Source organism: Chiroxiphia lanceolata, chromosome 2 (genome assembly GCF_009829145.1).
Source record: "Chiroxiphia lanceolata isolate bChiLan1 chromosome 2, bChiLan1.pri, whole genome shotgun sequence".
NCBI classification, from domain to species: Eukaryota; Metazoa; Chordata; class Aves; order Passeriformes; family Pipridae; genus Chiroxiphia; species Chiroxiphia lanceolata.
This window is the reverse complement of record NC_045638.1, coordinates 7,693,385-7,837,563: the sequence shown is the minus strand read 5'-3', so window position 1 is coordinate 7,837,563 and position 144,179 is coordinate 7,693,385. Positions and strand designations below refer to the sequence as shown.

Here is a 144,179-nt window from a genome sequence, read left to right as displayed (position 1 = left end):
GACTCAGGGTAAGAGCAAACCTAATTTCAAAATGAAGACAGGCTTTTTTCCCATCTGAAATAGTTTGTCTTCCTGCATAGATGTAATATAAAGTAACACATATGTCCTTCTGCTCTTTCATTTTCCTCTTTTCAATTGTACACTCAAAAAGAAGGGGGTGAATGGAAGAGATGTCCTGGCAAATCTGGTCACTGCCATTACTGTACCTGCCAAATGAATTAGGAGGCAGTGAACCTTTTAAAATAAGAAGTTTAGATTCTATACATAGGATTATACTTGATATTTTATAACAAAATCCACCTATTTCTGTCTGCATCTCATGCAAGACCGCACACATCCTGGAAAAATCAATTGAAGGGTTTCTGTGTTATGAAACATAGGCACTTTTTAAAAAATTATTGCACTCAGCTTAAGGCTATGCTTCTCTGTGACTGGCTAACCTGGATCTGTTATAACTCCATTACAACTCAGAATTCAACAGCATTAGCAGTTTTCATCACACTAAATTATTATTGGAAGTGCTTGTGCTGAGTCTGACTTCAAATATAACTAAAACAACCAGAATGTAGCTTTTCCTATTGATTATTTAGCCTGAATAAAAATTAATAAGGATGTAATCTTCCATCTTTATGTTTAAAAACAATTAATTTTCTTGTTTGGAGGAGCCCGAAAGCGAGTTGTGGTGAATGAAGTGGAAAGAGCACTTTTGCTTACTGGACTACAGGCTTGAGATTGAACAAAATCGTTGACAGCTTTACCAGAGAGGGTTTGAAGATGCCCATCAAAATGTCTGTACCCAGACTGGCCCTGCAGCATAGGAGCAGCAGAATGCACCGCCACAAGGGAGGTCTGTCAAGTATTTATACCATGTTCATTGCCATGGTAACAGAAAGTCTTATGAAATGCAGACATTACACACAGAAATGTTTGTACTTTCCTGCCTCTCTCACATTCACTCTTTCCTTCCCCCCAAACACTGGGGCTTTTATGGAGAGCAGGCTCAGTGTCAGAGACCAACTTGCACTGATTCCCAGAACCTTGGGATTCCTGGGCCAGACTGGTCCAGTGCCTTTAGGACTGTACCCTTCAGCACTGGATCCTCCAGTCCTGCAGCCATCCACCCATCACAGGTGCTCCTGAGCCCCTTGAGAGTACCTGATGACTTCAGTGTGTGGTAAGAAGTCCTTCAACAATATCTGTGGAGGAGGATCACCAGACTTGACTCACAGTGTGTCTCCTGCCTCCCTGGGGAGCCACAGAGAGGGAGGCCTCAACCTCAGAGTTTGGTGATGGGCTGTTTACCAGGTCTATGGAGCACAGGAGTCATGTCCTCACTCCTGTGCTCTGAGGAAACACTGATGTAACACCGTGCTGCTCTCTGGGCCTTAAAATGTTTTAGAGCATGGACGTGCCCATCCTATCCAGCTGAGAGTGGTTTCCAAACTCTGGACCAGCACGCACCTTGGATCCCCTGCTTCCTTACTGAAAACATTTCCTGTTTAAGCGGCCACATCCCAAAATCATTCAAGATAGGAGCTCTCCTTCCTGTGGTCACATCTGGCACTGACTGTGTGAATTTTAGGTGGGCATTAATCATGCTTTGGCACCTCCATATCTCACTGGCATGTTGTGCCACTTTTTTTTCCAACAATATCACTGCAGTGTGCCTGGGAGCTTATCAAATGAAGCCAATACCAATAGAAGTGTCCTAACTGACTTTAAAAACAAATTGTTTTTTTTCTGCTTCTGCTTATATAAGAAACCCATCCTAAGATTTGGGTAATTGGTAAGCTCTGGCCCTCTTAACCCATGTCTATATAGTTTGCAAAGCTGAGTTTAACATGATGCTTAAAGTTAATATGCTGACACAGCCTAATTTTCTAAAGAAAAAGGCTGACTACGGATCTTCAGAAATTCTCAGAAATGTTCTGCTCAGTTTTATGGCAGTCTGTGGTACTAGCCAAGAAAAATGCAAAGCCAGGTTTTGGGCATTTTGGAGTAGTTAGAGTTAGGAGTGCTGTGGAAGTAAACTGATGTTACCTCTTGCTTCCTGTGAACATCTTCTCCATGCTATAAAATATTTCTGTGATGGGTTTCAATGAAATATACCTCACTCTCCTTGGCCAGATGAAGAATTTATAAATGGCAAGGAAATTAAGAATCCAGAAGACTCTGGAATTGGGAATTTTTGATGTCTAAAGCCAGTGGAACAGTGCATTGCAATTACAGTATTTTGTTGCTTTTATGAATCTGTGAGACTGTTGGTTTAGAAAAGGTTGCATTGTTAACATAGTATTTCTTTTGCTGTAGCTACACACTTAAGTAGGCCCAAAATTGCTACCTGGAGGTACGGTATTTTGTACACAGTATGATTTCTAATTGCTTGAATAATACTGCACAATGGAATAATTTCTTACTCTGTGAGAGCTGTTTCTCACTGCTTGAGATATAATAACCTCTTGGGAGTCACGGAGCTGCAAACTATAATGCATTTTTAGAGCAATTATAGAGCAGTTTTGCTCAGTCTGTACTCTTAAAATGCTCAGCATTCACTAAAAAATGAATCAGGAGAAGCTGGTAAAGTAAGTTGCAGCAACTGAATGAGATGGCTCTTCAGAATTATATATAGAACCCTTTTTTAGACGCCCACATCCCCTATATTAAAAACAGTGATTCAGAAAATCAGGCAGCATATTCCTGAACCAAAGTATTGTGTGTGATTTTTGCAGTCCACATTAAAAGAGATGCATTGTTTAGAAGAATGAAATGAGCATTACAAGGCACTTTTGCAATAAAGCTGTTTTGTAGTGCAGTCTCTTTATCTGGATAAGATGATGCTATTTTTAATTTACCAGTTTAATTTGTTGTATGCATCCATGCCTTTGTAAAAACAAATTTTCTTCTCAGAAATGTGTATTAAACAATTCACCCATAAATGTACACAGTAATATTTTAAAAAAACAACAAAACAGAATAGACCTGAAGAGTAGCAAAGCAAAGTCACATATTCAATGCCTACAGCAAAGAACCTGGAGTTGGGAAGATATTGTGGTTAAACCTACCCATAAGTCAAGTATTTGGTATCCAAATCCAGAATCACCTTTTTGAAAAGTGATTCTTGTGCTCACTGTGCAGGACTGAAGGAGTTGACTGCAGCCCAAACTCCCTGCATCACTCTTCCAATCCTTCTTACAGGTGAGGGGCCACTGGAAACATTTTGGTTTGTTGACCAAACCACAGTGGGCAAATGCTGGTTACGCTCCCTGGAGAGACAAATCCACTTTTTCGCACCCACAGAGTTGAGATAAAGGAGAGGTCCCTGAAATGATACCACCTACTCCCCTGGCACAGGACATCCCAAGGCCAGGCAGATGCCTTGAGACCTCAGTGCCAAGGACCCAGCTGGCATCAGGACGTGGAACAGGGACAGCAGCTGCCCTGGCCCCATTTACCATCAAGGTTTAGAATATAGTTCAGAATAGGAGCTGTAATATTACTTAAAAAGCTGCAGCTTTTCTATATGAAGGTGTTCTCACTTCTCCCCAAGCAGTGGGACAGGTCAGAAGGCTCCTGTTGCAATAAACAACACACCCTAATAGACAGAAGCCCCATCAAAACTTCTCTCAGGACGGAAGCCCCACAGCCCCATTTCAGGAGCTGGTCTGCAACTGACCTTTGCACCAGGAGCCAAGGGAATTGTGTGTCCTTTCCCTGGAAGCTAAGGCAGTACCGAATGCAAGCTAATAATACATTTTGAAAGATCATGTGCCCCAAAACAATTTTTATTGGTGTATATTGATGAACCTAAGTCTATTTTTGAGTAAAGTTCTTTGTGTTGTTGACCCACCTGCCTGGGAGTGTGAGCCCAGACTGCAGAGCTCCAAGCAGTCTGACAGCTCAGCACTGAGGGTGGCCACCCTGCTTTCCCAGATGGAGAAGATGCAGTGCAAGAGCTGCCAGCCCCGACAGCAGCTGCCCAGAGGGAGGCGAGAATTCCCCAGATGGATGGCTCCTTGCTCAGACCCTGCTCAAAAGCCACAAAAGAGAGGAGCTACCTACTGCAGAAAGCCTCCTTCCCCACCAAAGAAAACAGCGTGTGATCTTCTTGAATGACCTTGCCCAGCTGAGTATTTAATCTGTGTCCTGAATTATACTCTAGATGGAGCAGCACTGATGGTGGTTGTGCATGTTATATAGGCACGTAAGTATACTGAAAACTGAGTAACAAGTCAAAAAAAGATACACCCTAAATACTTCTTAGGCATTAGGGTTACCAAGTGGGACTGAAGAACTGTAGCTGTATATTCCCTTCCTGGCTGATCTGCTTGAACAGCAGTGGAGGAACTTTCTAAAATATCAGCCAGCGTTTCATCCACTGCTATCTATGGTCTTCTTCTGGACAGAGTAAATAGTGGGAAGGGCTTTTCTGGATGGAAATTAAGGGTAGCTCTAGTAATTCAGAGAAACAACAAGCCATTATTTCCCTTCCAGTGTTAACAAGGAAGAGAGGTCTGGCATATAGGATATGACATAACTAAAAGTAGCTGTCATATAGGATGAAAGTTAAGATCAATAATGAGGTTCGTATTCACAATACCTTTGTGTGCTCTTTCAGACTAGAAATCAGTGCTGTGCCATCTGAGCTAATGTGGAGATCAGGCTTTGCTGGACACTAATACAAAGGGAGAAACCATAGCACAAGGGCAATTACTGGCAGAGTTCCCATGGATGTTAAGGAAAGGCAGAACTCATACAGAAGGAATTTAAAGCAGTCAGTTATATTTTAAGTGTGGCCTCTTGTGTGCTATTTCTTCACTGCTTTTCAAAATGAAGCTGGTGATCACAGAAAGGGCTGTCCTGCAGGCCTCCATTCCCCTGCAGAATAAAGTCACCCCACCACGCATTAGAAAGACAAGGCTTCCTGCTCAGTCCCCTTCTAGCCTGTCTCAGGCCCATGCTGGAGCAGCCTGCTTTTAAAGGAAGTGTCAGACACAGCCAGGGATTGATGTCTGCAGAAACTGCCAGCAAATGGAACAGCTTAACCAGCCTGGCCCAGTGGAAGTAGCTCAGCTAAGATGTGAGATGGTCATCTGTGTACGAGCACTCCAGGGCAGATTCAGGAGGCACTGGGATAAGTCCACACTGGTGATGAAGGCAGGAGATGGTGAGTTTTATTCTGTTGCTGTCACTTTGGGTATTAGAGCCCTTAGAGGTGGCACCAAGAAGAAATGAAGTGTCAGCCCTCAGAGAAAGCTGTGCTCGAGGAGAAAATTCCCCTAATAAATCTTTTACTGTCTCCGCCTCAGATTGTGACAGTCTGTCACAAGACTGCAATACTTCCCTCTAAAACTCCAGGTAACCCAGAGCTAGAAAAGCAGCACTTCTACAAAATGCCCGAGGTCCTGCAAGTGACAATTTCCTCATCTGTCCTACAGAGAATACATTGGAGGTATCCAGGCTGTGTCTGGATTTGTGGGAAGGGTTTGCCTTTAAAACTGGGCTCTGACTGTGCGAGCTGCCCGGTGTGGGGCATTGTGCGGGGTTGTATAATCCGAATGAAAGACCTTATTGTAATGAGTGCTGCTCATGGCATAGGAAATTGTTGTGAGATTTTCAGGCTGAAGTCTCCTGTTAACACTATCCCAACCCTGTGCTGTTTGTGCTGTGTTCCCTTAAGAAGCTTTTGGAAGACAATCCAGGTGAAAGATGAGTGTGCTGGAAAGGAAGAAAGAAAAGAAAGCCAGTGTATGGATTGCAAAAGTAGAGGTACATTGGAAACTCCGCCGTCTTCTACTGTAGCTTTTCTACAATGCAGCATTAGATCCACTGAACATAGCATTTTTCTTTCTTCTATGTTCTTACCCAGCAATTTTGTATTTAATGGTAAGTGCACGAAGAATATTAATGCATACTTGGATTAGGATAAACCCACAAAGTTGATAAAGCCCAGTGTGGACAGACTGGAGCATTAGAGAGGAATCCAGGGGAATAAACATAAAAGATCAAGACCTGACTTGGACTAAAAGTGGTTTAAACCTATGTCTGGACTACCAAAATATCCAGTCATATTACTTTTCAGATATTTGGAAGCAATACAAAGTTTCTTCTGTTAGTTAATTACTCCCTTAACTGTCCACTGCAGAGTTTCTTTCATTTCCTCTCCCAAACATCTGGCAGTAGATACTGCAGGAGCCCACAGTCAGCAAGATACGCAAGCAGGGGCCTAACTTTAGTTCATGAGTCATCTCCGTGGCTCCAGTGGGACAGTTCAGGTGGTTAAAGTTAAGCATGTACTTAAGTACTTTGCTGAAATGGGGTGAATCTGTGCCAGCAAGAGGTTGCTGCTTAGGTGGAGAACTGGTTGTTTGCCTAGCAGCATGTCCTTTACCATTTATAAAAGGGATTCATATAAAATGTAATTAAAAGACACCTCTCTGCTGTGAGAGCAGTGATTCCTAAAGACTTTTAAAAAGTGGACCACTGTCAGCCTTTACAGTCTCTCTCAGCCTCCCGTCCCATTATTATAGAGCTGTTAATTGGAAACACTTTAATCAAGTTCAGCAGAGCAGGGAGCGATTGCTCACCCTCACCTTGCCAGGCCTTGTGAGCCTGCAGGGCATGCATAGAAAACTCCTGCTCCAGACATGGGATACCTGCTCTGTGACAAATGTTCTGATACCGGTTTTATTACAAATGTTCTACTTTCCTGGTGGCCACAGCTCAGCTGCTGGCCTAGAACTATGTTCATGGGCAAAAATGTCAGTTGATGGAGTCAACATTCCCAACAGTCCTTTCCAGTGCAGAGGCACAGAATTATAGCACTTCCCCTCCACCATCCAAATGTTCATGGAGCTTAAAAAAACCCTTATTTTTAAAAATTCCATTGGGAGCTGTTTTACTGGGCCATGGTGAGCACACTGAAGCCCCGATCACTACAAAGCCTGCAATTAATTCTGCTCCTGCTGTGGTCCTGCCTCTGCCACACCCCAAGGGTTTACCTTTCCCTCCAGCTCCACAAACACAACCACAGGTAACAAGGTGGTGGGTCAGGTGGGCTTTGGGCTCATCTCAGCAGCGCTCAAACAGAACACAAGACTTGTATTGTCATCCACATACAGGAGCTGCATGATGCTTCCAAATAACCCCTTTAATAAAATCAGATAATGATTTGTAGCTGAAAGAATGGTTTCAAAGCTCTTTAGGAGTGTACCTGTGTCACCAGTAATTCCTTTATTCTGAATATAAAAAATGAAAATCAAGTTTTGCCAAATGCAGGGCAATTTTTCCTAAGCTCTAATATCTGTATAGTATTTCTCCTCGCACATTTTTCCCAACTTGTCAGAGTCATAAGACTGAAAATTATAAAACCAGCAGCTTTGCTAGAAAATGTCAGGCAGCCACACATTTTTCAGAAGAACAGAGTCTATTTTATGCTGGGTAGCATTGTTTGAAATTGAGTTTTGAAAGTCCACAATTTTTCATTTCCAAGTCAAGGCTAATGGAAAAATTTCACTTCCAAAGGTAAGATATGGAGCAACTGAAAACAGGGATTTAGGAAAGAACTGCCATCTCAGCAATCATTTTGAACACTAGTATCATTTGACATTCTAATACTGATGGCAGTGATTCATCTATCAGAGGGACTTAACTAGGATTTGTTTATATGTCTTTCAAATACTAACTGTAAATCATCAGTCTTTCATGTCTCTGCTTTTTTCCTCCACAGGGTCTCTATAAGCTCTCAGGGTTTCTGTCATCCATTGAATGCAATATGGACTTTAATATTTACTCCCCATGCAGCATTAAGCAAACTTTTCCTTCCTCCAGTAGTTTTAATCTGTGCCTATTGAGCATGGCTTGAACTGGAGGCACATTCCTGGGATGGAGGAACCAAGCTTACGCCATGTGACAATGTCTCCATTCCTACCTGTCTGTAACCTCCACGCCTGAGATTGTGCAAATGAAAGGCACATCGTTGCAAATGAGTTAAGAAAAGGACTATGAAGACAAGTAACAACATTAGAGAAAACAACAGAAGAAAGTTTTAAGGTGACATCTTTAAGAAAAGTTATCTCAGGGGACTTTTTTTCATACAGTGCATGGAAAGGTTGCTTTGGCCAGATCCTGGGGAATGGATGCAAGAGAGTATTGTCCCACACTACTGCTCTCCTGCTGCTAAGCAAATATCATGGCTTTTATTTGAATACACAGGCATAATAAATCTTCAGCAAATAACCCACAGAAACTACCAACAGTTTCCTTGAAATTAAGAACATTCAAGTGTTTCTCCATTGCAAGAAATTTTTAGTGCAATACCTCTGCTCCTGCTGAAGAGCCTTTTCCAGTCCTGCTATGCAATGAATTGCCCACCTTCCTTTTAAATCCCTGTTGGAAAAAAATGAGTGGCAATCTGCTGTCCTGGGTTGGGGTGCTGCCTGGCTTCATTTCAAGGCAGGCAGAGGAAAGACTCTGGGAGAGGAGCAGCATTGAAACAGCACATGGAAATTACCTTCCATGGCAAAGGAGAGGAGTGATAGAGTCAAAAAACAAGACCATTTTCTCTGCAGGATCATCATCTGCATTGTTTAAATACATATTTAGTCCTTGCAGACGTGTTTCCTGCTTATTTTGGCTAAAGAAAATAAGGTAGGGGGGAATACAAAAGGGTCAGGCAAGAGGACCTGTGTCAAAGCACAGCTTGTACAGCTGTCCCTGGAGCAAGACTGGGCTGCCCAAAGAAGACTACAGAGGAGAGGAAAGTTAGTCTAGTAGAAAAATTATTCCTTCTGCTGCCAACATCTCTTTTCCTTTTCCCCGACTTTTCTGTTCCACTTTCATTCCTTATAGCAACCTAAAAAACTTCTTGTAGCTTGACACTGATCTTGTCACTATTTCCCATGCAACTGAGTGGAGAGTACAGCCTAAGCATCATACAGCAGAGCCCAGAATTAGCCTTGGACATCCTCGATTTCCCCTCTTGTCCTTACCTTGTCCCCATCCAGGTGCTTCAGACTGAATCTACCTATATCATGGTCTCACACGTTGCTGCTGAGAGCTGTCACTGATCTTTTCCTTAGCAGTCATTTATCTATGACCCAACAGGCTTCATAAAACTTCTACTCTGAAAGCATTTTACTTTACATTATCCAAAGTGATTGTTTAATAGTAGCCTAAATGTACTCCCTTCAAGTAGCTGCTCTATGCTGATGCCGCCGCCCTTGTCGCCCACACAGAAGTAGCTCTGCAGCATTTAACATCCTGCTTTGCTGAGGCTGCTGAGCTCTTTGGGCTGGAAGTCAGCTTAAAGAAGACAGAAGTCTTCTATCAACCTGCACCTCAGGAAGCCTTCCATCATCCCCATATCACCATTGGCCAGTCAGAGCTCAAATCAGTCCAGCAGTTTAATTACCTAGGTAGCCTCATCCCCTTGGATGGTAAGATTGACGGAGAGATAGACAACAGGTTAGCAAAGGCATACAGTGCCTTCGGAAAGCTTCATAAAAGAGTTTGGCGAAATAAACACTTGAAGAAAAGTACAAAGATCAGTGTTTACATAGCCATAGTGCTGTCCACTCTTTTATATGGGTCCGAATCATGGGTCATCTACTGCCACCACCTGCGTCTCCTAGAACGCTTCCATCAACGCTGCCTCCGTACAATCCTTAACATCCGCTGGTCAGATTATGTGACCAATACATCTGTTCTAGAACAAGCAGCAGTCACAAGCATTGAGGTCATGTTACTGAGAACACAGCTGTGCTGGGCAGGGCACATCTCCAGGATGAAGGACCAACCACCGCCTCCCTAAGATCTTGCTTTATGGTGAACTTGCCACCGGTTGCTGCAAGAGAGGAGCCCCAAAGAGGAGATACAAGGACTCCCTTAAACAACGTCTCAGCCTCGGCCATATTGATCAACATAACTGGTCTACTCTGGCCTCCAATCGGGAGGTCTGGAGACAAACCATCTATAACGCTGCTGATGCTTTTGAGAAAGCACGCAGGATCACCCTTGAGGAAAAAAGACAACGCAGAAAGAATCATGTCTTGCAGAATATACCACCTGAGGAGTCTTTCTGCTGTGCCTTTTGCAACCGGACATGCCTATCTCGTATTGGCCTTTTCAGCCACCAGCGTGCTTGTAACAAACGTGGGTAGAGCCCTTCCCAAATCTTCGTTCGCGAAGCCCAGCCATGATGATGAAATGTACTCCCTTGGAATGCATACCTGAACTTACACATCTCTCCCATCTGTCACTGACAGAACCACAGCAATGCTGGATTACTGGTCTCTAGGGATGGAGTTTATAATTCCAAACACTTGAAAATGTTTCCAGAGGGCAAAGGTTTTTATCCAGGCCAATTATTTATCTAATGCAAAATTTTCTGAGGATCATTTTCATTTAGAGAAGAGGTCAAGAAAAGGAAACCCTCTCAAAAAATTAATTTTAAATTGCTTTGTGCCAAAGGAATGAAAGTGTTTGGCTCAGTGGTCACAATAATGTGCTTTGTAACTCTGTCTGGAATAAGAGAGGAATATAAACAAATTATTTCATACAGTGTAGTTCTCTCTCTGTCATAGAGGAAGTGAAACTGTGTAATGACACCACTTAACCCTTGCAGAATCAAACACTAGTAGGCTGGTTTAAATGACAGCATTGTTTTGCATGTTTTCTCATCCCAAGCAGAAGCGAAGGGATATGCACTCTTTTTAAGGAGGAAAGAGCTGCCAGCATGTATGCCTACCTCCTTTCAAAAATGTCACAGGATTGCATGGTTTTTACAAAACCAGGTAAATATTATGATACAATGGTCAGTTGTGACCCCTCATTTAAATAAAACAGCAGATGAAGCCCAAATTTAAGGAGGGAGAAGAACTTGTTCTTAAACATATGTTTTACACTTACATGAGCATGTCAGACATATTAAGAATAAATGTCATTTGACATTTAATATCTAGTAAGATAATGCCAGGAAAGTTTAGCAATCTGTGAAGAAATGTGACAGTTTAAAAAACCTCTCTGAAGAGTGTTTATTCCCATTAAAATGCTAAATAGCCCATCACCAATAGCAATAGCAGCCCCAGAATGAGTGAGTCGAAATCAATCAGTCAAAACTTATGCTGAAAGAAATAAAACACACAGACATCAAGGTCAAGTACAACAGGTACCACTTCTGCTGCAGAAAAGTCTGACCTGTGCACTCTGCTGACAAAACATCCCTGCTGCAGGTAAACTGGCAAGCCTTTGTTTCTCACTGCCATGGCAGAGCCACCAGCCCTTGGAGGGAAGGAGTGCTGCCAGTGTTGCCAGCGTAACTGTGCCTGCACATGGGGTTTCTCTTGGCAGCAAAGAGGCAGCTCTGCCTCTTTATGCCCCCAGGAGACAGAGGTGTGTTGGCAGGTTCTCATAGCTGGCAAAACTCTGTAGCAGCAGCCTGGGCTTCCACGCTGAATAGAACAGTTTATTTCTGAACAATTATCGCCTCAAGGGTTTACACAGCCCAAAATGTAGATTGATGTTCAGAATAAAAATTGAGTAGCATCTACCTTTGGCTTTAGAGGGAGCCAAATAACACTTTTCTAAATTAAAAAAAAAAAATACATCTGAAGATGCTAACGGACAGCATCACACTGCATAGAGATATCTGCGTCAGTCCAGAACAAAGCTGAATTTGTGGCAGTTTTCTTCTTCTTTCAAAAGCTTTTTGTTCTTCAGAGAATGGAATGCAGTTCCTTCTTTCATCACTTACCTTCCCTCTCAGTCTGATGCAATTTTTAGTTATTGCTTTGCGATGGGAATGCGCTTATGATTCTGCAAACATGGATAAATATGTTACTCACATTTCCTCACCCTTCAGGCCCTGGGAGAGGAATGGTGGGATTCCTCTGGCCAAGTGTCTGCTCCAGCAAGACACCATGGGCTCTCTGAAGTGTCACCTGGAAAGAACCAGGCCCTCATAAGTCATGACTCTCTCATTGAAAAATAATTGCCTATGGAGAATTTTGCCTTTTTAAAATTTCAGAGAAGAATTTGTCACCTTTAGCTTCATATATCTACATCAGGATGGGATGAAATGCATCCTAAAAGGGCTGCTCCTCTCCAGTTGACTCCAAAGGGAGCCTTGCCGGCTATGTCAGTGTAGCTGTCTATACTGCAAACGTCTAAAGTTAGGAGACCAGTCTTGTCCCAAAATGTCCTTCTGTCTCAGCCTCTTCTGTAACACTGCTGCACAGGCTCGCATGCTTAGCATGTGCTTCATATTCTGTAACCCTCATTTAACATCCCTGATTGTATTTGACAGGAGCCCAGCTGCAGGCTGGCTGGCACACAGAGCTCTCAGCCCCTCAGGTCTGCCCCTGCAGCTCACGGGACTCACCTGTGAATCAAACACTTCCTTTAAGGCTGTAGGGAATGCCAGCCTTGAATGGGAAGGAAGGCCATTGCACTGACAGTGTGACACTGAAATGGAGCAGTGGCAGTGGAGCAGTGGTAACCCATCCCACATGCCCACATAGTCCAGCTCCACACTGGCATGGTGCAACTCAAGGTGTGGTTTGGCATCATGGAGAAGCCTGTCTAACCACTCTGCACAGCTGAAAAACTCCCCCTCTGCTGTGCCCAGCACCTGTTCCCACCCTTCCTCCTCCTCCTCCTCACCTGCACTGGGGCTCCTCCTGGGAGCCAGGCAAACTCACCCTTCAGATGTTCTTTCTGCTGTTTTGGCTCCCTGGTCTGTCTCACATAAGTATCAAAGGAGCACTGACAGGGAGGGGAGGAAGGCACAGATGAGGCCAGAAGGACAAGAAAGGGCAGGGACTGCCCTGGCTGAACCTCCAGGGTGAAATTTTCTATCAGGGTTCAATACTTTTCACTTGAAGCTTGCCCAGAACAAGTTATCTTACCTTGAGTAATGGGAAGTAACATGTGCAACTGCAGTAGCTTGATAAAGTTACCTTGAACTTCTGCTTCTCAGCCTCCTAAAGCATGAGAGCATTTCCTCTGAAATGCTGCCCTTTAATATACTAGATGTGCTCCCACCAACCATGGGAAGCCCTAGGGCAGAAATAACAGGTAGATTTCAAAACCCAGAGACTCATCTGCTGCCTCTTCTGCTTCAGAGCTTGCAGTGACAGGACACAGCCTACAAACCCTGCCTAGGCTGCCATCTCAAAGTTCACCTGCCTCCAAAATGGCAATACAGTAGAGCTAGCAGGTGAGCCATGAAGCAGCAGTGATCACTAGAACTTTCTTCAACCAAAATGAGTTGTGGTTTTCTGAGGGCACATAACACTAATTTACAATTAATCCATAATATTTTCAAGTAACTGTTGCTTTATCACAACTTTTTCTTTCTTTGCATTATAAAAGGAGGTTGGTTTGATTATTTTGTGTAATTCGAAATAGTTACCAGTTTGATGGCCCCTTTTTCTGTCCTGTTTCTTTGGGATCTGGAACCAACAATGGACCAACAAAGCAATTGGTGAGAAAACTACATGCAAGAGCCAGAGCTCAGTTGAGTCAGGCCTAAGTCATATCCCAGGGACCTCAAATAAGACTTCAACAAAAAGGCAGGTGTGAGAGCAAAGACCATACTGAGTCAGAGAGACTTCTGTTGTCATAGTCATTTTCATGACCATTGCAACTTCTACACCCTGATCCAAAGACACCAACAAAAAGCCAGGGGCTGGGGCCTTTTTTTTTTTTTTAAATGAGATGTCCCAATTTATCTTGCACCTAAGCACGTGATAAATCCAACTTGAGAGAGTATTAACCAAAGTAATTCACCCACTCTCTGTTCTCTGGCAGCCCTGAGGAAAAGAGCACATCTCTGCTCTGCTTCCCTGGGGCTGCCCTGTCTCTGCTCAGAGCAGAGCGTGGTTGGGAGGCCCTTGCCAGTCTCTTCTCCCTCTGGAGGATGAAGTGATGTGGGTCCTGCCTCTCCTCCCATGAGATTCCTCTCAGGTCCCAGGCTGCTTGGTAGCAGCTTCTGATCGATTCCACCCTGGAGCAGCACATCTGTATCCTTCTCAGGAGCAGTTGCCATCCCCAGATCCCCCAGGCTGTCCTGACTTTCCTATAGCACTTATTAGTGTTTATAATTGCAAATTAATTGGGCCTGCTGAGTTTGTAATGAAGGCACAAATTTTACAGGCTGTAATCAAAGAACTTTCAACTGGATTGAGACTTTAGTGTGCTGGTGGTTTAATTACAATTACCTGTAAGCCCAAATAAGCTTTTGGTTTACTCCTGTCTTTCAGGTAGGCCACAGCAAAGTTTTTGTGCCCATTTGTTATCACTGAATATCTGATGCTAACTGTGCATTGAACTCCAGGGACCAGGAGTGCTACATGGCACCCCAGGCAGTGAGAGTCAGCCCCAGACATGCACAGCGCCCGGGGAGAGATGCCACCATGTTAGTCAACATGACAAACATCAGCAAAGAATTCCTTAGGAGGAGGCATCACATGAAATGAAAGTTTGAACTGAAGCATGGACTGTTTGACAAATGCTCCAAGTCAGCACAGCCACTGAAAGGTGTTGTCCTCCTCTTCCCTTGCCTCCAACCACCATTCTCTTCCTCTCTCCTGGCAAAATTGGTTCTATATCCACAAGGCAAAGTAGAATCAGGAGATTGATATGGTTGAAAGCACCTTCCCCCCTCCCCCAGCTATATCAGTTCCTTGAGGAACTGCAAAAACATTTACAATAGCATGAAGAAACCAGGAGTCCAGGAACAAGATGCTGGTAGGTGAGCAGAACCACTTACAGTGATGGGAGTGTCAGCATCCGTCTGCTTAAATGTTGGTTTAGTTGAATCCTAAAGGGAAAGGTGACTTCAAGCAGAAGTTTAAAGGTGGCTATTAAGCTCAGGTCCTATAAAGACAAATTGTTGCTAGAATTTGGTAAATGTTAATTATTTCTGCACTGCACCTCTAGAAAGGGCAATGTATTTCAACAGCAGCAGAAAATGTGGACTATCAAACAGGCTTCAAACAGTCCCTGGTGACAAGCCTGCTAATCTGGGGGCACTGCGAGGTGTCGTACTGCAAAGGAGGTCTGAGCAATAAGCAAAACACATTGGGACTTCAGTTTCAGTTCTGCTTGGCCTTGTTTGCAGCCCAGTCCTTTTCTACTTACAGTCTTTGAACTTCTCCCAGGCACACACAGGGACTGGCTGGGAGGCAGGATGTGCTGCAACTGCTGGAGAGATTAATTGAAAGAGAAGTGTAGACCAACACCCTCAGCTGCACACACACACGTATCGATTTATCTACTCCAATTTAGAAAAGATTGAGATAAATTGGTACAATCTTCTTGTTGGACAAGATTAGAATGTGTATGCTTTTGGCTAGTCAGGTGCAAAACCAGAGTGCTTTTAAACTACAGCTCCACCAAGAAAGGGAAAATATGTCTGTGGGTCTATACTACTCGTAAGACATTGTTATAATCAAATAGGTATAAAATTAGGTAGAAGCTGCCCGTGTTTTTGCAGAAATTATCTCTATGTACAGAATACTAAGTTTAATTGTAATAGATAACATTTTTATTGTAGCAAAGTAGTTCTTTTCTTTTACTGTGAGGTGTTTTTTCTTCATCTCTCTGGGACGTGTCTGCTTTGGTGTCCAAGCCCCATTGAAACCACTAAAAAGCTGTCAGTGAGTTCAGGATGACTAGGAATACACATTAAATGATTAACCTCAATGCAAAAAAGAATTTAACAAATGCAAATCTGTAGTAATTGAATTTTGACTGTTATATAATTCCTGAGATTTCATGGACACTACATTTACTCAGTGTACAGGTAAGAGGTGCACACAGAAATGTATCATTTCAAAGAGAAAAACCAACAAACTGTCTTGACTAGGCTGAAGCATACATGAACGTATCTAAATGCAGTTTATCTCTATTATAAAGGCTTGGCATTGAAATGTTTTCTGCTGATGAGCATACTAGAAATTTTTCCTGGTCCATTTTCAGATATTGATAATAATTATACTAAATCGTATTTTATAATTGTAACAATTATGTTATATAGTATTAGTACCTGTTATATTTAGCAGGTTAAAATTATAATATAATCTTATTAGCAAATAATCACCATAATCTTTTCTCTGTCTTTGAAGGAGTCAAATGGAATAAAAGGTAAAGGGTGAGAGTCACTTGTCCAAATGCAGATGGTAGAATATGTGTTACCTTTAGAGAGAGGCCCTTTGGCTGATGAATAGGTGGGTGCTATGGGAATGGTTACCCTTAGTCTAGAGCAGCTCAAACAAACCTACTTTGCCAGTTTTTACACTCCTAAATGTGCATGGGGACACCACCCAATGTTTTATTTACTTAGTAAAGTTGAGCAGACATCAGACATTAGTCTTTTCAAGAGGAGAGAAAAAACCACAGTTCTGTCAAGTGTGACTGAAAATGGGAAATTATGAGGGCAACAGCTGCTTGGCCTGACCTCTGTGAGTGCTTCATAGGATCCACAAACACATTTAGGGGAAAAGGGAAAAGCAGCATTTGCTAAATTGATTTATTTGTGTTAACTATGCCATATAAAAGTCCTGGCAGTCAGATTGCCTCTCTCAACGGGGTGGTGAGAGTGCACATCCCCTAAGGACCAAAACCAAAATCACCATCTTCATCCAGGAGCCCCTGAGGGGACATGGGGATGTTTCAAACCCATCTACAGCTGCTGAAGGGGGAGTTAAAATAACTGTGTGCTTCTTCAGCACTAAATCCTCCTGCTCCTGAAGCACTTGCAGATGAGGTGAAGCAGATTTTTCATGAGGTTAATGTCACTTGAAGGATTCATGTTAATCCTTTATGGGTTTTGCTTTCGCTTTCAGTATAACTGACTTTTATCTTATAATCATAACAACTGCTTCATTTTAAATTCAGTCTTGCACCAAGGGATGGTTTCTATCACTACATCTACAGTCAGTAAGAGGCAAGTTTTAACCTCTGAATACACAACACCACTTTACGGACTCTACTTTCCTTTTTCACAGTGTTTAGTTCCTCAGACAATAAGCAAATACATCACTCTTCTAGAGAGGAGTTTCATTTCCTTCTTTTATTTGCGTTACCTCAAGAACGATTCAACTTCAGGCTTATTTTGCAACATGCAATTTCAGCTCCATCCAGCAGCTCTTGGCAGCTTGTTTATGGGGTTGTGTGGCAGAGAATCAGTGCTGGCAGCACTATCCACCTCTGAGGGTGCCCCTGGCACATCCCAAGGTGTGTGAGGAAGAAACATCCTCCTTTGTCTCTCTCAGAAGGATGTGGCAGGAAAGAGGGGGGGGTCAGAGCTACTCTCTTTGGAAGAGCAAACAAGACATCAGCTGTTCCCCGAGGTCTCCCTGGGAAACGCGCAGCTCATAGGAGCTCTGGATTTTGTGGTTCCTCTCCATGAATGTTGCCTAAATATAGAGCTGAAATGTGACTGTTCAAGATAGAGCCTTGTGGCAAACAAGGAAATTGAGCACATAGCCATGCAAAGTTTTGGTTATTTTTCTATCATGGTCTGTAAACTGTTAAAATCTATTGATTGTAGCTTTTTAATTTAGGGCCAATTGCCAATGAGTTTAAGAAAACCTTCTGTTGTTCCACTGGTCCATCTTGCTGCAGATCTCAAGAGCTACTTCCACGTTTACAAGCTTTTTTCCAGTCACTTTGATTCATTTCACTTGCAATGTAAATAAATGTATTTCTAGATATATGCCAAGTGGTATAAACATTTATATTACGATTGCCTGAAACTGTCTATCATAACTCTATTTTCATTTGCCTGTTACTTGGGTAACCATTTTCCAGAATTTACGTCAGATTAAAAGCAGAAGTCCATTTCGTGATAAGCCACTTGCATGTGCATGATGGACTTGTTCAGAGCCACAAGGAACATCACACACTGGCCTTGCCACAACAAACTGAGCCTCTCAGGGAGGACATGCACAAAACTGATGATACTTTTCCAGGCTTGCATTGTCAAGGACAACCATGATCCTGATATTACCAAACTCTCAAGCATCCTGAAGGATCCTTTAGCTCAGATGGCATAGCCTGGTATGTTTCCATGTATGCCCATAGCTGTTTGTCTTTCATACCTAAAGCTTTCCTATGGCATCTTGGAGAAAAGCTGCTCATGAGGGACTGTCAAGGCAGATTTTTTAGGGGCTGACAATAAGGAATCTAGAAAGCCTAATGATCAACCTCTTTCCTTCCCAGCTTCCTGCAGACAGACACGGCTGTGTCTTTCTCAGGATATGGGAGTGGGAGGAGAGGTGAGACAGAGATGTGTGAGACAGTTGACCCCAGCTATCAAAAAAGCTGCTGCCCTCCCTTGTTTAAAGATGAACATAAGCTGAACTTGCAAGTGTTGCTTTAATGGTGATTGTATACCCACTGTAACCTGCCTTCCCACTCAGCCATTATATACTGTGAAAGTGGAACAGGCTCAAATGCAGCTGAACCTCCCTCTGCACAACCTGTGCTGTACACCCCTCCTTATTCTCTGCTTCTTGGGAACTGGGATGCTTTATTTTACCATATGTAGTCTCTAACCCCATGGCTCACCTGTGTTCTGTCAAGCACATGCAGGGAGCCGGTCAGGCCATGCAGAGATTCTTAAGAGTGCATGGAAGAAAGACTCCAGGAAGCTCATTTTTTTTTTTTTTTGTCACACCACCACAGTTGTTCACCATTATCATGCCAGAAATGGCACCTCTGGCTATTGATAGGACAAACTGTCAGCACTGGTAGAAGATTAAGCATGTCCAGCAGCAATACTGCAAGGTGGAAGCCATAAACTGGGCTGCTTTCCTTCTGTAATGCCAAAGCATCTCAGGCAGCCCAGAAGAGATAGAAAGAGGACAAAACTGAGAGCATGGAAACTTGACCAATGAGGATTCAGCAATGTCTATGTTGAAGGCTTGTAAAAGGTCACAGAAGCCTTAACAGACAAGCAACATCTTACGCACGTTTTCTTACAGAGCCTGCATCCCACATCTTGCTGTCCTGCCTCCTCTCAGCACTCCTGACATGTTTCCTGGTTTTTTTTTCCTCACCACCACTTTCCTTACGGACATCTATCAGTAGCCCAGATTCTTCCATAAAGGAGGGGTTTATTTCTTAAATCCTTCCACCATGCTCTTGGCTCCATCTCGATTCTCCCACATTCTTGCTGTTTCTCCTTCCAGCTTGGGAAGACAAGCCTATTTGTCATGCAGTAGGAATGTCAGTCAGTCCATGAATGTAGCCAGGAGGGCAAATATTGTGGGTTGTTTTTTTCCCCTGCAATGGGCTGACCCTTCCTCTCACCAATTTGTCATGCTTTCGTCTGGCTCTGAAAAATCTTGTTGAGTATTATAGTAGGACACACAAGTCTGAGATGACTCTTCTTTTCCTTTCTGAAACTTCATGGGTATTTGTCTTTAGTGTCTCACCTGGAAAAGGACCTAGGAACCTAACCTTGAAATTAAAGCCTTGCCAGGCACCACCCAACACCTGCGATATGGACAGCCAGCTTAACTTAACATTTTATAAAAATCATGGTGCTGACTGAAGTAATGTTTACAGACTTTTTTTTGATTAAATTTACACCTACAGTTTTTGTGCAGCCAATCTCACAAATGACAAACACAGGCCTACTAAAAATCAGCTGAAAACTGCACAGAGGAGCAAGGCTGAGATGGAAAGGATTTTGCTGTTGGTGTTGTTAAGGATGGCATGAAAGAGGGGAAGCAATGAATGCACCGTCTTTCATTGCCTCGGCAGGATAAGAGCTCTAAAGGAGCCTAGGCATGCCCAGTCCAACAGAAGAGAAGAAAAGAGAGCTGCAGATAACATGCTCTCCAGCATACAAAAGAGGAACAGAGCCTATAAGAAGATGCCACAGGGAAGGCAGAAGTAAACACAGAGACAGCTGGAGAGTTCCTGGAGCAGAGGAGGAGTGGGAAGGCATGAGGATAGGAATTGACTGAATCCTCTGTGCAGTCACTCTGGTCACAGCTTCACCTCTCTTCTCCCTGGGGTGGACAGCAGGAATCAAGGTTATGCTCCCTCAACTTCTGGCTGCAAATGCCCAAGCAGAAACTGCAGCTAGACCAAGCAGGAAACATAAGGGGAGACACAATCCGGATAAATGGAAATTTTGCCCAGTTTAAACTGCTAGGACAGAAGACAAGGTATGAGCATGTAATGGGGTTAGACATACTCCTGACTTTATACAATATGTATGTTTTAAATGCCTCAGTCCTAAGAAAACAGCATTCTTAAAGCAGGCTCTGAGGCAGGAGGCAGAACAGCAACTATCCCTTGTCCTTTCAAAGAGGCAGATCTTTTCAGCACAGTCCCTCCCCTGGCAAAAGGGGGCCAGAAGGACATGAGAAACTAAAGGTCCAGGGCAGCTGGAGCGAAGAAAGGGAAACTAAAGAGAGAAAAGGGATTCCCCAGTGAATCACACATTGTGGAGACAGAAGGGCACAGGGGAAGGGGCAGGGAGAAGAAAGGGATATAAAATTATGATGAATAGTATGGGAGATGCAATTGTGTCATTGAAGGACAGAGAAGAAAAGGGCAAGTGCAAAGAGAAGAGGGGGAAAATGTGCAGGAAGAACTGGGTGACGAGATCTCCTTGGAAAGATGAGTGGTGCTGGGGTAGTGGCTTTCACAGCTCTCCAGGTGGGAAACACTGACAACTCCACGATTCACACTCACATCCAGTGGCTGACACTGCCTTGGAAGTACAAACCTATGTGTTCCAAGCAGTGATTATTTCTCCTGGGCAATAAAAAAGTTCAGAAGTTGTTACCATTCCTGCTGGGGAATTTGGCACTGGCAGTAGCTGTTACTCGTGCGCCTTTACAAAGTTTCCCATCCCCAGCAGAACCCACACACACAAGGAACTCGACTGAGTGGAGTCAGCCAGGTGCAAACCTGCCTACGGCGTGTAATGTTCACTGCTAGCAATTTTGTAGCTCTTTTGAGACAGCCCCTGCCCATACTGCTGTACACTGTGTCCTGAAAATAAAGCTTCCAGCACACCCATTTAATTCACGTTCGTAATGGGAGGTTATAATTTTCAATTTGTCAAGGATTTCAATTTGTCAAGAATTATCGGGAGCTATGCTGGAAATTATTGGTACATCAGAAGCACTTATAAAGTGCAGGAGGGTGCCTGGGAAAGCTGAATTTTAGATTGCAAATACTGTGGTATCATGACAGCTTTTCACTGAGAGTTGCAGCACGTGCGTTTGCACTTCTATTATAAAACCTTATTCAGCTGCTGAAGGGGCTAAAGCCATTCTTAGGTTCTCTAAGAGATCTGTTTAATTCTCAGCTCTCCCTGTGGGAGGTTGGAGGCCAGCTATTCTTTCCACTTGAAGAGTAGGTACCTACAATTCTTGACAAGCAAAGTTCTTTGTAGGCAGACAAAAGTAGGCTAAAAGCAAAGATGCTGGTTAGGAGTTATTTCACTACATACAGAAAATAAGAATTGCTTGAGAATTGCTAACTTGTCACCCCATTTCTAATATACGTTAAGGACTGGTGTTCATGAAGAAAAGACCTTTTTCATAAGCAAAAAAAATCACATTTATATTGCTCATAACAGAGAGTACAAAAACATCACTACTAAAATTATTCAACGAAGCCTAATAATGTGTTTAAGTGCTCACCTATGAAAATTTAAACTATTTGCTCATTTTATGTGTCAGTGGATGAAAAGTAACCCCTCTAGAAGAAGTTTATAATAATCTTTTCCTGGTTTTGTTGTCAGGGGAGCTCTGGACGTGGCCGGTAAATGTGATGGGCAGCATGATCCTGATGCAGAACCCAAACCTTTTTCCTCAAAACTGTATCCAAGAAGTCACATCTGCAGACCATGACAGATCAGAGCAGTTGAATTCCCGAAGAACCAGTAACCTACCTCAGACATCACTGCAGTGCTAAGCTTTCCACAAAAATTTCCGAAGCCTCCAGCCTCCACTCAGAATAAAAATATTCAATAAAGCATCAGAAAATCACCATTCTAAAGCCTTAATACAAGCACTATTATGCTTTTAAATACATCTGATTTTGTTTTTGTAGGCTGGAGTTTGTTTCCCAGTGCCTAATTTTATCTCAGGAGACTTATTCTCCTAAGTCAATATTTACTGCAATGATTCAGTAGAACCACTGAATAGGACATGCTTATAGAATCACAGCATTTTAATATTTTATTTTAAAAGACATCAGTTCTAAGAATTGGGATGCATGAAATATAAGCCTGAAATTATCCACCCTAATTTTTGTGCACTGGGCAAACTTTACTTCCATAAATGAATGCCTGTAAAGCAACGCTGTATTTATCATCTTATAAATCAGCTGTATTTATCATTCATTTAAATCCTGTTCGATTGACAGGTTGGGAATCATTCACCACTAGTCATTTAACAATATGGGTTTCGGGGTTATATGAAAAAGAGGAGAAATATCACCAACATTTTCCACATGATACATTCCTTATGCCATCAGCTCTCCACTACCCGGGGCAGCCTGAGCCTGACAGACACCACTGACAGGAAAACCCCGTGGCAGTGTTGTTGCAGGCCCAGAGTCACTCTGGCATCTCTGTACCACATTCCAGTTTCTGCAAATGCTCATGAGTCGAGCCAGCTCTTCACAGATAAGATATGAAAGTAGGGCTGTACCAGTGACACAGTCTGCTCATGGCTGAATTATCTTCCCACGGGCTTTGGGGACTGAATGATCTTAGCAGTTAGACTCTTGGAATTAATTTTTCAAGTCTTAGACAATGCTTTTGACACAGTATCCTCCTTGTCAACACAGAAGAAATAAATTAACCCTTTTTTTTTTAGTATTTTTTTCTTTATTTTGCTGCTTTTCCCAACATTACATTTTAAACAGGCCTTTAAGGTTGAGAAACAGCTGCATGTATAAAACAGCCTTCCCAGAGGCAAATAATCCAGTTCATGATTTCTTTTTTTAATTTTAATTATTGTCTGAGTTTGATTTCACAATCTGTTTGCTGTACATTTTTTAAGGACCATTTAAATTTTTATTTAAGCTGGAAGGCACTCCTAACGTGGCATAAAATATTAAACATGTTTATATTTTCATAACATAATACGATACCCCTTTCCATGCCAGATCCCATCTGTTAAGACAACTTCTTGGATCTTCTGAATGTATATCCAGTTTCAAATCAGAACTCTCAGAGATTGCTATCCCTGCTCCAGCATGTGGAGGCAATGAGCCGTTGTTTTCGCGTTGTAGTGTGCAATTTGTACAATGACTGGAGGAGTTAAAATAATTTGATTTATTTCCTCTGTGTTTGTGTCTTTCTCTCTCACTGAGATAACCTCAGGCAGGCAGTCCTCTGGTCTATACATCCTCTCCTAAAGGGACTCCCCAGGGATTGCCTGCTGTGCAGTGGGACTGGTGTTGCCTCCTGCCTGGCATGAGGGACAACCTGCTTCCCTCTCCCAGCAGGATGTTGAGCTGGTCGCTCCCTTCTACCCAATCATTCACACCTGCAGGAACGAGGTATCTTCCTGACCCCTTTGGGATGTGGGTTTTAAACACATCCAAGGGGGCTGGGGACTAAGAGAGAGATTTCATTTTTGAGTTCCTTAGAAAAGTTAAATAAATTTAAGTCAAAAAAGAAATTAACCTTGTCACTCTGATGTCCTGAAGAAAAATACAACACCCCTCGCCACCAAGCGTCTTGAAGTGCCCCTACTCACAAAATAAAATAACATCATAATGGAAATCATAATAATGAAAATGAAATAACTCATGCTTTTCTTTCTTTTAGCTTTTCCTATGTAGTAAGAGTCAAGGAAATTTTAGAACAAAGTACTTCTTTCCTGTTTTCTTGTTTGTTCTTCAGTTCCTTCCCAGTATCCAACATCTTGAGCTTTTAGATTTTAAGTGAGGTAATTTTGTGATCTGTGAGTCCATCAAATTATGCTTTATTTATGCTTTCATTCAAAAAAAGGTACAACCCGATGCATTTCCTGTTATGATTTTGGAGTGAACTCTCCGGGATAATAAAAACAAAACAAACCTTCTTGCTGCTTGCATTAGCAATATTTACGCTTTGCACTTATTACTTACTATAAGCTTTTCACCTGTATTATCTCATTTCTTATAATCAATGTGCACTTTTTTCATGTTACATACCATTCTCATAAGTCTTATCACTGACAAAAATACAGCAGAAGTGAAGCTGGTGGAATTTAGGGTTTTTTAAGCAAACCCTTTGTTTTTCTTTCACCTTTGTGCATAAATAGCTCTTTGATGTAATAAGTTTTATTTTCAAGAGACACTCAATCGCTATGTGATGAGCCCCAGTCGGTGATACACTTCTGACCATTGCATACTATTTTGCCTTGTAATCTATGCAGAAAAAAGTTCTTACATTCCACAGAGGAGCAGATTTTGCTTGGAAAGATGGACAGAGCTGTCCATCCTAGCCTTCAAATCATTCTCCAGTCCCACCAAGCAAGTGATCAGAAGCAAACTGCTCGTGGTCTAAAGCACACCAATCTCATCTAGACTGCACCTAGACAAAAAATGTGGAACTCAGCAACTCTTGCCCACCACAACTGCAGGGGAAATACCAACAGCAGAATACAGCAGAATAATCCTGGATCCTACCCCCAAGTGTTCAAGAATGTGATATACTTCATCCAGTGCATGATAACAAGCAAAGGAAAGTAAATAGCCACTGTACCCCAGGAAGAATTCACACTAAATACCTGCAGGGGAAAAAACACCTACTTGCCAGTTGGTGAATGTTTCTCACAAAAGGGTCATTTCATCCCTATCCTTCAGTCTGAACCCTCAGGAAAAACCTCCTGAAGACGAGCCTGGGAACTATGGGCTCATTTTTAACTCTGCACAATCCCAGAAGTAAGAGGCTTATCAAGGACATATTTTTTACATTCTATGAACTCTCTTCTCTGCTGCCAACCTCTCCGCTCTGTGCAGGTTATAAAGTACAAGTCTCTCTTTTTTTCCCACAGAAGGGAGCAAGCCTGAAATTTCTCCATCTCTTATGCATTCTCCTCTCTCCTGCAGTGAGGAGCCCAACACCTCACATGTACCCATCACCTGTATTATTAAGCAGATGGTACGTATTCAGCTAAACTCTGAACAACAATCCTAAATTCATCTTTATCTTATAGACTCATAGAATCTTGGAATAGTGTGGGTTGGAAGGGACCTTTAAAGATCATCCAGTCCAACCCCTATATCTTTGAAATCTGTTGCATTTATTTCAGAAGAATGGCTTTGTATGTCTGAAATCTTTCCTGAATTCTACAACTGTGACAGTTGGCATGTTAAAAACTTCCTCTTCCTACAAGCCTGATAGCTGCAACAAAATAATCCACTATCTTTATCTGATGTTCCATAACCAATATATCTATGCCTTGTTAAGGTGCTAGAAAAGCCATACTATGCTTTATAGTTATTTCTTACTTCATAATTAAGCACGCACAGTATGTCCGCCATTTAACAACACACTACATACATGTATGACAGGAGGGACTTAAGGCTGTGTATTTTCTTTTTGCATTTATTCCTGTGTGAACAGCTGTGTAGTTGTACTATCATATTATACACTTTTATATATTTACTCAATACTTCTAGTAACATTGACACTGACAGCTCATATTTTGATTACCATGGGATAGATTTTTTAATTATAATTTGCCTGTGTTAAATGCATAACCCATTTCTGCTGTACAAAAGAACAGAATTTATAGATCATTTCATCTTGCAGTGTTAGGGACACATATGAAGTCAAAGTTCTCTGCATACATGGAAGGAATAGCAAGTCAAAGCTAATTAGTGCAGTGAGAATCTGGGAGGAAAAGTTTCCTACTGTCTTTGAAATTTTCCACATCTTGGGTGAGCTGATCAAGCAATGAGTGCTTCGTGACAAGCTGCAAGGCTGATTATTCACTTTTGTTTGTTATTTGTTTTAAATAATACTTCCCCACTAATATGCAGTAGTTTCCTAAGTGAATGCGTAATGTTTACTTAGGCAAGGATAACACTCTTTTTTTTTTTGTTTACAAGACAGTTGGCCTTAAAATTTTGCATTCATAGAAGCTGAGTAATGGCCTCAATGGTAAGTAATTTTTTCCCCTTTACTCTACAGCAGATTTCAGTGGGAGAAACTTCTTTAAGAGGTTCCTTCCAGAAGAGAGGAAAATGTGCTGGTGTACAACTGTGTGGTAAACAAGGTAATCGTAGCATTTATTAAGCTTCAGCTTTTATATAAGCTACAACTTTTAGCTTGCATTTTTCTTTAATCAGATAAAGAAATAAGGGATTAGCAAGAATAACAGAACTTTCTAGCATGTTCAAAATTCAGCATGTTGTGGTCTGGTGTGGTCTCTCCAGATTGGAGAGGTTTCCGGAAATATTCATTGAAAATCAACAACTTTTTCTTACTTTTTTTGGGGGATCCAGCCAATATGAGAGTCAATTTTATTAATCAGAAATTTAGATGGTCTTTCATGAACACAGGAAAGGAAGATGAGGAAGGCAACAACACGTTTCTTCTTGTTTCTCTGCTTCTGCTGCTGTTTCTCTGTATCATATGAAGGTGACAGAAAGTCTGTAAATGTGCTCCAAATTAACTTCAGTAGTGTTACAACAGCAATCTTCAATTTCTGATTCTCCTTTTTGATCTTTAACTATGAGATTACATAGTTGAGGAGCAATAGTCCTTCCAGAAAATAAACAGAGTTTGAGAAAACTCTTTTCTGGATGGTTTTAAATTAATCAGTTACTTATCCCAGACAGTAAGATATATTGATATGACTTTAAATACTTACTAAATTTTGCCATTGAAGGCATCTATATAACTGTGAAGGATGACTGTTGCTCACCATTAAGTGAAAAAAAAGGATCAGCCACATGTAGAAATTGAAAAAATCCCTGGTATGATCTTGATGAATTCTTCACATGTATGAGACTGAGCCAATCTGCAATTTTTTTGTTCTTGCAAGCCCTGTCAGCATCTAAATTCACCACTCTTAGGCAACTCTGGGATCCTACACCTGAAAAATGTGTGCAGTATCATAAGGCCCACATTCCCTGAGCCCACCTCACAATTTTAAAACAATTCTTTGAAGACTAAATTCATATGGGGCTTCCAAGAACAATTTGGACCCAGAGTTTTCAATCTACACATGAAACAATGGTAATCTTGTAATTTCTACTCCCTGATACAATGAATTAAGCTTTTCAAGGAGGGAAATGAGCAATAATACTTGACTGAAGTCAAACAGTGAGTATTTTCATGTGGAGGGCAGATACTCACTTAGAAGATCAGCCAGAAGAAGAGCTGACCAAAACTGGAATCCCACAAATGTCCATGAAAGCAAAGGGCATAACTGTGGTTGAATCAAACAGCTGTTTGCTATTAGAACAATTGTTCTCAAGTACTACATAGGTAATATTTGAACAGTGTATCCCATTGTTTAGGATAAGTTTAAGAAACCATTCTCTGGAAAGAATTGTTTCTGCTCAGACTTCCATTATCACATCTCTTCTCTCACCCCATCTTTCTTTCTCATTGGCTGCTGTGGCATCTCATCTACGTCTGGTAGGACAGATAAGTGGTTGTCATCAACCCCACGACATGCAGGACTCATTATATCTGCTCTCTGAACACTTCAGATGCTCCTGGCAGCGCATTTCTCTTCCTCTGGCCCAGGCAGTGTGTGTGCTCTCTGTGTGCTGACTAAGGGAAACTGTGGTGGGTTGATCCTGACTGGATGCCAGGTGTCCACTCTGTCACTCCCCTCCTCAACTGGACAGGTGAGAGAAAATAAACCAAAAGGTTCATGTGTTGAGATGAGGACAAGGAGAGATCACTCGCCAGTTGCTGTCATGGGCAAAACGGGTCCAATTTGGGGAAATTAATTTGTTACCAATACAATCAAAGTAGGGTAAGGAGAAAATAAAACCAAATCTTAAAAACACCTCCTCTCCACCCCTCCCTTCTTCCTGGGCTGAACTCACTCCTGGTCTTCTCTACCTTGACCCTCCAGCAACACAGACAGATGGGGAATTAGGGCTATGGTCAGTTCATCACATATTCTCTCCCACTCCTTCCTCCTCAGGGGAAGGACTCCTCACACTCTTCCCTGCTCCAGCGTGGGTCCTTCCCATGGGCTGCAGTTCTTTATGAAATGCTCCAATGTGGGTCTCTCCCACATGGTTCAGTCCTTCAGGAACAGATTGCTCCAGTGTGGGTCACAGATGCTGCCAGCAAACCTGCTCCAGCACGGGCTCCTCTCTCCACGGGACCAGAGGTCCTTCCAGCACCCTGCTCCAGCATGGGGTTCCCATGGGGTCACAACCTTCTCTGGATATCCACCTGCTCTGCCATGGGGTCCTCCACAGGCTGCAGGTGGATCTCTGCTCCCCCATGGACCCCCATGGGCTGCAGGGTCACAGCTGCCTCACCATGGTCTGCACCACAGACTGCAAGGGAATATCTGCTCCAGCACCTGGAGCATCTCCTCCCCCTCCTGCTTCACTGATCTTGGTGTCTGCAGGGCTGTTGCTTTCACATGTTCTCACTCCTCTCTCCCCCTGCTGTTGCACAGCAGGTTTTTTTCCCCTTTCTTAGCTGTTATCCCAGAGGTGCTCCCATTATCACTGATAGGTTTGGCCTTGGCCAGCAGCTGGTCCGTCTTGGAGCCAGCTGGCATTGGCTCATAGGACACAGGGGAAGCTTCAAGCAGCTTCTCACAGAAGCCACCCCTGCAGCCCCCTCACTACCAAAACCCAAAGAGGATTCCTCCTGGCCCTGACCACAGGCTCTCACCATCAGTGGGCCACTGCCCACCTCGTCTGCAGTTGCAAAATGCACTTCTGGGCAGACACCCACCTTGTTGAGAACCCAAATTTTGTATCACCCAACACTGCCAGGCTGAAAGTTAGGTGGCCATTCACACTTTCTCCACAGAAAAGGAAGAAGGAGAAAGGAAAGTAGCTCTGGAGGGCAGTGGTGTCAGGGAGAGCCCAGGGGCACCAGGGAGCCACAAGGTGCCCCACTTGTAGGTGGCTACAACCCAGTGAGATGTATCCAGCTGAAATGAGTATTATTTGACATGTTAGGAGGCTCATTTCCTTTGAAATGGAGACAGACTTATGATGGATTTAGCCCACTAAGTAGGGGCTGGATCTGTGCTAAACTGCAGTTGGCCACAGTCTTTCAGCCATATGTTTTTGATACTCATAACATTCCTTGAATTAAGGTTCAAGGAAAACTTCAAAGCCTACTATTACTTAGTGAAATGAATACTACTAATGGCATTAATCCATGGACTTCAGCTGGACTCTCCACCTGAGAAGAATAAGGAATTAGTAATTTGTAATGATATATAGTCACAAATGAAAATTCTTAAGAACTGCTGGCATTTTGGTTCACCTTATTCAGAGAAAAAAAAGAACAGCACAAAACATGGATGATTTAAGATTTATTCCTGTCATTTCAGAAAATAAAGGAATAATTACCTTGTCTCTGGGAAGTTAAAATACATTACTTTGTTCATTTTTGATTGCTTTGTATTTCTGTTAAAGATGTTAAGATTTTCTGTTAAATATTTAAAAATATAGAAGTACGCCTAAATGCATCACTGCATGTAAAAGTACAAACACAAGGAAAGACAAATAATTAAAGAGACATTATGATATGAAATTTGATTCTCATTTAACCTAGGAAAATAACTGGTAATAAGTTCAAAAGCAGAAGAACTACAGAATTCTAGTAGCTAAGATTTCAAAAAGAAAAGTAACTTGTAGATATCAGATTAGTCCATTTGGTCTTAATTTGTAACTGAGAGCAGTGCAAAGGACAGAAGTAGTGACAAGTCAATTGGACTTCTAAAACCTGTTTTACTTGATATTCAAAGTTAAACCACAGAAATTAACTTCTGTTTACAGCATAAAACTTAGCTTTTGTCCATCGATGTTATTTCCATATATTTAGATCCTGAATTGTATTTACCTTCCCAAAATAATGGGATAAAAAAATAAACAGAAAAGAGTCAGTGTGCTGAGAAAAAGCAGATTGCCTCTGGATGATAAAAGACCTACTTATACATTGTTTCAATAAACCAACCGATATGTCTAGTAAAAACAGACAAGCTTTGATGCATACAAGTCTGTTTTCAGATCTAATAAAAGATATTACCCCTCTTTACAAGTTCTGGCTTGCTCATTGCCTTATACCATTCTGGCTACAAAGACAGTGCTGTTGCTCAAACATTATTACTACTGCAAATCTCCCAGCTAAAATAACACTGCTACTACAAAAGTCCTACTCTAAGTTACTTCCGATTTATCCAACATATTTTAATGCAATCTCTCAGAGGGCCTAGAAGCCTACATAAAATACAGCATAAAGTTAATCTGCATTATATTCTGAGGTGCCCTGTCACAGAGAGATAATGGAGCAGCAATATAATAGCAGTTATCAAAACTGAGTCTTTACATAAAGACTGAATGTAAATTGACATTTGCTTACTATACCATATCATGAAAAGAGAAATAATGATTTTAGAGAATTTTTTGGCAATGGGAATTATTTTGCAGGTAACTGGCAATAAAATATAGTCGAGAAAAACTTCTGGACAAAAAAAAAAAAAAAGAAAGAGTGGAATGACAAATACATAGCTGAAAGGTTCCAAAATCCTACTAGTCTGCATGCTGTACTGTGAAATCCCTCTTCAGACTGAAAAAAGAAAATCTTCGGTCACAAGAAAGAAAAAGAAAACCAGTTTTACAAAACTGCAAACTTCCTTCCTGTACATATTTTTAGATTTAAGCCTTTCTGAGAAGCTATTTTTATAAACCTCAGATAAAAGTACTGATACGAGATCTGAAATGGTTCTGCGCTTTGGTTCAAATAATGTTTATTTCAAAATCTGTGGTTTACTCTTAAATAATCTTTTTCTATTGTTTCTTTCTCTCTGATCACACCTTCTTTATTTTTCCCATTCCAAACCTGCAGTAGTAACCTTTCTCCTATCAGACTACCCTGTTTTGAAACTTCTCATGGTTTGTTAATGACACTTGCTTACTGGTTTGTTAATGACACTGTTTCACATGATCCCGTTGTCTAGCTGTGCATCTGCCTATCAATTCCCCTTGAGCCCTTCAGCCAATTTCAATAAACCCTGAACAAGGGATACGGACTTTCAATGAAACATGAATTCCTATAATTTTTAGGAACACTGTTAGCAAGACGAGGAAGAAATGCCAAAGAAGGGCCCACTGTTGGAAAGGCAAGTACAATTCACTTATTATGCCTCCCGCTTGCTATTAGCTAATTAAGCTCCTGACTAGTCCAGCATATTTAACATAAACCAGGCACTTTAGCACGTGAGGTTGGAGGGAGATCAGAGTTTGAAGGGTGTGAGATGCTCAGCCTTAGGAAAATAAGCTGCTTCAGTTCTGCTGTGTACATTGCAACTCCTGTGTTTACAAACACCATGTAAGTGAAATGACCATCGTATAATATGTAAGAGACACGATTTTGTGAACAACAATCTCCTTCAAGTCCACACCAGTGCAACAACAAACAGTCTGTGTGCAGAGAGGCATTCAGTAAAACTGAGGAAATGGCAGTAGTTCACAAATCTACAGAATTTCTTCCAGTTTTTTGACAACATCCTCCTCTAGCACATTTAGGAATAACATTGACAGGTTTTAAGAACAGCTCCCTTCTTCCCTCACTTTACTCTTAAGGCTGGAAGGAAGTCAAACTTCTTCAAGGTTCATGTGGATGAAGAGGACCATATGGTTGTCAAATCAATTTGTTGAACTCTGTCCAAATCCTATGAGACGGACGAGTTTCACATGGACACCACATGGTTTATCTGAGGACAGTTCAGCTAGGAATGAACTAGATAGGAGAAATATTTTGAATTGCTCCCTCTCCAAAAGATAGACGAGATACACTTTTGGGCCTGTAAACAGACTTTTTGACAAATGGTCTCTGCAACATCCTCTATGCAATTGGTAGACATGCTGAGAATTTCTGCTCATGCTGTTCATTCACCCTGTATGTGAAAAATGAAATGAATAACAGGAAAATGCCACACCATATTTTTCGTATCACAAGAGTTGTTCCCAATCAGATGCCATCTTTTCTTCAATGTAAGAGACTACAGGTCTGCACAAATTCTTTTTCTTATAAAATTTCTGTGATTTCTAACTAAGCAACCATTCTTTTGCACCTGTAAGTACAGAGCATAAACTGGATTTAACTGCTTCTATGAGTCTTTCAAGAGTGACATTATGCCCACTCCAACATCACTGTTAATATCTCATGCAATCAGAAATCAAAAGTTGAAAGATGGAAAGTTACTACTATGAAGAGAAGTCTTACACTGATGTGAAGAATGGTAATTAAAGCAGCCATCTCAGGAGAAACTGAAATGAAGTGGCTATATTTGGTCTCTATTTGTAACAGAAAAGTGATATAGCATCCCTCCAGAAGAGTTTTTGCAACTCCTTGATATGTTATTCTTATGGGAATTTTTTTTACCTAATTTTGAAGGTTAATTAATATGCACAGTAAGTACTGTCTGATACCTCAGGGTGACATGCCCCCTCCCACAAAGGTATTAAACTCAGGATAGTATGGAAGGTAGAGATTGCATCTGAGTTCTGGAACAGATACACAATAGCTAAATTTTTGAATTTACTGCATTTGGATTCTGCCTTTGTACCATATAGAAAAGCCTAAATATGTAGTGTCTAGATAAAGTAATTATATGCTAAACACCTTTAAACTATCTTAATTGTTTGATATTTGAATAACTTTACTGGGTTCTGGTTATCAATTTAAGGGATACAGAGGGCAAAGTTCTCAGCTGCTTGGTATTTTCCCATCAGATACAACAGTCACCTGCTGTGCCAGCTGTAAAACACCAAAGTACCAAGGCCCTGAGGGCATTACCAGGTTCCCCAGCAGGCCTGCCCAGAATCCCATTCAGCCCAGCCAAGTATGGAGGTGCCCATCCCGGGGCTGGGGGCTGCCTCAGTGCCTCTAGCTGCTCTTGGCTGGGGTGGTGGGATGGGTCTGGATGCCAGGGCCTGCTTGGATGCCCTGGGGAGCTCCTGATGCTCCTGGGCCCTGGGAAAAAGCTGTTTCCTGGGGTGCCCAGATGAAACCCATTTCCCACGGGGAACACCTCTGGAACCATCTCTCATTTCCATCATGTCTTACCCAACCAACGGTACACGACGACTCGTGTGTCAAGCGCGAGCGTGAAAGTATCAGACATTGTCCACCACTTGTGTGTTGTATTTGGGACTCGTTATTCCCAGTATGAAAATACCCCTTAATCATCTATGCAGTGTTCTGGGACTACTGTGATACAGTTACACTTCACCTTCGAAATTACAATTGTGAAAAACAGGAGCTCTTTTCTGAAAGGGATGTCATCCTGCGATGCAATGTTGCACAAAGGGACATCCACATGCATATCATTATTGCCAAAATACTATCAAAAATATATACTGCATAAATCAAAGACTTGAACAAGTGCAAAGTACTCTTTCCCTTACTGGAACTCACACACAGGCTTAAATAAGTCAATGAAAAATTAGGTAATCCAAGAGCACTACTGATGGGCATTAAGTGAATTACTGGATTGGGCCCAAAACTATTGAAAATGGTGTGAGATTGATCCTTGACGTGATCCTTTGGAACAAATCTCAACGTCCAAGTGCCTCGTTTGATTTTCAAGCAGTTTTTTATTTTGTTTTTAGAAGGAACTCTCCTATCTGCTACATAACCTGTTGTTTTCTGAGTGTTGGTGGACAGTGTGTAGCACAGCATCCAAGGGGCTGAGTCAGAAGGAAAAAAAGTTGTCTTTCACGGGTCTGTGGTAAAATTCTGCTTCCTCTCATCTGTTATTGCTCTTTTATGCTACTCCTTTGCAAAGCCCTGTAGCTTTACTCTGCACCAGCAGTGTTACAAGTTTACTTCTGTCTACCTCGGGAGCAGGGTGGTGTCACAGTTTAAGGAGTGGGGATAAATGCACCCCTTAACATAGAGATCTTCTAAGTTCTGAATAATTCCCTCACCAGAATGTTGTTTTTCACTGGTTTGGGGTTAGTTAATGAACAACATGACCAGCTGGTTCACAACTGGTTTCACTTTTTGTTTGATGGGCTGGCTGCAGTGCCGGAGCTGGGCAGCCCGCAGGGAAACACTTCTGTTCCCCACATTTTCACACTGAACTAAAGACGTCCCAAAAGCATTTGTAATCACACCAACGGCTGTGTACAGCAGGGAATTAGCCAGAATGACTACCGAGGAATAAATTATTCTGTCATAGTTCTGTGTGGACTTTTACTTTGGAGCAATCAGTGAGTTTTGTGAGCGCCTACTAACATCTGTCTTCACCTCATGGATAATCTTCGATCAGCAATTTTTCTCGCTCATATCCTTTTGTTTCCACTATTGCTGCACAAAGACAAACCAGTAACGTTTATTGCAGTATTGGGGGGGGTGCACACACATCTTTTCCAAAGGCAAAGGAGTGTCCTTCAAGATGAGCCACAGCAATGCCTCCAGAGAAGAGCAGGAGCCTGAGCACAGAGGGGAGAACAGGAAGAATTCCCCAGGCAGAAGTCTGTGTGCAGTTTGCTTGTTCAGGAGCCACACAGTGCCATTGCTGTCCCAATATCTGCTTTTATTTGGTGCCATAAATAGCTGTGTGCTCCAGCATATCGTGACCTTTGATTAGCACAGCTACAAGCAACTGCTGGGCTGTCAAAGCACTCCAGAATATACTTTGAAACAAGGAAGGAGGTCAAATATAAACATGAATAGTTTCTTTCCCCATGCAAGTGCAAAATTCCTCTTGTATCTCATTGTGCTTTTGCAAACTGTACATAAAGTAAAATCCAAAATCAGAAAAAATACCAGCAAAGGTGCCAGAAAGCTGAAGAGGAATCCGTTCTTAGTTTGTTCCAAACCTAAGGTTTCAATTAAAATAATCAAAGCTTCCATCTTTCTCTTGGCTGAAGAAATGCTTCTTCACAAGAGGGAATACTTGCTACAAGTTGTAACACTATTGTTTCCACAAGTATTGTTCCAATCTTTTTTTTTTTTGTTGACTTTTATGTGAACTGACAGTCAACTTCTTGGTGGACAATTGCCCACATTATAAAAATTCACTGATGTGTCACTCTTTGGTTCTGCCAAGAAAGCCACAGTAGTTACAAGGAGCACAGTATTTGGCCTGTCATTAAAATAAGGGTCCACTTAACAATAAAAAGAAATCACCATCAACAAACACAGCAGTTTATTTTTAAGGGTAGGTGTCAAAATACAGACAACTCCAATTGTTTGAGGTGTCTGTGCCTCTGTAAGTCATAAACAGTGAAAAGCTCGAGGGAGAACACTGCATCAGGCAAGGAAAGCTAAATGCATTTTAGGTGCAGTAATTTTAAGTGCCTTCCCTGGAGAACAAACTGGATAAATTGGAAATAAGAGGAAAAGCTCAAAGTAATTGATAAGAAACAAAAAGAGGAGGCTACAATAACATGCTCAGAGGCATGAATATCCTGGAGATAAAAGGGTTGTTTTTTATATGATTACATATATTTCTAACCCAAACATGAACAGGCTCACACTTGCAGATTTTCACCATGGTTGTGGCTTGGTTTTATTGTTGGAGAAGATGCATGCAAAGCTATTCCTTCAGTAAACAAACTGTTGTATTTGTACAGTGATGAAGCAGCTGCATCCCTTGTTTTGTTTTACTGAGTAGCTAATGCAGAAACATACTTCAGATTTCCTTCCCAAATAATACCATCTAATGATTAGCAAGAAAAATTACTAACTCTAACTTTGTTAAATTGGGAAATATCATAATTTATCACCACTTGGCTTTGAGCTCTGGCTTTTTACTGAAAAACACCCATCCAGTTTCAGTGCTGTTCAAACTCCTGCAATGAGTGATCGGTTTTTTAGCCTTTTGCCACCGAATGGTCCAAAAGATAAAAACATTTTGCACGAGAGTTAAGGCTCTTAGCCTGAACCTCTCGAGCAAATTCCAACCCGTGGAGTCTAAATTCCTCCTGTGTTTTCAGCTGGATGCTGCGTCTTTCACTTCCTACTCTGACATTCTTGAATGATGTTGTTAAAATGAGACTTTGACCTTGGAATATGGACCAACAAAACATTAAGCACTAGTTCAGGTGCTGTTCAAGAACGAGCTCTCCATATCTGCCAAACTTCTGTCCTTCCACAAGGCGTCCTTTCCAATTTTTTTTCCAGGTTTTAAATCCAGGTTTTAAGTCTCCACAGCTGCATCTACACAGGCTGGGGTTCTACTGACCTCGTACTCTAGTCATAAATGAACACATAAAATGAAAACGTATCATATAAAAGAAAAAAGCATCACAGAATATTCTGAGGCGGAAGGGACCCATAGCATCATCGAGTCCAACTCCCGCCCTCGCACAAGACCATCCCCAAGAGCCACACCATGTGCCCAAGGGCGTTCGTTGTCCAAACGCTCCCGGAGCTCGGTGCCGTGACCACTTCTCTGGGGAGACTGTGAAGAGGAACAAAAGATCCATTTCGCTTTTCAAAAAAGCAACGCCGGTGTCCCCTAACGGGGATGTCTCTTCTGCGGGAGGTGAGGGATGGAATCACCTCCGCGGCAGCCCCGGGGTCCCGCAGCCTCCGTCCCGGTCCCATCCCGAATCCCGGTGGGAGAGGCGAGAGGCGACCGCGCTGACGTCACCGTCACCGCCCTGACGTCATCATCCGGGCCCCCGCGCGCGCCCGCCGCCGAGGGCCCACAATGGGGAGCGCGCGCGCGCGTGCGCGCGCCCAACCGACGCGAAACGGGCCCGGCGCGCGCGCGTCGCTGCCTCTCTGTGCGTGTGAGAGGGAGAGAGAGTCCCGTCCCACCGCCCTTACCCAGCCCCGCGCCGCCCTCCCCGCACAGGCACACACGGAGCGGGCTCCGGCCGTGAGCGGCAGCCCCGGAGGACACACGCGGGTGGCGGAGCCGCTGCCGCCGCGGTGGGCCGGGTGCGGGAGGCGCTGCCGGCGCCGCCATCTTGCCCACGGGGCCCCCGCCAGACGCGGCTGCGCTGCCGCCGCGAGCGCGAGGAGCCGCCGCTGCCTCCCTCCCTCCGTGCCCGCTCCCTCCCCCGGCCCGCCGAGCCCTCAGCGCGGAGCTCCCGCTCCCCCGGCCCGGCCCCGCCGCCCCCGCCCGGCTGAGCTCCGCGTCCGCCCACCCCCCCCCGCGTGCGCCCGGTGCCCGGACGGGGCGGAGCGGAGCGCGCAGGCCCCGGCCCAGCCCCAGCCCGAGCACAGGCAGGGCCGCCGCCGCCGCCGCCGGGCAGCAGCTGGTGACGCAGGAAAAACGCCCCGGAGAGAGAGAGCGGAGCGCCCAGGGCCGGCACCCGGAGCGCGGGCAACGGCGGCCGATTCGCCCCTTCCCGCTTCGCGCCGCAGCGCACCCGGAGTGGGGGAACCGGGGCAGCGCGGAGCCGCCCCCTCAGAGCCGCGGCCTGGCATGAGCCCGTGCCCCGCCGGCCGCCGGGCATGAGGCAGCGCCCAGGAGGGCTCCGGGCCGCCGCTGCAGCCGCCGCGGGACGAGGGGAAGCGGTGCGAGGGTGAGTGCGGAGCGCGGTGCCCGGGCGGGGCCGGGCGGTGTTGGCGCTCCCCGGGGACGGGGCTCCGCGGGCCGGGGCGCGGCGGGAGGGGCAGGACGGGGCTGCCGAGGCCCCGCAGGGGTGCGGGGCGGCGGCGGCGCCTCCCTCGCAGCCCCGGCGGGTCGGCCCCGCACCGCCGTGTTTTGGAGGGCGAGGGAAAATGGCTGACGGCTCCTCATCGCCCGAGGCCGGCGGGGGGGAGCCCAAAGCCCTCGAGGGGCTCTGCCCGGCCCGCCGGGGCCCCTCTGGCCGTGCCCCCCCCCGGCGGGGAGGAGGGCCCGGCGTGTCCCCGCAGCGCTGCACCGGCATCGTCTCGCCGGGTTCTCGCTTCCCTTCGCCCCGAACGCCATTACTGAGGTGGAGTGATTGGGGCCGCGTAGGCCCGGGCGACGCCTGGAAATCAGGCCCTGCCGAGGCGCTTTCCCGGCGGTCTCAATGAAAACCACCAGCAAGCAGCTCGCTCACGCCCGCTGTAAACACTGCGAACACGTAGGCCACTCCTCTGGCCTCGGCTTCCAGCGGCCCTGCTGCCGTGCACGAAGAAAGCGTTCGTGGCTTTTTCATCTGATCCCTCCGGTCCGCCGTGCCGCTTCTCCCCGGAGCCGTGTCTTAGGGCTTGTCTGTAGCGATTTATTCCAGCCACTACAACCCTCTCCCCAAGGTGTGCGCAGGGGTAGTTGCGTGTGGTTCGGCCGCGGAGATTCCCTGTTATTGTCCTCGAGAAAACAGGATTTCACCACTTGTTTGGGTTGTTGAGGTTTTTGTGTGTTGGTTATCGCTGTGTTAACTTGTACCGTTCCACTTCGTGCAGCTTTGTTTGTATACAGAGGGAATAGCCTTTGAAAATTATCTGGTTTGTTTTTAAGTGATTTTGTTCTCTTAGGAGCATCCAAAAATCTTGAGCTGGTTTTTAAGGTACCGTATTTCATTTTCAGGTTGCTCCCTCAGAAGTCAAGTGTTTTGAAGATTCACAGTAACACACATCTGTACAGGGAGAAAAAAAAATCTTGCAGAAAAGAATTGTTCTAATTAAATGCTCGAAGGACTCCCAGGCTCACTGCAGACACATTGTGTCTGTCTCAGCTGTCTTCGTGGTATCTGTACAACTCGGTTTATATTCACAGTTCTGTAGCTGTGTTCGTGTCACTGGGTGTTTGTATCAGTCCAAAGACCCTCTGAAGTCGCAGGCTCAAAGCCAACATAAGGCCCACTTTTGCTGACCTACTTGCAGAACTGGGGCCTGTATTTTTGTAAAAAGTTGTTGGATATAGATATTATTATGCATTCTTTAGTATACCAGTGGCAACATTTGCTGTGATAGACGGGACTGGGTAACCTGTGCTTTTCAGCAGCTCCTCAAGTGCCTGACAAATAAGTGGTAAGATTTTTATGTTTAGGAAGGGACTATTGATTGGTGTTTGAGGGATTGACCTTTATTGATTATGGAATTGGAGCGATGTCCCTAGTAAGAAAGATTTAGGAGTAACTAAAATCTGTAGGCAGCTGACTTAATTCTTGATATTACAAGGTTTTACTTAGAGAAATTGTCAGGCCTCCCCATCATAAATGTTGCTGATCTAGTAACCTTTTTATTTCAGCAAAACCCGAGTCATATGTGAGGGAGTTGGGGTTTTATTGTTTGTTTGTGTGCTTGGACTTTTTTGTTTTGTTTTTTAAAATAATGCTTTTGATTCTTGGAGGTGAAGTAATGTTTATTCTTTGAACTGACAAGCTACAGTAGCTAATACCAAGAATTTCAGGGAGGCATATAAAATACGTATATTGATTATTCTGTTGCAATACTCTGGACAACGGTGATGCTTAATGATAGCTGTGAACAAAAACATAAACATAATCATAAAGCTACAGTGGAAGAAACTCAAGTTATCAGCCTGTTTATGGGGAGGTGGGCAGGGGGCAATTAACAAGAAATAAATGTAAGATTATATCATAGTAACTTTTCCCTCTCTGATATATCTTGTACTTTTCTTTTGTGTAGTTTGTGTTAATGGTATTCTTTAGGGTATCTTCTCTCTTAATCTTTTCTGGCTGCTGTTTCAAATTCTTGCAGAATTTGCCCTTTGGCAATGCTTAGGCCCATGGAACTGACAGGAAGACTGCATCTGGAGGTTGTAATCAATAAGGATAGTGGTAGCAAAGCTATTTTTCTGTCTCTGTGGAACACTGTCACCCTTACATAAACGTTTTCTTCCCCACATTGTGGTGCATTTGTACTCAGAGATAGACCAGTGCAACTGCTCTCTCTTCTAAATGCACACTTTTAGGTTTATGCTTTTTACTAATATTCTGGAATTCTTAGAAGAGAGACTCAGAGTAAACTAAAATAGTGCATTAGTGTCTATTTTTCAAAATTAAATAGAATTCTGAGAAAATAAAGGTACCTGTAATAACCTTAGTTCTAAGACATCTTACACTTGAAATTGCAGTTAGTTTAGGACTTTCCAATATGAGTGCAACCTCGGGTAAAATTGGATAGGAATTCAGTTATTTATCAGTTTGAACAAAATACTTTTAAATGGCTTTGAAGTTTTATCTCTGTCAGGTGTGTATTGAAAATATGTGGAAAGTTTTTCTGGCCTTCTGGTTTAGACAAGTTCAGAACTTATTTCAGGTATTTGAATGGAAAGTACTTTTGTGTTAGGCAGTACTCCGAGTGTAGGTGTCTATATATAGATATGGATACTTATTTTTACATGCACACTTTTTTTTTTTTAATTTAGAAATACTGGTTTATATTCTAAGAGACCTAAAAGCTGTTGGTACATTTTGGAAACATCCTGGTCAGGATAGCCTCCTTTGTGAAGTGAATGAGTCAATGGTGTCCCTTACTGTTTTTTAACTTATAACAGGATTTTAAACAAGCCAAATCTCACAGAGCATCTGAAACTATTGTGCTTACTTTAGTTCTTTCTCTTGTAATCATGAGCAGTTTTTTAATCAAACTGGTAGCCTTGCTTATCCAGCGCTTGCAGAGACCAATGTGAAGTGGTTGTCTGAAGATATAAGAAACTTTGCTGGATTTTTTGCTCATTTGAAAAGTTGTCCATGTGAAAGCTTTTGTGTCCTTTAGACAGTTGTTTCCTGGATGTTTTGCATTAATATTAATCTGAACACGTGGACACATTTCTCTTGTATCTTAAGTTTTTCCTACAACATGGATCTGTCTTCTCTCCCACCTCTGTGTACCTGCATCCAGTTTTATTACCTGTATCACACCTGTTTAAAATCAGAGTTCAAAATTTAAAGCTGTGCTGGAGGGTATGTTTTGGGAACACAACTTGGCAATGTCTGTCTTTCGCTGTAGTCCTTGTCTTTTGCAAAGCTGGCAATGTTCCTGTGAACTTGTCTTATATCACACATAATGTTTGTGGTGTATAAATACAGAGTTCCTTTTCTTTTTTGACACAGCTGAGCATTGTTATACTGTTCCATAGCAGAGGTGAGGGGTGGAAAGAAGGTCTTTCATAAGCATTTGTTTGCATGCAGTGGAACTTGAATTTTTGTACCTGTGAAGTTTGAGCTACTTTAGATTCAGATGTTAGAGAAATGCAGTGACGTTTTCATGTATTAAATCTAGTTTTTGTTTTCTTACTAGTGTAAGGACATCTTAAAATTCTCACACTGTTATTACAAAACTGTAATTCATTGTGAGTTATCTTTTTAGAACAGTTACATTGTGTTGGCTGTTTCTGTTATGCTTCAGGCTAGAACGTGACTTGAGGACATGGTTAACAGAGGTTCCCTCTGCACTTCGGGACAGAACCATGTTTTGACTTGGATATTCTTGTTTAGAGTCTTGAATAGACAGTGGCAGAAAACTGTTCTGTCATGACTTTACACCCTCAAAATGTCAACTGCTGCCTTTCTGAAACATTACAGTATCCACTTGAGCCCACTGGTGCTTTGAGTATGTTCTGTAGATCTGATTTAGTAAAGTACTTTAAAATGGAGTGTTGGTAATGTTAACAGGAGAGCTGGTAATGACTGTCCCCACCAGAGAGGAGAGGGAAAATAAGGTGTTAAAAGTGGCGGGTTGTGACTTAGGATAAAATCCTTTTGCATTTTCTGTTGTGGATTTTCTGATATTTGCATTGTTTTACAAGAACCCAGTAGTTGCTCCTTTTATTTGAGAGGTGAATTTAGTCTGCTTGTCATCAAAACTTTTTTGGTTGCCAGCTGTTGACGTGTTTTCAAATAAAAATCATAATGCTGGGAATGAAAACCATTTGGATGCAGGTGTGCTCCCAGGCTTGCTTTCTAAAGGAACATTGTTGATGTATAGTTTTCTTAAAGTATTAGTTATTATGAACTGTGAGAATGATTACTTGCTTTTGGTTAACTTTGTGTTAGTGTGTCTCTGAAGAGATCCATGGGATGTAGATTTAAGATCTGGTTGTATTTTGAATGCTAGTATTTTAAGCCTTTTTTTTCCATAAAGTTAAATTGAAGACTGCTTTAGAAGTAATGGATAACTATCAGGAATGTTACTGTGGGAAGCTTTTATTTGTAGCATCCTTGATCTGCTTGCAAAACCACTATGTAACCCTGTCTGGTGATTTAGTTTTCCTTACACGTGTAACTGCCAACAGAAAAATGTGATTTTCATGCACATAGATCTTTTCATGGACGTCTCAGCAAATCATACTGTGTGGTAGTTAGCATTTAGCTGTGGATTTACTCAGAAGAGGGGAATTCCACATTGCATCATTCCTCAGGGATCTGTGCTTTTTTTCCCAAATTCTGTTCTTAAGCTGAGATTCAAGACTGTGTTGAAGGCAAGACACAAACATGTGACTCTTCATAGTTTCCTCATATCCTCTTCTTTCTACTGTAAATTGCAAAAGGCTTCCCCAGTACTTTTTTAACAGAAGTGTTCAAATGAGTGCTTCAAAATAATGAAAAGTACTTGGAGGGAATTTCAGGGCTATCTTTTCATTAAGCTTTCATGTAAAATACCCAAAGCTCAAGTAATAGAAAATTGTTCCTAGAAGAGCCTTTAAGACAAGCAGCACTTTTTCTAACAGCTGAACGGCAACATGGAATGACAGCAAAATGTATGTTGTGAATTCCATGGGCTTCAGTCCTTAAGTCACTTAATTGGTGCTTAACGTGCTTCAGCAGGACTAGTTTTGGGAAGAGGAAAACGTTTGTTTTGTGTTATGGTGGTCTTAGCTGTAGAGATATGAAAGGGTGAAAGGAGGAAAAAAGATTATTAGAAATGTGTTCAGTGAGAAAACACCAGTGGTGTGTGTCAGGTGTGATCCCTCTGTTACCAGGGAGGCTTTTCCGTTGAAGGGGAGTGTCCTTGCTGGCACTGTGGTGTGGGATAGTGGGAACAGGCCTGTGTTTGGCTGTGGGTGGAACTTCAGGTTTCTTGTCCAGAAATAAAAATTGACAGTGAGGGGAGGAAAAGTCTCTTACTTTTCTAATGTAAGATGAGAGTGAACGTTGTTGTCAAAACATACTTGGCATCTCGGTAAATGAGCATTGAATCTTTTGGTGTTTATTTTTGTCTGCTGTCTTAGCAATAAAGTGCTTCATTGTGGTTTTGAGTAAGTTTTCACAGGACAAGTTCATGAATTTTAAAGTCAAATAGGAAAGGTGTCTCAGCTTAATTTTGATGAACTAAAACCTTAATTTATAGTTTATATTTTATATTAGACTTTGTAGATTTCTGATTTAGAAATAGAATGTTAATTATTCAGTGATTTCCAGTATTTCCTTTTAATATGTTTTCCTGAATTATTGACCTGTGAGGATTTCCTTTTTTTTTTTTTTTAAATTGTGACATAAATCCTCTGGAGCTTGAAGATGAAACTCTAGTGGCTTGTTCTACAGTTTCAGTCTCGAGTTTTGAACAGACCTGCATATGTCTTGACCTGTCTTTCAGACAGTGTTTTATTAATCACAGTGGGACCTTAAAATCCCAGGTGCTTTTCCCTGAATGCTTCTAATTGTGTATGTGCACACACACGTGGGCACACACTCATGCAAGGGGCCTTTTTCTAGGATGATGTACTGACTTTTCCCTAGGTCAGGTGTAGTGTCAGATTTCTTAAGGGCTTTATAGCTGTGTTGGGGTGTCTTCATGGTAGTTCTGGTAATTAGGCAGGAACACAACCTCCAGATTGCCTGAAAATTCTTACTGTTAGTATTCTTGTAGCAGTTCAGCCAGATTGCTGTGTTTGACAGTTTGTTATGTATCTAGTGAAGACGTAATTTGAAACATGAATTTCCCTTGTGGCATTTTTTCCCCTTCCATTTCCAGGATTGGAAAAACAAAGTTATTTTTTTGTTTGGTTGGGATTTTTTTTTGCAGATGGCAATGGATGCAGCAAGGTGAACTCAGTGGTAGTGAAACCTTGCAATGAGCTGATGTGTCTTCAGCCATGGAAAAACCCCAGTGTGATCAGTACCAGCCTCTGGTCAGCAGGCGTATGACTGAAGTTTTTCACTTACCTGCACCTTTCTGGGATTTTTGACCACATGAAAGAGGGTTTGGTAATGCCATCCTGTCACGAATTTTCCTTTTAGTTCATATCACTCTGCTGATAATGGTATGAATATTTAGGACCAGCAGCAACTTGGATATGTTGCCTGGAGGCGGCTGGAGGAGGGTAGTGGTTGGTTTAGTTTTTGTTGTTGGCGAGTAGTAGCCAAAATAAGAGTTTGATTTGGAGACTCAACTGCGCTGTGTTGATTGATCCTTAGACAGTGCTTCAGAAGATCATCTTTCTCTAAAGTTGAAGTGGTACTTGATACTTATGTACTGTATGTTTATATGTTTTATATTTACTTAGGATTGAGTATCACACTGGAAGGTTGAGATGTTGTGCAAGTTCTGTGCGTTGCATAGACCCAGCAGCAAGTAAGAGTTGAGAGCAGAGAATCAGAATCTCTCCTGCTTCATGCTTTTAAGTATGTGCTTACACTGTGCTACACCTGAAGTACAGTTTGAGGGTTTTGCAGTGTTGAGGAGCCCCTGCGGTTCTTTGTGGGTGTGAAAAGGCGATAAATAGTGGTAGTCACATGAAATGAAGACCAACCCTTTAGTTTTACTTTCGATTAGTCTAACAGCAAAATTTTGCTTTAAATGAGAGTTTATATGATATATGTCATTTAAGTTCTAAATGGCAGTTGTCCACTAGAATTCTCTATTCCATATCCTTGACATAATCAGTTTCTCTGATATATTTGATGAATTTCTTTTCTCAGAACTTGATGCCTTAAATGGGAATTGGGGGGAGGGGAAGAAAAGCCTGAACCACCGTGTTAACGTTTAAGTAGTTAAGTCGCAGTTGTTTTTCCCGTGAAAGGAATTGTGAAGATGGTAGTTTGGGGGTACATTTCTGTAGGTATAAAAAACTTTACTTCTTACACAGGCTCTGGAAATGTTTGTTTTCTCTTAAGATACTTTCGTTATTTTTGTGATATTTTCTCTTAATAAGGGTTTTTTTGTTTGTTTGCTTAAATTTTTGTAGTTTGCTGGTACTTGCCTGGTTGGTCTGATGTTTGTAATCTGCTTTAAAGGAGACTTGCCTTGTCTCTCCTATTTCTGGGTAGCTAATGTTCTGTTTCACCAGAATTGGTAAGGTTAGGTGTATACCTTGGAGAGATTTTCTTGCTGTGAAGAAAGTGTCCTCTTGACAGACAACAGCTTATCGCAGGGTGTGTGTAATCAGTTGGGTGTTTTCCTTTGCTCTGCTCAGTTTTTAAATGTGAGATTGATGTTGGAGATACCTTATTCTTGCAAGGTTTCTTGATAAATGCAACCGAAAAGTTTGGGTTTTCCCAGCTAAAGTACATATCTTTTCATCGGGACATGGGGGTTGTAGTATTTTAGAGGGGATTCTTCAGCAGAACTAGGTGCTTGGTTTTTAAAATGCTTCTATTACTCATTTTTGAGTCAAATTATCAGATGGCTCAGTGAAGTTACTTTTAAGTTGTGTGTAGTGAAAAACAAATGAGGCAAAGAGCCTTGGAAAAAAATCAGCAAGTTATGGTCTGTATAAACACTTTACCATTTATGGGGGAGAGTGATGGATCCTTTGATCCAACCTGGCCTTGAACACTTCCAGTGATAGGGCATCCACAACTTGGGCAACTTGTTCCAGTGCTTCACCACCCTCCAGTGAAGGTTTTCTTCTTAATATGCAACCTAAACCTACTCTCTTTCAGTTTAAAGCCATTCCCCCTTGTCCTATCACTACATGTCCTTGTCAAAAGTCCTTCTCCAGCTTTCCTGTAGTCCCCTTTAGGTACTGAAAGATGCTCTAAGGTCTCCCCTGAACCTTCTCTTCTCCAGGCTGAACAACCCCAGCTCTCTCAGTCTTTCTTCACAGGAAAGGTGCTCCAGCCCTTGGATCATCTTCATGGCCTTCTCCAGACCCACTTCAACATGTCCTTATGTTGGAGGCCCCAGAGGTGGATGCAGCACTTCCAGGTGAGGTCTCAGGAGAACAGGGGCAGAATCACCTCCCCTGACCTATATCTTTTGATGCAGGTCAGGACACATTGGGCTTTCTGGACAGCGAATGCACACTGCTGGATTAGGTCTAGCATCTCATCCTCCAACAACCCCAAATCCTTCTCCTCAGGGCTGCTCTCAATCCATTTTCCATCCCAACTTGGGATTGCTCTGACCCACATGCAACTCCTTGCATTTGGCTTTGTTGAACTCCAAGTTCCTCTAAGTTCACATCAAAGTTGAAAATGGGGAAATAGGAGAATGAAACTTATTATTAAACCAATGTTTCCCTGGCCCTTCCCACCCTCCCAGATTATGAACTCTTCCTTCTATCGGATCCTTGACTTATTCAGTCTGGAAGATGGAATTGAATTGTCATAAAGTCATAGAATATGCTGAGTTGGAAAGGACCCATCAGGATCATTGAGCCCAACTCCTGACCCTGTCGTTCAGTATTTTATCTTTGGAATTCTTTCTGTAAATGCATGTGTTACATCACTCTAAATCGTGTACTGAGTAGAATTATTCCTCTGTTAATAAACTGGATAGGTTCTTTAGGTTCCTCTAATTCTCATCCTGTACATTACCCAAACATTAATCAAAAGGCTTGTGTTGTCTTTTATTGAGAAAGAACTGAGGTGCAGAGGCTGAAAACTTCAAAAGTACCTCTTGTCATAACTTTTCAGTGGATTTTTGTTGGATGTTCCGGTGTTACAGACACAGTTTTGCTGGCTCAGGTTGCTGTTGTGCTCCCTCGCTCTTCCTCTGTTTTGTCTTTGTCTCGGTACCCAGAAGAATGAGAGGAGTATGAAAAGGTTCATCTGAAAAGAACCCTGTAGTTTCTCCAGCAACGTATATGAACAAGACACAAACAAAATTAACTTCCTGGGAGTTCTATATTACTGCCTTATAACCCAGAAATTTCCCTTTGACTTCTGCAGTTCTGTTTCTTTCCTTATAAAACATTATTTAACTTTTGTAACATATAAGGAATGGACAATTTTTCTTCCTGGTGCCTCAGTTGATTACTATTTACCCAGGGGACTTAGTTTGATGGAAATGAAATTACAGTGGAAACCGGATTACTCTGAAAATTCCAATTAGGTAGGAGAAAAATGACAAATTGAGCCTTTGACAAATGCAGAGAGCATGTTCTGTCTGTCTGTCATGCAGACATAGAATTTTGTTAAATGAAAACTTCTTTTGTGAAAGAGTCATGATGTTGACTGTCACAGTGGGTACAGCTGTTGTACTCAACTACTCATTCTCTGTCATCTCTAGTTCCATTTTTTTACCTGAATTTCCAGGTAATATTTGAATTGTACAAATTGTACAGTTTTGTTTACAGTTTCATAACTGGCCTTTTTTTTTGTCAGAGAAGTAAAATCTTTGTCACCTTCTGTGTTTTATGTCTTCTGTATTACCTGTTGTAGCTCTGTCGCACTAATTTGTGTGCTTGTAGCCAGATTATTCAAAGTATTATTGCTAAATTGATTTTCCTGACTCATTGTCATCTCCTGAGTATTCCACTGGCTTTATCATAATTTCCAGGACAAAGACAGTTTGTTGCCTTTGCCTTCTTAGACTTCTTGAACTTGGCCTTATTTGCTGTGGCTGCTTAATATTTCTTTCATGACTGAACTTGTGCTGTTCATGAACTGACATTCCTGGCATTTATCATACACTAAACAGCTTTCTCTGTGTACATTTTCCTGTGATACCCATTATATTTGAGAAAAATGTTGGTCTTTATGACTCTTCTGTGTTGTCAAGACTCATCTGTGCAATAATGTATGTGAACCCTGGTTCTAACATATGTGCTAACTGTGATTATCCACATTCTGTTTCCTTCCCTTTCCCTCCTCTTTCGGGGTGTATTCCATGATAGATTTGCACTAATGCTGAAGGAGTTGGTTCCTGTCCATGGTTATATATATGTTCTTCCTGTTTCTTGTGCCATTTTTAGTGTTCACAGGGCATGTGATACAGCTGAAAACTAAAATGATTTTTGTTCCTTTCCTCCAGTTACCTTTCAACCAGCCTGGCTTCTTGATCTGGCTGGAGATGTGGTGATGCAAGTGCTCATTCCGTAGTGGTGGTTAGGATGGAAGTAAGCAGGATCACCTTCCTTCCCTTCTCCTCACAGTGGAGACATCCCTGGTTTCAAATGGACTGTGTACCTGCAGCTAAGGCTTGTCCACATGCAGAAATACAATGAAACTCCTTTTCTAAAATGAAACTCTCTTTCTAAAATTTATCAAGATATAATACTGTTAGTGGGGAATGAGATTGCTGTTTCTCACTGAGATGGAAGCGGCAGAGATCCATGTACACGCTGTGGTGGCAAAACTACCTTATTAGAGCTCTGTCACTGTCCCTTGGTGCTAGTGGTTTAAGCATTGGCTCTGAGGAGAACAATTAAAACGTTCCTCCTGTCTCTTTTGGCCCTTTGGTGGGATCTTTACAGTGTGTTTTGTGACTGAAGGGAGGGCTCTTTAGCAGGGGAGTTTATGGGATTTGCAGATAACCATTTTCAGTTCAGGGAGAGCAGCAGTAATGTGTGTTTTGGATTTTCTATTTTGTGTGTGGTGGGTTGACTATTTTTTTTTTTTTAAAGACTTTCTGGTTTTTACACAGAGCTGCAACAGAGTTTTTAAACCCATCCTCAGTCTTTAGGATGTGGTAGTAGTTGATCATTACCTCCTGCATTTCTCAATAAAGAAGGTTGTGGCATGCCTTTTGATGGGTTTTATTGCTGCAAGAATATTATGTTTCTGGGACAATGGAGTCACATTTTGCATTGGTGAGGGAGTGGGTATAGTGGAAGTAATTCTGTTTCTAACCCTGCTTTGTTCTTAATGTACTTTTTAGGGGCTTCTTTATTTGTTCCTGTCCAACCTCCTCCCTGTTTATCTTTCTGCATTTACATGAAACTGCAGCCTTCCTTGTGTTGGCAGGAGGAGCATGAAGAGACAAAATTGCTGTTCTGTTGCAACTTCTTATTTCAATGCAGAGAGGCCTGGATTTTTATGGGGAATTGTTACACAAATTCTCCCTATCTATCAGATAGGTAGTGTTCAGTGATTTCTTGAGCATTCAGACTGCTTAGGCAGGTGGCTTGTGTGAATCTGGTTGGAGTGGAGGAGCATGTTTAGGGCAGACAATAATAAAAAAATGAGTTATCACTTTATAACACCTCTAGGGAGCTTGTGCAAACTTGACTTTCCAGACCAAGTATCTTCTGACTGAAATTCTTATAAGGCAACAGGAAATGGCAAAATGTTTACATGCAGTGAGCTGGCAGGGAACGGTACAGAAATTGCCAGGCTGAGCTGGGCAGTTGGTACGTTGAAAACTAGTTGGCTAAGTTTGTTGAACAGTTATGAATAAGCTTATTGAAACGTGAATTTTAATGCTGTTGTCACTTTCTTCTGTTTTAGAGATATTTTACATTACTCTTGCTGGTGATGATGGTAGAGTTTGAATTCCTGTGCTTAGTTTGTGCTGATTAAACATCATGTGAAAAGCAGAGTTTAAAAAAAAAAAAAGTGAAATTAATGCTAGTACAGTAATGGGAATACTTAGATTATTACACACATTTCAAAATATCTAGGTACTTCAGTTATTTTTGTCATGATTCAAAAATGTGAACTACTTCCAACTAAATATCAGTGTTAGATGCTGTATCCTGCTTTAATTATTTGCAGTTAACAGAGCAATAAGTTGTGTTGATTTTATACTTGGAGGGGAAAATTCTGTGATGTATTGATGATGTCCCAGGGTACCAGAGGTAAAGACTAATAATGATAAATTAAATAATTTTCTTCAGTGTAGTGTTTTTAACATAGTTTAGAGAAGGCATTAAATTCTCCACAGGAGAATTTAAGGAACCAGAAGGGCTGGATTTTTTTCAGGCCAGCTTTAAATTTCACTTTTCATGCAGAGTCTTTTACAGTGTGATTGCAGTGGTGGTGTTGGGTGCTGCTCACTATGTGAGACATCAGGTGCTGTGCAAGAGCACGATCTAGGAAAGAAAAGTGCACAAATAACATGTAAAAATAACATTGGAGTAATATCCATAATTCACTGGCTGAATGACTTTAACCAACCTTTTAAGTATTTATCGTGCTGAGTTTTGCAAAACCTGAAGTGCAGTATATTATAAATAATTTCATGTTTTAAAGCCACAAGTAGAGTGAACCTGGAAGATCCTATTACCTTTCCCTTCAGGTGCTTTGGAAAGGGTGAAGGCAGCAAAAGCCACTCAGCACCTACCACTGACCTGGTATTGTTGGGACCTCATCAGAAATTGCAGAAGCCACGATGTGTTTGTGTCTCTCAGGGGGGAACAAAGGCTGGGGATGCCACTGAAGATAAGTGATGGTTTGGACATTGGGATGGTTAGGTGGGATCTTCCAAGGATGGAATGTTGAAGTGTTATTTCCTTTTTCACTCTGTTCCATAGGAAGAATTGAAGTTGTGAACAACATTTAATTGCTCCACTACAGCAGATCAAAGGGAGTGCTTTGTTTTAAACTTTTCTAGTTAAGTTTTTTATATTTTTGTCTGCAGTTAATATCTGTAATCCTGAGGCGGTTGGATTAGGTGATTATTGGAGGTCCCTTGCAGCTGAAAAAAATAATTCCATTCTTAAATAGTCCTATAATTGGAGGAGGAAATAGATAGTTCATAATTTTAACTTCATCAATCTTGCCTACAAAACTGTGATTTAAAAAGTCTGAGATTTCTTTGTGAGCCCTGCAGCAAAAGAAGAAACAACTTTTAAGGAAGTTTCAGAGGTTTATCCTCTGTTTATCCTCTGCTAGATCTAGGGGATAAAAGTTCTTAGCAATTACTAAGGGTTTGAGCATCACTCACAAAAAGAAGTGAAATACTATGTGGACACTTTTTGGAATTTACAAAATTCATGTTCTTCTCTATTTAACCATAGGACCCAATTTAGAGAGAAACCATAGAATCTAACACAGCCTGAAATAAAAACAAAACCTTCCTGCACAAGTTGCAGAACAGAAATTCAGGATGTGTATGAATGGCTTCACCACTACCCTCACAATATTCAATACAAACCCCAAAGCTTTTGTGAAGTTAAAAGCCAGGATTTAATCATGAAAGAAGAAAGGAGCCTCCATTCCTGAAGATGGAATTGAAGGAACTTCTGGAGTGGTTAAGAAATTGGAGTTTGCATTTTGGAAGAAAAATCTGTGTAGATGCATCAACGTTTTGTTTAATTTTTCAGCCCAGATGTGAATATTGCAGACCTGTGGCAAATCTGAATAAAATGGAAAAAAACCCCCCCACATTCTTTGCTGTTACATATGGAATGTTCTAACACAAAATCAAGTTGGCTTAAGCTACTGCAAAGCATAGTATTGATGACATTCCTCTCAAAGATGAAACAAAAATCAAAGTGACAGCTTTTTACAAATAAAATTTTTGTCCTTGTTTTAATTGACTGTAGTATTTCAGAAATGGATACTGCTCAACAAAAAACCGTAAATGTTTTTAGGTTATTGGAACTGTGTAAAAGGTTACATGGTAACAGAATCAGATTTTGTTTTAACATTACCTTGTAGGAGCTTGTATACTTCTCGGGTTGTATAAGCTGATTTTCTTTCTGAGTTCTTGCTTTCAAGAAAACTGGACTTTGCTGAAAATGGTGTTTACTGCTCTTTATCTGGCATGATTGAACTCTTTTTAAGAGCCTGTGATGCGGTACTTTTTTTTTTGGCTTTGTGTTTTAATGCAGGAGAACTTGTCACTATTCTTTCCTGTGCAGAACTGGTAGTAATTTTTTTGCACCCTACAGGAATGATTTTGTTTCAAACCTAGAAAAGCTAAACCTTCCTTCCTACTTAGTTCCGTATTTTATATCTAATGTTTGCTTTAGTTTCCAACACAAAACCATAACAATGTCGCAGGACTCAGTTTCTCATATGTTAGAAGATAGAATTTCTTACCCCTTTGAGTGGGAGAATTGCAATGGATGGAAATACTACTTCATTGTTACCCAGTGTTCTGGGAATGCATTCAGCATCCTCCCTTCTCCATTGGTATGAAGAACACTGTTACTGAGTGTGTTGCTCTTTATTATTTGTGCTTCAAGAGTTATGTTTAAATGTGGCTTCTGTGTATGTACATTACTTCTAATTGAAAATGTAGCTATATATAGGTGATAGTGGTATCAGCTGCTCTTCTTAGCTCTGTGTGCTAATTCAAGCAGTCAAGAACTGTTTTCCTGCATGACTGGCTAAAGATCCACAAAACACACATTTTAGATGTATTGGTTCTGTTCTTGAAGTCTTCAGCTTAAAAGCTCTTGGCATGAAATAATGCCTTATTGTATTTATAGCTGGGGGCTTCAGAACCAAGGAGGAGATCTTGTGTCATGTGCAGAAAATAGGGTTCCTCTTCTCAAAAGTTGGAGGAAAAGTCAGGTCCTCCCTGCTTTTCCTGATTTTATGTGTGTGTGCCTGATGGGCAGTTCCTGCGTTTTTGAAAAGAAAATGCCAGTTACAAGCACAGTTTGTGTAGTATTTGCCTGCTGGTTCTTTTTCTTCTTTGATAGGCCCGAAAGTCAAAGAGAGTAGAAATAGTACTCTTAAAAGGACACCCTTATTTCTTTTCTTATTTCCCAGAACAGTTGGCTGCCTCGGAAGTGGATCATCTCTGATGTTCTGTCCTGTGGCTAGACTTGTAATGGGCTCAGATATTTGAGTCATCACATTGCACTCTCATCTCACTGGGGCAGTTAATTGGTGTAACTTTTCAGCTGCATCTTTTTTTTCTAGACGTAAAAGGCTGTAATTCACAAGCTTCTTACCAGTTCTGCAATCAGAATTGTATGATTCTGTAAAAAACACAATAGTCTTGAGATTTATTCTTGCTACGAACATTGTGGTGTTCGTGTGTAGTTGCTTTTCTACAGTAGCCATGCTCTGGTCATGTTCTCCAGTATGTACAAAATTTTCTGTACGTCCTTTTGTTTTGGGAGTGACCTGACACTTGCCTGTGTTAGTGCACATTTTATTGTTCCAAGCTTACCAGATCCATTACTCTGTGATGTGGTCACATTGTTTATCACCTCATTAGTTTGGGTGCCATGTGCAAGATTTATTGGTAATTTTACTATTAATTGCTTTTGTCTTAGTAATTGGTAATATTGAATAGTATGGAATTGGCAATTAATAGATGAAGTGTTTGGCTAGGAATGTTGTCCTTGGTTGTTAAAATCATGTTAATAATTCTGTTTTCACTCAGTAGAGATTAATTTTTTTTAACCTCTTTTTTCCCCCGTGAAAGACAAGTACAGAAATTCAGGTAGTTTCTGACATCTTTCGCATTAATGATAAAGGAAAGTATTAAATTGATCCTACTAGACTGCAGGAAGTTGCATTAGTGGTTATGAGATTCACTAAGTGGGTTTATGTTCAGAGATGGCTGTTTGATTTCTTCATTCCCCTTCTCTTCCTCCTGTTCCTTTTTATGCTGTTTTGGACTATATCCCCTTTTTCAGGATCTTTTACGAGTCTAGTGAGCAGATTTTTCTGGATTCTTGATCATATTATAAAACTCTTTGAGTGCAGCTTATCAGGGTTTTCTGATTTAAAAATAATTAATATAAATTTTAATATATTACATTGTAATTATTAGAAACTGAGTTTTTTGTTATAACTGATGTATTTTTTTGTGTTTAAATTCAGAGCAGAGATATTACTTAATACCATGACAGAAGAGGCTGAGATGTTTAATGTTTATTTAACAGTATATGGTGGTTGCTAGGATTTAAAAAATATATTAATTATGATCTATAATCATATGTGTGTACTAGGAAATACATATTAGCTAAAGAAAAAGGATAATCAATTAGGATAAATTTGGAGACCATGTATTAAATGAATTGCATAAAAAATGATATCATTCTGTTTTGTTAGTACACTGCAGTAAGTTTATCCAAAATTAGATTTTGTTTTAAGTGCAAGAAAAACTGAGGTGCTGTTTTCTATCTGCATTAGCATATAAACTTGTGTGTTCTCCTATAACAGCTTTTAAGACTCATTCCATTCGGAAGCTGAACCTGTTGAACTGTCCAGTTGTTTTCTGAACCACTGCCAGATACTGTTATAATAAAAACGAAAACTTTCAGTGCCAGTACAGGAATACAGTTTATGTCTGTCTGCTCTTATGGATCATATTAATTGGCAAGAGTGGTTGGCTTCATTGTCTGCATTCTCATCCAGAGAAAACATGGAGATGACCACTACTGTGTAAAGTTGGGTGTCTGCTCTGTTGTTTTTTTCAGACTTTGTAATCCATCCCACTGTGCAGATTCCCAAAGTTTTTCATTCCTACTAGGAAGCCACTGATACCTCAACGTTCAGAAATTTTAAAACTTCTACTGTTTCCTAGCACTTTGTGGTAAAAATTCATGTTTTGTTGAGAAAGGTCTTTATTGCTGAAGTGAAATTAAGGCTATATTTTTTTGCTATTGTAATACTGAGAATGTATTGTGATTTTTCCCTTTGACTTTTGCGGATCCAGTAATAATGTTCTTTGGAGAAAAAAGGCAGAGCAGTCAAGTTGAATGTAAAGTAACATTCAACAGTTAATTATCCCTTTTTGAAATTAAGTAAGATTAAATCTGTTTTAAAAAGTGTAATAGCATAATATATTGCAATTATTAGCATTCAGTTGAATGCTTTAGGGAACAAACAGGATTCTTGGTGTTTTGAACAGTGAACTTTGCTGTACAGCTTGGAGAGGTGTAGCTGTCACATCCATCTTAGAATTGGATGAGCAGTTTGAAGTACTTGATATGGCCGTGACCAAACTAGGGCTTTAGTAATCTGAAATAAGGGACTAAAAGCATTAATCAGTCTTTGGTGCAAACTTTAGACATACTATTTTCTTGAAGTAGTGATAAGTTCATGTGATATAATAATAACTACTCCATAGATGGTAATTATCAACTGCAAATGTGTACATTCCTTTTCATCCAGAACATTACTTAAATGTAGACATTAAGCCATGATTTGTCCTTACCTATAGTGTTCTGCAACTGCTTCTGAAGGACTGAGGTTGTGGTTGGACCTGCAGTCCAGTCAACTCAATCCTAATTGGCTCTATTGCCAAGAACACAGTTTTTGGGTTGCAGAAAGACGGCCTCCTGCATAAATAAACTGCAGCATAATTGGGAAAAAGTGTAGCATAACAGCATGAGATTGGGTTTGACTGAAACAAATGAACATACTGAAGTTCTTTGATTTTTTTTTTTAATGTTGTTTTAGTTTTGAAGTTGTTTCCTGTTTTAGCTCGTTCTGTTAATACAAGGTAAAAGGAAGTCTTGTCTGTCAAGAAAAGGGCTGCATAGTAAGTGAAAGTCAAACATTTTTTAAAATAGATTAGAACATCTTTTAAAATAGATTTTTGCGTTTTCCATCTTGAGGTGACTTGATAAGTTTGCTTTTCTTAGGTTATAGTGGGTTTTTTTATATTTACAAGGTTTCATTCTGTTCATGGAAAGTCTGCTTTGTTTTACCATCATGACCAAAATTTCCATCTCCCTATAAACCCCCACATTATTTAGCTACTCACCAGTGCCTTGAATGCAGTTTCTTAACTGCTTGGAAATGTTTAAACCATTAATTTAAACAACAGAATTGTAGGGGCTGTAAGTTTTATGTCCCTCTTCCTTCTGTCACTGAGATGTATTGAATGTCATTGAAGATGCATTTTCAAACCAGTTGAACCTGAAAACTCCTGAGAGTGAAGGAATGGTTGTCCTGGGTGAGAGGCACAATCTTGCTCAGCACTCTGTCCACGGCAGCAGCCTGGGATGTGCACCTATGGAAAAGCATGGCAGCAAGGGCACAGCTCCCTGGAGGGAACTCAGTTAATTGTCTTACCATTTGCTGGGTTTTTATGTGAGGCATTGACTTGGTGCTGTATCTTTGGCATTCGTCTCTGTTTACTGTCACATGAGCAAAACACTTCTCCTTCAGAACAGGAACTGAAATTGGCTTTTTCTGTTTGGTAGCCAGAAGCCAAGTGTGTGATCTGAAGACCTGTCCTCTTGTTACATTATCTGTGGAAAAGCTTCATGTACTTTTAAGTAACCAGTGGTGCACTGTCTGGCTGATAAACACCCCGAGAATTATTGGCAGATGAATGTTTTTTTGGAAAAAGACACTTGTTGCTGCTGTCCAATTCCCTTCTGGGCTTTCACTGATTATTGCCTTGAAGTAAGACAGTCCTTTGAGTTATAGAAAGGATTTCCTCTTTGATTCATTAAGTCTTTTGGGAGGTCCTTCCATGTGGAAACACCTCTCCTGTGAAGACAGGCTGAGAGGTTGGGGCTGTTCAGCCTGGAGAAGAGAAGGCTCTGAAGAGACCTTAGAGCCCCTTCCAGTACCTAAAGGGAGGCTGGAAGAGAGCTGGAGAGGGACTTTTGCCAACAACATGTAGTGACAGGACAAGGGGGAATGGCTTTAAACTGAGAGTAGGTTTAGATCAGATATTAGGAAAAAAATCTTTACTGTGAGGGTGGTGAAGCACTGGAACAGGTTGCTCAGAGAAGCTGTGGCTGCCCCATTGCTGGAAATGTTCAAGGCCGGGTTGGGTCAACGGAGCAACCTGGTCTAGTGGAAGGTGTCCCTGCCCATGGAAGGGGGTTGGAACTGGATGATCACTGAGGTTCCTTCCATCCCAAACCATTCGATGATGCTGTGAAAGAAAAACTTAATACATTTTGAATACATCTATTTTGTTGCCTTGACATGCAGAGCAAAATACTGTTGTCAGCCTTAACTTGAATGCTGTTAGATTTGATTAGAATTTCTTGGGCTTCAATTTTGGAAGCTCAGTTTTGGAAATTCACTTTCTGTACTTTTACTGCTTGTTTAAATTCATAGGAGTGCTGGGTGTAGGAGCATTTCTGGTGTAGTGTAGTTGGATACTGTTAAGCAGATGTAGGTTAGCTAAGCTTAGTCTCAGCCCTAAGCTTTGAAGTTAAAAAGAAAAAAAATCCCGAAGGAGCTGCAGTATGTTTCAGGACAGTCCCCCTTTATTTTGTTATATGAGTTTGAGGGTAAATAGAATTACATGTTTGCGTGGAAGTACTCAATGTTCCAGAAACTTAGGCTGCCAAGTGTCTTCATTTCAGATGTATGATGTGGAAGGATCACTGAAAAGGGTTACTGGAAGTAACCTGGTTTTCAGTGAGAATGGTTTTAGATCATAACAGTTACAGTTACTCAAAATCTGTCTTTTACTGTAAGACTAAGACAATTGTTGCTTTGAAATAATGTGTTGGAACCTGATGCAGCTGACTAAGTGTCATATATACTCACTTCTTTACTAGGAGAAGGAACCTTAAGTAATTTCTTTGTAATATATGCTATTCAAGATAACATTTTCTGATTGCTGCTTATCAGGTATTTTTTAGACATTGAAAGTTAGACACTTCTTGCTGTACTGAATAGTAGCTTAATGACAAGTTTTTCATTAATCATTGAATGCATTTCAGTTTTAGTGCATGTCAGTGTTAATGAGCAAATTGCTGGGACCACCAGTTCTCTATTCTGATTATATATATAATTTCCTCCTTCCTGAAAGATACAAGACACAGAGAAGAAAGAAAATGGTAAATGTGTGGGGGTGTGTATAGATTGTAACTACTGAATTAGGTCAGTGTTACAGATTTGGGGGAGGTGTTTCTAGATGAGAAGGCGTTCTGGTTGGAATAAAGGAGTAGGGTAGAAGGTTAGATTCCCAAGTCTAGAATTTTAGGCTAGAATCATGTCATAATCCTTGTGGTGAGTCAGTACTTATTAAGATTTTAAGAAGGCAGTTCCTAGAATCCTGTATGAAACCAATCAGTGATACCTTTCACCCTAAAACTGTATTGCTGCCATTAAGCCTTTTTGCAGTACAGCACTTGTGGTGAAAAAGCACATCAGTGAGATCCTGTTTAGGAGGAATGTCATTCTATAAATGAATAGTTGTGTGATTGTTAACAAGCTCTGTTGTTACATGGTAGGTAGACTTGTATTCTGGCATTCACCGTTACCACACTGCAAAGTAGATTTTGTAGCATATGTCCTCACTTGTATGTAACCAGAGCACTTCAAATAAAAGCAGAATAGGTCTGTGACTCTGGATAGGGCTTAGGTAATGCTCATGAATAATAAAGTGCATTTTGAAGTCTGCCTCTGTCACCTGGCATTTACTTTTTTCTGAGGCTCTATATTTTAAGTAACCAATCTAGGAGAAAGGCTGTAAGTATCGGGGTATTGCAGTTGTTTTTGAAGAGGAGACTTTGAGAAACTCAAATGAAAGCTGTTCTAGAAGTCAACTGTATTAGAAAATTATGTTTGCTCTTTCATCATTATATGCTAAAATACCATCCTTTCTGTTTGCTGTGACATGTTATCCTGTAACAGGATAATGTGCCCATATTTGCTTCGTACCTAGCACTTACTCAGGAACATAGGTCTGACCTTTTTTTATTTCTGGCTTTTGAAAAGGTGCTTGATTTCTCCCCGAAACAAAATTAACCTCTTCTGCCACACAGGCATGAGGTTGCTGGCTGTGGAAGCTGAGGTGAGGCTCACGTGTGCAGTTGTACTGGATGCTGGAGCCTGGAAGCACAGGCCCCTCCTGGAGGACAGTGCTGTGCCCAGTGTCTGCAGTCTGCTGGGGCTCTCTTGGAGTGCTGCTTGCACTGGGTGCTGCCTTCCAAGTGGGGAGTCAGAAGATCTGTAGTTGTCTCTTCCTGGTGTTATTAAAATTCCAAGGAGTCAGGTGAAGCGAAAACTGGCTTTCGCTTATAATTTATTGGTAAATCAGGGTGACACAAGGAGATGGCAAAAGCATAGCAAATGGGAATTTGCTCAGCTGGCAATCAAAAAGCAAATGTCAGTGGGATTCATTTGACTCAGCCTTCATAGCCTCGTACATGGCTTGATTAGCAATTGAGTAGTTAGTTTGTAATTTAACAGGTATCTGTCTCCATTTTGACCCCGTTTCAAAACATCTATTCAAAGCTTTGTGTAGAGGTGTTAATTTTTTTTTAATGTGGCTTACCGTGCTGAATCCAAAATCAGGAATAGTAGAAATGAGATGTACATAAAAACTAATACAGAGTATCCATTAGAATTCAGCTGGATGCAGGCAGTTTGAATTGTTTCTGTTGGGCTGTCTCTGTGCTTCAAACCAAGGTGTCACTGCATCGGTTTACATGTGTTTATACATTATCAAATTAATTAGAAATAGGTGTGAAGGCTGTTCTTGAGCTGAGCCAAACTGTGCCTTGGTGTGTTGTAAATCCAAAAAATTGGAATTGAATGGTCTGAATTAAGTGATGGGAATTCAAAGTTTCATGGTTAATTAATTAATTAGTGCTAGAGAGGTTAAAGCAGTAGCATGTTCTCTGTGGGCATGCAGTTTGATGTTTTCTCTGAAACATAAACGGTTAAATGAGTGACTGAAAACAGGACTGGTAAACTGCTACCTTCTCCTACTGTTTAAAATGCTTAAATTGGATTATGATTACACTTACAGAAGTATGTTTATATACTCTGTAATTAGAAGGAAAATACCTGAGCAAGGATATCCTTGCAATTTAGAATATGCAGATACTACAACAATCAATCAGATGATTTACTGGAGATGGAGTGTTTTTAGTTAGCTGCAGCATGAGTGGAAATTACTTTTGTATCTCTGAGGAGGGACAAGTGATGAACTCCTGAAGTTGGCCTTGTGTTATGGCACATGGCCAGGCCAAGTGAAATTCTGAGGAAGCCCTGAAATACAGTTTTCTGGGAATATAATTTAAGTAATATACATGGAGAGTCATGATTAGACTCTTAAGCAAACAATCACTAAATAAGAGGAAGAAAATGATAGGTTAGTCCTTTATGTAAATGTTTATACTAGTATCAACAAAATATAAGAACTTTGCTTTACTCTGTGAATTTGCATGATTTTGAATAAGTTGGATATTTCAGTAGTAGCTGTCATGTATTTCCTAGTTAAATTGTGTTACTTGCCTTGAGCAGAATGGAATTTGCAAGAATGCTTTGCCCACATCCTTCAGTTGAGCACAGAGACAAATCTCAAGGTAAATCCACTCTAGTGTCAGTCAGTCTGACAGGAGAGCTGGAGTTTATCCTGGCTCCCTGGCTGGCATTGGGATGAATGCTCTCTGCCCTTGCAGTGTACCACTCCAAGCAATTAAAGAAACTGGAAATAATGTCTTTGTAAGTTTTGTGGGTTTTTGTTGTTGTTTCCTTTAGTACTCTGAACCAGCTCAAGTCATGATAATTTAGCCCAAAGCATTAGAATAAGAAAGGGATGAGATGGAGCAGCTTGCCCTTGGTGTAAGCAGCTGTGGAATGGCAGCAGTCCGTGGACACTTCTTCCTGCAGTTTAAGCCAACCTAGACCAGGATTGGTGCTGAAATGAGCAATTTTTCCCTTTTCCTGTTCTTTGCTACCTCGCTCCTTGTGCCAGCACCAGTTTTCGTGTGGTGGTGTTGTGAACCAGATCTGTTAAGGAAGAATGGTGGTGGTTAAAGGAGGTTTGTTGTGGTGGTGGTTGGCTTAGGGCTGCTGAAAGTGCAGTGTAAGTTGGCAGCAGTTTGATTTCACTGGTTTGTGCAAGTACCTCAAAGCCTCCATCAGGTAGTACAGGGGAACTGACTGCATTGAACTGCAGTAGACTGCAGTGTGTGTGTGTGTATAGATATATGTGGCAGGAAACTTAGTCTTGCTAGTACTTTTTACCAAGTGATCTTTCTAAACCAGTAGAAGACAATTAAATACTCAGGAAGGCATTTTTTAAAAAGCTCCAATTACATGCCAAATACATTAATTTTAAAAGTTGTGTTTAAAAAATCATTTCTTCCTAAAGAAAATTTCAAGTTGATAATGCATTTGTTCTGCACTTAGTAGTCTTACTAAGTCCTATGAATATGAATTCTGAAGGTTAGAGTTGGATTACAGTTGAGTGTTTTCAAAGAACACAGTTTTATTCAAAAGTGAACATTATTTTAGTTGACCTTATTAGAGTTCTCTAAATTTGTTGGTGCTGTGAGTATTGGAGCCTGGGCAGGGGAGGTACAGTGTGTTCAGTCAATTTTTATTGTATATGTAATGCCTTGTGAATTTGCACAGTTTAAGAAAGGATTTTAAAGTGTCTTGGAGGAAGATAACAACTGAAAATTAACTTGAGACATCACAAAAAACCACTTATAAATATGCATAGTGTTACAACAGAATTTTTGCTGTTTGAATCAGGAGCTTAGCGCTGCCAAATGCCTCTTGCTGAAAGCTTGTACAGCTCTTTCTACCACTTTACTTGGCTTTTTAACTTTCAGAGTACTGTTGTTGGTTTATGTGGTGCTTGGAAATCTGAGTTGCTCTGGGAAATTACATCTCATCGTCTACGAATTCCACAATGCCCGGTGTTATAGGGTGAAATTGCTCTTATAACTTAATTCAGCTCCTTTTGTCTGTATGTAATGCAATGAAGTTGAAACACATAATGAATATTGAACTCTTGCTATCATGATTACAAGTTCAACAAATCTGATGTCATAGTTTTCTTCACGTAATCTGCTAAAGTGCTTGGTGGTGATATGGTGGGCTTTGCAAGGCCAGGGGACCCAGGCTTTGGTAGGCAGGTGCTGGAGAAAGGGAATACAGGTCAAATTCCCTGGGTGAATACTGATGTGCTAATGGAAGTTTGGCTGCAGGGTCTCAGTCTCAGCTGAGGCAGAATCAGTCTCTAACTCTCAGACATCTGCAGTTAAGCAGTGTCAGGAGAAAATATTGGAAAAGATGACAAATTTGGCTTTTTAGGCTGGTAACCAGGTCATTTCTACCTCAGACCTTGAGCAGCACCATGAATTCAAGTTGAGAATCTACTGTAGTGATTCAGGCACAACAGTCAGAGTAAACAGCTGCATTTTGGATGTGTGCCAGTTTCTCAGAGGTATAAAGGTGATTATCAGTGTAATTTTTACTCAGAACGTTAAAATCATGTTAAATATGTCACATGTGATTTTGTCAGTTATATTCTATAAAAAGGAATACTAAATCTAAAATAAAAGATTCTCTATAGCAGTGTATTTGTTTTCATAGTGTTCTCTTCCAAGTGTGGATTATGTTTATATGCATGTGTTAATATAGCGTATTTCTTTTTTTTTTCACTCACAGGTTATGCAATGGTCTCTGCAAGATGTCATGTTCTTGAGTTGGAGCTTTTTAAGGCAAGCATATGCTGGTACTTCAACTTAACTAAGTGGACTATAATTTCTTCTCTCACATCAACTACATAAGCAGACAAAATTGCAAAGATCTGCCCTGTGTCGAGTATGACAGCCACGACTCGTGGCTCTCCGGTAGGAGGGAATGATAGCCAGGGCCAGGCTCCTGATGGACAGTCCCAGCCTCCCCTCCAGCAGAATCAGGTACGGTATTAACCATCAAGTTGTCTAAAAATAAAGGATTTTGCTCTTTAGAAATAGCGTTTCTGAATTATTTAAATTTGTATATTCCTGGAGATGTCTAGTAAAGTTAGATATTTTTGTGTGTGTGTCTGGAAGTACAAAACCATTTTGAGGGATGAAGGCAGTTCTACTGGCAAATTAGACACTGCGTTGCAAAAAATGCTTGCTTTCCAGACAGTGGCATAGTTCCTTCAAGCATATGTATTTTGGATAAGGAGCCTTCTTGGAATGGTACCAGAAGCTTCCTCTGAACTGCATTGTTGACTTACCTGCCGCAGATTGGCAGAACTACTCTCTGTGAGTTCAGTTTTAAACAGTGCAGCTAAAAGCGTTTAAAAGGAGAGAGACACTTTGTCACTTAATCTAGTATGAATATATCATTTTTTTAATGTCATAAGGTTTAATGGTTGCTTCTTCCTGTGAATAAATTGTACTTTACAATGTGTGTGGTGGGCTGACCCTGACTAGCAAGGAAGTCTCCATCCTGTCGCTCACTCCCTCTGCCTCAGTGGGATGGGGAAGAGAATCAGAAGGAAAAAGTGAGAAATTGTATGGGTTGAGATAAATGCAGTTTTATAAATGAAGGGGTGAGGGGGAAACAAGTGATGCAAGTGCTGTCACTCACTACCAGCTGATGGAGGCCCATCTAATCCCCAAGCAACAGCTACCTCAGGGAAAAAACCCCTTTGTTTTATTGCCAAGCATGACATTACATGGTGTGGAGCACTTCTTTGGTCAGGTCAGCTCTCCCCACTGTGTCCCCTCCCAGCCTCTTGCCTTACTTACTGCTGTGGGGGCAAAGTGAGAATGACAGGATAGTTAAGGTTGGAAGGGACCCCTGGTGTCATCTAAATCCAACCTCCCTGCTCAAGCAGCATCCCCTTCACTATGTTACTCGGGATTGTGAGCAGACAGCTTTTGAGTATCTCCAATCTGGGAGACTCTATAACCTCTCTGGTCAGTCTTTTCCAGTGAATGGTCACCCACACAGTAAAGAAGTTCTTCATATTCAGATGGAACTTCCTGTGTTTCACCTTCTGCCTGTTGCCTCTTGTCGTGTTGCTTGGCACCACTGAGAAGACCCTGGTTCCGTCTTCTTGGCACCCCCTCCCCTTTAGATATTTGCACACATTGATGTGTTCCCCTCTCAGTTGTCTCTTCTCCAGGCTGAACAGGCCAAGCTCTCTCAGCCTTTCCTCATTACTGAGATGCTCCAGTCCCTTAATTATCTTTATCATCCTCTGCTGGATCCACTCCAGGATCTCCATGTCTCTCTTGTGCTAAGGAGCCCAGAGCTGGACACAACTCCAGGTGATCCTCACCAGAGTCGAGTAGAGGGGCAGGATCACCTCCCTGACCTGTTGGCAATGCTCTTCCTAATGCAGCCCAGGATCCCATTGGCCTTCTTGGTCCCCAGGACACGCTGCTGGCTTCTGGAAACAGCTTGTTGTCCACCAGGACCCTCTAGTCCTTCTCCACAGAGCTGCTTTCTAACAGGTCAACCTTCAGCCTGTCCTGGTACCTGGGGTTATTTTTCTCCAGGTGCAGGGCCCTGCACTTGCCTTTGTTGAATTTCAGAGAGTTCTTCTCTGCCCATCTCTCCAGCCTGTCGAGGTCTTTCTGAAGGGCTGCGCAGCCCTCTGGGGTATCGGCCACTCCTCCAACTTTGTGTCACCAACAAACTTGCTGAAGAGACACCTCCCACTTCACTCATCATTGATGAGTAAGTTAAACAGTCCTGGGCCCAGTATTGAACCTTGGGGGACACCACTAGTGACAGACCTCCAACTACACCCAGTCCCCTGGGATCTGCCATGTAGCAAGTTCTCGATCCACCGCGGTGTCCACTTATCCAGTCCACGCTTCCTCATTTTCCTAGGAGGATGTTGTGAGAGACAGCGTCAAAGCCTTGCTGAAGTCCAGGCAGACAATATCCCCAATGCCTCCCCTCCTCCATCCACATAGCTTTTTCATCATAGAAGGCAATGAGGTTGGTTAAGCATGATTTACCTTAAGTGAATCCATGCTGACGACTCCTGATCACTTTCTTTTATCCATATGGACAGAGATAGCTTCCAGAATGAACTATTTCATCACTTCTCCAGGGATTGAGGTGATGCTGACTGACTGGTAGTTCCCTGGGTCCTCCTTGCCCTTTTTGAAAACTGGGGTGATCTTTACTTTCTTCCAGTCCTCGAGTACCTCTCCTGGTGGCCATGACTTTCCAGAGATAATCGTGAGTGGTTCACTGTGGTGTGTGCCAGTTCCCTCAGCACTTGGGGGTTCATCCCATCAGAGCACATGGACTTGTGGATGTGAAGTTTAATTAAATGGTCTTTATCTAACCCAGTCTTCTCAACCAAGGCAGGAAGGTCTTCCTTCCTCCAGACCTCCTCCCTGATGTCCTGACTTGGGGATTCCCGAGGATTGGCCTTGGCTGTGAAAACTGAAGCAAAGAAGATGTTCAGTATCTCTACCTTCTCTGTAGCCTCTGTTGGCAAGGATTCCTATTCCATTCAGTAGCAGGACTACATTTTCCTTAGTATTTATTTTGGTTTTGGTGTATTTGAAGAAACCCTTCTTGTTATCCTTGACATCCTTAGCCAGATTTAATTCCAAACGGGCCTTGGCCTTTCTCACTGCATTTCTGCGTACTCCGACAACATCTCTATGTTCATCCTGGGTAGCCTTTCCCGGCTTCCATTTCACCTATCTCTTGCCTGTGTCTGAGTTTTGACAGGAGTTAACAAGGAGAAACACAAGGCCTTGAATCTATGCCAGCACTGTTCACCAGCAGACAAAACACTGATGTATTTTCTGTTTTCTGTGCTGTTTTGGTCACAAATCCAAAACCCAGCACTGTGGAAGGTGCTGTAAAGGAAATACACTCCGTGCCCACCAGATGTGATACAACAGGTGGAAAATGTACTTGAGGTTTTGTCCTCCTAAATCTTGCTATTCTGATTTGAACCTTTATTATTGTCAGTTCATACTATTTGTATGTGTGAATAAATGACATCTGTAAAATACATTGTATTTTGCATGGCCCATCAAAATGGACTTGATTTAGTCATGTTCTTGAAGGTTGGTTAGTAGACAGTTACAGTAGTAGGTCATTCATTTTTAGCAAACTTTTAAGAAAGTGTTTTTCATTATTATTTTCCTCTGTGCTGCTGCTCAAGGTTGTATTTCTGCCTAAAATAGTCATCTTTTCTGCAGAAGATTTGTACAAACTGGAGCTTCCCTGTATTTATTTCACCTTCTAGATAGGTGGTCTGCTGAAAGTAGAAGTCTGTTAAAATATACCCCACTTTCCTCACTGGGAATTGTAGCTTATTTTTTAAACTATCAGCATAGAAAGCATATATAGCACATTTTATGCTCTATTTTTTGTTGACAAATCTGAAATCGAAGGATATTATGTTGACATGTGCTTACTTCAAATGAATCTTTGAAACACAATATGAAGGAAAAATGCCAAAACAAGTGCAGGCAGTATTTAAAGTATTTTCCCTACCAATTCCCTAGACTTCTTCACCTGATTCTTCCAATGAGAACTCCCCAGCTACCCCACCTGATGAGCAGGGCCAAGCTGATGCTCCACCCCAGCTTGAAGATGAGGAGCCTGCATTTCCACACACAGACCTGGCAAAGTTGGATGACATGATTAACAGGTATTTTCACACTGTCTTCAGAGGGTGTAGATTATTTTTGCAAATATCTTGGTAGTGGAATCAGGATTTTTACATCTTTCTTTCACCGGATTTCTTGAAATACTTTTTTTATATTGAGTTAAAGTTGTAAAGAGAAAGAGGCTCAAAGCAGAGTAGGATTTTGTTTGGGTTGGGTTTGGTTTTTTTTAGTGTAGTACTCATCAGGACTTTAAAATGTATATGCTTAACCTATATTAAAAGCATTACAAAAGGTCAAGGATTCTTGATTTTTCAGAAGCACAGTTGAAATTTGGGTTGATTTTGTTTTTGGTTATAGGCCTCGATGGGTTGTACCTGTATTGCCGAAGGGGGAATTAGAAGTTCTTCTAGAAGCTGCTATTGACCTAAGTAAAAAAGGTAAGCTAAAAGACAATTAATGATTATTGGACAAATGTGTAAAGTCTTTCTTGATCTTTTGAAGCCCTAGTGGAGGCTTAAAAATTCTTAATAAATTCAGTGTTTCTGTTACAACTCTTGCCCTGAAGATTGTGTTAGATTGCTATGCAAAACCTTCACAGATCAGAAATTTTAGGAAACCATTAATGTAGTTAGAAATTAGGTGCCTTAGCATGAGTAGGAAAGTTGAATAAGCTCATAGACCTAAAAATCCTGTCATTCCTGTCATACCTGTTTTCTGTTTTCACTTTGATATCAGACTTAGTGGGTTTGGTCTTTATAACAGATACTGAAACTCAAAGAATTCTGGTTGGTTTTTTTTAATATAAGTTACTTGTCTAACTTTCAAATATCCTGCTGTAATTTTTTGTTCAAATTTGGCACGCACTTACGTTTGAGAATATTAGAGAAAATTCAGAATTTTAAGCAGCATGGCTTAGGCTAATAGTCCTACCAGTGTTTGTTGTGTCTGATTTGGAAGTAGGAGGGCTCCATATCAGGACTGTGGATGTGTTTGCTAAATTGTACAAGTCAGATTGACAAGTTCTTCATGTGTTCTGGAAAGTTCTGTCCTCCTGGGAAGTGGCTTTGGTCTCCTATTCCAGTTAGTGTTTGTTACCCCAGTGCTTGAGTAATACTGAAAGTAGATCAAAATACCATCTAGTTATGTCTCAAGTATAGTGTCATACAAAGTGTCTGTTCCTACTTTTGCATGCTGCTGACCCAGGATGACTTCATTTCCATGTTGATAAAAGTTAAACAATTTTAAGACAGAAAAGCTGTTTGTGGTCATGATATTCTGGGTTATTTTGATTGTTAAGTATTTCTTGCTTTGGAGCACTCTCTGGAGAAACAAAAGTTAGGGTGCATCTTTATGATCCAGCATAGGATGATGACATCGTTGCTGATTTATCAGCCGTAGTTGTGCTTGTCATCGGTGGCTTTATGTGTAGCAGGGTCTGGCAGGAATCCTGAGGCGAGTGTAGGATGTTCAAGTGATCCCATCTGTTCAGGAGCAAAAGAAATGCCAGCTTACCGAAAGAAAACGCAGCCACCTTTGTGTCTGGGTTGTTGGAACAGTGCAATAAAGAGAAATTGTCTGCTCGTGATTTGCGGGAGAGGAGATGTATGTTCTGCCAGCTGTTAAGTCATCTTTAAAAAAACAGAAATCAAAACCAAAAAACTATCAATGCAATGAAGTAATAAGAGCAGAATGAGAGTTTTAGCTACTCCTAACATCAACTTACTTCCTCAAAGCATTGGCTTAGTTGAAAGTTCCAAACAAAAAACTTATTTTTCCTTTTGAAGTTGTTAAAAGCAGTGGAAATGTATTCATACGCTTTATGCACTTCAATTTTTATTAAGTTGTTGGTGTCCAAATCTAAAAGGTACTTCTCTGTTGCTATTTAATTATGTTTTCTCCTGCCCTCTAGATGAATTCCTATGTGTGTACGTATGCAAGGATTATTGGATAAGGAGAAAACAAGGAAAGCTGTTAGAAGTAGTTGTTTAACTGTGTTATCTTTACAGTTACCTCCTAGTTTTTTTAGTTTTTCTTTGCTACTTGAAATTACATGATGGCTAAGATGGTTCTTTTTTAAATAACTTCCAGTTCTCAAGGAATATGATAGGGTGTCACTTGGTATAACTGGCACTGTTTTGGTAGCTCAGAATTTGGCAGACCCTGTGTCAGAGTAGTGTACGTATAGAGAGGTAACAGAAGTGATTCTGTTGTGTACATTTCTTAATAGATTGAAGATGTGTTCCATTACCGGGGTAAGATCTAAAATTGGACACCTTGCTACCTGTCTATGGGAATTTTTCATATTCCAAGGAGTTCTGTTTCAAAAAGGAGGAACTGAAAGGGGAAATAGAAAAATAACCAGCTGTTGAATTACATAAACTCTGTATTTCAGTCTGTATCTCATTTAAATTGTGAAACAACAGAACCTAGAAAGAGACCACTATGGTTTTTTTGTCAAGCACCATTTTCTGGTAATTAGGGTTCTTAAATAGCTTTTATTCCTGACACAGGCAGTGGCCTTCAGCATTCTGGAGTGATTCTGGGGTAACTACTGTCTTTGTGACCCTGTCTATAAAATGAGTGATATTTGCATCCTCTTTAAATCTTTCCAGGAACTAAAATTGAAAGGGACATAACCAAACTAATTGAAGGTAGTAGTGAGAATTAAATGCAAGTGCAAGGAGCAAATTTGACAGAGTAGCATAAATCCTGTCTAGACTGTGACTCGCATTATTTTTGGCAGGTGCATTTATTTATGGAAAATTCTCTTTTTATGTGTAGGCATCAATGTATTATTCGTCATTAAACAAGCCATGAGACTATCAAATAATAGTCTGGAGTTATTTGCTTATAGAAGAAAACCTATTTGGAAAATACTATTTAATAGCAAAACTGATGTTTATCTTCACAACAATCCTGAAATAACTTACAGAGTGTTTTCAGTAGTGAGATTTGCTCCAGAAATAAAGGTCATAGTGAGTTGGATGCTATAAATTTTGAAGCGAAAAGAAAAAGTTTGTTTGGTTTGTTTTAGGGTTTTTGTTTTTTATAGACCTCTCTTTCAAAAGGATTTTATTACTCCTAGTGTTCACACTCAGTGTTTAACATGCTGCCAGAACTTTCCGATGTGACACACTCAAGCAAGATGCAAGGCAATTTTTGGAATTTGTAGCTTATTTAAACTGGAAAGAGACTTCACTGCACAGCGTAAACCTTGAGAGTTGGTCCCAGATCTGTGTTTTTGATGAATTACAAAGGCTTACAGAGTGGTAAAGAGAGGCCTTAGTGCCAAAAAAAAAAATAATTAGTGTGTGCATGTGCACATATGCATCCAAAAATTAGGCAGTCCAATAATAGGAGTTATTGCCAACATCCACTGAAGACCATCTCCGTCTCTTTCCAGATGATTCATCTGCATTTCTGTGGAACCACTCCGAGTTCCTTTCTGAAGCTGTATCTTCTGCATTTCCTTGAAATGGTTGTTTTTACCCCTCTTCACTCACTGATTTTTACTGTTAAAAAGTAAATAAGAGATAATATGAAGAAGAACAGAGGATAAAGATTGTACTTATTGTTATTTCTGTTAGTGTTATCTGCATGTTGCAAACGTGAGAAAAAACCCAACTCCCATCACATCTTTTTAAAAATAACTTAAAAATCATACAAAGGAGTGTAATTTTTTGAGGTGGCTTTACTAGAACACTAATCCATCAAATTTTTTGCCCATTCAAGCTTATGTAAGTTTGTCTTCACAGAAAGCTTTTTTAAAAATTAATTCTGAAGCTTTAGACACCAAACCTTTGGAGTCCAAATGTTGTGGTTTAACCCCAGCGAGTAGCTCAGCCCCACACAGCCTCTTGCTCACTCTCCCCTGCTAGGATGGGGGAGAGAATCTGAAGGGTAAAAGTGAGAAAACTTGTGGAATGAGATAAAGACAGTTTAGGAGGTAAAGCAGAAGCTGTGTGTGCCAGCAAAGCAAAACAAGGAATTCATTCAACGCTTCCCACGGGCAGGTGTTGGGCCATCCCCAGGAAAGTAGGGCTCCATCACGTGTGATGGTGACTGGGGAAGACAAAGATCACTCCGAGTGCCCCCCCTTCCTCGTTCCCCCTGCTCTGTGTGCTGACCATGACACCGTGTGCTCTGGGATATCCCTGTGGTCAGTAAGGCTCAGCTGTCCTGGCTGTGTCCCCTCTGTACTCCTTGTGCACCTCCAGCCTACTTGCTGGCAGGGTGATGTGAGAAGCAGGAAAAGCCTTGGCTCTGTTATTGCTACTCAGCAGTAACAAAAACATCCCTGTGTTATCAACACTGTTTCCAGGACAAATCCAAAACACGGCCCTGTAGGAGCTACTGTGGAGAAACCAACATCAGCACACCAGATCTTTTCTTTCAGCATTTGAAAAGTCCATGTAACAACTACTGAAATTCCACATTTTGATTGTTGTTTTTCTTTTCTATTTTAAAATAGGCCTTGATGTAAAAAGTGAAGCATGCCAGCGATTTTTTCGAGATGGGTTAACAATATCCTTCACAAAAATCCTTACAGATGAGGCAGTGAGCGGCTGGAAGTTTGAGATTCATGTGAGTTTTTAAAGTTGTGTTTCTGAAAAGGATGGTAATTTAAATAGGGGAGGAGACTGTAAAATCTGAATTTCATTTTTGAAACTCAGCAGTGAACTGTAAGAAGACTCTTGTATGCAGGGATAGGGGCAGGCAGAGGGCAGTCACCTTTTTGTCATTGTTTCACTTTATGGCCTCCAGTGTTTTTAGAAAGAAAAAAACCATGAGAGATGATATGGGGAGGAATGGAACCATGTATGTTTGGTAGTGCAGCTCTTTTTGGGCCGGCTGTCTTTGACCAGATGTCTGGAGACCTGCTTATTTTTATGTACGTGCTAGGACATAAAGGTTTAGCAGCCTGCTGACCTCCTGAGTGTTTGTAGCAGCTGCTTGAACATAAAAATTACCTGCTGGACAGCTAGATACATGCTAAGTGAGAAACTGTAAAGATCTTCATAAGCAAATTTAAAATCTATGAGAAAAATGGGAGAAAGAAGGAAAAGTTAATAGTACAGTGGTGATGCATGACTGTCTCATCCAAAAATATTTGTCTCTTTTCCCTAAATTTAATTTCTGGCTGAAAACAGGTAGTTTAAAGTTTGTTTAAAGGCTTTGTTGGAGGAAGTACAAATTAAAATACAAGGTTGTAAATCTCTTGTGCAACTCTTGCATGATGGGTACAGATGGTTCAGAGTTTATAGTTCATATTCATTGTACAGTCACCTACCATGTTCTTAGTTGTTGTTTTTTTCTTAACAGAGATGTATTATTAACAACACTCATCGACTAGTGGAACTATGTGTGGCCAAGCTGTCCCAAGATTGGTTTCCCCTTCTTGAACTTCTTGCCATGGCCTTAAATCCTCACTGCAAATTCCATCTATATAATGGTACTCGTCCCTCAGAAACAGTTCCTGCAGGAGTCCAGCTCGCTGAAGATGAACTTTATGCCCGTCCTCCTGACCCACGATCACCAAAGGTATGAGAGCCTTTTCAGACTGTGGTTTTAATTTCATGCAGTGTTACCTAATGACACAGTAGCTGTAGAGAAGTGTTCTTAGAGGGGGAGGGGAAAAGCTACCTTTACTCTTTATCTCTGAGATGTTCCTCTGCTTATGACTCCTGGTAGTGATTTAAGGTGCAGTTCCCCTTCTAACTCCTCCTGTCTTCACAATCAGATTGTACCATGTGTTTCTGTGATAAGCTGGCACAACTCTCTTGGAATGCCATTCCCACTGTGTTAATTGGCTTGCTCGAGTTTGCCAGTTGATGGATTTGCCTTCTCACTTAACATGATTTTGTAGATGGCACATTTTGAGGAGGGGATTATGTGATAAAGTAGGAATTTTCTTTGCATTTTCTAATAGTTTCCAATGATGGGAGAAATGTTTTTAGTTGGACATGGGATGCTAGTGTCTGTGGGTTTTGCTGAGTTTGGTTTGGTTTTGGTGGGGGAGATATGTCTGAAGGTTTGGTTTTGAGGTTTTTGTTTGGTTGTGATTGTTCGTTTGTTTCTGTAGGTGTGGTTTCTTGGGGGTTTGGTTTGGTTTGGTTTGGTTTTTTTTAATGGGCAGTGCAGATTAGTAGTTTTCTGGTTCTTGGCTCTGAACTTTTTCAAAATTGAGCTCCAAGTGGCATTGATATGACATCAGGAGTTAATTACATTTTTTGGCTTTCTTCCTTTTTTTTTTTCCTTAGTAGAACTGCCAGCTGTTAATATGTAAAAACCAAAGATAAAGAAGTACTAGGACTTCCTGGCATTGCTAGTGCTGTTTAGAAGAATGTTATTTTGCATTTTTAATGTCTTTATATGTGGCATTATCACATCCAGGGCCAAGAGAAAGTACCAAAATTGCCGTACTTTCTGTAGTAACTCAGCAGCCAAAGCAGAACCTGAAGCATAGTCAATTTTATTCCTACGTATTTGATAAATTTCTTTGAACAGCATCTGTTCTTTGACATGATACCAGGAAAGATCGTGTTGCCTGTTTTTAAGCATTTCCTTAAAAATGAAAGCTGTTGTGTAAAGACTTTTTTAAAGCAAATTTACCTGTTATTAACAGGTACTTGAAAGTATTTCTAGGTGGTAATTTGTAAATGTCAGAAAATAATTGTTTGTTATATTGCAGGGTTGGCTCGTAGATCTCATCAACAAGTTTGGCACATTAAATGGATTTCAGATCTTGCATGATCGCTTCATGAGTGGATCAGCATTGAATGTTCAGATCATTGCAGCTCTCATCAAGTAAGTTTTTTTTTAAATAATAATTTATGCATTTGGAAAAGTTGACCTCAGTGTAAAATATTCTGTTAGCACAAAGCTTAGTCTTTTTTTGAAGCACTTCCCCTCACGCCATCTCTTAGCTGGTTGTGTTTACCTTCACCGTTTCATGTACTTCTAAGTAGACATGAGTCGCTTGAATTAATTGCACTGTACTGTCATGATATTACACAACTACTGATTATGTCACTTTCCCCTTTTTCTTTCTTTTCTAGGCCATTTGGACAATGTTTTGAATTTCTAACATTACATACAGTGAAGAAATATTTCCTTCCAATTATAGAAATGGTTCCACAATTTTTAGAAAATTTAACAGATGATGAACTGAAAAAAGAAGCAAAGAATGAAGCCAAAAATGATGCTCTGTCAATGATAATCAAATCTCTAAAGAACTTAGCTTCAAGAGTTCCAGGACAAGAAGAAACTGTAAAAAATTTAGAAATATTTAGGTTAAAAATGATACTTAGGTAAGATGCTACTTCTAATATGATATGCCACTGCTGACATTTTTTTCCACACTTCTTACATTAAATCTCTCTCACAGGTTGTTACAAATTTCCTCTTTCAATGGTAAAATGAATGCACTAAATGAAGTTAACAAAGTAATATCCAGTGTGTCATACTATACTCATCGACATGGTAATCCTGAAGAGGAAGAGTGGCTTACAGCTGAAAGAATGGCAGTAAGTTCTCCTTTTCACTGAAGTTCATTGAATAGATTTTGTTTCTCCTTACTACTTTAATTATAGAAGTAGCTATATGCTGTGGATACAGCACACACTGCCTATGTTCATATCTAGTGTTAGAAACATTAGGTGTCATGTGAAGGTAATAAGTCATTTTAATAGTAGCCTTTCTGTGAAAAAAAGGTTGTATTCATGTATTTGTGTCAAAGCTGCTGCTAAAAACATGCCTCAAAAATGGATCCTTGAGTATTGTGTGTTTTATATAGTGTTTTAAAAAACCCAAACAAACCTACATTAAAAAAAAGTGTGATTCATTTGAAACTTCAGTGCCACAGTAACTGGAAATTTAATGGTCATTTAAATAAGGATATAGTCTGGGTTTTGTGGTCCAACTTTTTCTCTTTAGAGTTCCAAGTGACTACTCTGCTTTTCACATTTCAGAAACTGGATTCTGTGGTGCAGAAAGTTCTAGATACCACTGTTTTTTTTTATTTAGTCTTTACATATTTTGAATACTGTTGCTTGAATGTATACATAGGGAACTATGAAAATGAGTATTTATAAAGTTAAGAATGATTTTTCTCTTCATCTTTGTGAAATTTAGTCATGTTAAGTGATATTTTACTGTTCTGCCCCATTGCTGTGACTGGCCACCTGTTGTGAGGTTTGTAATTTACAAAAGGACGTCTGACAAGAAAGAATAACTGCAATGTGATTTTTTTTTTAATGCAGTATGAGGAAATAGGTCTCTCTTTTGCATATTCCCTACAGTTTGGCATCTCAGACGAGGCCTGTGTTTTTAAATGAAAACTTGTAGATTTAAGTATTTCATGAGACTCTAGATTGAATATTGTAAGTCTGTAATCAAGGAGAATGTTGGAAGGTGCGGTGCTGTGCATGTTTGTTTTCTCTTTTGGTGTTCACAGCACACCCTCCTTTACTTCAGCTGGAACAAAACAGTCTGACCGTGTCAGTGACACCACTGAAAAAATTGCATCTACCTAAATATGACTGGAATATTTATCTCTAATTCAGTTACAAACATTTCAAACCCTTTAAGTGGCAGCACTGAAATAATCTGATCTTTTTTATATTTCAGTCCTTATGTCCTTTTTATGGGATATGCTGTAGGCATAGCAGTAAAGTTAGAAGTGTCTTAAACAGTTTGGTTTTGATATTTAATGACTGTGAATTGGAATGTAAAAATTTTGTTCCTTGAATAGAGGCGTTAACTGTTCTTCACATTGACTTCTTATGTTTGAAGTCGTTTGAACATTTTTATGCTTTGAGTTCATGATTTTAATATGCCTAAAAAAATTTCCCCTTAGGATATCACAGTGATGAGCATAATGGATTATTTTTAATGCTGATTTTTTTTTTTTAGGAGGAAATTAAAGTTAGGGATAAATACCTTCCCCTTGTGCTATATCTCTCTTGCTTAATCTGTAACAGGTTGAATTTTTTCTTTGTAGTTTAAATGTCAGTGATGGCACCTGAATAATTTGAAATGGCACTACTTTTTTTTTTATATTCAGGAATGGATCCAGCAGAACAATATTTTATCAATTGTGTTGAGAGATAGTCTTCATCAACCTCAATATGTAGAGAAGTTAGAGAAAATTCTCCGTTTTGTCATCAAAGAGAAAGCCCTTACTCTGCAGGATCTTGACAACATTTGGGCTGCACAGGTAAATAATTCAGCTGCTCGTCTCCTGCTGCACGAGAGGGATGTTGTTGTGTGTCACGTATTGAGAAGACAACCTGGGCTTCTTTTGCTTAGTGTTAGACAAAACTGAAGAAAAAATTGAAATAGTGTTCTTTTTTGGGGTCCTGGATCTCAAAGCTGTCTTCTCAAATGTCTTCAGCGGAAGGGATCAGCTACACACATATGGAAAGCCTAAAGGAACAGTTCAGAACATGGTGCAAAAGTTACTCTTTCTAAGTATTAAGGAACCCGCAGTGTCGAGTATCACGTGATACATGGTACTCTTAATGCATTTTGAAATATGAAGTTATGTATTGCTAATCTCTGAGTTCACCACAGTTGTGCAAATTTTTCCTGGGCAGAGCGTGATTAGTAAGACTTAAATAATAATATAATGATGATAATAATAATATAATAATAATGACTGTTCTAGAAGTTGTTTAAGTGCAAATTCTTTCATTTGTGTTGTAAAGATTATTTTTGAAAAATTACAAATTTTGCAGTATTGACTTGTTTACTTAAATGATTGGTGAAACTGGTCTTCCTGGCTGTGGGTTGCATGAGTTTAATAAACAGAATGGGCAGCTGAAGAGATAAAATCATTAAGAATTATTGACAATACAGAAATAAAAAGTCATTTTAGGACAGAGAACAAGCACAAGTACATAGATCCTTTTTCATAAGTAATGGGTAGCGAAAGTGATTGTAGGAGTAAGCCCTCAGGCCAGTCTTTCAAGTCTGGGAAGGCTAAATCTGATTAACAACACAGAGAGCTGTACTGGTTTGGGCAGAGACAGAGTTAAATTTCTTCATAGTGGCTTTTGTAATAACTGTGTAAGTAAGGCAAAAGATTTACCTGTTGATCTCAACCCACGAATTTTCTCACTTTTACCCTCCTGATACTCTTTCCCCATCCCACTGTGGGTGGAGGGTGAGTGAGCAGCTGCATGGAGCTCAGTTGCCAACTGGAGTTACACCATGACAAGAGCTAATACAGGAGTTGGGTGATATTATATCCATACTTTACATGTGTTCATGCTGTTCTGAAAATGTAACAGTTTGGCTTAAGTGGACTTTTCCAGATGTCCCTGTACTACTTTCAGGTTGCACTTCAAACACTTGGGACTGGTTCAACTAAATTCATAATGTCTAGACTTCAATTCCATCCTGATAGTAACTGCACAGGCTGAAACTCAATAAAGTCTTTTCTCATTATCCCAAAGCCCTGTTCAGAAAATTGCATCAGGTAGCAGAGCAATACACAGATTACTTGAATTAGGGTCTGTGATTACAGTTACTTTTTAGCTTGTGATCTGTAGATATTTCCAGACTACAAGATGTCTGTGGGGCAAAAAAAAAGAAACTTTGAGAGGTTAGTTTGCTGCTAGTAGGCTTATTTTAGCTATATTAGAGCCTCACTTTTGATAGTAGTTTTGCCCTGTATTTTTTTGTGAGGAAAAATTTATTTGTGAGAAAGTAATTCTTATTCAGGTAGATGGTTTCACTGCAGCTTTAGCCATGGAATTAAAATAGACTAAAAATTAAGAATACTAAAATCTGCTAGTACAGAATAGTACAGAATGATTTTTACCAACTTCACTACTCCCTGTGTACAGTAGTTTTTAGAAGTTCTTATTAAGTGACTGTTGTAAGAGCAGCTGGAGCATGAAATTCAGTAGCGAGGAGTTGATTTACTGTGTAGCTTTATATAACAGGCAGGTTATTTTAGCTCGGCCTCTGCAGCAGTGGTGAGGTTTTGCTTTTGGGCTCAAGTCATTGTGCTGCTGCACCAGAGAATCTTAGTTAAAAGCTAGAATAAAAATAAGTAGTTTATTAAAGTAATACAGTCACATCGCTTTTACTTTTAGAAGGCAACCTGAGTTTTAATTTTACTGAAGTGTTTTCATGTCTTACAAAGCCACTACTCACAATATAGAAGTGTATTTGATTCAGAGAGTAATGCTGGAAGTCTTTAAAGGTAAGCATTAAGTTGCAGCCTCTGGAGTTGCAGGGAAAGATCCAGCAGGACAAGACACAAAATGGCAGAGGTTGAGGTCTTATTATTCTGGAGCATTTAATGGGAACTTTACAGGCACTTTCTTGTTTCTGCAGAGCAAGCGGGGAAGTCACACACCGTGTTCCCTCTCTCCTCCCACTGTCTGGTAGTGCTTCCCCATGTCTGTCAAAAACCTCCCAAGACAAGAGTTGCTATGTGCCTTATTCTTACTCTCCTTGCTCCCCCCAGGAGCTGTGCATACTTCTGCTTTTATTTGTTATATTATAGATGCTCTTTTTGCCCTGCATGCTCTCAGGTTTTTTCTATCCAGGAAATAGTCTGATAAGAGAAAGAAATTATACAGTATTTTGCAGAATCAAATGGATTTAGTAATTCCCCCTCTCATAATCTTACCCATAACATGAAAACCAACATTACTAATTAAATTCACTTTATTTCAAATGAAAATTTATGGCACACTATAAAGAATTTAAGGCACAGCATGTAACAAAACTATTAGTCTCTTTTTTGTTTTTAAGTGAATTACTGATGCAAGCTTTTAGAAGGAATTGAATTTCAAAACTGCTTATGCATGTATTTTTAATAGTGTACAAAGATTAATTACATCAGAATGTGTATTATAGGTATTTGGTTTGCATTTTTTTTATTCCTTGCTTACGGGAAAATTTTCTGCAGTAAATCAGTTGATTCACATAGTCCAAATTTGTTCGTTTTGAGTGCAGATGTAAAGTACAGGTTGCTTTTTCCCCCTTATTGCCCTCCTCCTTAAATGTCAGAATTGTCGTGTACACCAAACTCTGGGTTGAAATCATGTCTAGTGTAATACTGAACATCTTGTCCTTAGTTGTTAAATTGTTAGATTTTTAAGATTAAAAGCTGCTGGACTTGCAAATATGGTCTGCCAACAAGTTGTTTGTAATAGAAAGCTTTAGTTGTCTGTGAATGCACTATCACGAAGGAAGTACTTCAGCCTGAGAAACTACATGGAAATATTAAAAACTGGTTTACATGTTACAACACCTCAGTGAAATTCATTGCAGAAGTGGATTTTGAGTCCTTTCTTGTTAAAAAAAAAAAGAAAACCACGGAAAACAACATTAAATTAAAATACTGATTTGTAAGTTAAAATACCCTTTTAGACTTTATTGTTCATTATCCCGGTTCAATTTTGTAACAGCAACAAAAAATAAATACTGTGATGCTGCAGTATTTATGTTCTAAATAAATACTTGTGCACACACACAGAGGACACTTAAATACTTACACATACGAGGGAAATCTAAATATTGTGAATTCCCAGTAAAGCAAGTATTCAGTTTGCCATGCTGCTCCCACAGCATCAGCTCTTCTTGCTGGCCACCTCAGACAGTGTGCTTGTAAAAATGGTGTTGGATGTCTTGCTGCTTGACTTAAATATGAATTGCTACTAATGGTGGATTCTTTTTCTCTTCTCGACAGGCAGGCAAACATGAAGCCATTGTAAAAAATGTACATGATCTCCTCGCGAAATTAGCTTGGGATTTCTCTCCTGAACAGCTTGATCACCTATTTGATTGTTTTAAGGTAATTATGCATGTTTTGACTGTAATCAGGAAATGGGTTGTGAGGTTTCATGCAGATTTGTGGCTTTTTCAGTGTCTTACTTTCTACTTATTTTAGATAGTTGTTTTCCGTGTGTTAAAAGACTTCTTAATGTGTAGCAAGTCTCTAATATTCAATTCTAGAAATGCTTTTCTTTAATGAGCACTCCTTGTGACATTTTCTATTTACTTCCTGCCTAAACAAAGGCTAGTGATGCTTGTTTAGTAGACAGTTTTGTTTTCTGGTTTGAACACTTTGGGGTCATGCACATCTCTTGAAGTATTAACGTGTTAAAGTTACCTATTAATATTAAAGTTACCTTTAGCAATCCTAGGAATATAGAATGCCAAATAAAATAAGTTATTTATCCTAAATACCTTTTTACATTTGTTCCAAATTAATAAATGTTGGTGATTTAGTAAATGATGTTTTTTCTCCTGGCATTAGAGTAGGTTTTGTCAGGTTTACCAGGCAGCGCTACTTTTGATCTTTAAGTGGAGGAGATCAAGGACTTCCGTTCCACACTCCCCCAACTTCCTCTTTATCATGTAACGATTTTTCTCTGTTTAGCACACATACTGAATGACACAGCCCCAGGAAGATAAAGTTGAGTGTTTATAAACATATAATGATTTGATTTGAAATCACAAAACAACTTGTTTCTGAAAGTTTAGTTACTCACGGGCTTTTTATGTATAACATTTAACATTTACAGCTTCTAGTAGTGGTGCTCTCTGGCTTGTTCTACTGTTTCACTTTCAGGACATCATCTGCTGTTTCACTTTTAGGACATGATGAGCTTTGTAGTCTCTGTTTTCTGTTTTTAGATAAATACATTATGGGCATATTTTGGCTTACGTGCAATTTGTGCTCTCATTAATGGGGTCCTGTAGTTTGGTGAATATGGGTCCAATGTTCTGTAGTTCAGATGCTGAACTCAGTGCTCAGAAATTCTGTGTGTAGACTGTTTTCTCGGACCTTGACAGATGGATATAAAGTGATGTTATACTGAAAACTTTATCAGAAAAAAGTTAATTTAATTCAGGGGACATTTGTTTCGGTCAGATTCAGAGGCACACATGATATTAAAATTTTACTCACATAGTAATTAGAAGTTATCTAAGAAGCCTTTAAAGAATAAGCACAGGAGTTTTGTGAAAAGCATTTGCAAGAAACAGCTGAGTCCACTCTGGCTGTTGTCAGTGGTAATGTTAACTTTTACAAGAACATGTATGATCTTTAAACAAAGAGCTGCCTTATTTTAAGCCTCAAGTTGAATACACTTTAGTTGTAAACACTAGAAGAACTCTTCAGTTGTGTCTGGCTTATGTACTACGAGCTCTAATGTGCTCTTTGTTTTTAATGAAAGAAATGAAAGTTCTTCATGCATCACTTTATTGTTGCATCATTTGTTAACAGTGCAGGTTATGTGTAGAGTTTAAAAAAAAGACTTTTTTTATAATATTTTTTTTAAATATTAGGCAAGTTGGACGAATGCAAGCAAGAAACAGCGTGAGAAACTGCTTGAGTTAATTCGCCGCCTTGCAGAGGATGACAAGGATGGTGTGATGGCACACAAAGTGCTGAACCTTTTGTGGAATTTGGCTCACAGTGATGATGTACCAGTTGATATCATGGACCAGGCTCTTAGTGCCCATATTAAAATCTTAGATTACAGCTGTTCACAGGTGAGTGATCTGGTATGTTCTGCTGTGAAAGAAGTCACTGAAGTTTCCTTCCGTTCCCCATGAAAAATTGAAGGGATTTGGTAATTTAGCAAAAGTGTTCCCTATCATAGATTTGTATTATTGTACTGACAGCCTGGTACTTTTAAAATGTTATGGGACATATTTTAATTAACACAATTAGTGTTTTAATTGGAGGGAGTGAAATTCATCAGTTTGCCTGTCTTGGTGCAATTGCTGAAGAGCACACTGGAAGAACTGGAAATGGACCCTACCAAAGTAAATAGGGAGAAAGGAAAAGCAACCTCACTCCTCCTGTCTTTGCTTTTTCCCAAACTCAATTATAATGATCTGTTTTGGTGTTTTGTTTTTTTTTTTTTTTTCCCAGTAGGTCCTTATATGTGTTGTATAATATTAGAAAGGACCTAGCAAAGGTCCTTTCGAAACTACTACACACACTCCTTCCCCACCCAAAGTTCTGTGGAAGTCTGCCAGAGCAGTGCTTCATTATGGTCCAAAATTAATCCATTATCCGTCTTGTTAAGTGAAGAAACAGTTTGTCATTGGTTTTTGGTATTTTGTAACAGTGAGTAGAAATAAATGAAAGCTTTAAGAGAGAGCAGATTATTTAAGCACTTCTTAAATAAGTACTGAGAGCTTGAAGGCACGGAGTTTGTGACACACTGGTGACTTCTGCCAGCATATCGTGCTGCTCAGATACTTTCCTTATGCTTCAGAACTCAGGTGGTTTAGCATTTGTTTGGTGTTGTATGTGTGTTCTGTCTTGGAAACAGTGAGGGAATATACAGTTTTGCAATATACTTGATTTTGATTATGAACTGCTGTTCTTTAAGGATCGAGATACACAGAAGATCCAGTGGATAGATCGTTTTATAGAAGAACTTCGCACAAATGATAAATGGGTCATTCCTGCACTGAAACAAATTAGAGAAATTTGCAGTTTGTTTGGTGAAGCACCACAGAACTTGAGGTAAGAATTGAATGCAAATGAAGTTTCCTCTGCCAAAAGGCAGATGGGTTGGAATGAGGCAAATTTAACTTTTTTTTTACAGAAGGTCAGTAAAACTTAGGTAAAACCATAACCTGTGTTGGAAGATGTTCTTGAGTTTGTTTTAGTATGTATAAATAACCTCTAAAAATTCAGGCACCTAAGTTCAGTAAGAGACCATTAACTACTTCCTCAAACATGCTTTTATTAATTTTTATAATTGTAGTCTAGTGGAAAATCTGAGCTTGCTTTTCTGTTATTCATGGACTTCCCTGTCTAACAATGGAATTAGCTTACTAAGTATATCTTATGTTTTTGTATGGATATATGCACATACATCCAAACCCACAAACATACCCACCAATCCCCGTTCTTTGATGACAAATTCATGCAGGTCATCTAGTTTATATGCTTGAAATCAAAGATGACTTTTTGGTCTGGGAGAAATACTCTACTGATTTTTCTCTCCTGAACGGAGTTGTTTTACGGGGGGGAGGAATTTGCTTGTTTTGTGGGGGTTCATTTGATGGTTGTTTTTAAAAGGAAATAAAAATAAAAAGCAGTTTTCTGTTTGGACTCATTAAAGTGTATGTGCTTGTTTTAGTTATTTTAAATGTCTTGCAGAAATAACTGAAATTCCGTACCCCTACCAGTATTTGTATCCACATCAGAATTTTTACAGACTCCTGAAAAATATTATTTGCTTATCAGTGGTGCACAATTGCTTTGTCTTAAAACTTGTGAGCAGATAAACTATTCAAATCAGTGTTACTGTTACAGTTGGTTTACAACAAAGATCAAGTCAGGGAAAGTTAAGGAAAATAAGCCTCAGTTTGCACAACACTATCTTCTTACTGATACCATATTCAGGAGCTGTGATAATACTGCATTCCTGGCTTTTAGAGTTTTCTTTATTCATTTAGTTTGCAACATATTTCTCAACTTTTTCATAACATTTTAATCCTTTACAGTTTCACATTAATGATTACTTGAGGTTTATCCAGCAAGGTCACCTGCTAATTAGCAGAAAAGTTTGTTTTCTGTGTCCTGGAGTCCTTAACCTTTTTCATGCTGTAAGATCCAGGCAAATCAAGCTACCTGATCATGCAGAGTGGTTATTCAATTTGAATGCTTTTAACACAGTGCCTTTAACAAAGATGCTTTGCTTTAAGTAATTATTGAAGCAGAGCTCATTCAAAGTACTGATTTAGGTTTCTGCTCTGAAGTAATCTTGGGAGGAACTGAACATCTTTTGATTGTGGAAGTTTAGGTTTCCTGTATGGTCTGTGTACAGTTAGATGGCTTGAATGCCTCTTGTCTTTGTTTATCAGACCATCTCACCCTCAGATTTCCGGGCAGTCTGCATTGCAGTATGTAATAACACCTCATATTTATGCAGGATTTGAAAACAAATATGGCAGGAAAGTAAACTTTGAATTGAAAGTTTTAATCAAGGGACTTACAAAGACCTCTTCCTGTGGAGCATCCTTTGTTAGCAAGATACTGTTGAGGGAGTTTTTTTTAGTCAGATATTATTACTGTCCAAGTGGCTGGGAAACCTACTGAGCGAAAACATCATTTTGAAATAATCACTGACTTTCCAGCCCACCTAGTTTTCTGATAACTGTTGATAAGGTTTGGAAATTGTAATCTGTGCCTCCCATACCTCTTTCTATCACCTTATCTGACTTAAAACTTTAATACCTAAACATCCTTCTAGCATTTGGATCAAAAACAGGTCAATGTAGGTGTATGTGACTACTGTCTGAAAAACATGTCTGAGAGCTTTCTGTGTGTAACAGTAGTCCCATTTTCTTTATGCTGCTCTTTTGGGGTGGTCCAGTTGATTGGCAGTGGCAATGAAAAGTTCAGTCCAACAGCAAAGGCTGCTGATTCTTGGCAAAACTAAGTATAAATTGTCTTATGCCATTGACACTGTAGAAATTCTTTTGGGAGGGAGGTTTTAATTGTTACTAGTTATTCATGCTGTTGAACAAAGTGATGAATTGGTTGTACAATTGCTTTGGCAAAACTTAGCTCCCTGACCACAGAGAAATGCTACATGTTTTGGGAAGTTCAGCTTAACCAGAATTACAACAGAAAATAATTCATATGTAAGTGCAAGGACTCTTACAGGTGCAAGGACACTTTTTAATACTGAGAAAGAGTCTATTACTCAACATACTGACCTTTACTGTACAGATAATTAATCATCTTAATTTTCTCTGTGTTGGCTGATGGAGGTAGAGCCTCCTGTAGACTAATGTCAAGCACTTAAATTTGACCTGTATCTACCTGAGCAGTAAGAGATCCATCTCCTAAATTATTTGCCCAGAAGAATTAATTGAGCATTGACAGTTCAGGGGTTTTGATAGTACTTTAGAGCAACAATGATGCTTCAAGTCACTTTTTAGCCTAAGTAGTAGAATTTGCTGGGATTGGTCACTGCTGTTTGGATTTTTAATGGTACATAGCATTTGTTCATTTAGCAAAACAACTCTCGTCTTCAAAATCTGAGTTATATGGGCAGAATTATTTTGGGCAAGATATATGTGCAGATAAATATATTTTTTAATCAGTTTAAATTAAGTTGTTTGGAATTTTGCTTTTTTTCATTTTGCCAGTATTTTTCTAGCAAATAAGCATTCTGGCTATGGAATGTCCTTTTTTGTATTGCCAAAATACTACTTCATCCATTTCAAAATGCTATTTTTTCTTTTTATACATTGGCTTTGGGTATCCATTTAGTAGGAACACAATGAAAATCTGAGTTTTGCTGTTAGCTTCAATTTTTCATGCTCCTCAGTTGTTACACATTAATGTGTGTGTAGTAACTAATGTGTAATAATATTACACATTAAATGAATGCGTTCTAATGGCAACATCATAATACAGTCTAACCTTAGATGCTTAAGGAGAATTGTAGTTGCATGTAGAATTTGCTTAAATACTAGAAAACATGCTAAAAGAGCTTGTCAGATCAGCTTTTTTTCCTGTGCCTGAAGACAACAATTTTGCCTTTGACTTTATCCCAACAGATGATCAAAATAACCTCTTGAATGTTGCTCACAAACACAGTGTAACAGCCCACAAATCGTAGCTCATAACTCTAGTTATTACAATTATTCAACTTTTAGAAATAGTTGCTAACCAAGGTGAATCTGTGTGCAAATTTACTGTTTGTGCACGTAGTTGAGAAAGGAGAGAAGTAAATAATATCTAACGCAGAACATTGTAGTCTTCTGCTGGTAAAACTTTTGTGTTGCTGTACTTTGTGAGATTGATACAAATGCCTGATATTATGAGTATAAATATACACTTCAATATCTCGGTTCTGCAAAACACTCCATCTTGCTTCTGTTTGCTCCTTTAGTTGTTTCATGTTATGTATTTCCCAAATAATCAGTGTTCTTATTTGCTGTTACCCTTTGTGAATGCAACTCTCTGTCTAGAGGTAACATCTTGGGTAGTCACTAAAATAGAGACATTCCAGCCTTTTCCTGTGTTTGCTGCTGGTTCATTCTGAGTAAGGAGGGTTGGTGGAGATGGAATGAAACATAACTGGAAAGTTTCTTAAAGTGAAAACAAAGAATGTTCCGAGTATATGAAGTTCTGTATGTTTTTTCTTTTATGCATCCATCCATTCTGTTTTCTCTCTGACAGAGATCTCAGTCTCTGGATTTCTTTTTAACACAATTTGTGTTTTAAGTACCCCTTTCAAACTGTTTTAGAAAATTCTGCATATTATGAAACTCAATCTTCTGAAGACCACAATGCTTAGGAGGGCAAATTATGTTGGTTGCAGATAACAAAATTATTGGCAGGGTGTTGATGGCTTCTGTCTTTTAAACCCAATTTGGTCCAGTGAATCAATTTATCTGTTGTTGTTACATCTACAGTGAAATGTGGTTATCAGCTGCAAGATCATTGTCAGCTGGTGCTGGAACTGGCATTTTTTGCCTTCCCCACTCTTCTCTAAGGTTGTGGGGATACTGTAGAGTGCTGTAGGTGTTGTAGTGTGGAGACCCTGTTTCCTAGGAAGGATGAGGATTCCTGCCTGTAATCCATTCAGGTAATTCTAGGGTCTACTTTTTGAAGTGTTGAAGGAAAAGAGGACAATTCTGAAATGACATTTTTCTTTCCTCAGGGCAGGCTATGGGATCAGCTGAGTGCTAATGAGGAATTTCACTCTTCCCCCTGACACACACTTGTTTTCTTTTTTTCTCTTTACCATGGAAGAGCAGCACTAGTTTGCCTTGTTTATGCAGTCCAGATCAGTGCTCTGAGCTGCAGCTACAGCAGTTGAGACATTTTGAGAGTGTTCTGCAGAGGTGATGAGTCCCCAGGTTCTAGAATTTGATAGTGTTCATGGCACGTGGGTCTTGGACCCAAGCTTTTTATTTTCTTTTGCAGTTTACTTTTGTAATCTAAATATGTCTAGTGTTGTTTAAGAGCAGCATTTTTTACCAGGTCTTGAACTTATAATCTAATTATTTATTTGGGATATTTCTTTTTTTGAACTTTTCTGGATTTTTTTTTTTTGGCTCTATGCTTTGTGTGTCTGCTTTTTTTGTTTGCACCAACATTTTTCCCAGATATTGTTAGGAAAAAAACACAATACTGTTTGCAGGTTTTTTTAACTGTTGTGATTATTTGCTAGTGTTCTTTCATTGTGGTCTCAAGTTTTACTTAGTGTTTTAATATTAAATATAGAAAATATCAGATGGTTGAGGAAGAAACTGAGTTGTGTGTGTTGTAGTTAGACTACAGTTGAGGGTCTCTGTCAATACTGTGCACTTTGTGGGCAGGTATTTCTAGTCTGTGTTGCTGCAGATATTCTCCCTCCAGCACACTGAGTTGCTCAGATCGCTTTGATATTTTTCATACATATTGTAACTTTATAATCCTCACAAATTCGCTGCTTTTAGTAACTGATAAGAACTGTTGGTATGTCAGAAGAAAAAAAGGAAAAATATTGTCAGAAACTTAATATGATTTCTATTCAAGATCCTTTAAGAACTTGCATCAAAGATTATTTGCTTAAATTGATTTCTGAACTGTTAGGTGCAAGACTTCTCTGCTTTTCCTCTGACATTTGTATTTTATTTTCAGTCAAACTCAGCGAAGTCCCCACGTGTTTTACCGACATGACTTAATCAATCAACTTCAGCACAATCATGCCCTAGTTACATTGGTTGCAGAAAATCTCTCTGCCTATATGGAAAGCATGAGGCAGTATGCTAAAGGTAAGCTTTAACAAAAAATTTGCCTCATAGAGTGTATGAAAACTCCAGTTGAAAATGGAGTTGAAAGCAAATTCCCATAATAAAATAACTGTGAAGTTTATTTGTTTAATTTTCAGGTGTCTGTGGGGTTGAAAGCTTTTGTGGTGTCTGATTGCATAAGAAAAGCTTAAAATGCTATTTTTTTCTTTTTTATAATTGAAAATGTGTGTTTTATAGTTGAACATGGGGAAGTGGCAGCTCTCATTTATCTGTGGATTGATAAACATCATCTTGCCCTACTTAGGCTAGGGTAGTTATTTTTGTGGAAAATCCTAGTAATAAAGCTTCTAGTTTTGAATTTCTGAAGGCTCCTTTGAGAAGCTTTTTTAGTCGCCTCCTTTTGAAGTCAGTATTTGGAATTTGTCAGGGAGAAGGACTTTAAACCACAGGGATACCATTTGTTTTTACAAGGTAACTCCTGTATCTGTTCAGTTGCTTTCTCACTGCAGTTGTTACTGGCAGCATATCGTGTTAGTATTTATCTATTTTAGGCTAAACTCAGCCCTTCGCTGATGAATTTACCCTCATACTCTGGATTAACTTCTAGCTACTGAGGTAGAAGTGTGGAAGTGAAGGATAATGGTGGACCAGGAAACTCCTTGCTACACTAGACCACAGTATTTTAATATAAAATTAAACCAACAGAAGTGAAAGGAGGAGGTTTACACCCCTCCTTCTCCACCACTGACTTTACTGACTGGAACCAGGGACTGTTTTCTACCCTGGCATCATAACATCCTGCCAGCCTTTCATTTACTTCTCAGATACGGCACAGTATGTTGTGGAGGAATTCAGTGTAGACAGTCCAGAGAGGACAGGATATTTGCACATTCTGAAGTTTGTGTCTTACACCACTAGGAAAGGTTACCTAGACACCTTTAATTTTGGATTTCATTTAATTTTGGAGTACTAAATATATATATTTTATATAAAAGATACTGAAAATATGTCCTTGAGGATAGGTGTGAATAGCGGTGCTCTGTGAAGGTGGTCGCTTCTGCCAGGTATAGGTCAGTGAGAATGACATTTAGTTAAATCTGCACACTGCAAATACATTTCTCTATTCAGGAATACATGGGGGTATTACCCTAATTTAAGTTCCTTAATTAATGATAGCATTGCACTAATTAATGTTAAAATGATACTAAATTATTTGATCTGTTCTCAAGCCTTAGTCTTCACAGGAAGGTGGAGTAGAACAAGTATTAGTGATGTAACTTCTGTAAGCTGTTGGAGTGCTCTTTAACTTTGCTAAGATGCTGCAAAAATGCCATTTTATTTGTAATGAACTTCACATTTTAACTATGTTGATATCTTATAGTTTGTGATTCTGTTCTTCTTTCTCTTGGGCTTTGACCAGCTGTGAAATCTGGGGTTTGGCCTCAGGGTTAGGAGGGAAACATCATGAACAGCTGTATTCTAAAGCAACGCTGTCTTTGTCCAAAAATAGCCTACACATGCTGTTGGTGTATGAACTATTTTTCATTCATTTCAATCACATCCCACTGCCCTGCCCCTCCCCAGCTATAATGACTCAGTTAAGCTGGAATATGAACATCTTCAATGTGATAGGAATTACATGTGTGTGAAGGCTTTAAATTTAATCTAATTACAAAGCAATTAAATTATGCTTTCCCGAGACAAAGCTGTTGCAGAACTTCTCATTTGCATCAGAGAACAAAAACAGATGAATAATAATGTGGATTTTTTTTTAGTAGATGCTTTATTACATTATTGAGGGCAACCAGAAAATATCTCCTGATGTTCCACATACTGTACTAAATAAGACACAGTTCCTGTGCAAAAACTCTTTAATTTTCAGCTTTATATACTAAATAGAGCAGAACATAGAGCACTGTGAAGTTTGTCTTCCATGCCTTAGTGGAGGAGGAGGAATATGCCAGGGGGGCATATAAATGAAAGGGAATAAATGAAAGGAGAAAAAAGATTATGCATGTGAGGACAGAAAGAACTGGAAGCTGTAGAATTAAGCTTGGCTGGAGAAAGTGAATGAGACAGAGGGAAAAAATTCAAGGCAAACATCCAGACAGCACAAGTCAAACAAATGCCATAGAAATGCAAAATCCAGTTGTCAACAGATCTCTTTGGCAGTTAACACTGCAATTATTGTGTAATTTTGGATATTTTTAAATTAATTTTGAATTTGCCATATTTTTATTTTCCTTGAAGGCTTCCATAGTTGTATTCTCTGATGGAGAACAGTGCTCCTATTCTCCTGTTATTCACTAATGCATAGTATTTTCTGTGATATCACTTCTGTATGTTTGCCTTTTTAAAGAGAAGCCTAATCTGTTTCTGAATTTTTTCCACGCTTTATGATTTTCTCTTCTACTGAACTCACCCTTTCCTCCAACTCTGCAAAGTCCTCCATGAGATGAGACAACTGCTATTGCATTTTGTAGTCCTGAAAGAGGCCACAGTTTCATCTTTCTGATGATTTATCAAAGATCTTTTGAAAATTTTAGAAGATTGCTAGTCAGTTCTCTTTTATGTTCTGTTTTTCTGAAGTAATAAAAAAATCCAAAGTGTTAATGAAATGTAATTATTTGTAGAAATTGTGCCATATGATCTTCCATGTGTGTTTATCACTAATTAGACTTAAATTTTCAACTAGTTGTTTTTTGATCGCTAATTTCTCTGTTCATTCTTCTGCTCCAGTATGTAAAAACAGTTTTTAAGGAGACCACACTTGGACTTGCTATGGGATGCACAGATTAGAAAATAAATCTGGCAGATGTAGAAAGAATGTGATATAGATAATATTTAGGGAGACAGAATTTTTTTGTAGTTCAGTGTTTCAGAATTCTGAAGTGCATCCATATTGCCTTTGGGCAGCTGGCTGGGTTTGAATATTTGACTTTTGTCCTTGCCAGTGTTGATGTTGTGTCTGTGAATTAAAACTCCAGTCAGGAAAAAAATCCCAGATAGTCCCCATAGTGAAAACAAATGAACACCACCACCACCAGCTCCCCCTCAACAAAATAAAATCAAACAAAAAACCCACCCAGAATGCCCAACACTTCAAGTAATTAGTTTTAATTTCTCTGCAATATCTACCCTAATTGTTTCTTATTCTGGAGCCACAGCATATTTTACCAGTTTTCTGCTTGTAATACTGAAGTAATTTTTGTTTGGCTACCTTTATATTCCTTCTTCTGATTTTTTTTTTTCAAATTTCTTCTTTTGATAATTGCCCATTTATGATTACTTCATTAGGGTTATAATTTAAATTTTCTGAAGGATTTCCAGTGAACGTAATGTCTCCAGTTTAGCAGACATCAGTTAACTACTAGTCTTCTGTTTCCCCTTTTATTTTATTTTTAAGATAATGTACCTTTTACACTTGGATATAGAGAGCAATATGACAATAATTTTTCTCTTAATTTTGAAACATTGATGGACTTCAGCTGTTAGACTGGTTTGGTTTGGGTTTTTTCCCCCTCCCTGATATAATAGGAGATACTGATTTTCAGCTCTGAAGATAAATTCTAGTATTAGTCTTGATGTTGTCATGACAGAGTCTGTCGTGGCTGGGTCATCTTAGCTAAAGGCAATTTGTACACCTTTGCAAATAAGAAATACAGCATTCATTAGTTTATAAGGGAGCTGTCATAATGAACATGTGTCGTGATGAAATGCTGTTAGTACAGATGAAAGTAGTGTGTGCAGAGATCTAGATTGTATCTCTTTAATTAATAAAACCCAACCAACCAACCTAACACCAAGCAAAACCACACCAACACCTGTGTTCCTGTGAAGCAAGCAGCTGTTTGTTAAGCAAAATATTATGCTAAGATTTGACAAAATGCAGGTAGAAGTTTGACTTCTTGCCTTATTTTAAAATTAATACTTCTGTTTCAAGCTTGTCAGTATTACAGGCATTTGGGTCTTGTATTTGAAAACTTAGACCAGATAAAGTTGTCTTATTTTCTTCCTCTGAGTGATGTCGTGTACATAGCTACTTATAAAGGTGTTAAAGAAATGGAGAAATTATTTCCTCTGGAGAGGAAGAAGTCCAAAAATGGAAAATTTAAATTTTGGAAAAGATGTTCTGTAAGGAAACTAAAGCATCCTCAGGAAAAAACCCCGCTGGATAATCTGAATTATATGTTTGGTATACTTTCATTTTTAACTGAATTCTGGCTTCAAACTGACTGCCTAAAATTAGGAAAAATTGATTTGAAGTAGAAGAATGCAGGTTCCTAATTTTTCTGTAATACTTTCATTGAACAGTGAGCACATGTATCTGCACCTAATTGTGGATTTGATTATAGACCTTGGTGGTCTTTGCCTATACTCATTTTAATCTAGGATGAAATACTAACAGGCAGTAGCTTGGTGAAAACTCTTTTCATACACCTTACTGAAAATTTGCTGGGTTTTGAGTGGTTTTGATTATATTCAGAATAACAAGTCTTCAAACACATCCTGTCTTGTGGAGTCAGCTTGCCTTTTCTGAATGTCTTGTCTTTTATTTGCAGAGCATGGGGAATATGATCCTCAAACTGTAAGGCCAGGAAGCAGATACAGTCATGTGCAGGAAGTACAGGAGCGACTCAACTTCTTACGGTAAGTTTTAACTTGAATATTTGTTTGACTTCTGTAAGAATACTTTGAATACTTTAAAGAAAAAGAAACCCTTTGCATTTCTTTTTCTTTTACAGCTTTAAGTTGTTTTGTTAACTTCTTTCAAAACTCAGATGCAAAAATACACTGAGTGGTTTTGTTTTGGTTTGTTTTTTATTTCCTAGAGGCTTCTATGCTACTGTTGGAATATTCAAATAAAGTTTATTAGGATCTTTGCAATCCAAGGCTCTCATTCTGCACTAGGATTTGTGTGGTTTTTTCCTGTCTGTGTGTAGAACTCTACTGACTTCAATACAATGTGCAGGGGGATGCAGTTACATACCTATTGGAGTAACTTAGCTGAAAGTTTAAAACGTTCCCAATAGGGATATGTCCATGTGTCCTTATTTCTTGCACCACACCAGATTTAAATCCACAATCATAACCTGACATATACTTTTGTCAGCCACTGGTGTTGTTTTGTCAACAACTGAGCCATAGAAAGACACTGGAATAAAATTATTTGGATGACTTTTGGCCATCTGCTGTTTGAGAAAACAAAGGATCTCTGCTCATCAGAGAGCTGCTGTATGTTGATGCTTTTTAGGCTGGCTTGACTTTATCTTAGTTCTTTTTAACCTTTTTTTAGACAAGTAAAAATACTTGAACTGTCAAATTCTGAAGTATTCTTTACTTGTTTTCTAAGGGAGATTTTTTTTACTTTTTAAAATTTTACCAAGAATTTTTATGAATTAATCTTATGTGTTAAATGGTTAATGAACTTATACAATAACATATGAATAGGCTTAATTTATCACTCCTGCGTGTTAAATATTGTAACTTCCTTAGATTTTAAGTTCACTATTTGTTAATGTACACAAATTTATGAAGTCCCACGGTTGTTAAATGTAGAATATGTAGCAATTTTTGAAAAGCAGTGCCATAACTTAGGCCCTGATTTCTTTTACATAGAAAAGATTTTCAATCAGAAAAATTATTCTAAAGAACTTTATCATTTGTTCCTCCTGAAAGATCCTTAATGTTAGCTCTCAGAATTGAAGTTCTTAATAATTCTGTCTTAATAATTCAACACAAATGAAAAACTTGGTTAAATAAAAGGAAAAATTTCCAGTTCATTGACTTTATTCTGTAGAGTTGATACTTTTTTTGCAATTTTGCTAAAGCAGGTGTTAAAACATTGTGAGTGCTCGCAGAATTAATTTATTCTCTTATGTTGTGACCTGACTTTTAAACTAAATAGTTTACATTAGGAGATGTGCATTTCTTTATGTATAAAATGTAAACAGTGCTTGGTATTTTTGTGCAAGACATTTTTTGCTGAATCTTATTCCTTTTTTTATTTGGAATATAAAGTCTTGATCCGTTCAAACTTACTAAGAAATCATGGGGCTAATTATGATGTAAATAAATGTATTCATGATGTAAATAAAGTTTTCAAGGTCATGCTTATGATACATAAATGAATTACATATATATAGATATATATATTCACCTTTGTGCCTGTGCTTTTTACTGAATTGTAACCCTGGATATCTGTTAGAAGTGCTGTTAATTGTCTCTCTGTTTTGCTCAAGATTTTTATTGAAGGATGGTCAGCTGTGGCTCTGTGCCCCTCAGGCGAAGCAAATATGGAAGTGTTTAGCTGAAAATGCGGTTTATCTTTGTGATCGCGAAGCCTGTTTTAAATGGTATTCCAAACTAATGGGGGATGAACCAGACTTAGACCCTGACATTAATAAGGACTTCTTTGAAAATAATGTGCTTCAGCTGGATCCTTCCCTATTAACAGAAAATGGAATGAAATGTTTTGAACGTTTCTTCAAAGCTGTGAACTGTCGGGAAGGAAAGCTAGTAGCAAAGAGAAGAGCCTATATGATGGATGATCTGGAATTAATAGGATTAGACTACCTTTGGAGGGTGAGTTAATTGGAGGAAACATCTGAAAGTTTAAGTGCTGAGTCTTTCTCAGTCTCCTAATATTTTTAGGAATGTGTGATTTCATATTGAAATTACAGAAATCTACTTTTTCAAAGTAAATGCATGACTTTTGACTCCACTGTCTTCCCAGCAAGTGTACAAGCTGGTAACTTTGCAGACTGATACTTGATGGAAAGTTGTTTGAAACATAAGTTTAGTTATGTATGCACATGAAATTAAAAATTTGCCTATACTGTTGAAGAAGAAAGGATCGTTCCAGGTGATTTACCTGTAGATTTCTCTTTTCTTTCACGTGCACATTATAATTAAGCTTTGTTCCGTGCATTAATTGCGTTCCTTGCGGTGTGGTAAACTGGGGTGATTCTACATTAGACCAGATGACCACTGGTCTGATTCTTTCTGTTATAGCCACAACCTGTTGCCTAAACCTGGTGGTTATGCAGGATCCACAGGTTCTGTATAGCCACCTGTTCTATATGTATAAAATCTTCCTTTTCAATAGGAAGGTTGTTGCTATCTGAAGCTTGCCAAGTCTGTTGGGGAAAAACATCAGTATCTAATCTGTTGCGTAATTTTTTCAGAGTGTTCCTGGTTCTCAAGAGCTGCATTAAAACCCACAGTGGTGCACTGTGGCATGATTATCATGGCTGTGTTTTTGTAAAACATGTACAGCAGCTGTCTGCAGTAATTTTGGTTGTGGCTTTTTGAAGGATTAGGTATTTTAATCCTGGTGATAATAGTTAAAACCAAAATAGATCACAATTTGTATACAAATAAATTCACACTGTTTGTGAACAGTGCCCACATAATGATAGCATGTTTTAGTGTTGGGAATCACCTTAATCTGGTCAGCATGACAAAACTCATTAAGCTTCAGCTCAGTATCCTGCAGGGTTTGTCTGTAAAACCTGCTTTCAGACCTGGTGACTGGTAATTAAAATTTAGATTATCACGTTAGAAGCAGAATTCATTTTCCTGTTCCCCTTCCACCCGCTCACAGCCATTTACATATTTGAAAATTCTCTTTGGTGATGCAGGCTGTTCAAGCATCTGAAAAAATAGTTTTCTTATTCTCTGAAAGTAGAGAAAATTGGAATATTATGTGAAGATGAATATATAAACACTAATTCTATTCTGTTTATAAAACATCAGCTTTTTTTTTTTTTGGTCTGAACTCCTTTAAAACTAGCTAATTCTTAACCATGATTTTTATATAATTACCTTTAGTGTAAGTTGTTTTATTTTTTGTATCTAAGCATTTTAATCACTTTCACTTGATAAAATCATTAGTCATACTGTTGTGTAAAGATACTTAGTAGTAGTTATGTTTTTAAATTTTATACCAGCAAGTTTTAAGATTTCTAATACTTTTTTTTTTTTTAAATTATGCTAGGTTGTGATTCAGGGAAATGATGACATCGCCAACAGAGCAATAGACCTTCTTAAAGAGATCTATACTAATCTTGGCCCAAGGTTACAAGTTAATCAGGTAAAAAAAAACAACAAGAAAACTGATATATGATAGAAAAACAGTAATAAAATTCAATTTGGTGATATTTTCATAGTTGAAAGGTTCGAAAACAGAGAATACTTTTCATGTTTTGCAGGGTATACTCCTGAGTCCAGCCATCAGTTTCTGGTCAGATGCAGAATTAAAGAGTTTTTTCTCGTATTTGGAGACTGAACTCTGATAAATTTTTCATGTTAAGTTTGTCTGTTGTATTTGACCCTTCTACTCAGAAAACAGTTAATGTCATATACTTAGGACGACCTTTTGTGGAACTTTCAGTTGTGGCACTTATTTATACCGGTGTGTTCCCTGGCTGGGTCTGTGGAATGTTGTCACAAGCTAATGTAATCTCTTTTTTCTGTCATGTCCCTTACAAAGGGTCACAGAGTTTCCCTGTATAATGGTCAAGCTGAGCTCTAGCAAATCAGGTATTATCTCCCTGCGTTAATATTTGCTGGGAGCTGCGTTTCAGTGGGCAGAGAAGAGAGAACGAATTTCTGTGAGGTCAGAAGAAGGGATGTCGTCCAAGGGTCCTTGACAGGCTTGAGGTGGGCCTGTGAAAACCTTCTGAAGTTGGACAAGGCCAAGTAGAAGGTCCTGCGCTGCACATGAGTCAGAGCAATCCCAGGCACAAGTACAGGCTGGGAGGAGAATGGATTGAGAGCAGCCCTGAGGGGAAGGACTTGGGGGCACTGGGGGGCAAGAAGCTCAACGTGAGCTGTTGATGTGCACTCACAGGCCAGAAAGCCAAACATGTCCTAGGCTGCATCCAAAGCAGAGAGGGGATTCTGCCCCTCTGCTCTGCTCTCCTGACACCCCACCTGGAGTGCTGCATCCAGCTCTGACATCTCCAACATAAGAAGGGTATGGATCTGGTGGATTGAGTTCAGAGAAGGCCACGAAGGTGATCAGAGGTCTGGAGCTACTCTTCTATGAAGACAGACTGAGAGACCTGGCGTTTTTCAACCTGGATAAGAGAAAGCTCTGGGGAGACCTTAGAACAACCTTCTAGTACCTAAAGGGGGCTACAACAGAGCTGGAGAGGGACTTCTTGACAAGGGCATGTAGTGATAGGACAAGGAGAAATGGCTCTAAACTAAAAAGAGGGTAGGGTTAAATTGGATATTTGGAAGAAATTCTTCCCTGTGAGGGTCACTGGCACAAAGAAGTTGTGGCTGCCCCATTGCTGGAAGTGTTGAAGGCCAGGTTGGATGGAGCTTTGAGCAACCTGGTCTAGCGGAAACTGTGCCTGTGGCACGGGGGATTTTAACTAGATGATATTTGAGGTTCCTTCCGACCCAAACATTGTTTGATTTAATGGTTGCACAGATTTGGTGGAGGGATCATAGAATCGACCAGATTGGAAAAGACCTCCGAGATCATCAAGTCCAACCCTTGATCCAACACTGCCATGGTTACCAGACCATGGATGGCACTGATGCCACATCCAGTCTCATGTTAAAAACCTCCAGGGATGGTGAATCCACCACCTCCCTGGGCAGCCCATTCCAGTGTCTGATTACCCTCTCTGTAAAGAATTTTTTTCCTACTATTCAACCTAAACCTCCTCTGGTACAGCTTAAGACTGTACCCTCTTATCCTACTGCTGGTTGCCTGGAAGAAGAGACCGACGCTCACCTGGCTACAACCTCCTTTCAGGCAGCTGTAGAGAGTGATGAGGTCTCCCTTGAACTTCCTCCAGGCTGAACAACCCCAGCTCCCTCAGCCTCTTCTCACAGGACTCGTGCTCGAGTCCCTTCACCAGCCTTGTTACTCTTCTGTGGACCTGCTCCAGGACCTCAGTGTCCTTCCTGAACTGAGGGGCCCAGAACTGGACACAGCACTCCAGGGGTGGCCTCACCAGCGCTGAGTACAGGGGAAGAATCGCTTCCTTGGACCTGTTGGCCACACTGTTCCTGATACAGGCCAGGATGCCATTGGCCTTCTTGGCCACCTGGGCACACTGCTGGCTCATGTTCAGCTTCCTGTCAATCCTCTGGACAATCTCCAGTTGATAGCTTGCCAGTTGTATTTCTTAAGACTTCAGTTTTCATACTTGTCCTCAAAAACACTTTTAGAGTCTTCAAAGCTACCTGTTTGCCAGATCCAGCACAGCTTCTCCAGGTGGTGCATTTACAGCCATTCAAGCTGTATCTGACTGCAGTGGCAGATGGCTGGAGCCTTCTCTCTTGCAATAGGTCTGGGCTTACTAAGTGTGCATCGATCTGTGCCTCTGTGCATGGTTAGATCTGACAATTCCAGAAGTGTTGGATTGACTCAACATGCACACAAAGTATTCAGTGTGCTGGCAACTCCTCTGTTCCTGAGCTGCCTCTAAGGAAAGTGGCTGCTGAACTGTGGTTTGCTGCAGTAGCTGTGACTGTTCATGTTTTGGTTGCAGACTTACCTGGAGACACTGCAGATTTTTTGCAGTGATTCTCTAGGTTATGTGTCAGTCTAGGTCAGGAGCAAGGATGTTAGATGTCAGATATAAAATGTTAGATACCAGGCAGAACGAAGAGAGCTGCTACAGCTGCCACTCTGCTGAATCTAGCTCAAAATCCGTTTCTGAGTTTGTGCAGGAAATGAGTGTATCTGGAACTTGGTTATGTGGTTTTGGAGGCTGGGGCCAGGGTAGTTGTTCTGAGGGTTTGCAAATGTTCTGTTAACTCTTAGGGTTAAGTAAGTCAACCTGTAGTAGATTGTCAGCTAAAGATTTATTAACAGTCTGAGAAAATGATGAAGTGAAAGTCCAGTTGAGTGTTCTCTGTCCAAAGTTCCACTTTTTCTATTTACATGCAAGTTTGCACTGTACAGTTACAGCTGCTGATGACATGTAAGATTTTTGAAGCCACAATAAATTAGAGCTATTTTATCAATGGTAGTCGATTTGGTTAAATGGTTTGGTTTGGGGGATTTTTTTTTTACTTCTACCATTGAATTTTCCTTCTGAAAAGGTGATTTTTAATATTTCTTGTAATTGCACCAATTTCTTAATGTAATTAGGTAGTGATTCATGAAGACTTCATTCAGTCCTGTTTTGATCGTCTAAAAGCCTCCTATGATACTTTATGTGTGTTGGATGGAGATAAAGACAGTATAAATTGTGCAAGACAAGAAGCAATACGGATGGTGAGAGTGTTGACTGTTTTAAGAGAATATATAAACGAATGTGACAGTGATTACCATGAAGAGAGAACTATTCTACCTATGTCAAGGTATGTGTGAAAAAGCAGTATTGTGATTTTGATTTTTGTTAAACTAAAACATTACTAATAGCTTTGTGATTTTTGCATTCTAAAGGGTTTCTATTCAGGGAATGGTATTTACAGAGTTTCAGAATTCCATTTTCTTTTTTAATACATGAAACTGTACTTTAAAAAAATTAGTTTGAAAGATCAGGCAAATACAGATATACATGAAAGGGACAGCAGACCTGAGAGTAAACCTGTTGTGCTGGTTTACTAGCACTTTACTTTAACTAGCACAATGTACCTTGAGGCTCGATTGTTTTGGATATAGTTCTGTTTTCAGATAATTACTTAAAAGCAATACTGTTCTTTACATTAGCATCGTCAAAGCTTTGTTTTTCATATTCCTGTTTTACAAAAAACATGTCAATGTATATTTTCTCACCTTCCGTAGTTGTTTACAGAGATCTTTTATCTTACTTTGCAAGCCTAAATTTGGGATTATTTCTAAGGGAAATAGTCTGTGTAAGTTCCTCATAAGAGGGGGAAGAAAACAGTACCTTGAAGTATATTTATTTTCTGTATACCTTCACTCTTCTTGTATTTGTCCTTCAATGAAAACTCAGCTTGAATCCTAGCTCTCTCTTCCTTAACTTTGTCTGTGGTATAAAGAAAAAGCAAACACTTAAATCCAGTGTTGTGTAGATGTTCATAAGCAAAATATTTCCTGAGAGAGGAGAGAAAAGCAGAACAGAAAACTGTTTAAATGTTCCACTGTTAATAGTTGCTCTCTGTGGGAAGAAGGCCTCAAAAGTACATCAGGAATACACTGTGATTGCTATAGATTTATGATAAAACTAAAATATTTTTAGACATGGTAGGGTTTTGTCATCCCTTATTTTAAATGCCCTTTGCTGTTTCTTCATGATGTGTCAGTAATTTGCAGTGTTCCTACAGCTTTTTTTTATTGTATTTATTGATTGATTGATTAGTCCTAACGAAGTTCTCTTGTTCGTTATGGGTGCATCTTTTTTTATATGGGCTGCTTGTTTGATTAGACTAATCTTTCACAGGCCTTGTTAGCAAGGAGCTTTCTGAGGAGTTTTTTCTTTTTGTTGCGTGGGATTAGTTTGTTGGGCTTATCTGGGCACATCTTTCCTAATGAGCTCCCTGCCATTGTGGGAAGTGTGATCACTGCTAATGTGAAACTGTTTCCTCCTTTTTTGATCCCTTTCAATTTATTTTTTTTTTAAGTAATTGTGATTTTAAAAATTGGAATTCTAATGTAAAACTTCTAACAGCTTTTGACAGAAGTCATTAAGACTTGGTGACCTGAAGGCTTTTTCTGATCTTAGTGTATTTAAAAGCAAAGCTAAGTTGCTTTGCTAAAAGAGCAAACCATTGTTGCCAGTCTGATTGATCTTTGTTTGCACATTTTGGTTGGGAAGTTACTAGACAGAGAAAAGATCTAAACTTTATAAGAGAATTCTAAAATTTCTGTTGATGTTTGTAACCTGACTGTAAGTTTGACCATATGATTAACGTACTTGTGCCAAGTTTGGCTTCTTAAAAGATTCTGTGTGTATTGTTTTTATAGTTGCTGGGACCTTCACAAAATCTCATGCTGGAGAGTATCATCATACGTAAAGATTTGATGTTTAAATACCTGCAACACGAAATACAGCAGGGAGAAGAATCTATTTCATGAGGGCAAAAATAACTTTTTCTGGTGTGTTTATTTTCAGAGCTTTCCGTGGTAAACATATCACCCTGGTAGTTCGTTTTCCCAACCAAGGCCGACAGGTGGAAGATTTGGACATTTGGTCTCACACAAACGACACCATTGGCCAAGTGCGGCGTTGCATCCTCAACCGCATCAAAGCCAACAGTGCACACACGAAAGTGGAGCTGTTCATTGGTGGGGAGCTGGTGGACCCTGCAGATGACAGAAAACTCATTGGGCAGCTGAACCTCAAAGACAAAACGGTGAGTGTTGTAGGCTGATTATTTACCTCAATTCAGATTGTAAATGCTTGAAAAGTACCGTGCACGGGATCACTTATTCTTGTGAAATAGTTCCATTCTTCCTCCTTGTATTGTGCCATTAACATGATATCAGGTGCTTATTTAATAGAGAATCTTAATTTATGCATGGTATTAAAACTACTATTGTGTTTTTCAGCTAATTACGGCTAAGCTCACACAGATAAATTCTAATATGCCCTCAAGTCCAGATAGTTCTTCTGACTCTTCCACTGGTTCTCCGGGCAACCACGGCAATCACTACAGCGATGGGCCAAATCCAGAAGTTGAAAGCTGTTTGCCTGGAGTGGTAAGCTTATTCTGAAATTAGCAGTTTACATGCATTTTTTCTTATACTTTGTCTTTAACTAGGAATTTTAATGTGTGGTTTTTTTTAAAATTTGCTTATTTTAAGATCATGTCACTGCATCCTCGGTACATCTCTTTTCTTTGGCAAGTTGCAGACCTGGGCAGTAGCCTAAATATGCCACCCCTTAGAGATGGAGCTCGTGTTCTAATGAAGCTCATGCCACCAGGTAAAACTTAATTTTATCCTTTTTTTATCTTGTAATATTCTCTATAATGATTTCTCACCTGTTATAGAAAAATGAAGATAGGGGAGTATTTTCTACTTTCTGGTAATTTATTGATATTATAATTTATGACTGATCCTAATTAGGGCTGTAAATGTTTTCCTAAATAGTTCTTTCTTCTCTGCTATATCAAGTTGCATAGCTTACAGTTGGTATTGGGGTTCAGTGCCACAGTGCAGTGAAAATGGGGAGAAGTATTGTATTCCGAAATGATTTTGTAGCAATGCTTTAACAGGATCACTTTTGACTGTAATAATCATTGCAGAACACTTGATAGTCTGATGTTGTCTGTAGCTTTTTGCAACTGTTCTGATACACTTAAAACTTTTCAGATTTATATTTGTAAATAATACTGGCTTGTTGTGGAGTAGTTTTGTTACAAAATGCTTACAAGTTGTGTTTTTATTGCAGATAACACTACAGTTGAGAAACTAAGAGCTATTTGTTTAGATCACGCAAAGCTTGGGGAAAGCAGCCTTAGTCCATCCCTTGATTCGCTATTCTTTGGTCCTTCTGCCTCACAAGTGCTGTACCTAACAGAGGTTTGTGATGCTTTGCCTGTTCTTTAAAAATCTTCAACTCTCCCTGTGGCAGTCCTTTCTGTAATGTTATAGAAGTCTAAGATCAAGTTCTGGTTTGAAATTAGCAATCAAAAGTACTTAACAATTTACTGGAATAAATGTGTATGACCAATGCTGTCAAAAGCATTGTTTAAGTAGTATTCCTATATATTCTCATGTTCAGTATCTATATCCAAGCTGATGCATTGCTGTTAGTTAACTCTGTATTTTTTTTCTACAGGTAGTTTATGCCTTGTTAATGCCTGCCAGTGCACCCCTGGGAGAAGATGCCAGTGACTTCCAATACAACTTCTTAAAAAGTGGGGGTTTGCCTCTTGTGTTGAGCATGCTGACCAGAAATAACTTCCTGCCAAACGCAGATATGGAAACTCGAAGGGGTGCCTACCTTAACGCTCTGAAAATAGCCAAATTGTTGCTAACAGCCATTGGATATGGCCACGTTCGAGCTGTGGCAGAAGCTTGTCAGCCAGTTGTGGAAGGCACAAGTACAATTTCACCGGTAATATGAACCTTCCTTCCTGCAAATACCAATGTGCTCTGGTTTTTATGTTGTCTGCAGCAACTTCTCTCCACTCTTCATTAACAGTCTGTTCTTTGAGTGCATTGCATGCCAAGAACTCCTGTTACTTTCAGATAATGTTGTCTAAAGAAGAGATCAACTTGCTAAAAAAATCCTGTTTCTTTGTGACTATAAAAAGTTAGTGTGAGATGCACTTGCTCTATATGTGATTCTCAGTGGTTTGCATGATTGTCAGTGCAGGTAACTTTTAATTTCTAAGTACATTATCCCATAAATTCAGTTCACAAAAAGAATTCTGATTCTTTTGAGCTGCTGAGTCTATTGAAGGATGTGCCTCTGAATTTCTGGTATCTATTAGAGCAGAAACCAACAGAACTGGTGTTGAGTCATGCCAGCCCTTTGTCTACATAAAGACAAGTCTTTGGATTGCTAAAGTCCTAATTCTGTGTGTTGTTTGTAGAAGATTCTTGCAGAGAACAGTTTAGGTACATTGCAAAGTTAAGTGCTGATGGTTGAAAGGTATCCTACCCTAAGATTTCTCACAGTTAGAAAGAGAAAAGTGACACTGGTGTTCTGAGCTGTGATCTCACGTCTGTAGTAGATTTTGTGGATATTTAATATGGCAGGTTAGTTTTTGTACATCTAGACAAGTATGTTCTGGGTCAAGGTTTTATTTGTGTCCTCTTACAGTAGATGTACAGCATGGAACCCAAAAAGTAAACTTTGCTGCTGTTTGTCTTGGACATTTGCTTCACAAGTATTCCAGCTATTTAGCTTTTTTTTTTTGCCTTTTGTGAGGTTCCATCCCAAATAGTTGCTTGAGCTCTCAGCCTGTACTCAAGAATACATAGAGAGTCCCACTTCAAGGTACTTTATTCCACAATATTGACTAAGATCCATCTCTGAAGCAGACAAGTACATTCCCCTTAAGTCTGAAAAATAAATATCCATTATGGTTAGCTACATCTGTTGGAAGATACATGATTAATTCTTTTTCCAGAGGTGAAGATCCCTTTTCATGTCTCGTATTAGAATATAATAGAAATATCTTAAAGCAGACATGTTTGCCACTCTATCCTTCGTTCTGTTTAAATGAGTAAGTTTTACTGCCCTCACAACATAATAATTTCTTACAACAGTTATTTAAAAGGTAGTTTGGGACACAGATATCATCATTTGAGTCTTGAAGTACTGTTTAAAATATATTTATGCTGACTACTTAAGAGGTAGTGGCATTTGTCCATGATTGCTGGTATTCACTGTTTGATGTTGCAAACATCTAACTTAATAATATTAACTGATTTGTTGGAACAAACGTGGTTATTCTTGCTGTCATCATCATCCTGTTTGAAGGACTTCGATATTTTTTGTTATTGCTGCAGCACCAACAAGTTTACACCTTGGAATGGAGGTGAGATTTGTTAATACCTTTCATCTGCCTTATCTAAAGCATAAGTACCAAAGCATAGCTTTCTGTCTTGGCTTTCCATCAGTACTTGAGAGAAGTGAGGTAACCAGGGTTATGTGTCTGCAGTCTTTCAGTTATCAGTCTGTTGCTGTCACTAGTACCTTTTAAATTTTTACTTTTTTGTTCCTTGTTTTCATAGAAGGTGGAATTAAAAACATTGTCAAACACAGTATTCTGAACCTGATTTGTCCCATGTATATTGTGGTTGATCACTTCCAGCCCGCTTCCAATAATTAATTGACTGTGGAAGCTCTCTTAGTCTTTGGTGGGGGTTCTTTAATTTTGCTCCCTAAATCAACTGTCCTAGTGAAGCTGACAAAGCAAGGGGTGTGATCAAAGGCAGGTGTTACACAGCAACTTCACAGTGTGTCTTTTGAGCAGCATTTGAGGTGGCTTTTTTGAATGAAATGGTACAGAGAAAATGAAAAAACTCTTTTGTTGAAGAAGTTTTAGCTTGTACCCACAGCCCACAGTCTTTTGTTTGTCTGTGAGAAGGAAACAACTGTTTCAGATTTGAACTGTCAAAACTGTGAAGCTCTTGCAGCCCAGGGAGAGGGAACTGTATGCTCAAACCAATACAGAAAAGATAAAAACTTGTCTTGCTACTGTTTTGTTATGGAAATACCATAGAAAAAGGGGAGGGATAATTCAGAACAGAATTCTTCAGTAGTGCTCTAACTCAGATGTTTAAGATGTACTTCAGTATAATGAACACTGTAACCATGTACTGTCTGGACACTGTTACCTAATCCAGAGGGAGAACCAATTGTTTTACCAAACCCTTTCTTTCCTACATCAACAGAAAGGGAAGGAGGTGTAACTGTAAACATTCTGTTATGAATAATCTTGATCAGTAATCTGATCAATAAACAAGCTTCCAAACCTGATAAGTTCTGAGCAAGTGCCTCTCCTCTTAACTGCTTGTACTCTGTGATCATACACTGCAGCATAAAGTGTCTTCAAATGTGATATCTGTTTGATAATGAGATTTATCTTGGTGTTTGCAGATTCTGTAAGTAGTTTTCCTTCCACGATCTTGCATACTTCTGCCAAACCTTTCCAAGTAACTTTAGATCTTCATATCTTTTTGCTTTTTTCCCTATGTAAAAGTAAGTATAAGAAGTACTTTCTTCCAGATAAACCAGGCTACGCATGACCAGGCAGTGGTGCTACAAAATGCCCTACAAAACATTCCTAATCCAACTTCAGAATGCATGCTAAGAAATGTAGCAATACGTCTTGCACAGCAAATATCTGATGAGGTTGGTGAATTCCTTTCTCTTTCACCTTTTTTCCTATAGCATTTTTCCTCTTTTTTTTAATCCTTAAATTTATTGCATTCTAAAACATGGATTTTCCTTTTAAAATTTCATGAAACACTTTAGGTAGTCTTCATATGATTCAATAAGCTATTAATTAAAAGTATTTCTTTGTTTCCATATGCATTATGAAATTTGGTGTCTAATACCATAAAGAGGCTTTAGTGAAGAGGCAGGTTCTGAACAAGCTCTTTAATGGATTGTGAATATCGTTATCAGAACTTTAGAAAATGGATGTAATAGATTTAAAGAAGTTAACGGGTATTTTGAAAACACTTTTTGTGATACTTTCTTCTTTTTTTAGTCTTCTCTGTTTTGGTTTCTGAGTAACACTCTCTTCCTGAGGAGAAAAGCAGAAAGGGGAAGGGAAGTTTAAAGTATTGAGCATGATTTTTAAATGCTGAGAGTCTCAAGTTCTTGCCAGTGTATCTTTATATATTGAAAATGGATTAATGTTGCAAGTGAGAAATTGGATTGTGGACCTCAGTAGTGTTAGAGAATGTGCTTTAAAATGTAATAGTCTTATCCATATGGTATGGCCAAACCCTATTTAGATGTGGAATCATGAGTCATGTCAGTGAATAAATATATTAATGAATTCTGCTGAAATCAGCAGAAGGTGAAATCAGAACTGCTGCAACTTCCTCTTCCACAGTGAATTGGGTCCCTTCCAGTGTGGAAGCAGTGAAGATGGTGTTTCTGTGCTGTATAGCACATCTGCAAAACCATCTCCAAAACATTTCTGAGGTATCTAGGTAGAAGTAGCCTCGTATGATCATCTTGGTGTTGAAAAGGACACTATCCCTGCAGAACAAAGGGCTGTGTCTAAGGAAAGCACCATGTACTAGACTGCAGGACTGACCCATCTGCCTTAGATCAGTGGCGGTGTTGCATCTGTACATAAAATCAGCCAGTTGAACTCAATTTAATTAAACTGCTTCCATAGAAGAAATGTCTTTTGAGGTGAGGTATGAAGCAAGTTTTTTAATTGTGCCTTTGTCTTTCCTGGAGGACTTCTAATAAATAAATACATTATTTTTCTTTCACCAGGCACGTCAAAGCAAACAAAAGCTGAATTTCTTTAACAGCATTGCTGTTAAAGTTTTATTTGCAAATTTCTGGTATTATGAAAACTGCTGTAGATCTAAATTTCATATATATCGCAGTTTGCCTTTGAAAGGTTTTTTCTTTCTCTTTTTCATGTTTTGATGTTCCATCCAAAAGACTGACTCTTTTTAACTGTCCTCACAGTTTTTTAAAAAATAAATCCAACATGATTTCCACAGGCCAGAGAGAAGACTACTGCAGAGAAAGGAATCTTTCACATTTTTTAAAAATGTTGATACTCGAAGATTTTAAAACTCCAATGAGATAAAAGGAACCCCCATGTTACTTTTCTTATGATGCTGTTGCTCTGAGGTTGCTTAGCTTGTGACAAAGATGAGATGCCTGTTACTTTTCTTTTAACTCCAGATGATGTTCGTATCAGTACACAAATGCACATTGTTCAGGTTTCCTGATGCAGAGAGCTTAGTAGTTCAGCCTTCCTTTTTTATTAAGTCTGAACGTTAGAAATATGGAACTTGACATTTTTGAGAACTGCTTTTAGAGGTTGCCTAGTTTTTGGACAGTTCTACGTAGAATACAGACCTTGGCTGTGTTTTGAGTTGTTTTTACTATAAATAGTAAGTTGTAGTATGTTTTGTAATGTGTAGAAGCTATTGGTGCTAACTCAGTCCATGCACGAAATACTGAAGAGTGATTCTGCATTCATAAGATGCATGAGCTGTGTTTTTATTAACGTTAAACCCTGTATATCTTAAAGGTAGAACAGTCCCTTTATGTAATGATCAAATACTTTATAAGCATCAATTTGTGGAGCTAGCTATCAGCCAGCACAATAAATACCATGATGAGGAAAAACCCTGAAATAAGTTTCTGCATTGCTTAAGAGGCTGGCTGCCTTCCAGATGCATGTTTGGTGGTTTCTTGGGGTTTTTTCCCAAATTGAGAAATTTAGCATTGAATTTGGTAGTTTCTGATAAAGCTTACTCAGTATCAGAATCCTACTTTCTGTTAAAAAATGGAATTTTATTTGAGTGAAGTACAAATATTTTTCAAGATACATCATCTCTCTTTTTTCTATTTAAGGAAAAATTCTTTATTAAATTTTGCAATTTTAAGCATTAAATTTGCTATAAAATTCATTTGTGGGAATTTGGACTCCAAGGTAATGTTATTTGCAGCTGCATTCTAATGTTCCTTTGGTTTATTTCTCTCTTTTTTTCAGGCTTCAAAATACATCCCTGATATCTGTGTTATCAGGGCAGTACAAAAAATTGTCTGGGCATCAGGCTGTGGGTCAGTTCAGCTGGTTTTCAGCTCGAATGAGGAAATTAGTAAAATCTATGAAAAGGTAAGAATCCCTAAGCAACTGCTTTTTTGTAAAACTGTTCATTTGTTTATAAAAGAGTCTGTTGACCACGTCAGGCTTAGGGTGTGATGAGCTTTTAGGTGGGTGGTGATATATTTCAGAGTTCAGTACAGGTTCTTGTCATACCACAGTTTGATGTTCTATTCCAGATTACTTTTCTCAGTAACTGTTTAATTGTAGCTTCAATCTGGTGTCAGTTCAAAAGTGCACCAGTTCTGTAAGCTGCTGTAACATGCTTTCAGCCCAGTTAGATTCTGTATCTAAATAAGGAATAAGTATTTCTTGCTAGTTTTTCTAGTCTTCAGAGTTAAAAAGTCTGTTCTACAAAAGCTGATTTAACACATATGTGCGGTCTAGAATGAAAACCAAGAGCTAATTTATGTGAAATTTCACATAAATTTCCAGTGAAATTTTTTTCACTGGAAAAAAATTAATTGCTAATCCTGTATGACCTTTTTCTTTTTATTAGGTAGATATGTAAAACATCTTGGTGGTTTCACACATGGTTTACACACATAGTTTGGAGTTGGGGGTTATACATCGGTGCAGTATCACACACTTTGTGTGTAATGTTATTTACAGTTACAGGAAATAGTAATATGTATTTTGACAGTGATTTTTTAAAAAGTATCTTTTTGTTCTCTGAGCATCTTCTCTTGTTCATCTTAAAAAGTCATGTTTAGGACTTGTTGGTGCTTGTCTAAGAGTAGAAAAGAAAGGAATCTGTAAGGGGGCTTTATTCTTGGAGGATTAGCTGCTGTGCTTAAGTGATCAGTCAGAAGAAGAGCATTTACTTCAGCAAAATGCAACACCTTTACATTTAGCTTACGTGATAGTATGATGGCATCTGCTTCTATTGCTGTGAGCATGACTTCTTCATTAAATAAATTGGGGCTTTAGGGGTTTTTTAGGTGATAAACATGCATATAAAACATGGTTTAGTTAGTGTGACAGTCCAAGCACACAAACATATGCTCTTGTATCTACACATATGATGTTTTAAGAACAGCAGTGCACTGGAGAAAATACACCTAAAAGAAAATAGAGCTAAGTGTGCTTTTCTAACATTTTTCTGGCTAAAAATTTTGCAGTTAAGTTCTGGTAAAATTACTTTGGAAGCAGTCATCCTCCAAAGGATTTTATGGGTTTTCTGTTTGGTTTTTTGTTTTATTTTTTTCTTATTGACACTTATATGGACATTTTTGATAAATGGCAGCTGCATTTGGTTTATGCTAGGCAAAAGGGGAATAAAAATTGAAGGGAAAAATTTGAAATTAAAAAGAGAAAGAAATTGCAGAGGTAATAAGAAGGAGGAATAAGGTACCCTTTGCTAGTGTAACATAAAAAAGAGGAAAGTATCCTGGAAATAGAGGAACATCATGGAAGAAAGGTCTCATTCTTATTTTAAGAGAATTGTGTTTGCTTATAGATGATGGGAAGTAACTTTTATGATGGTTTTATAAAGATTGAATATACTGATGACTGACAAACACTGGCTTTTAGAGGAAAAAGTATTTTAAGGAAAATGCTTTCAGTTTCCTAAGTTAACCACTAAAAATTAGACTTTAACTCATAGGTCCTAGAAGTATTTTGCTAAGTGTGTGGAATAGAGATTTATCATTAAAAGTTTAAGAACAAAAGCAGACTCATTTTTATGGAATCAAGAATGACATGTCAGGATTCCTGAAAACATCAAAGGAGGCATTTCTGAGTAGTACCATCAAGAATGACTTCTGAAAGAATGTTGAGCACCTAACGAAGCTTCTGAACTTAACTGGTGAATTGAATTAAACTTTAAAGCCCAGATAAATTATTTTGAGAACATAACTTGTATGGAGTCTCTTCTGCCTCCTGCCTCAAAAATTTCTGGTGTGAGAATCCTCTCTGTGGCTGAAGATGACTTTTTGCAGCTGCCAGTGGTGTCCAACTGCCTTTGCCTCATTAGCTCAGAGGAGGCTCCTGGACACCAGAAATACTCCAGATGTGCTGCTTGGACAGACCCCTCAGCTCCTGGGTCCCTGAGTGTAGGGAAGCACTTCCCTGAGTACAAAATGCACTTTGCTGTTCTCCTAGAGCCCTGCAGCAATGCAGAAACAACTGTCCTTTCTGAACAGGGGGCAGTGCAGAGCAGGTGCAGTCCTGAACTTGTTGAAAGCACCTCTGTTTGCTTTAGGATCTTGAGCTGTGTCAGAGTGACCACATCCTCCCACCACAGTGTGGTGCCTGTCTCTGATTTTTTAGCTGCTGTGCAAAGACTAAGTAGTGTCTCTTGCCAGACTAAGGCATCCTTTGGCCTGTTCACAATTAATTCTCTTTCCTGCATTGCAATCCTTTCTTTCTGCCTGCTTTGTCTTGATGCCTTCTCACATACAAAACAAATAATTAGTGCCTCTAGTTAATGTTGCTAACCTACATGATTTATAAATGGTGAATGGAGACCTGCTCACATTCAGTTTCTTCAGAACTTCTTGAAGATAATTACTTTTAGGTGGAGGAGAGGGCTTGCCATTATTCTCAAAGTATTTATTTTGGAGAAATGTACCAAAATCAACTGACTTGATTCAAGTGTTCAGTTAAAGGAGTAACCTCTGTGCCCATTAGCAATAATATTACTTTCTATTTCAAAAATCACCACACAGCTGTTTGAAATTTGGTTCAGCTCTCTCATGTTTCTGAAAAATAGTGATGAATAAATTCTAGCAGTATTAAGAAGCTTTTAGTCAAATAAGTTGTGAGTGTTAAAGCCTTGTAAAACTGGATTTAATGATGAATTATAAAGCACTATAGCCTTTCTGTGCTTAAGTAGTAACTGTTTTCCATGCTTTACACTCCATGTTCTGAGTATTAAAAAAAGCAGAAGAAAAAAAAAGCAAAGAAACCCCCAGATACAACCAACAAACAACTCCAACAGTACTAACTGATGAAACTTCTGCTTACAAGCTTCCTATTTAACTTCTGGCTCCTTCAGTTCATGCTTGGAATCCTCCTTTGAGAAGCACAGTACTGGAAGTTCAAGTCATCCTACATAGTGCTTTGACTCAGATCTGAGTGGAGTGCATAAAATACTTTGCAATGATAATCACTTAGTGTACAAATTTGTGGTTTGTGTTTGTATTTAGTGGATATACCTTGGAGCCAGTTGGGTTTCTTGGGATTTTTTTCTATACCCACTTTGTGCACTCTTGTTTGTTTTCACAGACAAATGCAGGAAATGAACCAGACCTGGAAGATGAACAAGTTTGCTGTGAAGCACTGGAGGTGATGACCCTGTGTTTTGCTTTGATTCCAACGGCACTGGATGCACTCAGTAAAGAAAAGGCGTGGCAGACGTTTATCATTGATTTACTGCTGCACTGTCACAGCAAGTAAGTTTTGGTGTTTGGTTTTTTTTTTAATCACATCTACTGTTTTACAATTCAAAATTAATATGAAGCCTAAATGGCAAAGCAGTGACTTCTTATTTAAGTGATTTTTCTCTGCAACTGTCTTAATTATTGTTTATTGCTGTAAATCTAATTTGGATACCTGTTCTAAATATCAGTCCCATTTTCTTTGTACTCATAAGGAGGATATTGTCAAACTGGATGAATGGGTGTCTGATAATGTGCTACTGATGGCTTTAGAACAAATTATTTGTGGTGCTCTCACATGAATGGGGTCAGAATTTCAGCACCGTGTTTTGGGGTTTTGACTTTTCTAGATAAACAGGTTGAAAATTTTTAGATTCAGGAATATTCACCGTAACAAAAGGGTCATCAGAGTATCTCTTTACAATGAACAATTTGCACACATTGGTGAAACTGTGGAATGTTACCAGAATACCACAAACTATTAGTTTGCAGCCTCTGGTGTAGGGTGTTGAATTTTCAGTTCCACTGAACCTTGCTAGTATCACTTATTGTTTGGAAAAATAGTTCATTGTGCCAGTAAAAGAAGCTACCACTGAGCTCTTTTCTCTCATATGCTCATAACTGTTATGATACATATGATAATCTCACTCAGAGTAGTGCATCTCTTCATTATTAAATGATAGAAACAGGAGACTGCTCGTGATTGAAGATGGAGAAATTGAACTAAGTGGCTAAAAAGTTCCTCTTCTGAATTAATGTGGAAACAAATTAATGTTTGCAGAGAGAGAAAATTTAGCAAATACCAGACAGAATTCTGAATATCCTTCCATTTTCAACTATTGTTCTCTAATCTCCTAAGCTCAATCAGAGAACAATGTGAGCAAAAATACACATGTGAGAAAATGCTTTTGGTGCACCATAAAAGAGAAGGAAGATGATCAAATTCAGATCTCACAAATAGGATCTTTCTGGAAAAGATCAGATGGACTGCTTGTTTTTCAGAGATTGAGATTGGGACTTTTGCTGTTTCCTCAGAGCTTAACCACTGAGAAACAGTGTAGCATGTTTGGTATTAAATACTAGAGCTGTTCTTCCTCTCCAGGGTAATTGATTTTCTAATGGTATCCCCTGAATGCAAGGGGGGATAGTCAACAGTGGATTGCTGAACAGTTAGTCCTAAATAATCGTGAAACCCAGAAGTATTCCACTGATCTCTGCAAAGTGCTCAGTGCAAAGTCCTTATTTATTTGTGGCCCAAATAAATAAAAATCCTGTGTGCCAATGTAAAGCCATGCTCCTTAGACCTGTTGAAGAGGCTGATTTCTGTTAACTAAGCAGAAATCTGTGTCCTGGAGCTTTCAGTAGGACTGGATTCAGGTTGCCTGCCTTGAGGAGGGAGGTGCTTGACCTCCAGCTGTTTCACTGGGTGAGTGTGAGTTCATCTTGCAGCTCGTGTGCTGTGTGCCAGCTCTGTGCTGTCGTCCTGTGTCTGATATAGCATGGAAGGCCTGTGTTTAGGCAGCTGCTTCCCACTCATGATTCCTTAAGAACTCTTAGATTGTTGTAGCCTCACAAAAATATAATACTTGCGTTCAAATAGTGCATACTCCTCAGAGGTATGTGTTTGCTAGGTCACATTTATCACTTTAGGAAAATGCCACCTTTATCTATTTCATTCTGCATCTACATACGTGGACCTCAGGACTGTCTGTGTGATGTGTCCAAAGCAATTGAAGGATTGTATCTTAAAATAAACTTGTGTGAGAAGTTCTATGAAAACATCAGCTCAGCAGTGGGGTCCCATGAAATGTCAGTTATTGTTCAGAACAAAACAGAGCTCCCCCACCCCATGGTCCTCTGCAACTCAGAGCAGTGGAGGAGAACTTGTAAAGATCACAGAAGGGTGACAAGGGAGATCAAAGCTCTGAAATTACTTCCATCTGAGGAACAGCTGAATAGCTGGGGGCACTTCATATTGGAGGAGGGATAAATGGTGGGAGGAGAATACCACAGAGACCCTTAAAATCAGAAGTAGCAAGGGGAGAACAAATAGAGAACATTATTTCTTTTTGTAAGACCTTGAGCAAAACATTTAAGCAGTGTAAACCTTCAGTTTGGAAATGGTTTGAGGGGTTCTTTCATGAACTTGTCCAGTGAAGGCTATGAAATACTGCTTTTGGTAGTCTTCCTGAACCACAAATTGTTAGAAGCAGAGAGAAGATTCTGGAGAAGTGTTGCTGCATCTTCATCCTTCTTGTCCACTTTCCTTTGTGGCTGATAACAGAGACGGGGTGCTCAGCCAGGTGTGTCTTTGCTCTGACCTCAAGGTCATTCTTGTGTATCTTTGAAACACAGTTAACCACACAGGAAAGAACTCTCAAGGGAATGGGATTCTTTGGTGTGCTTTCCACACTGACCTCCTGGACAGAAAACAACGTCAGCCACACCAGACACTGCAAAATCCAGTTTTTCATATGTTGAGATACTTTCATAAAGCATGGCATTCATGTGCAGTCTCTTCCCACACAAACAGAGTTGTTCCTAACAGATTTTACAAGACATAATGCTCAGACAATTGATCTTACAGCTTGAAAGAATAGGATTTGCCTTAAATATGTTTTTTACTGAAGCTTATCCATTCCTGTGATTAGATTAAGTTCTGAGATGGAAAATTTCCTTTAATTAAAACCACTTGAATTTTCAGGAGGGTAATCTTTTTTCTTACTAATGATAAATTTTGATCACTTCAGAGATACTCAGTAAATGCTGAGATGCTGTAGTGGTACATAAAAGCGGTTTTACTACGGTAGTTCTGGTTTGTCTGTCAGGTACAACTGGTGCTTGATTAGAAAGAAAGAATTATTTAGTGTTGCAAATTGCTTATTGTGTTATGCAATATTTGCTGGCAGTTGCAAAGGTGTAATGGTTGGGTGCTTCCAAGTTTCTTTTACCTTTAAATATTTGATTTGTGGAACAGGTTTTGTAATAGTAATTCACATGTCTGAAATTTCACTTCAAGGAGGAACAATATGATGGGCCGTGAATAATTAAAATATTCCCATTTCTTACATTATGTTCAGCTTTAGGAAATGACATTAAGCAGATAAGCACAATTTTTTTTTTTAATGTCCTGTTTGGATAGGGGGATTGAATTTAATGTTTCTATTAAATGCTTTCCAGAACTGTTCGTCAGATGGCACAGGAGCAATTCTTTTTAATGGCTACCAGGTGTTGCATGGGACAGAGACCTCTCCTTTTCTTCATTACCCTGCTGTTTACTGTTCTAGGGGTAAGTTTTTAGAGATAAAGGCTTCAGTACAACGTGAAGTAGCAGGAGAAAATATCTGCAAGAAAAGACAAATTGCTATTGGCAGCAGTCACTAAAATAGAGATTCCTTTTGACCCACAGGCAAGCAGCACAGTTGATTTCCATTTGAACCAGGTGAGGGGAAAGGGGACTTTTTTGTATTTTCTGATAAGAACGTGAATAATAAGCTTTAATATCTGCATTTGACCTTTAACGAATGCTGACCTTCAAGTAAAAATCATTAGCAGATTAGAGAGATACTTACAGTCAGTACCTTCTCTTATTGGACCTGCTGGGGCTTTTCTGTTCCACATGCTTGTGGCCCTCTTGAATTTAATCACTTCACCGTTGGTTTGTTTTTTCCCACTCAGGTATAGAAATTGCTACTAAAATAGTCAAGAATTCATTCTTTAGCAGCTAAATATAATTGTAAACTTCTGAAGGGTTAAAAATTACTTCTTTTCTTTCATATTTACTGCCAGGTTTAGGGAAGATGTGTTGGTATTGCACTGTAAGTAGAAGAGTGTATGAATTCTCTGTTATTTGTTTTTGGTTTACATAGAGTACTGCAAGAGAGAGAGCTAAGCATTCTGGAGACTACTTCACTCTCCTAAGACATCTTCTTAACTATGCTTACAACAGTAATATTAATGTACCCAATGCTGAAGTTCTTCTCAATAATGAAATTGACTGGCTTAAGAGGATTAGGGTAAGTCTTAGGGTCAGTTTATTCCAAATAATTAGCTTTTTGCTACTTTGTTGTAAAGTACAGTTTTAAGCTTGGTAAATGTGTTACTTGGAGTATCCTTTCTCTTAAATTGGCAGGATGAAGTAAAAAGAACAGGGGAAACAGGTGTTGAAGAAACTATTTTAGAGGGTCACCTTGGAGTAACAAAAGAGTTGTTAGCATTCCAGACACCTGAGAAGAAATACCATATTGGTTGTGAAAAAGGAGGTGCTAATCTCATTAAAGTAAGTTGAAGTTTTTTGACCAGTGGAGGGTTTTTTGTCTTTAGGTGGGGTTTTTTGAGGGGGGAGAGGAAAGGTGTTTGGTTTTTTGTTAGTTTTTTTTTTACCCAAAAGTAAGTAAAAAGAAGCTTTGCATCTTGTGGTCTGTATCCATAAAAGTGCTTCTGGAGTTCAATGTTTTCTTTAAAAATAATTTTGAAAATTACGTGTTTCATTCATAAACTGTACTTAACTTTCTCGTTCTTACTGTATTCCAGTACTTGGCAAACATCACACTAGGATAGTGAGCTGGATACAGGACTGTTTTCCTTCATTACCCCTTTTCTGCACATGTTCTTAATTAGTGCTACTAGTGCTCATAGCAGGTTTGAACAAATGCATCACATCTGAATGCCTCTTTAATCAGACTTGTTTTCTTTGTACCTCTGATATTATACAGCAGGAATGTTGGGTTTTTTCAGCAGTAATTGATAGAGAGCTTTTTAGATAATACTGGTTTGGCAAGAGAAATTTTTTACCAATCAAGAATAGTACAGAGTTATTTTTAACTTGCAGTGGGGAGGTGAGTTTGCAGGGAACCTCTTTAGAATGGAGTTACTCAGTTCTAAATTTAAAAGCTCATTATAGTGTTGGTCTCAATTTTGGCTCATTTTTTTTTTTAAGTACCCCTTTGGTTCTCAGACATTCATTTAGCGTAATAACTCTTACACTCTTATAAAACTGTGTGCATTTCTGTGGTAACAGGTGATTTATTTTCTTTTTTTTTCAGGAGTTGATAGATGATTTCATCTTCCCAGCATCCAATGTTTACCTACAATACATGAGAAATGGAGAATTGCCTGCTGAGCAGGCCATACCAGTCTGTAGTTCACCAGCTACTATTAATGCTGGCTTTGAGCTCCTAGTTGCACTAGCAGTTGGATGTGTGCGAAATCTCAAACAGATAGTAGACACGTTGACTGAAATGTATTACATAGGTACAGCAATCACTAGTATGTAATACTTTTAATTATCTATTTTCTACTTTTTAGTATATATATATATCATGTACAGGTTTTGTTTATTATGCACTGAAGCAAATGCCGAGTGTTTTAGTTTGTGGTTTGTGTCTGCTTTTAATGTTGCAAAATCAGGATGTCAGAATCTAGGAAAGTTTGTCAGTGTAGCCTTTATTGTTCTTCTTTATGCAGTAAATTTACTGACTTGCATTACATAGTTGCATCCAAATTCCAGCCCCAGTCACTTACACTGTCTGACCCTTCCTATCCCAATCTCTGACTACTCCCCTTTGTCCATGCCAGCTCCCAGGAACCTCATTCTGTCTGTATCTTCTACTTCTGTCTCATCGTTTCAGGCTCTGCCTGACCAATCCCAGAATCTCATCAGGTATCTTTGGCTCAGTTTTAGTGCCAGTCTCTTGGTTGCTCACCTAATTTGTCATCGTTTTCTGCACACAGACACAGGTCCACTGTCCTGTTTCTCTTTTTAGTTCTGAACTCATTCTCTGCTTGTCATAGTCCTTTTTCAAGCATTTGTTCGCTCAGTTTTGGCCTTGTCTCAGCACTGCTCTGCACTGAAAGAGCTTTCTCCTTCTCACTGGAGAAAGATTATAGTAATTGCAGTATGTACAAAAACTTGCCAATATTAGTGCTTCAAAAGCTAGTAGTCAGATGAAACTTGAGCTAATTTTCACAAGGATGGCAAAAGGCTCATACTTTACACGGATTTTTGTTGTCAGTAAGAAACATATAAGATTTTTTTAGAAGTGAACAAACAGGAGCATATTTTCTCCAGCCCTGAGTGGGATAACAAAACCATTTTGGCTGTAATATTAACAGGGAAAGGAAAAAAAGAAAAAAACCTCAACACTGACAATAAATAAAAATCCAAACACCATCAAACCAAGCAAGCCTACACTCATATGGGAGGAAGGGCTGGGAGAGCTGGGGTTGTTCTATCTGGAGAAGAGAAGGCTCCACAGGTACCTTATTGTGGCCTCCATTACTTAAACATGGCTTATAAGAAAGAGAAAGAGAGAGTTTTCTACCAGGGTCTATAGTTACAGGACAAGAGGCAATGATTTTAAACTGAGAGAGAGTACATTTGTGTTGGACACAAGGAAGAAATTCTTCAGTATGAGAGTGCTGAGATGCTGGAATAGGTTGCCCAGTGAAGTTGTGGATGCCCCATCCCTGAAAGTGTTCAAGGCCAGGTTGGATGGGGCCCTGAGCAACCTGGTCTGGTGGAAGCCCATGGCAGGGGTTTGTATCTAAAAGATCTTTAAAAGTCCCTTCCAGTCCAAGCCATTGTGTGATTTAACAGAATGTTTAGACTCAGAGGGTTCAGCAGAACTGTGAGCAGCTAAAAATAGTATCCCAAGGAGGGAATTGTCCACTACCCCTCACAGTGGCAGTGCTACTTGCTCAGATGGTGCTATCAGTGAGTCATTTGAGGTTTTTCAGTCTCTTCCTTTTTGATTCCATCTCAATAAATGAACAGGGCAGCTTTATGGTGTTCCCCTCTGCCTCATCCTTTTTTCTTCACCCTTTTCTATTGGGAAGTAGTGTATTTCTTGTCACTTCACAATTAGAAGGATTTAATTACATTTCCTTCTACTCCAGTATTTGATAAGCACGATAGAACACCACATCTCCGTGGTATGTCAGACAGAGGAGACAACACATGTATGAACTCTGCATGCTCTGTGATTCATATACCAAGTTTGCTTGCAAACATGCATGCTCTCTTATGTCAGAATTTTTTGTGTTAAAACTACAGGACTACAGGTTAGCTAGGAAATTGTAATCATAAATGTACTCTGAAGAGATGTGATACGTATTTTTTCTTCCAGAGTCTTCTCTCTCAGATTCCTCACAAGTCATAAAGATAGCATTTCCTAAAACTGTTTCCCATCCTGGCAATGGAAAGTGAGGCTTAAGTGAAATACTGTGATTTTAAAAGGATTATAAAATTTTTAAAGGCTTATAAATTGGTTATATATTCTAGATTCAGTTGAATTCTTCAGCTGAGAAGCTTGGTGGTATTGAGGAAAGACTTCTGTTTCGTATCTAAATAGACTTGAATTTTTGCCTGGACACTTCTTTAGTTATGCAATAGAAGAAAATTATGTAATGTTAAGATTGCAGATAGAATTATCCTTCATAGAAGTTGTGTTGATTTTAGCAGTTAAGTTTTCTGGTGAAACATTTGTTTTATTAAACTGCAGTGTGATACAGACTAATAACAATTCTATGCAACTGCCCTTTATACTGCATTGATATTCTCTTTATTTTATAACAAAATAGTTCCCTAATCACATTTTGCTTATTTTCTTTTAGCTTGTGAAGCTCTTACAGAATGGGAATATCTACCACCTGTTGGGCCTCGACCACCAAAGGGATTTGTAGGGCTAAAAAATGCTGGTGCCACTTGTTACATGAATTCTGTCATTCAGCAGCTGTACATGATTCCAGCCATCAGGAATGGGATTCTTGCCATTGAAGGCACAGGCAGTGATGTAGATGATGACATGTCTGGGGATGAAAAGCAGGACAACGAGGTAAATTTAGTTATGTAGAACTGGCTTATCTTTAACTAGTAACTCTTTTTTAATGAAAAGGTTATAACAAATTTCAGTTGTAAATCAGTCACTGATTTCCACTGATAGCAGTGGGGAAAATAGCGTAATATTTCTTACTTGAGTAGGCTCACTACCAGAGGGGCAGTTCAGAAGATCCAGGTAGCAAGTTTTGCAGAATTCCTCCTCATGGATCTGTACTGGAAAGGAACACGTCTTATTGCTGCCACCAGAACGCTGTTAATGCATACAAAGACAGTATTTGATTTTTCAGTTGAGAGTATGAAACACTCCAGATTGTCAAATTAAACAAGGGATACAACAAGCTTTGAGCCAGCTACGTATCAGTGTTAATGACACAAATTTTCTTTTGCTTTTCAGAGCAATGTTGACCCACGAGATGATGTGTTTGGGTACCCACATCAGTATGAAGACAAACCAGCACTGAGTAAAACAGAAGATAGGAAAGAGTACAATATTGGAGTTTTGAGGCATCTCCAAGTAATTTTTGGTCATTTAGCAGCTTCCAGGCTACAGTACTATGTACCAAGAGGGTTTTGGAAACAATTTAGGTAAGTAGAAAATTTAGTATTGATGTTTGTTCACTGCATCAGTAGCAGAAATGGTGGTGATGTAAAGCATATGTGATTTACAGTGATGTAAGGTGTAAATTAGCAGAACTTGTGCAGCATTGTATTTGTTACCCTACCTTCTCACCATTCTGTAAAAGTCTGTTAATAAACCAAAGTTTACAGCAGGATGCTTATTTTGAATTTTAGCAGTTCTTGACGTTGATATTGAGACTTTGAATTAAGTGTAAAGTTACACACAAAAGCTTTTTTTTTACTTACCAGAAAGTATTAGGGACAGAGTAACAGGTGATATACATCAAAAACCAATAAATAGTTTCCCTCAGTAAGAAGGGATTAATAGCTTGAATAATATTTTTTTTTAGAAAAGCAGTTGTTGAAGAACAAAACAAAACTTGACAAGAATGTGCTTTCATTTTCAGACTTTGGGGTGAACCTGTAAATCTACGTGAACAACATGATGCTTTAGAATTTTTTAATTCCTTGGTAGACAGTTTAGATGAAGCTTTAAAAGCTTTGGGCCATCCAGCAATGTTAAGTAAAGTTTTAGGAGGGTCCTTTGCTGACCAGAAGATTTGTCAAGGATGCCCACATCGGTAAGTGTTTAAGATTTTTCTCTTTTTTTTTTACAGGAAAACCACCTATGTTTGTGTTCTTCTAAAAGTGATTAGAGTCAAGAGTGGGGTTTTTGTGTGGTTTGGGTGTTGGATGTTTTTTTAAGCCAATAGACTTTTATTTCTTACTTTTTATAGCCTTAATTTTTGTTCAAGTGCCTTCTTAATTATTATTGCTTCTACCTTGTAGATTGTATGTGAAGCATTGTGTATTGATCAGGGTAGAAAAAGATAATGCTTTTTCATGTTAAAAGTGAAAACAATTTAGGGACCAAATGCAATGTAGAAAACTTTAAGACCTGACCAACAACTGTCGCTGTCTTCAGTCTTCCATGCTGTGTGTTTAGAGCTGACCCAAGAGTGAGTCTTTAGTTCCAATGAGTAAACTCTGTTCATACTCACAATGTAACCTGTAATTAAGAAGAATGGTATAGAAGGTTTATCTTTTTCTTAAGGCTTCTGCTGTATTTGTATTTAACTTTAAATGTGAATACTGAAATTCAGCTTTGTACAAGATATGTAAAAACACACCCATAACCAAATCCAACTGCAAGTCTGTAACTCATTGGTGATGGTGATTAATGAAGGAATAGAAGACATTGTAAAGTTGTAATTCCGTAGGCTTTTTCATCTATCCCTATATATCCCATCATATATCCCTATTCAGGTGGGTGATTAAAATTGCATGCAAGACTCAGGATGACCTAATGGTGAACTTGTTCTTTTTTCAGCAGTTGCTTTTATATTATTGTATTTGATTTCATTTCACTATCAGTTGGCCTCCTTACTGTTCAGATCACGTGTGGTTCTTAAAAAATATAGATCTCTGCACATTACTGTTTCAAATCCTCTTTATTGTGAAAGTTTACTATTTACTAGAGCCTTCAGTTAGCAATTAAAATACGAGGAAAAATTATACAAATGGATTATACTGTGGCAATCTTTCAACTTCGGTTGAGCTCATGTGTGAATTAGAAGAATTTATAAGTGGCACGTCTTCAGTTTCATGGGTTAAAATGTGTGACTAGAATTAAGTTGAAAATATTGCAAGATAAGTGAAAGCACTGATTTTATTTCATATGCAGTGGGTAATTAAATGGTAAATACAGATCTGAAGCAACAAGAGTTACCAGTCATTCTTGTTATTATGTACTATCCTAAAGTATTGCCTATCTTTTTAGAACTCTACTGAATTTGCATGATTGTACTTACTAGTAAAAATGTTACCCTGCTTGTAGTTTAGGGAGGAGAAAAATGATGATAAGTAAACTGTGGATTTGGGTATGACAAATTAACAGCATTTCAGTATTTTGTAAGTTATTTAATAGATGGATGTATATTACTGTTGGTGGAAGTGTTTCTAAATATTTATTTGTTCATCCTTGAATGCTTGATTGCATGTCAGAGGAACAAACCCTTCAGGATTATGTTGGAATAGAGGCCACTTTTTTAATTTATTCATCACTTCTTTATCTTTAAAAACAAAAAAATATTACCAAGATGTATCAGCTGGTTGTCTCTCAAGCATTGCTGATTCATTGCTAGACATTTGTTTGAAGGTTATATTAGAACACAGTACGTCAAAGGCAGTCATAAATATGCAAAGTGATTTTATGAAGACAGCTATTCATTTTTTTTTTTCAGATAGAAAATACAAAGGCTTTTTGTTTGTTTGTTTGCTTAATTGGAATCTGTTTTGAACTGTTGTCTTTAGATGTGATACAGTATTTGTGTTTATCAGTCTAATTCCTGACTGTAAAGATCAGCAATGGAAAAGTGCTCTGCTCTGCTCTCTGTGCTTTCCTGCTCGCTTGGTTTGCCAAGAGTCTGTCACGCTACTTTAGCTGCTTTAAAAATGTGATGTGCTAAAAAAATCAACTTCCATGATCTTGAGACATACAGTGAACTTGAGACATACAAGTCATTTTTATGATCTTCATAAAGTAACTATAGTTAGTGCAGATGAAAAAAATACAGTGTGCACAAATTGTAATGTAATTGTAGGAAGAATGCAATAAAAGAGTTCAATTCCTTTTTTACTGCTTACGCACTGTAGCACATGTAAAACATAAAAATTGAACGTGTTTCTATCTTCCTCATGCATTTGCCTGTTCATTGGTAGGTATGAATGTGAGGAATCCTTCACAACTCTGAATGTAGATATAAGAAATCACCAAAACCTCCTTGATTCTTTGGAACAGTACGTCAAAGGAGATTTATTGGAAGGTGCAAACGCGTATCATTGTGAAAAATGCAACAAAAAGGTAATGATTCCTTATGTTTTGAATTTGTGTACAGCTGTGATGTTACAGCTGTACTAAGTTCAGTCTTAGTTCGTGTTCAGGGGGAAAAAGTCATCCTTTGATTACTGAATTTGGTATTTGGTGAGAGTATATGGATGGAAACTTAAAGAACTGTTCATGTCTTTTTTTAGGTTGATACAGTGAAACGCTTGTTGATTAAGAAGTTGCCTCCAGTTCTTGCCATCCAGTTGAAACGATTTGATTATGACTGGGAAAGGGAATGTGCAATCAAATTCAATGATTATTTTGAATTTCCACGAGAACTGGACATGGAGCCTTACACGGTGGCAGGTGTAGCAAAATTGGAAGGGGATGACGTGAATCCTGAAAATCAGATAATACAAAATGAACAGTCAGAAAATGAACACTCTGGGAGCACAAAATACAGGCTTGTGGGTGTGCTTGTGCACAGTGGCCAGGCCAGCGGCGGACATTACTACTCCTATATTATCCAGAGGAACGGTGGAGACGGTGAGAAGAACCGGTGGTATAAATTCGATGACGGAGATGTGACAGAGTGTAAAATGGATGACGATGAAGAAATGAAAAACCAGTGTTTTGGTGGAGAATACATGGGAGAGGTGTTTGATCACATGATGAAGCGCATGTCCTACAGACGCCAGAAGAGGTGGTGGAACGCTTACATTCTTTTTTATGAACGTATGGACACAATAGACAAAGACAATGAACTAATAAAATATATTTCAGAAATAGCTATCACCACTAAACCCCATCAGATTAAAATGCCATCAGCCATCGAGCGAAGTGTGAGGAAGCAGAACGTGCAGTTCATGCACAATCGGATGCAGTACAGCCTGGAATATTTCCAGTTCATAAAGAAGTTGCTTACTTGTAATAGTGTCTACCTAAATCCTCCTCCAGGTTAGTATGTTACTGTGATAATTACGGATTAACTTCTTGCAAGAAGAGTTTTGATTCGTGTGGTCAATATTTTGTCAAGCCAATGAAAATTTTGTGTGTTCTGCTTTGAATACTCTGTCCTCCTGGATTTCTGCAGTTAAACATATGCTGTTGAGTTGTTCGTAAGGGATAAGTTGCCAGAATATTTAGCAAAAATTTCTGTGATAAGCTATCAGCTATTACTCATCTTATGTACTAAGTCAAGTTAAATTTCTGAAGTTTGGGGGCTGTTCTGCTGAAAACAGTTCTCAGAGTGAGATGCTGAATTTCTAGAATCAGAGATATGTTAACATCCAGGTACCTGTCTTAAAGTTTACATTTTCAAATGATGCATTATAAAAGATAGAGGCTGTTTTGATCAAGTTTCTTGTTAAAATTGCAACACCATATTAGACAAAATCAGTTTCATTATAATAAGTTACTTTTGCTTTTACTTTGTCTACATGTGAGTATTTTGATTTTTCTTTAGGACAAGATCATCTGTTGCCTGAAGCAGAAGAAATAACTATGATTAGTATTCAGCTTGCTGCTAGATTTCTCTTCACCACAGGATTTCATACAAAGAAAATAGTCCGTGGCCCTGCTAGTGATTGGTATCTTGTCTTTTAACAACACTTACAATTTTGGAAGTTTGATATCTGTTAAAAGATCCCTTTTAGATACGTATGATAGTAAAAAGTATATGTAGTCTGTCTTCTTTTCTCCTGTTCACGAAATATGTGGTGAAGGTGCCAATGAAAAGGGGGAAAAATTTGAACAGAAAATACTGGGAAGAAACTGAGCCTTAAAGTAAGCTTGCTGAGGTGACCAGCTTCAAAATTCATTTTCAGACACAGCTTAAATCTACCTTTTGTCTGTCTTGTAAAAAGAATAAAGGACTAGAAGCTGTCGGTAGCACAAAACTAACAGGTTATGTTTTCTGACAAATTCAGAATGGTGTATTCATTGTTTGAGTTGTTTTGAACAAAGCTGGTTTGAATCCATTGTTGCAGCTTATATTTGTATTGTTTGTGAAATGTGTATAGTCTCTGAGACCCTGTTAGCAGAGAGCTTTGTGTACATTGCTACAGGGCCTGTAATTCAAAGCCGTAGTACAACAAACAAGACAAATTATACTCACTGCACCACAACGTATTAGTCTTTAAGTTCAGTTATTTTGTGCCAGGGGGAGAAGTGTGGGTTACTACTGGTCAAACTCAAGAGAAAATCTGGTATTCATGGTGACCAGTAGTTTACCAGCTGCTAGTAAGTAGTTTTGTAATACAGAGCAAATACATATCTCCAGTAGTAAATTCCAGAGTAGCTGAGTTACTCCAGTTACTCCAGACATCAGGAAGAGTTCAAATACTACTGCAGGAAGGAGGACAGATTCATGCAAGGCCCTGTCTGAAACAGATATTTTACTCTTTGGGTATTGGTTTTTTTTGGCTTGTGTGTTTTTTAGATCTGTAAATGAGAATGTGAATTCCTGTTAGGTTACATATTTAGTTACCTGTCTCATACTCAGCTCATAAAATCCACTTTGTTTTCTCTGCTGCTCACCCTCTACCCCTGTTCTAGTACAGAGGGAAGGGTGGCTGCCAAAATAGGACCTCCTTTGAGCAGTAAGGAGTTTGGGGGTTCTTTAGTTAGTTCTTATAGATGACAGAAGTAAAATGGTACAGTTAAATGTTAGGTTTTAATTGAGTGTATCTTTAATTTGTGATTGCACGTAACAGAACATCACTGTAGGAAGTACAGTTTATGTAATTGGAAACATTAATGTTTAGGAATCACCTTTAACGTGTAATTTCTTGAAATTCTGCAAAAGAACACACCTGCCAAATTCATAAATATCTACATTTGGTCATAATCTCAGTTGTGCCTTTTTCTGTTTCAGGTATGATGCATTGTGCATCCTCCTTCGTCACAGCAAGAATGTACGCTTTTGGTTTGCACACAATGTCCTTTTTAATGTTTCAAACCGCTTCTCTGAGTACCTTCTGGAATGCCCTAGTGCAGAAGTGAGGGGTGCATTTGCAAAACTTATAGTATTTATTGCACATTTTTCATTGCAAGACGGACCATGTCCATCACCTTTTGCCTCTCCTGGACCTTCCAGTCAGGTATTTAATCTTCAAACAGAAAGGTTTTTCAACTTATTCTTACTTCTTCATTAGAAGCATTTAATGCTAAATAAATTCTGGAGTAGATGCATCAGTGTTGACTGGAAATCTCTGCAGGCCATTTTGCACTACAGCATGATATAACTCCACGAGTTTGTGAGAGAGATGCTGTCAGAGGGGTTCGGTTTCCCCTCATTTGTAAATCTCTGTGAAGACTCAGCAGTGAGAACTTCAAGTTGCAAGTGTGAAGTCTGCAAACTAGAAGTAGTGGCTTTTTTACTAAAGTAATGTGTAGAGAAGTGAACCCTTGCTTTGCATTTAGAATTTTAAACAAATAAATAAGCCCCACAAAAAAGCAAACAAAAATAATATAACTGAAAACCTGCAGGAGTTCCCTAAGTTTTCATCCTGTGTCCTGCAACAGTTAAAATTGTAAATTTGAGGAGGAGTAGACAATGAGTTGCCTAGTTTTATACACCTAGAACTGACAAACAAACAAAAAAAGGCCTATAACTTAATGTAATATTTGTCATAACAATGTTTTTGTTTGGACTCTATTAAAATTTAAAAGATGAACCTTTTTGAGCCTTTTCTCAATCATGTTTTTGATGTCTACAGCAAGACACTTCTTATTTGTATGGTTCCACTTACCTTCTCAGAATGTTATCACTGCTATATCCAGCTAAAGAATTTGGTTTAAGTTAAAGTTACATAGGCTTTAGCAGTGTTTTGTTTTGTGAAATATTAGAGATACACCTGTAGGGGTGATTTGGTTGTCTAAGTGTGTGAAGTTGACAGTGGAACTGCACGTGTGTTTCTTGAGTATTTCAGCCTATCTGCTGTTGGAGAAAAAACTCAGTTAAAAGCTTCTCTACTTGCATCATTTCCTGGATTTAACATGGTATTGAGTGGTGGGAGTCTTATTCCCTGTATGTCTGTTTGTCTTGTGTGAGATACAGAAGACTAACCAGCTGCTGGTATTTTGGAGCTTGTCTGAATCCCATACCTTTAAACCAGTTCTGTTTTCTGTCGTAGTAGAAAGTATAAACTAAATAAAGATATGTTCAACCACTGACATTAAAACTTTTTCTTTCAATAGGCTTATGATAACTTAAGTTTAAGTGATCATTTACTGAGAGCGGTACTAAATCTGCTAAGAAGGGAAGTATCTGAACACGGGCGCCACTTGCAGCAGTATTTCAACCTGTTTGTGATGTATGCCAATCTAGGTAAGGACACTGCACACACTTTTACTCATGGCACTGTAACAAACTGGTTTTTTATTAATGATCCATTTACAGAAGTTTAACAGCAGGAGAATCCAGTTTTCTATCCTCAGGCAGATTGTTATCATTATATGTCGTATAAATGCTCCCTAGAGCGTCTGTTTTCCGCCAGTTTGAAGCTTGGGGCTTTAGTCTTCCTGCCATCCTTGGAAGATAAACATGGGAAGGTGGGAGCAATAAGACTGTGTCCTTCTGAGAGAGGGTGGGGGTAACATTTTAAAAAGTGCTTGACCATTGCTGTTTGTTTGCTGGTGCAGGAAGTTATAAATGTTGGATTACTTTGTGGCTAAAGTGTTAATCAAGTGTATCAATCCAAATGTAGCTATGTCAGAGTTCCCACATGGGATTGACACACGCACACACAAGAGTTCTGGAAGCTCTTCCAAGTAGGTAGACACTTTTAAAGGAATTTAATTTCCTATCTGTAAAATTAGTCTGGACGATTGTGTTAATCTAATTACACCTGTAACGTCTGTTGCTTTCATATACTTTGTCTACCAAAGCATTCTCTGTCAGGCAGCTTCCACCATGACCCCCAGAGTGGAGTTAAAGAAAGATGCAATTCTTCTGCTCTGCCTTCTCTGTTCTTCTTTACTAGCTTTTCGTAGTCAGTCAGTACAGTTGAGGTCTCCAGGCAGGAGAGCACTCAGAACCCAGGGAAAATACAATTTTATTTGTGGGTCTGATAATTTTCACAATCTACCTGCAAAGATAAACCTGGAAATACAGTACTAAGCAGTTGTGCTTGTCTTACTACTGTTACCTGAAGGCTTTTGTATTGATGTATACTCATTCATTAAAAGCCACAATAACATCATTCCTGCAGCATCTCAAGTTCTCTGTAAAAGATTAAATTGTCTGACATTTTGAGAAGTCAAATAATATATTACTCACATCAAAGCGAGTGAAAGATCAGTTCTACAAAGGATATAGCTACAAAACTATCTAGCATAATCAAAAAAATACCATAAATAAAAGCTCTTAGATTCCTCCTTCTTATCAGAAAGATGGAAGGGAAGGTCTAGTTATATTTCAGAATAAGAAAAAGCTTGGAAAGGTATGGAAAAATTGTGACTTTTAACCAAAATAAGAAACACAATACAGGATCAGAAGGGACATAGGGAATTTCCTGGTAAGTACTTGTGTAGTATGTGCAAGGTATTCATGCAGTTAAACTAGGTGTATGTTTGGATTTTTCTGGTGGGTTTGGATTTTGGTTAATTTTGGAGGTTTTCTCATTGGTTTTGCTTATTTACACTTATTGCAGCGTGTGGCACAGTTACGAACTTCACACATTTCTAATTGATCTATCTAGGACATGATGGGAATATAACATAATATACAATGGGGGAGATGTTTATCCTATCCTGGCCCTCAAAATAAAAGGATGAATTCATTATCCAAAAGAGTTCTCTGAGGTTTTGCTATTAACACAGATGCTACTAGTGAGTTACTTAAGTGCTAATGAGCACTGTGAAGAAATTATAGTAATTTACAACTCTGCTTCAATGTGATTTTTCAGCTGAACGTAATTTTTGTGTGCATCTTTATTGATTTAATTATTTTTTCCTCAGAAAGCGTAAGTGATGGTTTAATAAAAACCCATAAAGTGAAAAGTTGCGAGTCATGTAAACACTGGTTCTTTTTCTTTTAAAAATTTTTTAAAAATCAAGTATTGTCAGTGCCAGAAACAAAGTATTTTTCTTTCTCCCTGCCCCGTAAAGGTGTAGCAGAGAAGACACAACTTCTGAAACTAAATGTTCCTGCAACCTTCATGCTTGTGGCTCTGGATGAAGGTCCAGGCCCTCCAATTAAATACCAGTATGCTGAACTGGGGAAGCTGTACACGGTCGTGTCACAACTGATCCGTTGCTGCAACGTGTCATCGAGGATGCAGTCTTCTATCAATGGTACAGTGGATTTTAAGTTTTCCTTAGATTAACTGACTGGATCAGTAACTGTCTTTTTGTGCATAGTTAGCTATTATTTGTAAAGTGGATTAGATGGAAAAATGTTTTCCTTTTGTGTTTTAGCAACTCCTTTCATTTAAAGTCAGAAATTTGTTTCTCATAAGCAAAACTGAACTGCTGTACTAAAAGCCCAGGACAGAAATCTGTTCTGTATTTTATGCTGCATAGTTTGTTCCTTAAAGATACAGGAAAATAACTGATTCATAAAGCAGGAGGTTGTCGATTACAAAATAATAATGTTTTTAGAATAGTTAAAGCACAGTGTAAAGAGTTGCATAAAGATACTTCTATTGCAAGTAGGCAATAAAAAATAGATTATAAAAGTAATCTGTACAGGAAAACCACCATAGCAGGCTCTGAGATAGCTAATAATGCTTATCATGAAGAGATGTTGCAATGTTGTGGGTAGGTCTTGAATATGATTTGGTGCTTGTTCACACTCAAGACGACAAACGGAAGTCAGCACTTTAATTTATGAAAGATAAAGAATCAGCTAGAAATTGATTAACCACAGTGTAAATCATTAATATCTCCAGTGGCTGAATAGAGTGCAGTTATTTTTGAGAAATGGTGACAGAATATTGGGCCATGTGGACTTTATAGCCTGTATATGTACATGTTCTGTTAAGCATATTTTAGAAAACCTAATTAGAAATCTGTAGAGAAGCTATTTAATGGCAAACTCATTACAGCTTGATGTGTCAGGCTATAAAGTCAATAGGCTAGAATGTGCTGTAGTGAGATTAATGAACTGAAAATTTTACTGTGCTATAATAAGCTTCAGAATCATTTGGCAGTTTTGATTGGGTTTGTTTCCAGAGCATTATATGAAGCTTACACTGAAAAGATATTCTGCCTATGAAAAATAATTGTATATTCACTGTATTCATGACATTGTAGTGAAAAAATATACTTTGTCTGAACATCATTCTGACTACTAATTATGATTACCGTTTGCAGAATAAAGTTATTTTTTGCTTCAGCATATTAAGATAGAAAAGTTCTCCCCTTGGACTATGGGCATCTTCAAACAGTAATTGAAAACACTGCGAAATTCAGAAACATCAGGAGCAAATCAACAGTCTTGCCTTACACAAAACAAAGCTTACTAAATAAGATGCATTAAATTCTTTCGAAAGTATATTACTTCTGTGCGCTCCACAGGTTCAGATGGGACTGTTCTGACATAGATATTCCTCTGAACATTTTTGCATTGTCTTGTGGAGTAAATAGATGTTGTGTCCTTAAAATATGACAGATTTGGGCTGTGTTACACAAGCAGTGAAGCAGATAAATTCAGGAGATAAGAGGATTTCACTGAGGAAAACTAATGATTTTTCCTCTGGCATATGAACATGTCTCCAGCTGTTCTGCTTTGATTGTCACTGCATAATCTTATCAAAGAGGGAGAAGTAGCTCTCTCAGGCAGCAAGTGTCAAGCTTCACAATCATGAAAATTAGTTATTTCATATGATATTTTTTTCAAAGAAAATCATCTGTGAAGGGAGGATTTGTGCTTTTTCTCCATCTATTGTTTTTGATGAGTTACACCAATTTATATTTTGGAGTGACTACACTTGAGAGTACTTCAGTACCTTTTAATCTGTAATAACTGTTTGTTCTAGGTAATCCCCCACTTGCCAACCCTTACGGTGATCCTAATTTATCTCAGCCTATAATGGCACTTCAGCAGAACGTAGCAGACATTCTGTTTGTGAGAACTAGTTATGTGAAGAAAATTATTGAAGATTGCAGCAACTCTGAAGAGACCATCAAGTTGCTTCGTTTCTGCTGTTGGGAGAATCCTCAGTTCTCTTCCACAGTCCTCAGTGAACTACTTTGGCAGGTAAAAATAAAAAGCCAGGAGAAAGATGGGACTATAAATGTGTATGATATAAGATTCTGTACTTAGATGTGAGTGTTGTATTGAATACTGAACGGATGCTTGATAAATAAATGTTCCTTAAGATGGCATCCTCTGACAGTATTTACACTCTTAGGTCTGTACATCATGTTGAAGTACTAAGAGAAGTCCTTTTGTGAGTTTAGGAAAGCAGTCAACCTTTAATGAGTCAGGAATGCTGTGTTAAGGATGGAAAGTAGAACGTGGTGGTCTTTATGTATTCCAAGAGTATCACCTAAAGACTTTCTGTCATTATCCATAAAAGAACTTCTTAAATTACTTGGAAAGCTAGAATAATTTCTTAAGATCTCCCATGTATTTATTTCAAGTATGTTCTTAAGGTTCTCTTTTACAGTTTTGCAGAACATACTTGGCTTCAACCTCAGCAAAGAAATATAACACAGCAAGGTCTGTGTTATATTTCCTTTCTAATCTCTGTGAGGTCAGTCACACTTTTCCACTCCCAATAAAATTTTTGACTTCTATTAGGACATCTTTCTATTCACCCCTTTTTTTTTTTTCACATAAACATCACATTTAAGTATGTCTTTTTTTTTTTTGGCACTTGAAAGAATCATAATAAAAATCACTTTACTGATATTTTGCTAGCCATATATTTTAGATTTTAGGATAACGTTTTGAATACATTGCCTAAAAGTAGCAATACCAGTGCAAAATGCCATTTTGCAATTTTGCTTTTCTAAAGGTATTTTTAAAGGTAGTTTCTTCAACATCTCATGCTTGGGGCATCAGATCAATTGTATAAGGAAGTCATGAGGAAACATTTTGTCCTTTACATAACTTAGTATATTTAAAAACAAAACAAATATTGAACAAAACCACAACCCCCCAAATTCCCGCCACAATCAGCACTTTTTAGAAAAAAGTCTTGTATCTTGAATTAATCTTCGTATTAATTTTATTCTTGTACTGCACCCTGTACACTGCAGTGCTTCAAGAAATGCTTTCTTATGTTATCTGCATTTTCCCTTTTTAAGGTTGCATATTCATATACATATGAGCTTCGACCTTATTTGGATCTGCTTCTGCAAATCCTGTTAATTGAGGATTCTTGGCAAACTCACAGGTCAGTATTTACCTGTCTTTTTATAATTCAGTATTGTTTTGTACAGGTTGTTTTTCCAGTGGTTCTGTTGCTAATCCTTTAAGAGGTTTGTTTTAAATAGATCCTAAATCAAAACACACAAATAAAGCTTTTTTTCTTGTTTTTCTCACAAATTTTGAGATAAGTACTATTTTTCACCTTGACCTTCCTTATTATTGAGACGTTTGCTGCGCAGTCCTATAAAGCCAAGATTTTTCATTTAGAAAAGAATGTGCACTTTAGGCTAAACTTATTGATGCCTAGATTGATTCTTGGAAACAATCCCAGCCTGGTGTTGCTAGAGGAGCACATCAGTTGCAGGAGTGATACCAGGGGATGTATAAAGTGTGAACGTGGGACCAGAGCATTCCTACATAAGTCTTCTCTGTGTGGTCACATTTCAAGAGAATTTTAACTTCAACATATTATATATTAATCCAGTTTGAAACCTAGTTTTTATATGTCTACAGAATAAAGCTTTTCAAAATTGAGATTAAAAAAATGTAATTATTGAAAATACTGGCTATTTGTGATAACAGTCCATTTTTCAAAAGTTTTACATAAAAGACATAGGTGAGATAACACAAAATAAATGTCATCAACATACTACCTGTCAGTATTTCAGAGTGTCACTGTTTCATAATAAGTGGTTATAGGTAGTATTGGATTTACTAAATAATTTCTAACTGTGTCTCATAGGACATTTAAAATACTTGAAGTAAGAGCACACCTGCTATGTGCAGTAATGGTATGGAAGTGGACTCCTGTCCTTAACCTGTGGAATTAGACTGCTCCTTTAGGATGTTATGAGTTGCTTGGCCTTAGTTTAGAAGGGAGTCAGGGAGGGTGGTGGTTTGACTTAACCACACTCCAGAACATGACAACTGAATTGTAGGAATTTCTTCTTTTTCTTTAGAGGAACTACAGTTTAGGAAAGTGACAGAAATACCCTTTACACACAGGCTTTCCAGTTTTGCATGTATATGTGTATGTAATGCGCATATCATGCAGTTTGCTTGTATTTTCTTCTTGATAAACAAATACTTCCATAGGATGTGTCTTAAGTCCACAGAATGCTGGAGGATGGACGTACTTAAGTGGATATGAAGTAAAATAGTATATTTTTAGGATTGAAGTGCAGGTGAGAAATCAGTAAATGGTTGTTGTGGATAATGCTACATTCAAAGTAACAGGGGTGTTGAATGTTGTAGTGTGGCTTCCCTGGAAAAGTACCTCACTCCATGTTCAAGGCTGCAGTCTGAGGAGTAGCACTGGGGTATTAAATGGCCACCTGCAGTCATCCCCTGACTGAAATACTGGTTTGGTGCTGTTCTTGGTTTTGCTGTGATAATCAGAGAGTTTAAATGATCTTTGTCTTCTCTTTAAAAAGAACAAACAAAAAACAAACCACCACCAAACAAACAGCAAAACTGTCTATGGTAAATGGGGTCTTGTAACTCCTGGAAAACAAACATCATCTGACCTCAGGCAGTGTGTGTGTCCCTCAGTGCTCCTCCTCTTCTGGCACTGTCAGGTCGCTGCTGCCGTTCCTTGGCGTCAGACCCACTCTCTTACATTTTTCTTGATTTGAAAGTTCAAGTGCTTAGTTTGGGATAATAATGTTCCAAGTGCCATTAAGTTAAAATAGCTGAAGTAAAGCTCGTCATGGCTTTTGGATGGAGCCTGGGCTCACGGCTGCCTGCAGTCTATTCACTGCCTGTGCCAGGGCTGTGAGGAAAGAGGGCAGTTGCTTTTCCTATCATGAGTGTAGCTCTTTGAGACTTCTTTTTCAGAGCCAAAAATATGTCAGTTCTCAGGTTTTGCACAGTTTCAGGGGTGGCAGTTAATTTCCCTACCCCTTGTTTGAGAGCAGAAGGCACAGAAACTGGGCTTAGTTCCAGGGAATGCCCCAGTCCCTTTTTCCCAGGGACAAATATGTACCAGTTCCTTTTCAGAGGAACTGCATGTAAAAGAGTGCATCTTTGAGAAGAATAACTAAGTGTAAGTAACCATTCTGTTGAGGATTTAACTGTTCCAGTTCTGTAAGGACTGTAAGGGTTAACAGGACTGTTTTGTAAATGCAGTATACTTTTAAAATAAGTAGTAAAAATTAACCAGTTACAGTTGATTACTGTGATTAGAATTAATCATACTTACATTTTTTATATATATCTTGTTCTGTTAGTTTAAATACTACCAAACATGCTAAAAATGTTACATATATGATGTCAAGTTTGTCTTCTGATTTTAAAAAAACCTCTTGACTAACAGCAGAAGTCAGAACATAAGCTGTCCCTTTTATAATCACAATGTAAGTGGAACCTTAATTCAAACGCTGAAACTCTTTAACACTTGAAGTGTTGTTGTTTTGGTTTGGTTTTTTGTAGGATTCACAATGCACTTAAGGGAATCCCAGATGACAGGGATGGACTATTTGACACCATTCAGCGCTCGAAGAATCATTATCAGAAAAGAGCTTACCAGTGTATAAAGTGCATGGTAGCTCTCTTCAGCAACTGTCCTGTAGCTTACCAGATCCTTCAGGTGATACCTTTCGTTCTGTTTCTTGCTGCTTTTTCCTAGTTCTGTGGGTTTTAAAATTAAAAAAAATAACAATTAAAAAACCAAACCCCACCATTATTCGTTTTTTATCACTTTGATGAAATTGCAACTTTGAAGTACAACTCATTTGAACCTTCCTGTATCAGAAAGTCAGTATATGGGGTTGAAAGCAATTTGTTTAAATTCACACTCATGATTCTGTGATGCAGCTGCAAATCCACAGACTTCATTTCAAATTTGAAGTTTTCTTTGTGCAGTATAGGATATCCGGGGACTCTTTCAAAACAACAGCAGATGGGTTGGTGGCCTGTTCTCTAATAGCTGATGTGTAAGAAAGGAAAATTATTTCTCTTTTCAAGATTAAAGGAAATAATTTTAAATTGTTTATTTTCCATCTGCAGAGCAATGGAGATTTGAAGAGAAAATGGACCTGGGCAGTAGAATGGCTTGGAGATGAGCTTGAGCGTAGACCATACACTGGCAATCCCCAATACACCTACAATAACTGGTCTCCACCAATACAGAGCAATGAAACATCAAATGGCTACTTCCTAGAGAGGTCACACAGTGCTAGAATGACTCTTGCAAAGGCTTGTGAACTCTGCCCAGAGGAGGTAAAGAATTAATTTGACTTCAGTAAAACAATTGAGTAAAATGCTTCTGTAAACAATTAACCATAGCAACAGTCTCTGGTCATTGAAGAGGCAACAGATTTCATAAGTGTTTTCTAAATGCGGATTTATATTTTTATTGACTTCAGTTACATACTCCTGTGTATTTTTCAGCTTTTATTAGTGTTTCTGTAGGCATCTGTCACTTGGAGAATTAGCAATATGGAACTGGAATTGAACATTTAAAGTAGATTATGAATGGGTCTGTATTTCCAGTAATATGTTGACGGGGAGTTTTTATGTAGTACAGTGCAAGCTGTAGGTGACACCGTGGAGTGGAGTTTTTCTCCAGGCACGTCTGAAACAATCACTTCCACGTAGGATTTGTTCTGGGTAGAATAATTGTAATATGTTTTACCAAAGTAAATTAAATGGTTTTTTTCAAACTTTAGGAACCAGATGATCCTGATGCCCCAGATGAACATGAGTCTTCTCCACCTGAGGATGCCCCACTGTATCCCCATTCACCTGGTTCCCAGTATCAACAGGTAAAAGCTCTGAGTTGAACCATTTATTCAGAGTTTCAGGTTTGGGTTTTTTTTTAGCATTTGTGGTAACTTAAATTATAGGCATTTAGCCAGAAGCATATTATTGTCAAATATCACACTTGGAGGAATAAAGATAAAGGTACATCTCCATTTTGCCAGGAGCAGTTACACCATATGAGAATTTTATCAGATCAGGGATTAATCATCCACAGAAAGACCTGAGGGACTGATGTCATCACAGTGACTGAATTTGATTCTGTCATATTTATTGACATTGATAATATTTAGTGAGTTTCTTACTTGTTTTCAAATATAAAATCAAACCTCAAAGCCTGAATTTCAGTTTGGATAATTGGAAGGCTTTTTGAAAAAAGCAAATGACTTTGTACTATGAACAAAGTCTTAATCTAAATCTTAAATACATACAAAATCTAAATCTGTTTTTATGTTAAATGCCTGCTTTGTTAATATTTTCCGGAGGAAAGCCAGATCTGAAAGAAATCCTTACCAGGGTTTTTTTTATCGAATTGGCTAATTACTAGATCCTGCACTTAGTTGCCATTTTTTGTTCCAATTCATTTTATATATTCCAAATCTGCTAATTTAATTTCCTTTCCCACCCAAATCCATTTTCCCCTCCATCTTGCTTTCCTTACTTGATGTTCTCAGCAGAGCAGTTGGTAAGTCATGCAGATTTTCCCACTCCTTTCTGAGCTCCCAAGTTCAGACACATTCTGTAACCTCACCATTATCCGTGTGATGTGTTCACTTTCTTGCAAGAGATGGCATTTCTCACTAACACACACAATCCTCATATTCCTAGTTTCTCCACAAACTCTGCAAAACAGTAGATAAATGAGGTGTTTTTGTTGGCCAGATCTGTGTATGACTTCTTAAATTGGGGCAGAGCATCTGCAGAAGACTGCTGGTCTAGATTTCATTCAGTTCTGTAATGTTGAATTTCCCCTTTAAAAATTAAAGTGTGCTGCATAAATACAGGTTTGCTTTTTCCATTGTTTTAGGAAAAAAAATCAAGCTGATTGAATCTGTTAATAAAATATATGCACAGTTTAATGTGGCAGCACATAGGCAACCTCTCTTTGTCTCCTTTTCTTTCTTTCTTGCTGCTTTTGCTTTGCATGTAACTGTTTGTTATTCAAAAGCTGAGATTTCAGCTATTTCAGCTGATCTTGTACCTTTACAGTTGAATGTTTGTTTACCTTCTGTGTAGATCAGAAAGGTAAGTGAAAGGTGTGGATCAGAGGAATGAAGAAGCTGGGATGTGTGTTCATACAGACGTTGCCACAGGAGAAGTTCAGTGTGCTTGGGGATACGGTTCAGTGGTCTGAATGGAAAGGGGGAAAGCAACGAGTGAGGAAACATCCCACAAGTTTAAAGCCCCTTTAAACTGTTTCTGTTTTCTTGCAGAATAACCACGTGCATGGACAGCCATATACGGGCCCGGCAGCACATCATATGAACAACCCTCAGCGAACTGGCCAACGAGCACAAGAAAACTACGAAGGCAGTGAAGAAGTTTCCCCGCCTCAGACAAAAGATTAGTGAAATGCACATAATCAATTAACTTGCTCCATCAAGACTGTGCACCCAGGCCTTACAGTCCAACCTTTCTCTGTGTCTGGCTAATATTTAAAACTAGAAAAACTATTCCTAATCAACATGGAGTGGAGAGTCTATTCACTGTCTTATCTGCAGAAAATTTGCTGTCAATATATAACCCGCCTGCAGTGGAAAGTGTATAGTGTTTTGTAATAAATGGCCTGATGCTAATGTGTAAATGGCAAAGGTGTATATAGTATATTAATGTTTGACTGTTAATTCTTGAGCAAGAAACATTTTTTTTTGTCTTGATGAGACTCACAGATCTACAAAAACAAAAAAATAATTTCTTGATATATCTGCTGCGCTCTGCAACCAGTGTTGCCTGCCTCATGGCAGTTGGATCAACTCCTTTATGAAAAAGCCTATCCATGTCAACCACAAAAATAGTTTCATGTTAATTCTTTGCCACTGGAGTCGATTTTACTATGAGCAACGTAATGGCTGGTAACCTTTTAATTATTTGGTTGATGTGGAAAATTGGTGATGTAACATTGTTTCTAGATCTTTTTTCATTGCCTTTTTCATTCTGGTATTAGGTTAATCACTTTGAAGCTATAGTTATGCTGTAACATTTAGCATGGCTTCACACCAAGTTAGTGTAGCCAATGAGGGGAAAAAAAAAAAACAAAAACAAACGTGACAGCAGTTGTCCCAATGTGACAACTGTATTGCTCAGAACTTTTTCTTCTTACACCTAGACTATAAAATGGGGAGGGAAAATGTGACAAACAAGTGGTTTTCAGTTTCACATATGTTCCTCACATCTGATGTTTGACAGTTCTCTCTCTGGGTGGGATAAAGAACACTTAGTTTTCAGTAATAGGAATTTAAAAGATTTAAAACAAATATGCAAAAATTTGCTATGCCAGGATGCCTGGAGCATAATAGACTGTATTTGGTGTGCTTGTTTTGTTTCTTTGGTAGAGCTTATTAGATAAACTTCTAACACTTTCCTTCTACTGCATCCCAGTGAAGTGGAAGTCAACAAAATCACAGAGTACTTGTGAGTGCCACTGCACCAAGTTAACTTGCTGGTTTTCTGCTCGTTCACAGTTCTACTTGAAAGCGAGAATTGTCTTAGCTCTTTATCCATTATACAGAAAATCTTAACATTAGAAGCAGGGTTTAAAGATAAAAGAAACTACTGGTTAGTCAAATACAATTCTGAGGTATCTCTATTCCAGAATAAACATTTGTTTAAAGACTTAAAGAAACGCATCAGTAAATACTGTATTTAAATGAAAATTGGTAACTTGAATGTGTGTAATTTTTTTGGAACCTGTCTAAAAACCAAATACCCCTGCAAAACAGATACAGCCCACCCTATACTATTTAAATATTTTGCTGTTTTATTTTATAGAAATTATTTTGCTGAATTCACAAATAGATTTGATTTAAGAAGAATGTTTTGTCCTGTGGTGTGTGTTGTTTTTTGGGGTTTTGTTTTTTAATGGACTGCACAGAAAGGTGAATTCTGTGCAGTGGCACTATGCTGAATTCTGGAACAACAGTCACACTGAGATTCTGTGCACAAAAAAAAAAAAAAATTTGGCCCTTAAGAATAAAATAATCAGGACAATTACACTGTAAAAGTTTCTTAATGTGATTTATCTTGTACTTTTTGTATGTTTTTATATATACATATATATATTTAAGAGCACAAGCTTGATGGTGTTTTTTACAAATGAGTTGATAGAAACAAAGCTGCTTATCAAATTAAAGGTCTGTAGTTTTGAAATGAACAATGGCAAATCCAGTTGCAAGTGCATTCTTAGGCATTTAGTGTAACAAGGGAGGGACACAGAAGATTTTTGAATATGCTGTGTAGTGATGATCACTTTTATGCTTCCATGTTTTTCCTAGTGCTCAAATTAATTCAGATTTTTTCATAGTTTTTTAGTAACACCATTTTACCTGGACTTAGTAAATTTGAATACAGTGTTCCCATTTATGTTTGGGAATGCTTGTTGGAGGTTTTAACTAAAAAAAAATTCTACCCTGAGTTCTCAAGTTGAAATAGTTCATATTTATTTGGACCAGTAATTGTTAAACAAGCTATCTCAGAGGCAATTATTACGTATTTTTTACTATATAGGTAAAATATATAATGTGCTAGTTCAGCCTTGCCAAATGTGTTTGCTTTTAATAGTGCAATGATTGTAGAGACATGTCAAACCTGTGACACTTTAAGGCTGTGGCTTTCTTCAGCCATACCCACCCCTGTCCCTGAACTGGGAATGGCTGCAGTGGCAGTTGTTTTTTCAGGCAGCAAATTGAGAATATTGTGCATCTTTGTGACGTGAAGAAGGATAAGCCCGTCTTGTTTGCTGCAGCTGCTGCTTTTAGAACAGGTGTAAGGTGCAATGTTTTCTTCACTCTGGGCAAAACAGTTTTGAATTGTACTTAACAAATACTGTACAAGCAAAAAGTTTGATATGCATGTTACTGGTGCAGCATCTTGGCAGGTGATTTTCAGGCGACACACCTGGTGATACCTCGTTGGTGATGGCACACACTTTAAAGCAGTCGTCCTCAAAGTGCCTAAAGATTTAATTCCCCCCTCACTAATTTCAGTCCTGTTTTTCTGTTCAGAACAGTTTCTAGGGAATCTCTGGTCTTCCATAAAACGAGCCAATAAATAGTAAAGCAATTACTCGTGTTCCTGGCAGTGTAACACGGAATACATAGAAACTGAAAATCCACAGGTGATGTTAAATGGGGTTAAATGTGTAGTTTGACCTCGAGAGTCAAACTTAACCCCTACTACTACTCTTGTACATTTGGATTGTGGTTGTTTAGTGACTAAAATAAGCTTTTTAACACTTGCTACTTGTCAGTGTTGAAAATAGTACAGCCATATATAAAAGGAGTTCAGTCACTGTTGGTGTATCAGTAAATGTGCTACATTTCAGTCACAGAGTTGGTCACCTGCACCTGTGTTACCCTTTGACAACAAGGAGGTGGCTCAGGGTTCAGTCAGAGCTTGGTTGTCCTGCAGGACCTGATCTCATGGTGATGGACAAGCAGAACAGGACTCTGCTTGACTTGAAATTTTTCACATTATTCTCCCTGCTGACTGACTGCCAGCTCTGAAAATTTGAGTTCTCTATTTTTCAAGCTGGTGTATCTTACTGAAATGGAGCCAGAAAGAAAATAAATTCCCCAATGACATTTCTCTTTTTTTTTTTTCCCCAAAGTGAAACTTCAGACAACATGAGAGATTTGTGTTATCATAATTGCTGTTATGCCTTCTCAGCCACTTTGTTGTGCCTAGCTTGTGTGTTTTAGCATATGTATCATGAAAAAGCACTTATGGTTCCAAAACTTCCTATATATTTCCTGAGTTCCAGGAGAGAATGAGATTAGCCATTCTGCCAAAGCTAAAATGGGCAAAAATTGGCTGCTGTAGCAATTTACTCCATTTTTGGTTTCAATAAATTTTGTCTACCTCTGAGTCTTTTGCCAGAAAGGCTGATAAACTGTGTCATGGCAAAGTGGCTCAATGTTTTTGTTGGTGTGAGTTGCAGTTACTGGGCATTGCAGGGAGGCTTTCAGTGCAATGGATTTAACTTCAAATGAAAGCTAAAGACTGACTGTAGAAATTAGGGGAACAAGTGGCATGTTCGTAAATTTGAAGAGTAACCAATTAAGTGTTTAAATATCTTAACCTTGTTAGTTCACACTTGTGAATACACATTGAAAGCAAATTCCTCCTAGTGATGAAAGACACACACCTTAATTTTTGGGAGGGTGAGATGCTGATGCTGACCTCACATTTCTTAAGACAGGTGAGGGAGTTTCCCTTTTGTGGCCCAGCTTCGGCACAGTGTAATCAGGACAACAGTAATTTTTGGCTCCCCATCTTCTTACTTTCTATGCTCTCCATCATGTTCATGATACCACTTTTTTCACAGCCATGAGGTCTTGAGAATAAAATCCTGCCTTCTATAGGGCCAGGCAAGACAGGCTTTCTGGGGAGCAGTAGGAGCTGTCTTGTACGTGCTGTTTGCTGCACAGTGGTGCTGCAGGAACAAAGCAAGGGCAGAGGAACCCAGCTGCTTCCTCCTGCAGGGTTTCTGATCCTCTTCCAGGTGGTCTCATTAAGAGGTCAACAGCAAGCCCCTCTTTTAGGCTCAGTGCACTTTCTCCTGGTTTGCAGCTGGGATCAGAGTACACTGGAGCAGTGACCTCCCTGTGTGTGCCCTCCGTGCCATTCCAGGGTGTCCATGTCCCTGCCTTCTCATGGTCTTTGGGGATTGTCATGTCAGTTCAGTCACTTACACTGGGACTTGCCCTCTATTCCAACCTGGACAGCTGTCACTTCCAACCCCAGCACTGTCACTTTTCACACTGTGGAGCTTTGTAAGGTTCACAGCATAAATGCCCTTTTATTTCTGAGTCAGCTCCCTCGGGGTGACTGTTTTAAAGTGTCCGGTAGCCATTCCTTTGTCCTTCTCTACCGGAGCAACTGCTCAGTCCCACTTCTGCAGTGTGTTAGGGTGGGTAGGCTGTTCATGGAATTGTGTTGATGTAGTTTCCAGCCATTAAATTCAGAAATCCTCATCCTGTAATCTGATTTTCTAATGCAAGTTGTGATGGATCCCTGGATTTCAACAGCGTTTGTGCGAGTTCAGTTGATTTAAGCACCACAGGAGTCGAAGTTGGTGACACGTTGCAGGGGTCAAGCCAGATCAGTCAGTGGGTGGCACAAAAGACAGATCTCTCGTTTGCAGACAGTCAAATCAAAACAAGAATGATGGAATGAGTTTCTGAAGGAGAAAAACACTCTCCTGTATAAGGGCTAACTTTTCATTGGATTTTTAAATACCTAATTCCGTATTTTTTAGCTTTAGAATTCCTTAGAGCCACTTTTTGATAATAAAACTGACCTACAGGCTGTTTCCTTGGAAGAATTAATATAGCCTTAATCACATCAGCACAATTCTGAAGTGACAGGGTCATTCTTCAGTGGTCAAAATAATGTGCAAAAAATGTCTCCTGGTCTTTAACCATGAGCTAACCTTGAGGAATGGAAATAAGAGAGAAAAAAGGGTCTGTGAATTCGTCCAAAATCTAATCATAGAAAAATAAGATCATTCCCTTCTTCTCTGTCTCTGTACTATTCAAAATGTCTGGTAGCGTTAATTTTTGTTCTTAAGTTTACAACAGCTATCCCAGTAACTTGGTTTGTGTTGCCCAGAGTGGTGTCAGCTGCACAGCCTGCAGCGTCCTGATGGGTTTGCAGTGACGTCCCTTTTAGTCCTCACCAGAGGAAAGTCTTTAAATGTTTGGGTTTTTTCCCACATTTCCATTGTGATGTGCTGTTTCTGTTTCCACACAATGCCCAGGGTTGGAAGAATGCTTTCCAAGGGTGGTTTCACCTGAGCCATTAAGCGAGCAGTTCTGTTCCCTTGCTGTAGTGACACCTCTCTAGGTGCAGCTTTTAAAGGTATCGGCCTTCTTTTCGTAGCTTTATTTATTGAAATGCTGCTCAGTTCTTGTCCCTCCACCCCTAAATTCCTGTCCGTCATTTCTTGTGATTCTTTCTTACGGAGTTTTTCCACTCTGGATTGTAAAGGTCATTTTTATATTTAATATTTTTGTATTTTCTTGGAATCAAATCCCTTCACTTGCCATGATGTTGTTTACCTCCTTTTTTTTTTTTTTTACTTACACCTGTTGTCCTGCTGTTTGCTGCTGCAAAAGAAAAAAAAAAAAAACATGTTTGCCAGGCAGCCTCCAAAGCAGAGCTTTTTACTGTGCAGTAGCAGCAGCTTTGACCCAGGTGGGCTTTGTCATCTCTCAAATCTCCTCGTAATTTGTGTGGGATTGGAAAGCTTTGTGCTACTGATGGCAGCCAGGAATTCTGATAGCTTGTGGCTTATTGGGTTTCTTTGGTTGATTAGTTGGTTGGGTTTTTTCCCCCCTTCATTTTCTATCTTGAACAGTTGGTTTGTACAGGTGAACAAAACCAGGTTTTGCTGGAATCTACTCTGGAAAAGAAGGCTGATTGAAAACGTGGACACTTAATATACTTGATTGTATTTAAATATCTGGTAGGTGCTTTAAAGTCCTCAGAAGGTCTTCTGGAAGCAAATTCTAAAGCTTAGAAATGTGAAGACTAGGTCTTCAGGATTTAATGATAGAAATTCTATCAGCCTCCCCTGTGCGTGGTTAGGGACAGGTGAAATGGCAGAAATGAAAGTATTTCCCTGAAGGGAGAGGTCATGCTCTGTGAAGTCCCTGGGGAACTGGAAATGGGCTTTTTCTCTGGCCCCACACACCCACTGGCAGCAGCTTGTGAGCCCTCCCTGTGTGAATTGTCCTGAACCACAGGATCCCCGGGAACCGAGGAGCTGATTCCTGGCAGGAACTTGAGATTAAGTAGCATGTAAAGCATTTTCTATCCTTTTTCTCCTCTTAAGATCTGTACCAAGTCGAATCCTCTGAGCAAATACAGGGAGTGGGCTGAGCGAGGGGCTTCCCCAGCTGCCTCTGTGAATACTTTCTACCTCTTGACATTCTTTGCCGGCTGTTCCACCAGGAGCAGCTCCAGCAGCGCGGGAGCTGCTGTGGGTCGGGCCAACACAGGTGCACAAAGACCTGGTGGGGCTGTTTGCTGGGCAGGCACGGGCAGCCCCTGCCTCCCCTGGGGATGTATGGGATCATTTGGGGTACCTGTGTTTGCATCTAAGTGGAGGAACCAGCATTTTTCAGGTGGCACCACATGGACTCACAAACACTCCTTACTCAGCCTCTCGTGCTGCCTCTGTTCCCGTGTGGAGTAGCATCAAATCCGTTCACAACTAATGTTCAAATAATGGAACTGTAGGGAGGAACTTGGGTTTCCAGCTATGTTGGTGAGGGTTTAGAAAGGGAGGGATGTGGGAATGTGAAAAGCCAGGGTTGTGCAGATCAACCCAGGTGTTTATCTAGAATAAAGAAATGTTTCTGATTGCTACTGTGGTTGTGTGTAAGACTGAAATGCTGAAAGAGAACTGTGTAACCCTCCCACTCCGAGTCTGAGAAAGACCTGGCATTGGCTTTCTGAACACTTCTGCAACCTGAACCAAAAACCTGCTGTGGGAATGTAGACTTACCATAGAGCTGTGGAAGAAAACTTCAATCGTGTCACTTCTCTCGGTCTTCAGAGCAGTCAACATGGTTTTGATGTAGGTTTTAGATTATGTATATATAAATCTGATTGAAGTACCAACAGCAAACCATAAATAAAATGTGGACTTAATTGAAGAATGGGCTAGTGGAGGCCTCTTGTGTTGAATTTATTAAAATACAATCTAACAAAGTTGTTGATGGAGGAGACTCGCTGTGATGAAGACAGGGAAATAATAGCTGGGGTGTCCTCAAGTTGGGAAAGTAGCCAGGTTTGCTGCTGCCTTTGAACCTGTTGTAGCACCTGAGGACCAGCTCGACTGTGCTGTAGTGGCTGGAGAAGAGCTGGATGC

The 144,179-nt window shown here is 39.2% G+C and overlaps 1 protein-coding gene and 1 long non-coding RNA gene across 8 annotated transcripts; both read left to right on the top strand.

The window, feature by feature from the left end:
• The first annotated feature begins 14,050 nt into the window (after positions 1-14,050).
• Positions 14,051-22,037, top strand: LOC116783236. 3 transcript variants are annotated; one of them, XR_004355576.1, is made up of 4 exons: positions 14,051-14,258; positions 16,125-16,226; positions 18,223-18,278; positions 19,771-19,873. It is a non-coding gene; the product is annotated as an uncharacterized LOC116783236 (long non-coding RNA). The 3 variants fall into 3 exon arrangements; XR_004355575.1 differs by lacking the exons at positions 14,051-14,258; positions 19,771-19,873 and adding exons at positions 14,348-14,535; positions 21,773-22,037; XR_004355574.1 differs by lacking the exon at positions 14,051-14,258 and adding an exon at positions 14,348-14,535.
• Positions 22,038-36,952: 14,915 nt separating this feature from the next.
• USP9X (ubiquitin specific peptidase 9 X-linked) lies at positions 36,953-143,964 on the top strand. 5 transcript variants are annotated; one of them, XM_032679015.1, is made up of 46 exons: positions 36,953-37,686; positions 62,449-62,702; positions 66,270-66,415; positions 66,732-66,811; positions 70,846-70,958; positions 71,697-71,915; positions 73,066-73,181; positions 73,433-73,684; positions 73,762-73,900; positions 75,439-75,591; positions 79,084-79,188; positions 80,688-80,894; positions 81,746-81,882; positions 87,013-87,146; positions 91,688-91,775; positions 93,368-93,710; positions 95,125-95,220; positions 98,248-98,459; positions 100,178-100,418; positions 100,615-100,764; positions 100,870-100,990; positions 101,459-101,589; positions 101,849-102,127; positions 104,753-104,878; positions 107,226-107,351; positions 110,568-110,734; positions 113,900-114,008; positions 114,129-114,161; positions 114,589-114,735; positions 114,852-114,998; positions 115,765-115,972; positions 118,334-118,554; positions 118,954-119,144; positions 119,585-119,758; positions 121,899-122,040; positions 122,211-122,961; positions 123,470-123,593; positions 124,880-125,105; positions 126,205-126,334; positions 128,116-128,301; positions 129,987-130,207; positions 131,263-131,351; positions 133,757-133,913; positions 134,333-134,545; positions 134,995-135,090; positions 136,519-137,143. In XM_032679015.1, the coding sequence occupies exons 2-46, from the start codon at positions 62,607-62,609 to the stop codon at positions 136,651-136,653; spliced, it is 7,677 nt and encodes a 2,558-aa protein (XP_032534906.1). In that variant the 5' UTR covers positions 36,953-37,686; positions 62,449-62,606; the 3' UTR covers positions 136,654-137,143. The 5 variants fall into 5 exon arrangements, with proteins under 5 accessions (XP_032534906.1, XP_032534909.1, XP_032534905.1 ...); XM_032679014.1 differs by having other exon boundaries at positions 36,954-37,686; positions 115,765-115,987; positions 136,519-143,964; XM_032679018.1 differs by lacking the exon at positions 104,753-104,878 and having other exon boundaries at positions 115,765-115,987.
• Positions 143,965-144,179: the final 215 nt, after the last annotated feature.

Bases quoted from the DNA above. Each gene is read 5' to 3' on its own strand.
- USP9X (XM_032679014.1), top strand. From the start codon at position 62,607: ATGACAGCCACGACTCGTGGCTCTCCGGTAGGAGGGAATGATAGCCAG. The intron at 95,221-98,247 runs GTAAAAAAAAAC...TAATGTAATTAG, and splicing joins CAAGGTTACAAGTTAATCAG to GTAGTGATTCATGAAGACTT. The intron at 133,914-134,332 runs GTGATACCTTTC...TTCCATCTGCAG, and splicing joins TAGCTTACCAGATCCTTCAG to AGCAATGGAGATTTGAAGAG.